Source organism: Oncorhynchus masou, chromosome 13, assembly GCF_036934945.1.
Source record: "Oncorhynchus masou masou isolate Uvic2021 chromosome 13, UVic_Omas_1.1, whole genome shotgun sequence".
In the NCBI taxonomy this organism is placed as follows: domain Eukaryota; kingdom Metazoa; phylum Chordata; class Actinopteri; order Salmoniformes; family Salmonidae; genus Oncorhynchus; species Oncorhynchus masou.
The window spans coordinates 10,548,711-10,692,889 of NC_088224.1; the positions used below are offsets into that span (position 1 = coordinate 10,548,711).

Sequence of the window (144,179 nt, forward strand, 5' to 3'; positions counted from 1 at the left end):
GCAGGTCTGACTACCAGAAATGGAGAGAGGAAAGCAGGTCTGACTACCAGAAATGGAGAGAGGAAAGCAGGTCTGACTACCAGAAATGGAGAGAGGAAAGCAGGTCTGAATACCAGAAATGGAGAGAGGAAAGCAGGTCTGACTACCAGAAATGGAGAGAGGAAAGCAGGTCTGACTACCAGAAATGGAGAGAGGACCCTTCAGGTCTGAATACCAGAAATGGAGAGAGGAAAGCAGGTCTGAATACCAGAAATGGAGAGAGGAAAGCAGGTCTGAATACCAGAAATGGAGAGAGGAAAGCAGGTCTGACTACCAGAAATGGAGAGAGGAAAGCAGGTCTGACTACCAGAAATGGAGAGAGGAAAGCAGGTCTGACTACCAGAAATGGAGAGAGGAAAGCAGGTCTGACTACCAGAAATGGAGAGAGGAAAGCAGGTCTGAATACCAGAAATGGAGAGAGGAAAGCAGGTCTGACTACCAGAAATGGAGAGAGGAAAGCAGGTCTGAATACCAGAAATGGAGAGAGGAAAGCAGGTCTGACTACCAGAAATGGAGAGAGGAAAGCAGGTCTGAATACCAGAAATGGAGAGAGGAAAGCAGGTCTGAATACCAGAAATGGAGAAGGAAAGCAGGTCTGAATACCAGAAATGGAGAGAGGAAAGCAGGTCTGAATACCAGAAATGGAGAGAGGAAAGCAGGTCTGAATACCAGAAATGGAGAGAGGAAAGCAGGTCTGAATACCAGAAATGGAGAGAGGAAAGCAGGTCTGAATACCAGAAATGGAGAGAGGAAAGCAGGTCTGAATACCAGAAATGGAGAGAGGAAAGCAGGTCTGAATACCAGAAATGGAGAGAGGAAAGCAGGTCTGACTACCAGAAATGGAGAGAGGAAAGCAGGTCTGAATACCAGAAATGGAGAGAGGAAAGCAGGTCTGACTACCAGAAATGGAGAGAGGAAAGCAGGTCTGACTACCAGAAATGGAGAGAGGAAAGCAGGTCTGACTACCAGAAATGGAGAGAGGAAAGCAGGTCTGACTACCAGAAATGGAGAGAGGAAAGCAGGTCTGACTACCAGAAATGATGGAGTAAACTAAGCAACATGTAACTTTTTGTCCCACTTTTCACACAAAAGATTCTCCCTTGCAGTTGTTTGACAAATGACAGAGTTTGCATTTGTTTGACACAATGATGGAAGGTTGAGGTTAACCTTATTATTCATATCACAATTTGGTATTCTTCCACACAATCACTTTTTAGTCAACACCGCACTTTCTCATTATCTCAGGTCTACAAAAGTCTGATATGTGTCCCAAATGGCACAGTATTCCCTTTATAGTGGAAAGGGCGCTGGTCAAAAGTAGTGCACTATTTAGGGAGTAGGGTGCCTTTTGGGACGTAGCCTGGGGCTCAAAGGACTTCTGTTCATTCCTGTTATTTATGGATCGCATTATTCACTGGTGACTCGACGCAAGGGTGCATTCCAAATGGCACCCTATTCCCTATATAGTGCACTACTTTTGACCAGCGCGCTTTCCACTTCCACTTTCCACACACCTTTCCACTTTCACTCCATCCGTTAAAATGAGGATTTGTCAACATTCTAAGGCTCTCCGTTGTGACATCATCACTTCCAACTGTCATTTTTGAGCTGAAATCATTAAACTTTTGATGCAAATAATTCCACTTGGACACTTTGTGTTTTTGTGTGCAAACAAATTGCCCTTCGGAGACAATAAAGATCTATCAATATGAATGAATTGAATTTAAGTGAGTTGAAATATAATGTTTGTGAGTGTGTAACAGACAGATAGGTAAAGGCATTTTAAATAAGTGTGACAATTTATTTCCCTAAGTTTTACCAAAACTATCTTGGCGACAAAATTATTTCACAGAAATTACATACAACATATTATAATATCATGGGCCAATATGACTATAAATGAATGCAATAAATAAGACATAGGGACAGAACAATGTGCATTAAATATATAGTGATGAATTATTATACAATGTGTATAAATATATAATAATTAATTATTATACAATTTGTATTAAATATATAGTGATTAATTATTATACAATGTGTATAAATATATAATAATTAATTATTATACAATTTGTATTAAATATATAGTGATGAATTATTATACAATGTGTATAAATATATAATAATTAATTATTATACAATTTGTATTAAATATATAGTGATTAATTATTATACAATGTGTATTAAATATATAGTGATTATTATACAATGTGTATTACATTTATAGTGATTCATTATTATACAGTGTGTACTAAATGTATAGTGATTCATTAGTATACAATGTGTATTAAATATATTGTGATTCATTATTATACAATGTGTATAGAGAAATCTCAGACAAACAGAGACAGAAATCAATATTAGCAGAAAACTCCCAAGTTCTAATGAATCATTTGGAAAGGTTAGGTCTGTCAAAGGTGGGAAACCTCAGTCAAACTATGACAACACCTGGAATCAATCTGTTGAGTTACTTATGCCAGGCCATAGAGTCAATTCAATAAGTCTATGAGATTGTGATCTTCTTTGAATCCAACATTTTCTTGAAAAGAGCAGACACAAGAGCTTTGGACAGGCTAGAGCAGCAACAGTGCTTCTGACGCTGTTGTGTAAAGTAGCCCGGTGTCTCAAACCCAGCGACAGTCAAAGGAATGTAGAGATTCAAGTTTCAGTCATTCAAGTCATCAGATATGATCTGAAGTTCTGTTTGAAGGTTGCAGTTGAAGTCCAGAAGGTGTGTCCACAGACAGTACATGGGAGGACCATCAAGTGTCCATCCTTGTCTTTAGGATGTCAGTAACGTCGACACCTGTTCCTCTGATCTCTCCTGCTTGTATCTCCGACCGTCTGCATCTCACTGATGAAGAGGGACGCGTTCAGTGGAGAGACTGGACGCGGCACCCACCAGCACAGTCATTCATCCCCTTTCATGACGCACACCATTGAGCCAACATGGGGGTCCAGTGGCAGGCTTCCTGTGGAGAATCCAATGCATCTCCAGGGACCACAGCATATGAGTCCCCAATGGCAGGTGGATAGAAAGAGATGGATGGATCTCTACCCTCTGTGAGTGTGACAGAGTATGTGGACATCTCCCACAAGGTGCGCCTGTGTATCCTCATCTCTCTCCTCATCTCTCTCCTCATCTCTCTTCTCTTGGCTTGTGTCGTTGTTTCACCATCCACCTCTCCAGCAGCAGGCAAGCATTCAATGTGGCCCTTAGAGCTGAGGGGCGAACTGCTTTGTGGTCTCTGTGTTTCACCCTGGAGAAAAATAGGAGAGAACCTGTTAAACACCAATGATCAGACTCAAACAACTTTATTTATCCTCTCAGGGGCTAATTTTAATTAAGACAGTGTAATTCAGGTAATGTTGATTGTGATTGACGTCAATCATCCTAACTAACTACAACCACAAGGTTGGCCTAACCTGTCATGGTGCAGTCAAACAAACATGCTCAGCAATTTACCTTATATGTTTCCATGTTATTAATGTGTCTAACAGAGCAGACTGACAGGGGTTATGTTTCCAACAGAGCAGTCTGACAGGGGTTATGTTTCCAACAGAGCAGTCTGACAGGGGTTATGTTTCTAACAGTGCAGACTGACAGGGGTTATGTTTCTAACAGAGCAGTCTGTCAGGGGTTATGTTTCTAACAGAGCAGACTGACAGGGGTTATGTTTCTAACAGAGCAGTCTGACAGGGGTTATGTTTCTAACAGAGCAGACTGACAGGGGTTATGTTTCTAACAGAGCAGACTGACAGGGGTTATGTTTCTAACAGTGCAGACCGACAGAGGTTATGTTTCTAACAGTGCAGACTGACAGGGGTTATGTTTCTAACAGAGCAGACTGACAGGGGTTATGTTTCTAACAGAGCAGACTGACAGGGGTTATGTTTCTAACAGTGAAGACTGACAGGGGTTATGTTTCTAACAGAGCAGACTGACAGGGGTTATGTTTCTAACAGTGCAGACTGACAGGGGTTATGTTTCTAACAGAGCAGTCTGACAGGGTTATGTTTCTAACAGAGCAGTCTGACAGAGGTTATGTTTCTAACAGTGCAGTCTGACAGGGGTTATGTTTCTAACAGAGCAGACTGACAGGGGTTATGTTTCTAACAGAGCAGTCTGACAGGGGATATGTTTCTAACAGAGCAGTCTGACAGGGGTTATGTTTCTAACAGAGCAGTCTGACAGGGGTTATGTTTCTAACAGTGCAGACTGACAGGGGTTATGTTTCTAACAGAGCAGTCTCTGAGAGCGGTTATGTTTCTAACAGAGCAGTCTGACAGGGGTTATGTTTCTAACAGAGCAGACTGACAGGGGTTATGTTTCTAACAGAGCAGACTGACAGGGGTTATGTTTCTAACAGAGCAGACTGACAGGGGTTATGTTTCTAACAGAGCAGACTGACAGGGGTTATGTTTCTAACAGAGCAGACTGACAGGGGTTATGTTTCTAACAGAGCAGTCTGACAGGGGTTATGTTTCTAACAGAGCAGTCTGACAGGGGTTATGTTTCTAACAGTGCAGACTGAAAGGGGTTATGTTTCTAACAGAGCAGACTGACAGGGGTTATGTTTCTAACAGTGCAGAACGACAGGGGTTATGTTTCTAACAGTGAAGACTGACAGGGGTTATGTTTCTAACAGAGCAGACTGACAGGGGTTATGTTTCTAACAGAGCAGACTGACAGGGGTTATGTTTCTAACAGAGCAGACTGACAGGGGTTATGTTTCTAACAGAGCAGACTGACAGGGGTTATGTTTCTAACAGAGCAGTCTGACAGGGATTATGTTTCTAACAGAGCAGTCTGTCAGGGGTTATGTTTCTAACAGTGCAGACTGACAGGGGTTATGTTTCTAACAGAGCAGTCTGACAGGGGTTATGTTTCTAACAGAGCAGTCTGTCAGGGGTTATGTTTCTAACAGTGCAGACTGACAGGGGTTATGTTTCTAACAGAGCAGACTGACAGGGGTTATGTTTCTAACAGAGCAGACTGACAGGGGTTATGATTCTAACAGAGCAGACTGACAGTGGTTATGTTTCTAACAGAGCAGACTGACAGGGGTTATGTTTCTAACAGTGCAGACTGACAGGGGTTATGTTTCTCATCTAAACATGATGATACGTGAAAGGAGATGTGACAGAGCAGACTGACAGGGGTTATGTTTCTAACAGTGCAGACTGACAGGGGTTATGTTTCTAACAGTGCAGACTGACAGGGGTTATGTTTCTAACAGAGCAGTCTGACAGGGGTTATGTTTCTAACAGAGCAGATTGACAGGGGTTATGTTTCTAACAGAGCAGATTGACAGGGGTTATGTTTCTAACAGTGCAGACTGACGGGGTTATGTTTCTAACAGTGCAGACTGACAGAGGTTATGTTTCTAACAGAGCAGACTGACAGGGGTTATGTTTCTAACAGAGCAGACTGACAGGGGTTATGTTTATAACAGTGCAGACTGACAGGGGTTATGTTTCTAACAGAGCAGTCTGACAGAGGTTATGTTTCTAACAGTGCAGACTGACAGGGGTTATGTTTCTAACAGAGCAGACTGACAGGGGTTATGTTTCTAACAGAGCAGACTGACAGGGGTTATGTTTATAACAGTGCAGACTGACAGGGGTTATGTTTCTAACAGAGCAGACTGACAGGGGTTATGTTTCTAACAGTGCAGACTGACAGGGGTTATGTTTCTCATCTAAACATGATGATACGTGAAAGGAGATGTGACAGAGCAGACTGACAGGGGTTATGTTTCTAACAGTGCAGACTGACAGGGGTTATGTTTCTAACAGTGCAGACTGACAGGGGTTATGTTTCTAACAGAGCAGTCTGACAGGGGTTATGTTTCTAACAGAGCAGATTGACAGGGGTTATGTTTCTAACAGAGCTAACAGAGCAGTCTGACAGAGGTTATGTTTCTAACAGTGCAGTCTGACAGGGTTTATGTTTCTAACAGTGCAGACTGACAGGGGTTATGTTTCTAACAGTGCAGACTGACAGGGGTTATGTTTCTAACAGTGCAGACTGACAGGGGTTATGTTTATAACAGTGCAGACTGACAGGGGTTATGTTTCTAACAGAGCAGACTGACAGGGGTTATGTTTCTAACAGTGCAGTCTGACAGGGTTATGTTTCTAACAGAGCAGACTGACAGGGGTTATGTTTCTAACAGTGCAGACTGAAAGGGGTTATGTTTCTAACAGAGCAGTCTGACAGGGGTTATGTTTCTAACAGAGCAGTCTGTCAGGGGTTATGTTTCTAACAGAGCAGTCTGACAGGGGTTATGTTTCTAACAGAGCAGTCTGACAGGGGTTATGTTTCTAACAGAGCAGACTGACAGGGGTTATGTTTCTAACAGAGCAGTCTGACAGGGGTTATGTTTCTAACAGAGCAGTCTGTCAGGGGTTATGTTTCTAACAGAGCAGTCTGACAGGGGTTATGTTTCTAACAGAGCGGATTGACAGGGGGTTATGTTTCTAACAGTGCAGACTGACAGGGGTTATGTTTCTAACAGAGCGGATTGACAGGGGGTTATGTTTCTAACAGTGCAGACTGACAGGGGTTATGTTTCTAACAGAGCAGTCTGACAGGGGTTATGTTTCTAACAGAGCAGTCTCTGAGAGCGGTTATATATATATATACTTCTGCAAGGGGCTGATACATGTCTTGGTAGTCTGAGTCTGGGTGTGTAACTTCCATATCACATCTCCCACATAAAGAAAAGATACTAAGAAGATGTTTGTTTCTTTGTTTCTTTTCAGTCTAAGCAGAGTGGTTTCTCTTACCTTTGAATCCTAGACGTTTTGGCTGCCAGCTTGAGTTTGCACTGCCGCCTCCCAGCATACTCAGCAAGGGTGGGACGGATCACGGTGTCTGGCACGCGACGGATCACGGTGTCTGGCACCGGACGGATCACGGTGTCTGGCACGGGATGGATCACGGTGTATGGCACGGGACGGATCACGGTGTCTGGCACGGGACGGATCACGGTGTCTGACACAGGACTGATCACTGCTGCTGTCTCGTATCTAAAGAAAGAAAGAGCGAACGTGTACAATACATGAGCATTGAGTAGACGTTCCATGAGTCCTTATGGTTTCGCAACATTTAAGGGAAAAAATAACACGACGACGTGTAAACGTGTTCACACAGGTTACGGTGATTTGCGTTGTTGGCAGCAGCTCAAATGAGAATCGAACTGAATAGATCACCAAGATAAATAGAGACGTATATTTGAAATAATGCTACCAAACACAAAATGTGATGTATTTATCGTAATGTGTACAGGCTACAATGTTACAACATCCACGTTGCAGTAATGGAATGGAACAAGCGTAATTACCCCCAAATAGCAGGCTAATGCCATTATGCAAATAGGTTCTGACAAGTTAGAACTAAATAAAGTGGTGTGTTAATATTTTGCAACGTGTTATACCTGAGGTGATTTTCCAGCTGACAGAATCTTATACACGTGCCGTCATCTTCGCTGACGCACTTACATCGAGGGTCCTGTTTGGAGACCTCGGGATCCTTGATTGCGCGCTTCTTTCTAGATGCGTTGCCCAGTCCGTAGGAAACCACGCGCCTAAATACATGAACGAAATCATTAGCCAACTGTAACCAAGCCAGCCAGTTACATTACATGGAATTAATAGAATAGAACCGATAGAATCGGTTGGAAAAGTGACGTACTCTGGCGTGTTGACCCATATGATGTCCAGATGACAGAAGTAAACGCACTCCTTGTCTAGGAACGTCGCGCAGGAGCATCGCTTGTTCCTGATGTGGCGCACTGGCACCGGGGTGGCTGGGGTGGCTACCGCTGTTTCTTTTCCCATAGGGGCAGATGTAACTGTCAAGGAGAAAGTATCATGGCATGTTAATTATAACCAATATTGAATCTTTGACAGAAATTGTCTCATGCGTATAATGTTATGACGGGATACTCGGAATGTCAATGTCTTGCTGCAGTAACCTAGCCACCTGTTTGCACAGTCAAATGCCTAAAACGCAGTGCTTATAAGTTCGACAACCTAATCCTTTTCTTCATAATGTTCACACATATAATATTATAACAATATCACAACAATTAATAATCAAATATGTTACTTATATGACTTCACAGGGGATTCGAGTATTTAGGAGTATTATTCATTGTTATATTATTATTTTGTTCATTATCTACTATTATCTTATTATACTTGCACTGATTTGACCGTTTATGTTGAAAGAAATACTGAAACACACATCTATAGCCTATTCAAGAGTTAGGCTAACAAAACATGAGTCTCTTTGCAAGATCTTACCTGTTTGTACAATTCCAGAGTACACAATTGACAACACGGAGAAAAATATTCTTAAATCCATCTTGATATTTCTTCAGTCCAGAAAGAATAACCTTTTCACAAAATTGAATATTCCTTGGTCAAGGACAAAGTTCCAAAAAGCGACACAGTGCAACTGCGTACGTTTGGATACAAGTTACCTCTTTACGAAAGAGCGCAAAAGCATACCACTTGCACTGTTCTGTCAGTGGATCCACGTCTGCCTTCTGTACTTTATATACTAAGCACTCACCTCCTCCCCCCCTCTCCCCTTCAGTCGCGTGTAAACAAGTTGGTCCTTTGGCTTATTCGTAGACAATGCTGTTTGTTAATATTCACCGACAAGCAACGTGCAAACCAAGATAAGAACTTAGAAATTCCTCGATTCCGAGGGAGGGATGGAGACACCGGTTGGCGGGCGACGGCGCAAGCCAAGTTCTGAATAGGGAACTGAAGAGGTAAATGCGCTGCTGGGACACTAGATGGAGATAAAGTATCGATAGATGAGCTTGTTGACATCGCCAGTCCTCGAGAGATCATCTACAATTATTTTAAATGTTAACCACAGACGTTAAGTTCTGCTTGACTTGACTATAATTAATATATATATCATTCAATATACATAGAATATATATTTATTTGTGATTGACCGAATAATTCGAACTAAAGTATATCTTGAAGACATCCAACATCAAGGGAATATATGTCATTGCAACAAGAGCCAACTCGATGCAATTTATTCTAATGAATCCTACGGTAGACTATTACGCGGGAATTGCGGGCTACATTGGTGGTTATGGCACTCCAAATGTTACCTATGATTAGATGCTTTAGCCAGAATGGCGCAGAGTGCATTTTCCCTCTGCCAAACTAAAGATGGTACCCTGTGTCTATAGAGACAACCAAGTTATCGTTACCCATTGTGTATTTATTCCTCCTGTTATTATGTTTATATTATTTATGTTTTATTCTCTCTGCATTGATGGTAAGGGCCCCTAAGTAAGCGTTTCACTGTTGGTCTACACCAGTGGTTTAAAGTATTTAAACATACTTTAAAGTACTACTTAAGTAGTTTATTGGGTGGGTATCTGTACTTTACTATTTATTTTTTTGACAACTTTTAGTTTCAATACACTACATTACATACACACTACATACTTTTTACTCCATACATTTTCCTTGACACCCAAACGTTACATTTTGAATGCTTAGCAGGACAGGAAAATGGTCTAATTCACACACTTATCAAGAGAACATCCCTGGCCATCACTACTGCCTCTGGTCTGGTGGACTCACTAAACAGAGAACATCCCTGGTCATCACTACTGCCTCTGGTCTGGTGGACTCACTAAACAGAGAACATCCCTGGTCATCACTACTGCCTCTGGTCTGGTGGACTCACTAAACACAAATGCCTTCTTTGTAAAGGATGTTTGAGTGTGCCCCTGCCTATCTGTATATAAAAATAAAAACATGAAAATCGTCCCGTTTGGTTTGCTTAATATAAGAAATGTGAATTGATTTATACATTTACTTTTACTTTGATACTTAAGTATATTATAGCAATTACATTTACTTTTGATACTTAAGTCTATTTAAAACCAATTACTTTTAGACTTTTATTCAAGTAGTATTTTACTGGGGGACTTTCACTTTGACTTGAGTCATTTTCTTTTAAAGGTATCTTTACTTTTACTCAAATATTACAATTGCCGATACTTTTTCCACCACTGGTGGACATGTTGTTTACGTAGCATGTGACAAATACATTTGATTTGATGGTGTGAAAAGGTAGCGACCCTGTCACTCTTGCACACAGCTTGGAAGTAGGAATAGGCTATATTGCAGCTCGTTTCTTAACGGCTTTAACGGAAAACATTGTTGATGACACCCCCCCATGTACTTTATCCTGGTTTTATTCATCTTTTTTTTTTTAAATTGAACCTTTATTTTACTAGGCAAGTCATTTAAGAACAAAGTCTTATTCACAATGACGGCCTACCCCGGGCCAATCATGCACCGCCCTATGGGACTCCCAATCACAGCCGGATGTAATGCAGTCTGGATTTGAACCAGGGACTTCGAACCAGGGACTACAGTGACGCCTCTTACACTGAGACCTTAGACCTCTGCGTCACTCGGGAGGTATACTGTCATAAAGGTTAGCATATATGCAATGAACCAAACTGTTTTTGCATGTTATTTTGAGTGTGACAATTGAAGGGATAGTTCACCTAAATTACAAAATGATGAGTTGCTGGTTTGAAGACCCAAGCCGAAATCTGTCGATGTGTCTTTGAGAAAGGCACTGAACCCTAATCTGTAAACCATCTGTTGTCCAGGTAGGACAGCAACCCACTCTCTGAACCCTAATCTGTAAACCATCTGTTGTCCAGGTAGGACAACAACCCACTCACTGAACCCTAATCTGTAAACCATCTGTTGTCCAGGTAGGACAACAACCCACTCTCTGAACCCTAATCTGTAAACCATCTGTTGTCCAGGTAGGACAACAACCCACTCACTGAACCCTAATCTGTAAACCATCTGTTGTCCAGGTAGGACAACAACCCACTCTCTGAACCCTAATCTGTAAACCATCTGTTGTCCAGGTAGGACAACAACCCACTCTCTGAACCCTAATCTGTAAACCACCTGTTGTCCAGGTAGGACAACAACCCACTCACTGAACCCTAATCTGTAAACCATCTGTTGTCCAGGTAGGACAACAACCCACTCTTTGTTTTTTTTTTACCCACTCAACCCACTCTCTTGCTACTGTTTGAAATGCTAACTTTATAACATTTGTGGCACAAATCCAATGCAAGGCAATTAGCATTTCCATGCTTCATATCCACATCATCTATAAGTAACATCATTGAATACATTTTTTGATACTTTAGGATGAGTTGGACATGCTAATATGCTAATATACAGTGCATTCAGAAAATATTCAGACCCCTTGACATTTTCCAAATTTTCCAGCCTTATTCTAAAATGGATTAAATTGTTTTCCCCCCTCATCAATCTACATACAATATACCATAATGACAAAGCAAAAACATTTTTTAGAAATTTCAGCAAATTTCTAAAAAATGTAAACTGAAATATCACATTTACATAAGTATTCAGACCCTTTACTCAGTACTTTGTTGATGCACCTTTGGCAGCGATTACAGCCTTGAGTCTTCTTGGGTATGATACTACAAGCTTGGTACACCTGTATTTGGGGAGTTTCTCCCATTTTTCTCTGCAGATCCTCTCAACCTCTGTCAGGTTGGATGGGGAGCGTCGCTGCACATCTATTTTCAGGTCTCTCCAGAGATGTTCGATCGAGTTCAAGACCGGGCTCTGGCTGGGCCACTCAAGGACATTCAGAGACTTGTCCCGAAGCCACTCCTGCGTTGTCTTAGCAGTGTGCTTAGGATCGTTGTCCTGTTGGAAGGGGAACCTTCGCCCCAGTCTGAGGTCCTGAGCGCTCTGGAGCAGGTTTTCATCAAGGATCTCTCTGTACTTTGCTCTGTTCATCTTTCCCTCGATCCTGACTAGTCTCCTAGTCCCTGCCACTGAAAAACATCCCCACAGCATGATGCTGCATCCACCATGCTTCACCATATGGATGGTGCCAGGCTTCCTCCAGAAGAGAAGCTTGTAGAAACATCTTAAGGATGATCAATGGAAACAGGATGCACCTGAGCTCAATTTCGAGTCTCATAGCAAAGTTTTTTTTTTTTTTTTTTTTTTTATACATTTTCAAAAATGTCTAAAAACCTGTTTTCACTTTCTCATTATTGGATATTGTGTGTAGATTGACGAGGGGAAAGACATATTTAATACATATTAGAATAAGGCTGTAATGTAACAAAATGTGGAAAAAGTCAAGGGGTCTGAATACTTTCCAAATGCACAGAAGGTACCATTGACTTGCATTGGATTTGTGCCACAAATGTTAAAATGTTAGACTACAAATAGTGCTCTTGTAGGGGAGACCAGGGTAACACGTGTAACACGATTATATATTTTTTGTCAATTTCTCAGAGATTGTTTGAGCTTCTACATTCAAAATGTGATAGGAAGAACTTCTATTCTGTCTGCTATAACTTGGTATTGGTGTTATCTCTTTACATCCAACAGTCAACGTGTCACTTTGTCTCAAATGTTACAATTTAAACCACCTCATGGGTCAGTTGTAACAGGGCTTGGGGTGAAACATTACCCCACCTCCTGGGTCAGTTGTAACAGGGCTTGGGGTGAAATCTTATCCCACCTGCTGGTTCAGTTGTAACAGGGCTTGGGGTGGTATGTAACCATTTGAAAGAATGTTTCAATCATGACATGCAACTAGATATTGAAAGTCTTTATTGAGAAGATTTTGTTCAGAAATATTAATACGTTTTGTGAATCTAATTACAAAGGTGATGACATCACAAAAATATTACTTTCTTACCTCAAAATCTGTTTTTTTTTGTCAATCAAACCTGCAGAGTCGATCACAGGGTTTTGTTTCTTCATATGAGGGTTGAGGACTAAACTGAGCGTGTGCACAACGAGACATAATTTGAGCTTGTTCCTGATTGGCAGATATCGAGAGCGTTACAACTATCCCTGTCTTCCCTAGTCTATTTGACCAGAGATCGAGATGCACATTGGCTTAATGATGGAGTGTTCCATGTGGTGGGAACTGGGGGGGATACAAAGTGGTACAACCTCAAGTAAAACATCCTGAAACAGCTCTGACAGGCCTAATCAAGTGCTTGGTTTTACATTTTCCATTGGCCAGGAAACAGATGGGTTAAATTCCAAATGGCACCCTGTTCCCTTTACGGTGCACTACGTTTGACCAGGGCCAATAGATACCGTTTGGGACACGACGCCTTGTGTTCCTGGCTGCAGGACATCAGCCTGTGATGGAGGGTCCAGAGCCTGTTCCCTATTCATCAGAGCCTTATGAAGCTGCTTCATAGCCGACAACCCTATAGTCATCCCCTCAAAGGGCCTTGGCTGGAGCTAGCATAACACCACAAAGCATAACACCACAAGGTTGCTTTGGTGTTGCATACCCCCCCACCCCTTTCACTCTCATGTACTCTTCTCTGTCTGTCTGTCTCTTTCTGTCCGTCTGTCTCCCTTTCTGCCTGTCTCTCTATCTCTCTGTCTGTCTCTCTCACTCCCGCTCTCTGTCTGTCCGTCTGTCTCCCTTTCTGCCTGTCTCTCTATCTCTCTGTCTGTCTCTCTCACTCCCGCTCTCTTTCTGTCCGTCTGTCTCCCTTTCTGCCTGTCTATCTCTCTGTCTGTCTCTCTCACTCCCGCTCTCTGTCTGTCCGTCTGTCTCCCTTTCTGCCTGTCTCTCTATCTCTCTGTCTGTCTCTCTCACTCCCGCTCTCTTTCTGTCCGTCTGTCTCCCTTTCTGTCTGTCTCTCTATCTCTCTGTCTGTCTCTCTCACTCCCGCTCTCTGTCTGTCCGTCTGTCTCCCTTTCTGCCTGTCTCTCTATCTCTCTCCCGCTCTGTCTCCCTTTCTGTCTGTCTCTCTATCTCTCTGTCTGTCTCTCTCTCTCTGCCTCTATCTGTCTGTCTCTGATTTGCTGGGTATTTTAGCTACAGCAACATCCTCTCACCTGCTCCACTATGCCCAGGACATCAGCATTGAGGGTGGTCGTCCTCTAGGCGTCTCTGTAACCTCACCCCAGGATCCTCTATTCCCGAGACCAAAACGGAGTAACAGACAGAGCCAGACTCCCTCTCTCCGGCCATGACAGGCTGATGATTCACTTCTGCATCCCAAATGACGCCCTATTCTCAATATAGTGCGCTACTGTTGACCAGAGCCCCAAAATAGTGCACTATGCAGGGAATAGGGTGCCATTTGGGATGCACGACCAATCTACTGGGGTAATGAGAAGTTTTACTGTAATCCCATTGAGATGAGCACAAAGTTCCTTCCCTCTCTGGTCTGGTTTAGTATTTTGTATTTATTATGGATCCCCATTAGCTGCTGCCAAGGCAGCAACTACTCTTCCTGGGGTCCGGGCAAAATTAAGGCAGTTTATACAATTTTAAAAACATTACAATACATTTATTACAGAATTCACAACACACTAAGAGTGTGCCCTCAGGCCCATACTCCACTACCACGTATCTACAACGCAAAATCCATGTATACATGTGTGTATTGTGCGTATGTTATCATGTGTGTGTGTGTAATCATGTGTATAGTGCGTATGTTATCATGTGTGTGTGTGTGTAATCAAGTGTATAGTGCGTATGTTATCATGTGTGTGTGTAATCATGTGTATAGTGCGTATGTTATCATGTGTGTGTGTGTAATCATGTGTATAGTGCGTATGTTATCATGTGTGTGTGTGTAATTATGTGTATTGTGTGTATGTTATCGTGTGTGTGTGTAATCATGTGTATTGTGCGTATGTTATCATGTGTATAGTGTGTAATCATGTGTATAGTGTGTATGTTATCATGTGTGTGTGTGTAATCATGTGTATAGTGCGTATGTTATCATGTGTGTGTGTCTGTGCCATGTGTATAGTGCGTATGTTATCATGTGTGTGTGTTCCAATCATGTGTATAGTGCGTATGTTATCATGTGTGTGTGTAATCATGTGTATTGTGCGTATGTTATCATGTGTATAGTGTGTAATCATGTGTATAGTGTGTATGTTATCATGTGTGTGTGTGTAATCATGTGTATTGTGCGTATGTTATCACATGTGTGTGCATGTGTCTGTGCCTATGTTTGTGTTACTTCACTGTCCCTGCTGTTCCATGAGGTGTATTTTTACCTGCTTTTTAAAATCTGATTCTACAGCTTGCATCAGTTATCTGATGTGGAATAGAGTTCCATGTAGTCATGGCTCTATGTAGTACTGTGGAATAGAGTTCCATGTAGTCATGGCTCTATGTAGTACTGTGGAATAGAGTTCCATGTCGTCATGGCTCTATGTAGTACTGTGGAATAGAGTTCCATGTCGTCATGGCTCTATGTAGTACCGTGAATTAGAGTTCCATGTAGTCATGGCTCTATGTAGTACCGTGTACTTCCCATAGTCTGTTCTGGACTTGGGGACTGTGAAGAGACGTCTGGTGACATGTCTTGTGGGTATGCATGGGTGTCCGAGCTGTGTGCTAGTAATTTAAACAGACAGCTTGGTACCTTCAACTTGTCAACACCTCTTACAAGAACAAGTATTTAGGAAGTCAATCGCTCTTCCACTTTGTGCCATGAGAGATTGACATGCATGTCATTAATGTTATCTCACTGTGTACTGTTCTGAGCCAACTACAATTTTCCCAAGTCCCTCTTTGTGGCACCTGACCACACTACTGAACAGTAGTCCAAGTGCAACAAAACCAGGGCCTTGTTGATAGTGTTGTTAAGAAGGCAGAGCAGCGCTTTATTATGGACAGACTTCTCCCCATCTTAGCTACTGTTGTTTCAATATGTTTTGACCATGACAGTTTTACAACCCAGGGTTACTCCAAGCAGCTTAGCTACCTCAACTTGCTCAATTTCCACATGATTCATTACGAGATGTAGTTGAGGTTTAGGGTTTAGTGAATGCTTTGTCCCAAATACAATGCTTTTAGTTTTGGAAATATTTAGGACTAACTTATTCCTTGCCACCCACTCTGAAACTACCTGCAGCTCTTTGTTGAGTGTTGCAGTCATTTCAGTCGCTGTAGTAGCTGACGTGTATAGTGTTGAGTCATCCGCATACATAGACATACTGGACTTACTCAAAGCCAGTGGCATGTCGTTAGTTAAGATTGAAAAAAGGGGCCTAAACAGCTGCCCTGGGGAATTCCTGCTTCTACCTGGATTATGTTTGAGAGGCTTCCATTGAAGAACAACTTCTGTGTTCTGTTCGACAAGTAACTCTTTATCCACATTATAGCAGGGGGTGTAAAGCCATAACACATACGTTTTTCCAGCAGCACACTGTGATCGATAATGTCAAAAGCTGCACTGAAGTCTAACAAGACAGCCCCCCCACAATCATTTTATTGTCTATTTCTCTCAGCCAATCATCAGTCATGTGTGTAAGTGCCGTGCTTGTTGAGTGTCCTTCCCAATATGCGTGCTGAAAGTCTGTGGTCAATTTGCTTTCTATGAAATAGCATTGCATCTGGTCAAGCACAGAGGTTTGATGTCCCCCTCAATCTCTGGTCTGGTTTAAGAGATCTGATGTCCTCCTCCCTCTCTGGTCTGGTTCGACAGATGTTTGATTATATCTGTTGGGTCAATGCCCACCGACATCCTCTCGTTCCTGATGAAAATGACTATTTTCCGTGAAATAAGAAAGCGCTGTTGAGAGCAAGTGCAACTATTAGGCTGACTGGAACATGATGTAATACAGAACATTGTGTAACAGTGGATTTGAAGACGTTAACATTGAACTGTTGAGTCTTTTATGTATCCTTTATTTAAACTAGGCAAGTCAGTTAAGAACAAATTCTTATTTACAATGACGGCCTACGCCGGCCAAACCCGGACGACGCTGGGCTAATTGTGCACCACCCCCTATGGGACTCGGCCAGTTTTGATATAGCCTGGAATTGAAACAGGGTCTGTAGTGACGCCTCTAACAGTGAGACTGACGCGCCACTCAGGAGCCCAGGCTGTTACAGTACGATTGAGAGTTGAATTACACGTTGATTTTAACAAATTGTCGACAATTTGTTTTCATCCATGAACATTCAGTGAAATACTTCCGAGAATGTAATGTACTGTATTTAAAGTCCTGTTCTCAGTGTAGTATAGATTGAAGTCATGTAGATGGAAGGTCAATGCATAGTAAAAGAAAAATGCATTGAAGTACTGTTTAATCATCTAAACATAATTAGATATTTTTCCCCAATTCAATTTTATTTTAATTTTGTTGTATTAAATTGTGGAAACATGATATTTGCATCGGAGACAAAAAAAAAAAACTGAATAAAAATGTATGTTTGTAAACAAAGTTTTACTGATACAGTTGATAATAATAGTGATACTGCAATGAAAAGCTACCATATTACACATACCTGTGGACATGAACCATCATGGGCACTACATGGAATATACTGTAATAAATAGTTGAACACAACGTCTGTACGCAGAAACAATGCCCCAAATCCATAGAAATGTCCAAGTACAACACATTCATTTTTTTCTCTCATAAATTTACAATTGACATTAAAACTTTCCAAAATAAAACCGGTAAGGTACATTTTCTTCTATTTAGTTCCATTTCATTGAAATAAAACACAAGCAACTACTGAATTTGTAAGGTATTATTTACAGGTTCCTAAAACAAGCAACTACGAAAAAGGCACAATTGTCTATACAACATGTACAACAACAAAAAAATTGTCTGGAGCTGACAAAAAAGTTAAAAGATCATTATCATAAGCATCTATTGATTGCACATACAATATGAATGTCAGAAACTGTGCTTTGAAGGGTGATTTGCAGAGAAACAAACCCACCCTGAAGTGTTTTCAGTCTTAGAAAGTAACAACCATTACAAAATAAGAACATTGATAAGTAGCCTGGTTAACCAGATTTAACGTTGCGATCACCATTGTAAACTCAGCATTCAGTCTGGTTTTAACTAGGCTATTCGGTTGGGGGTTTCAGGTGGCGATGACCAGTCTGTCCTCATCATCGCTGGATGCTGAGTCATCATTGTAGTCTTCCGTTTCCTGCTGTCGTGAGAGCATCGACTGCCTCCGAGGTGTGACAGGCTCACTGGCTCCCTCTGCTGGAGGATTCTTATCCCCCTCCAGGCCCCTGTCAGGGGCTGGAGCTGGGGCTGGAGCTGGAGCTAGAGGTGGAGCTTGAGCTGGAGCTGGGGCTAGAGGTGGAGCTAGAGCTGGGGCTGGAGGTGGAGCTAGAGCTGGGGCTGGAGCTGGAGCGGAGCCTGGAGCTGGAGCTGAGGCTGGGGCGTGCTGTGCAAGCGATGTTGTTACCCTCTCTTTCTTTTCTGAAGTCTGTGTGTCATCGGAGCCTCTGGAACCTCCGGAACCCCCCGGCCCCGATCTGATGGATCTGCTGCATGATGATGCCAATTCCTGTGCGAGACTTCCCCTCAGGGTGGCGGTGGGAGGGGAAGCAGCAGACAGACAGCTGACTGAGGGTTCGGTTTCAGTCTGAGAGGAGGGCTGTGGGGTCCGTGGGGCTGCTGGGGCATCGGGGCTGCCCTGTCTCTCAAAGGGTCCAGCGAGGGGAATGAGGCCGGAGAGGGGGCTGAGGGTGGGAACGGCGATGTTGAGGATCTGCAGGCTGGGGATGTGGGTGTGGTGGTGGGGGACTGTCCTGCTCTGGGAGGTGGAGGTGTGAGCCAGGACCTGCAGGCCCAAGGTGGCATTGAGCGACAGGCCATGTTGGGATAGCAGCTGGGTGGAGGTCAGACCTTCTGAGCTGGTCAGGGTCAGAGTCTCCAGACCCATGGACTGCAGCGTGTGGTGGGAGGCCCTGAGGGCCGGTAGACCAGCCACCTGCCCCAGCCCAGTCACCTGCCCCAGCCCAGCCACCTGCCCAAGGGGGAAGCAGGGCATGATACTACTGATTGGCTCCTGGACCACCAGAGGCTGGTTGACAGGGGATGAGGGACTCACCATACCATCGGGCTCAGGGGAGTTAGAGGTGTTGGGGAATGGGAGGGGGCTGGTGTTCCGGTGGATGACGCTCACGGCGGGGATGGTGAGCTGGACAGGGCCAGCCTGGATGGGCACGAAGGTGGAATAGGCTGCCAGGCTAGCGGGAACCAGCTGGATGCCCCTCACGGGGACCATGCTGTAGGGGGAGTGTGAGGGCTGCTGGGAGTGCAGAGGCAAGTGGCTGAAGAGGTGGGTGTTGGTCCCCTGTGTGGCCCCTGGTCCTTGGGTCGGACGCTGGGAAGGAAAGTGCAAGGGGCTGTAGGAGGATGTCTGGAGGCTATAGGAGGAGGTCTGAGTGCTGACATCTGTCCCGACAGTGACACCTGGGTCACTCACTGACAGGGCCAAAGTGCCATCCTGGGAAAGAACAAAATGAAAACGAGTAATTATGACCTTTACCTACTGCATGACTGATCTGGAAACAGGACCAACACTGAACACACTCCTCATGCCTTTTCACATGAACAACTCATTAAAAAGACACGAGAAGACGATACATCACATGGTCAAAAGTAAGTGGACACCTACTTGTCAAACATCTCATTCCAAAACCAAAAGCATTACTATGGAGTTGGTCCCCCCCTTTGCTGCTATAACAGTCTCCACTTTTCAGGGAAGGCTTTCCAGTAGATGTTGGAACATTGCTGTGGGGATTTGCTGCCATTCAGCCACAAGAACATTCGTGAGGTTGGGCACTGATGTTGAGCGATTAGGACAGGCTCACATTCATCCCAAAGGTGTTAGATGGGGTTGAGGTCAGGGCTCTATGCTGGGCAGTCAAGTTCTTCCATACTGATCACAACAAATCATTTCTGTATGGACCTCGCTTTGTGCATGGTGGGTATTGTAATGCTGAAACATTACAATGTTTCCACCTTGGGTTGTGCCGTGGCGGAGATCTTTGTGGGCTATACTCGGCCTTGTCTCAGGATGGTAAGTTGGTGGTTGAGGATATCCCTCTAGTGGTGTGGGGGCTGTGCTTTGGCAAAGTGGGTGGGATTATATCCTTCCTGTTTGGCCCTGTCCGGGGGTATCATCGGATGGGGCCACAGTGTCTCCTGACCCCTCCTGTCTCAGCCTCCAGTATTTATGCTGCAGTAGTTTATGTGTCGGGGGGCTAGGGTCAGTTTGTTATATCTGGAGTACTTCTCCTGTCTTATCCGGTGTCCTGTGTGAATTTAAGTATGCTCTCTTGAATTCTATCTTTCTTACTCTCTCTTGGAAGACCTGAGCCCTTGGACCATGCCTCAGGACTACCTGGCATGATGACTCCTTGCTGTCCCCAGTCCACCTGGCCATGCTGCTGCTCCAGTTTCAACTGTTCTGCCAGCGGCTATGGAATCCTGACCAGTTCACCGGACGTGCTACCTGTCCCAGACCTTTTATTTGACCATGCTGGTAATTTATGAACAATTGAACATCTTGGCCATGTCTGTTATAATCTCCACCCGGCACAGCCAGAAGAGGACTGGCCACCCCTCATAGCCTGGTTCCCCTCTAGGTTTCTTCCTATGTTTTGGACTTTCTATTGAGTTTTTTCTAGCCAACGTGCTTCAACACCTGCATTGTTTGCTGGGGTTTTAGGCTGGGTTTCTGTACAGCACTTTGAGATATCAGCTGATGTACGAAGGGCTATATAAATACATTTGATTTGATTTGAAACAGGAAAGGGCCTTCCCCAAACTGTTGCCACAAAGTTTAGGAAGCACAGAATTGTCAAAAATATTATTTTATGCAGTCGCGTTAAGATTTCCCTTCACTGAAACTAAGGGGCCGAGCCCAACCATGAAAAACAGACCCAAACCATTATTCCCATCCACCAAACTTTACAGTTGGCACTCTGTATTCGGGCAGACGTTCTCCTGGCATTCGCCAATCCCAGATTCGTCTGTAGGACTGCCAGATGGTGAAGCATGATTCATCACTCCAGAGAACGCGTCTCCACTGCTCTGGACTCCAATGGTAGCAAACTTTACACCACTCCAGCCAACACTTGGCATTGCGCATGGTGATCTTAGGCTTGTGTGTGGACGCTCGGCCATGGAAACCAGTTTCATGAAGCTCCTGACTAATATTTCTTGTGCTGTTGCTTCCAGAGCCAGTTTGGAACTCAGTAGTGAGTGTTGCAACCGAGGACAGAAAAATTTTACGCGCTGTGTTCTTCAGCACTTGGCGGTCCTGTTCTGTGAGATTGTGTGGCCTACCACTTTTTGACTGAGCTCTTGTTGCTCCTAGACGTTTCCACTTCACAATAACAGCACTTACAGTTGACCGGGGCAGCTCTTGCAGGGAAGACATTTGACAAACTGTCTTGTTATAAGTAACTGGGCTCTTCACAAAGGCCATTCTACTGGCAATGTTTGTCTATGGAGATTGCATGGCGGTGTTCTCAATTTTATACAACTGTCTGCAACGAATGTGGCTGAAATAGCCAAATAATCGAATTTCAAAGGGTGTCCACATACTTTTGTATATATAGTGTATGTGACTAGAAACGAGCCTTTCATCGAAAGCTGATAATCAGAAATACATTCACCTTTTCATTCAGAACAGATTTGCTGAAGTGCCTCGCATAAGGGATTCATAGCAAGGGTATGAAAGGGTATGGGTATGAAAGGGTATGAAAGTGCAGAGTGACTGGGATGGAGGGAGGGAGGGATGGAGAGAGAGAGGATGGGGGGAGGAGGAGCACATGGTGGGGCTCACCTGGCCGAGCTTGGAGCAGCTCTTGCCCTGTGCGGGGGGACAAGGGGGCACGTCAAAGTCAGGGTAATCGATGGACATCTGCCTGCACGGCGAGACAGGGCTCATCATGGGCACCGACTCTGTGCCAGATGTGTGGGGGGGCGGGGAGTAGGGCAAGGGGCTGGAGCAGCCTCCGGAGATTGACATCTGTTTGACCAGGGAGACGGGGCTCAGCATGGGCACGGATTCTGTATCTGAGGCATCGTGGGTGTGGCAGTGGGAGGAAGGGGGCTGGGGGAGTGACAGGGCAGCTGGGTGGTGGTGGATGGACAACTGGGCCAGAAGGGAGCTGGGAGGGAGCTCAGCCTGGAGGGAGGAGGGGATGTGCTGGGGGCTGGCTGAGACCGAGGGGTTGGTGGACAGGCCCGACTCAGCCTGGCTGTCATCCTCCTCTTCCTCATTATCATCTTCGTTGTCATCATCAGCACCTTCGGAGTCCTCTCCGTCTGAATCTGGGCGGTCTGTACTGCCCACCTGGCTACGGTCTCCTGGGGAAGAGAGATAGAGGGCTCTTAGTTACCAAGACAGAGAGATAGAGGGCTCTTAGTTACCAAGACAGAGAGATAGAGGGGTGTAGTTACCAAGACAGAGAGATAGAGGGCTCTTAGTTACCAAGACAGAGAGATAGAGGGGTCTTAGTTACCAAGACAGAGAGATAGAGGGCTCTTAGTTACCAAGACAGAGAGATAAAGGGCTCTTAGTTACCAAGACATGGGCTAAAGGGCTCTTAGTTACCAAGACAGAGAGATAGAGGGCTCTTAGTTCCCAAGACATGGGCTAGAGGGCTCTTAGTTACCAAGACAGCGGTATATACAGTGGGGCAAAAAAGTATTTAGTCAGCCACCAATTGTGCAAGTTCTCTCACTTAAAAAGATGAGAGAGGCCTGTCATTTTCATCATAGGTACACTTCAACTATGACAGACAAAATGAGAAAACAAAATCCAGATAATCACATTGTAGGATTTTTAATGAATTTATTTGCAAATTATGGTGGAAAATAAGTATTTGGTCACCTACAAACAAGCAAGATTTCTGGCTCTCACAGACCTGTAACTTCTTCTTTAAGAGGCTCCTCTGTCCTCCACTCGTTACCTGTAATAATGGCACCTGTTTGAACTTGTTATCAGTATAAAATACACCTGTCCCCAACATCAAACAGTCACACTCCAAACTCCACTATGGCCAAGACCAAAGAGCTGTCAAAGGACACCAGAAACAAAATTGTAGACCTGCACCAGGCTGGGAAGACCTGAATTTGCAATAGGTAAGCAGCATGGTTTGAAGAAATCAACTGTGTGAGCAATTATTAGGAAATGGAAGACATACAAGACCACTGATAATCTCCCCCGATCTGGGGCTCCACGCAAGATCTCACCCCGTCGGTTCAAAATGATCATAAGAACGAGGGAGCAAAAATCCCAGAACCACACGGGGGGACCTAGTGAATGACCTGCAGAGAGCTGGGACCAAAGTAACAAAGCCTACCATCAGTATCACACTACACCACCAGGGACTCAAATCCTGCAGTGCCAGACGTGTCCCCCTGCTTAAGCCAGTACATGTCCAGGTCCGTCTGAAGTTTGCTAGAGAGCATTTGGATGATCCAGAAGAAGATTGGGGGAATGTCATATGGTCAGTTGAAATCAAAATATAACTTTTTGGTAAAAACTCAACTCGTCGTGTTTGGAGGACAAAGAATGCTGAGTTGCATCCAAAGAACACCATACCTACTGTGAAGCATGGGGGTGGAAACATCATGCTTTGGGGCTGTTTTTCTGCAAAGGGACCAGGACGACTGATCCGTGTAAAGGAAAGAATAAATGGGGCCATGTATCGTGAGATTTTGAGTGAAAACCTCCTTCCATCAGCAAGGGCATTGAAGATGAAACGTGGCTGGGTCTTTCAGCATGACAATGATCCCAAACACACCGGCCGGGCAACGAAGGAGTGGCTTCGTAAGAAGCATTTCAAGGTCCTGGAGTGGCCTAGCCAGTCTCCAGATCTCAACCCCATAGAAAATCTGTGGAGGGAGTTGAAAGTCCATGTTGCCCAGCAACAGCCCCAAAACATCACTGCTCTAGAGGAGATCTGCATGGAGGAATGGGCCAAAATACCAGCAACAGTGTGTGAAAACCTTGTGAAGACTTACAGAAAACATTTGACCTCGGTCATTGCCAACAAAGGGTATATAACAAAGTATTGAGATAAACTTTTGTTATTGACCAAATACTTATTTTCCACCATAATTTGCAAATAAATTAATAAAAAATCCTACAATGTGATTTTCTGGATTTTTTTTCTCTCATAGTTGAAGTGTAACTATGATGAAAATACAGGCCTCTCTCATATTTTTTAAGTGGGAGAACTTGCACACAATTGGTGGCTGACTAAATACTTTTTTTGCCCCACTGTATATATTAACCAACGTTGATCGGAGACTGCGGTACATTATATCACAAAAGTGAGTACACCCCTCACAATTTGTAAATATTTCAGTATATCTTTTCATGTGACAACACTGAAGAAATGTGATGTACAGCTTGTATAACAGTGTAAATTTGCTAGGATGGCATGATGTCAAGAAGGGCAGCAAAGAAGCCAAATAATATTCTGCAAAAGGTACAGGGGTAAACTGCTGACTGCTGAGGACTGGGGTAAAGTAATTTTCTCTGATGAATCCCCTTTCCGATTGTTTGGGGCATCTGGAAAAAAGCTTGTCCGGAGAAGACAAGGTGAGCGCTACGATCAGTCCTGTGTCATGCCAACAGTAAAGCATCCTGAGACCATTCATGTGTGGGGTTGCTTCTCAGCCAAGGGAGTGGGCTCACTCACAATTTTGCCTAAGAACACAGCCATGAATAAAGAATGGTACCAACACATCCTCCGAGAGCATCTTCTACCAACCATCCAGGAACAGTTTGGTGACGAACAATGCCTTTTCCAGCATGATGGAGCACCTTACCATAAGGCAAAAGTGATAACTAAGTGGCTCGGGGAACAAAACATAGATATTTTGGGTCCATGGCCAGGAAACTCCCCAGACCTTAATCGCATTGGAAACTTGTGGTCAGTCCTCAACAGGCGGGTGGACAAACAGAAACCCACAAATTCTGACAAACTCCAAGCATTGATTATGCAAGAATGGGCTGCCATCAGTCAGGATGTGGTCCAGAAGTTAATTGACAGCATGCCAGGGCAGATTGCAGAGGTTATGGAAAAGAAGGGTCAACACTACAAATATTGACTCTTTGCATCAACTTCATGTAATTGTCAATAAAAGCCGTTGAAACTTATGAAATGCTTGTAATTATACTTCAGTATTCCATAGTAACATCTGACAAAAAATATATAAAGACACTGAGGCAGCAGACTTTGTGGAAGTTAATATTTGTGTCATTCTCAAAACTTTTGGCCACGACTAACCAACATTGATCTGAGACAGCGTTGTCAATATGTTCAGATATTAACCAACATTCACGTGGGGGCTTTGAAAATCAGATATCTGGTACAGACTAGATCCATCCCCACAGTAAGAAAGTCTGCCAAAGAATAGCATTAAGACTGGGTACATGATGAGTCTGTCCAAAATGGCACCCTTTGTCCTATATAGTGCACTATGTAAGAAATAGGTTTCCATTTGGGATGGACATTAGCATTGAACGACTGATGATTCACATTCACACCCTTACAGGCCACCACAGGCAGAAGGATAAAAACAAATATCCTCTCAGTACCGGCCCGGGACCATAGAAAGCTTTTCAGCCTCACCGTCTCTCTCCCCCGTTCTCTCTCTCTCTCGTTCTGTCTCTCTCTCGTTCTCTCTCTCTCTCGTTCTGTCTCTCTCTCGTTCTGTCTCTCTCTCTCATTCTCTCTCATTCTCTCTCTCTCGTTCTCTCTCTCTCTCTCGTTCTGTCTCTCTCTCTCGTTCTCTCTCTCTCTCTCTCTCGTTCTCTCTCTCTCTCGTTCTATCAGTCTCGCTCTCTCTCTCTCGCTCTCTCTCTCTCTCGCTTCTCTCTCTCGCTCTCTCTCTCTCTCGCTCTCGTTCTCTCTCTCTCTCGCTCTCTCTCTCGTTCTCTCTCTCGCGTTCTCTCTCTCGCGTTCTCTCTCTCTCTCTCGTTCTCTCTCTCTCGCGTTCTCTCTCTCTCTCGCTCTCGTTCTCTCTCGCTCTCGTTCTCTCCCTCTCGTTTCTCCTCTCGTTCTCTCCTCTCTCGTTCTCTCCCTCTCTCGTTCTCTCCCTCTCTCGTTCTCTCCCTCTCGTTCTCTCCCTCTCGTTCTCTCCCTCTCGTTCTCTCCTCTCGTTCTCTCCTCTCGTTCTCTCCCTCTCGTTCTCTCCCTCTCTCGTTCTCTCTCTCTTTCGTCTTCTCTCTCTCTCTCTCTCGTTCTCTTCTCTCGTTCTCTCTCTCTCGCGTTCTCTCTCTCGTTCTCTCTCTCTCTCGTTCTCTCTCTTCTCTCTCTCGTTCTTCTCGTTCTCTCCCTCTCTCGTTCTCTCTCTCTCTCGTTCTCTCTCGCGTTCTCTCTCTCGTTCTCTCTCTCTCTCTCTCGCGTTCTCTCTCTCTCGCGTTCTCTCTCTCTCGTTCTCTCTCTCTCGCGTTCTCTCTCTCTCGCTTCTCTCTCTCTCTTTCTCTCTCTCTCGTTCTCTCTCTCTCGTTCTCTCTCTCTCGTTCTCTCTCGTTCTCTCCCTCTCTCTCTCGTTCTCTCTCGCGTCTCTCTCTCTCTCTCTCTCTCGCTTCTCTCTCTCTCTCTCTCTCGCGTTCTCTCTCTCTCTCGTTCTCTCTCTCTCGTTCTCTCTCTCTCGTTCTCTCTCTCTCGCGTTCTCTCTCTCTCGCGTTCTCTCTCTCTCGTTCTCTCTCTCGCGTTCTCTCTCTCTCGTTCTCTCTCGTTCTCTCTCTCTCTTCTCTCTCGCGTTCTCTCTCTCTCTCTCTCGCTTCTCTCTCTCGCGTCTCTCTCTCGCGTCTCTCTCTCTCGCATTCTCTCTCTCGCGTTCTCTCTCTCTTCTCTCTCTCTCTCGTTCTCTCTCTCTCTCGCTTCTCTCTCTCTCGCGTTCTCTCTCTCGCAATTCTCTCCTCTCTCGTTCTCTCCCTCTCTCGTTCTCTCCCTCTCTCGTTCTCTCCCTCTCTCGTTCTCTCCCATTCTCTCCCTCTCTCATTCTCTCCCTCTCATTCTCTCCCTCTCATTCTCTCCCTCTCATTCTCTCCCTCTCATTCGCTGTTCTCTCTCCCTCTCTCGTTCTCTCTCCCTCTCTCGTTCTCTCTCCCTCTCTCGTTCTCTCTCCCTCTCGTTCTCTCTCCCTCTCGTTCTCTCCTCTCGTTCTCTCCCTTCTCTCGTTCTCTCCCCCTCTCTCAAATCCCTCTCCATTTCTCTCGTTCTCGTTCTCTCTCGTTCTCGTTCTCTCTCGTTCTCGTTCTCTCTCGTTCTCGTTCTCTCTCGTTCTCGTTATTCTCTCGTTCTCTCCCTCTCTCGTTCTTCCCTCTCTGTTCTCTCCCTCTCTCGTTCTCTCCTCTCTCGTTCTCTCCCTCTCTCGTTCTCCCCCCTCTCGTTCTCCCCCTCTCTCGTTCTCTCCCTCTCGTCAGTTCTCTCCCCTCTCGTTCCCATTCTCCCAACTCTCTCGTTCTTCCCTCTCGCTCTCCCTCTCTCGTTCTCTCCCTCTCTCGTTCTCTCTCCCTCTCTCGTTCTCTCTCTCTCGTTCTCTCTCTCTCGTTCTCTCTCTCTCGTTCTCTCTCTCTCGTTCTCTCTATTGATGTCTTCCTGTCTCACGCTCTTCTCATCTCTCTCCTCCTTTCTACCTCTCTCCCTTTTTCTCCCTCTCTATCTATCATTATCTCTTCCCCTCTCTTCCTTTCTCTCTCCCGCTCTCCATTTGTGTAAAATTAGACACAGCAATTACCCCTCCCTAAATGCTGCCTGTGCATGCCGCCCACATGCCTCCCAGTAAAGAGAGGAACAAGCTGGATTTAGAATGTCTAACTAGGACCCTAGCAGTGACATCACAGCGCAGACTGTGACAGTCGGCATTGCATAGTGGTGCATAGTCATTATCAGGACAACTATCAAAAGGAATGTGGAAGGGTGATCCTGTTACGAGAGGCATAGGAGAGAGAGAAGTGTTGGATTCACCCTGATGATGATACATTGGGCTTCTGTCCGAGCGCGAATGTGTCTGTGTGAGGCGTTATCCAGTTACACACACACACTGTAGGAGTCTGAAACCCACAGCGTCTCTTGATTTAAATCAAAATGACAGGGAAGACACAGAGTGTAAACAGCCACCTCTTAAACAAAAGCTGTTTCATAAACCTTCCTAATCAAATTCACATTTTGTGTTATAAACAAAAGCTTAAACCGGAGTTAGCTAATCCCAGTTTAGCTCGGGGATCTGTGTGGATTAAGAGATCTGACACTGAAAGTGAAAAAAATCTAAAATATTACTAGAAATCTGTAATAACCTTTTGACCTAAGAGGAATGTGTTTATTACTGTTTGCTTTATGCTCTCAATGAGAGCGCTGATGAGTGGGCTTCATGACAGTCACCCCAGCACATACGGCAGTGTGTTTTACAGACCCTGTGGTGAATTCCCATTATAAAAACAGGCAGAACAACTATGTATGTCTTCCCAGAACATATGCCCCTACGTCAGTGTGTTTTACAGACCCTGTGGTGAATTCCCATTATAAACAGGCAGAACAACTATGTATGTCTTCCCAGAACATATGCCCCTACGTCAGTGTGTTTTACAGACCCTGTGGTGAATTCCCATTATAAAAACAGGCAGAACAACTATGTATGTCTTCCCAGAACATATGCCCCTACGTCAGTGTGTTTTACAGACCCTGTGGTGAATTCCCATTATAAAAACAGGCAGAACAACTATGTATGTCTTCCCAGAACATATGCCCCTACGTCAGTGTGTTTTACAGACCCTGTGGTGAATTCCCATTATAAACAGGCAGAACAACTATGTATGTCTTCCCAGAACATATGCCCCTACGTCAGTGTGTTTTACAGACCCTGTGGTGAATTCCCATTATAAACAGGCAGAACAACTATGTATGTCTTCCCAGAACATATGCCCCTACGTCAGTGTGTTTTACAGACCCTGTGGTGAATTCCCATTATAAACAGGCAGAACAACTATGTATGTCTTCCCAGAACATATGCCCCATGTCAGTGTGCCTGTGTGTTTTACAGTAAGGTGGGTGGATGCTGATATGTGAAGTACCCGAGACTTCTGTATCCTGGTCCTCCACACCCATCTCCATACACTTCTTACTGTGTGCCTTGGACTTCATATGCTTGGTCAGATTCCCTGTGGGAAGAGATTCAAGTTGATTAGAAACATCAAAATAAAATAAAATACAATTGTATTTGTCACATGGCCCAATACAACTGGGGTAGCAGTGAAATGCTTGCTTACTAGCAGAGTAAAATATAATAATATTTTATTTGTAACATCAATGCCATAGCAACAATATAAAATGATATGCTCTTTAACAGTTGAGGAGCACTCTGAAATGAAAACCTAAAATCACATAGTAACCTACTTTACCGATAAGGGGTTTATTTTAAAAACATTTTGGAAGGTTTGTTGAGGTGGGAGGGGCTTACACAGCACAAGAGGAGCTTATGTAAGACTCGGAACACGTTGTGTCCCAAATGGCACTCTATTCCCTTTAAAGTGCACTATTTTTGACTAGGACCCATAGGACTCTGGTTAAAAGTAGTGCACTATGTAGGGACTAGAGCGCCATATGAGACAAAGGCACGGTCTCTGGGCAGACAGCATGTAATGGGTGAGTAAAGGGAAGGTGGGATGTTGTGCTGACACGGAGTTATGTTACTGTTCTGCAGCGTTGCAGACGGAATGGTGAATCGTACCGTCTTTTATTAAGACACGGAAAGAGACACAGTCTTCAAAGCGACCTCGGTTTAGAACGGGAAAAAGATTAGAGCGAAACTCAGTTGAAATTAAAAAAGCGCCTTGAAATGTAGGAATTGAGTAATTAAGTGGAATATATGCCCTCGTTCTTAAATGAACTTTCCTTCAATTCCGTTGAACAGTGCGTAACTGGGCTCACAATGCCTGTTTCCTTGTCCAACAAAATATCAACAGTGTTTTCGGTGCATACAGCCTGCTACTGCCGTCAGTTACTGGTCAGTTACTGGTCAGTTACTGGTCAGTTACTGGTCAGGTCAGTTACCGGTCAGTTACCGGTCAGGTCAGTTACTGGTCAGTTACTGGTCAGGTCAGTTACTGGTCAGTTACTGGTCAGGTCAGTTACTGGTCAGTTACTGGTCAGGTCAGTTACTGGTCAGTTACTGGTCAGGTCAGTTACTGGTCAGTTACTGGTCAGTTACCGGTCAGTTACCGGTCAGGTCAGTTACTGGTCAGTTACTGGTCAAGTCAGTTACTGGTCAGTTACTGGTCAGGTCAGTTACTGGTCAGTTACTGGTCAGGTCAGTTACTGGTCAGTTACTGGTCAGTTACCGGTCAGTTACCGGTCAGGTCAGTTACTGGTCAGTTACTGGTCAGGTCAGTTACTGGTCAGTTACTGGTCAGTTACTGGTCAGGTCAGTTACTGGTCAGTTACTGGTAGACGATCAAACAAGAAGTAACTGTCAAGTTAAATGTTCACACTTTTTAATTATTATTATTTTTTTTACCTTTATTTAACGAGGCAAGTCAGTTAAGAACAAATTCTTATTTTCAATGACGGCATAGGAACAGTGATGCATTGTTCAGGGGCAGAACGATTTCGTGGTATCCAATTGTTAGTAGTTACTGTCTTGTCTCATCTCTACAACTCCAGCAGGGTCTCGGGAGAGGCGAAGGTCGAGAGTCATGTATTATACAGTATTTTAGTATATTATACAGTATATTAGTATATTATATATTATACAGTATATTAGTATATTATACAGTATATTAGTATATTATATATTATACAGTATATTAGTATATTATATATTATACAGTATATTAGTATATTATATATTATACAGTATATTAGTATATTATACAGTATATTAGTATATTATATATTATACACTATATTATACCTTACATTTATACAGGCTTATAAGTAGTGTATCATAATTATTTTTTAGATATTACTGATTTATAAATCTGTAATAGACAGCTTTAAGACATTAGTTATTGTAAACTAAACGGTGTAAAGTAATGTGGCACGGTCCGGTACGGCAAAATTAATAGTAGTGGGTAAGCCATCCTGATAGGCTCACGTTCTATCACAATTAATAGTAGTGGGTAAGCCGCCCTGATAGGCTCACGTTCTATCACAATTAATAGTAGTGGGTAAGCCGTCCTGATAGGCTCACGTTCTATCACAATTAATAGTAGTGGGTAAGCCGTCCTGATAGGCTCACGTTCTATCACAATTAATAGTAGTGGGTAAGCCGCCCTGATAGAACTTGAGCCTATCACAATTAATAGTAGTGGGTAAGCCGCCCTGATAGGCTCACGTTCTATCACAATTAATAGTAGTGGGTAAGCCATCCTGATAGGCTCACGTTCTATCACAATTAATAGTAGTGGGTAAGCCGCCCTGATAGAACTTGAGCCTATCACAATTAATAGTAGTGGGTAAGCCGCCCTGATAGGCTCACGTTCTATCACAATTAATAGTAGTGGGTAAGCCGCCCTGATAGGCTCACGTTCTATCACAATTAATAGTAGTGGGTAAGCCGCCCTGATAGGCTCACGTTCTATCACAATTAATAGTAGTGGGTAAGCCGTCCTGATAGGCTCACGTTCTATCACAATTAATAGTAGTGGGTAAGCCGCCCTGATAGAACTTGAGCCTATCACAATTAATAGTAGTGGGTAAGCCGCCCTGATAGGCTCACGTTCTATCACAATTAATAGTAGTGGGTAAGCCGCCTGATAGGCTCACGTTCTATCACAATTAATAGTAGTGGGTAAGCCGTCCTGATAGGCTCACGTTCTATCACAATTAATAGTAGTGGGTAAGCCGTCCTGATAGGCTCACGTTCTATCACAATTAATAGTAGTGGGTAAGCCGCCCTGATAGGCTCACGTTCTATCACAATTAATAGTAGTGGGTAAGCCGTCCTGATAGGCTCACGTTCTATCACAATTAATAGTAGTGGGTAAGCCGTCCTGATAGGCTCACGTTCTATCACAATTAATAGTAGTGGGTAAGCCGTCCTGATAGGCTCACGTTCTATCACAATTAATAGTAGTGGGTAAGCCGTCCTGATAGGCTCACGTTCTATCACAATTAATAGTAGTGGGTAAGCCGTCCTGATAGAACGTGAGCCTATCACAATTACAACATGCCAACAAAAAAAAAATATACGTTATTACACTATTAACACTACTGCATGTCAGACAACTAGCTAATTGACTGGAAACCGTGTGGAATACGCTTCAAATTGCATAGGCAGCGGGTCTATAAGGACTGGGGAAGCTTTCCCTAAAGTAAATAGAATTAAATTGCCAAAAGCATATAGCCTAATTAGCTTACTCCTGTTGATGAAGAAATAAATAAAACATTCAAAACAGGCCACAGAGGACCATTAGCTTCTTTAAAAAAAAGATGAGTGGATCATTTTAAAATCACATAGCCTATTCAGAAGGGCTTGCAATTTAGGCAGAGCGCGCTGCAAATACCAAATAGATGATTGTTGAGTTGCGACTGTCAGTTAAAAGCAGACACATGAAGCCAGGCGTATCGCAATATTTAAAAAAACAAATCACGAAAAAAGAGTTTGGAAAGCAAATGGCTATTGCTGCAAAGAGATGACAATGAAAAGCCTCCAATCTGTCTTTTAGTTATCAAAATTCCTAACTTAATTGAGCAAACAGTAGCCTGTCTTATTGGTGCCAGTGGAGAACATCGGCCACATCCTCGGTGAGTGTGCGTAGTCACTGTCTTTATCAATGGATCAGTGCCACTTTTGTTCGTTTCTGGACAATCATTTCCTCCTCCAGGTGAGATGGACGTCATATTGTATTTGTGTCTCCTCTTTCCGTAGACCGATTATATGGATTAGACAAAATAATTTTTATTGATCTGTTTGTTTGTCAGCGTCAGCATAGTAGGCTACCCTGTAATTTTGGTAGTATAAAAATAAATGTGTGGGCACACTTGGTACCAGTAAGGAATGGCATCTAATTTCTTTCACCATTGCATTAATGTATAATATAAACTGGGTGGTTAAAACTCTGAATGCTGATTGGCTGACAGCCGTGCTATATCAGACCGTATACCACCAGTATGACAAAACATTTATTTGTACTGCTCTAATTACATTGGTAACCAGTTTATAATAGCAATAAGGCACCTCTGGGGTTTGCGTTGTGTCTAAGAACAGCCCTTAGTCATGGCATATTGGCCACATACCACACCCTCTTGGGCCTTATTGCTTAAATACACCTTACATTTAAAAAGGTGGGTTCATAATGAAGTTACAGTCAGATATAACCTATATAAATACAGTGGGGCAAAAAAGTATTTAGTCAGCTACCAATTGTGCAAGTTCTCCCATTTACAAAGATGAGGCCTGTAATTTACATCATAGGTACACTCCAACTATGACAGACAAAAGGAGAAAAAAAATCCAGAAAAATCACATTGTAGGATTTTTTATGAATTATGGTGGAAAATAAGTATTTGGTCACCTACAAACAAGCAAGATTTCTGGCTCTCACAGATCTGTAACTTCTTCTTTAAGAGGCTCCTCTGCCCTCCACTTGTTACCTGTATTAATGGCACCTGTTTGAACTTGTTATCAGTATAAAATACACCTGTCCACAACCTCAAACAGTCACACTCCAAACTCCGCTATGGCCAAGACCAAAGAGCTGTCAAAGTACACCAGAAACAAAATTGTAGACCTGCACCAGGCTGGGAAGACTGAATCTGCAATAGGTAAGCAACTTGGTTTGAAGAAATCAACTGTGGGAGCAATTATTAGGAAATGGAAAACATACAAGACCACTGGTAATCTCCCTCGATCTGGGGCTCCACGCAAGATCTCACAAGAACGGTGAGCTAAAATCCCAGAACCACACGGGGGGACCGAGTGAATGACCTGCAGAGAGCTGGGACCAAAGTAACAAAGCCTAGCATCAGTAACACACTACGCCGCCATGGACTCAAATCCTGCAGTGCCAGACATGTCCCCCTGCTTAAGCCAGTACATGTCCAGGCCCGTCTGAAGTTTGCTAGAGAGCATTTGGATGATCCAGAAGAAGATTGTCATATGGGCATTGAAGATGAAACGTGGCTGGGTCTTTCAGCATGACAATGATCCCAAACACACCACCCGGGCAACGAAGGAGTGGCTTCGTAAGAAGCATTTCAAGGTCCTTGAGTGGCATAGCCAGTCTCCACATCTCCGCAACAGTGTGTGAAAACCTTGTGAAGACTTACAGAAAACGTTTGACCTCTGTCATTGCCAGCAAAGGGTATATAACAAAGTATTGAGATAAACTTTTGTTATTGACCAAACACTTATTTTCCACCATAATTTGCAAATAAATTCATTAAAAATCCTACAATGTGATTTTCTGGATCTTTTTTTCTAATTTTGTCTGTCATAGTTGAAGTATACCTATGATGAAAATTACAGGCCTCCCATCTTTTTAAGTGGGAAAACTACTTTTTTGACCCACTGTATACACAAAAGTACAACTAGTGGATTTGAGTTTCCATGGCTGAGCAGTTTGTCTGAGCTGTTTTTCATGGTTCGGGCTAGGCACCTTAGTTCCAGTGAAGGGAAATCTTAACACTACAGCATACAATGACATTATAGACAATTCTGTGCTTCCAACTTTGTGGTACCAGTTTGGGGAAGGCCCTTTCCTGTTTCAACATGACAATGCCACCGTTCACGAAGCGAGGTCCATGCAGAAATAGTTGAGATCTTTGCGGAAGAACTTGACTGGCCTGCACAGAGCCCTGACCTCAACCCCATCGAACACCTTTGGGATGAATTAGAACGCCGACTGCAAGCCAGCCTAATCGCCCAACCTCAGTACCTGACTTCACGAATGCTCGTGTCTGAATGGAAGCCAGTCCCCCGGCAGCAATGTTCCAACATCAAGTGGAAAGCCTTTCCCAGAAGAGTGGAGGCTGTTATAGCAGCAAAGAAGGGACCAACTCCATATTAATGCCCATGATTTTGGAATGACATGTCCACGTACTTTTGGTCACGTAGTGTTAACAGCTATTGATTCATTTATTATAAGCCAGACCACGCTACTGCTGCCGTCAGCACTGACCTTTAGTCTTGAAGGAGAAGTTGCAGTGGGTGCAGTGGTAGGGCCGTACGTCAGAGTGGGTGCGGATGTGTTTACGGAGCATGCTGGGCTTCTTGCAGCGGATCCCACACTCCTCACAGATGTATTTACCACGACCCCGCCCACGCACGTACACATACTCTTCGTTAGATTTGAATCTGCACGGTTGACAGAAGAGGCGAGAGATAATCAGCGTATTAACCAAACAACTAAAATCCTTAAATGATTTAATCAAATAAATGTGAAATATTTTGAATATGGCTGGGATTACATACCCGCCATCAAATATCTTGACTCTCCGTGGCTCCAGTTTGGATGCGGAAGAATCCTTGTCTGATTCACTGCTCACCTGAGTCTCAGGTTTCACTTTGCTGTTATTCTCAGTTGTTAGAGACTTCTGATGCTTTAGGACCTAGGGAGTAAGTTGATTTGAGAAAATAGCTAAGATAATGTGATAACAAGGCCCCTTCACAAATTTCCATCATAAAATTATGGATAAAATTGATTGGATTAAGAATTAGAACATTGAACACTGATAATACAAAATACAAATAAATGTGCAAAATGGCTCTAACCTTAGGCATGACGTCTTTCAGCTTGCTTGAATAGACCAAGATGTCTGATTTCATACTTGTCGTTATGGCCTCTGTGTAGTGTATTTTCTTTGAGTTCTGCTTGGAGTTGAAGAGAGACATCGCCACCTTGGTGGGCAGACCCAGTGGGTGGGGGTTGTTGGGGCTCACTGCCCAGGTGGAGTAGGCCGAGATCTTCTGGTCCATCTGGGGAACATGCAGAGGCTTCCTCTTCATCAGGTAACACCAGGTGAAAGTGGTGGTGGTTTTCAGGCTGGGGAAAGACAGGCGGTGGCTGTCTCGTGTGTTGACCACAGATACAGATGAGGCCAGTTTCACCTGTCCATGGAAAGTCGAGGGTCTAATGGGAGACTTGGCAGGGGGCAACTTCTGTTCCTCGCTCTTGTCTTGAGGCTTCAAGCAGGCGTTCGCTGGCATGGAGGAGACGTGACTTCCTAGAGAGGTGGTTAATGCAAGGCTTGGCTGTAATTGAGCAACTACAGTAGATGGTTCATCCTGTCCGGTGCTTTCAGGTGTCATAGTCTTGCGGTTATTAGAAGTCTGGCCATTCTTTTCATCCTCTGGTTTCTCGTGTTGCAGTGGAGGAGCCACAGTTTCAATGGGACTGTCTGCTGATTCAGTGGCGCACACCTGCCGGACTAGCATTAGCTTCCGTTGCCTAGTCACCTCTGCCATGTTGGAGTTCAGGTAGTTGACGGACCTGCCGTCAGTGAGGCATGCCGCACCATGTTCATCCTTTGCTCGCTTCTGATGTTTTTCCATGGCGATGTCCAAGCTATTGGCAGGGGAGAGCATTCTCTTGCTTGAGGCAATGGGCTCCTGTTGTGGACAGAGGGTCACAGCTGCCATTTTCTGGGTGCAGTGTAAGGAGCCCAGGGAGGGAGCTATTTGAGTTTCACCAAAATGGTTCTGGCTATTGGAAACTAAACTGTGTTTTACTTGAAGGCCAGCAGATGCTGGAGGCCTGTCCTTGTTCATATCTGGTACAGTCTTTGTGTCCGTATCTCCAACATGAAGGTTGTAGAGGCTGCCTTTACTGGCCACAGAGGGGGAAAGGTGCATCAGCTCATGGGTTATCAGGATCTGTGGCAATTGGGGAGCACTTGGCTGGTTTTGAGAAGGTTGAATGTTTTGTAGGCCTAAAGGAAATACTATCGACTGTGTCTTATTCCCTACAATCTGATGACACGGTTGTGCCACATAGACATTGTGGAGAACATCTGAAGACTTTGACACACTTTGCATCCGGTTGGCAATGGGTATTGTTAAGACGGGCATGGTTGTCTGAGTACCCTGTGTGGAAGAGTATGTTTTGCTTGATCTCAGAGCGGGACACCGCAGTTGGTACTTGGGTACAAAGCTTTTCTTGTCTTGACAGTCAGCAGACTTGCTCTGAGCATCTTCTTGGCTGATCATGACATTAACTGCAGATTGCTGGTGATTTTGGCATGTCTGAACCCTCGATGTTAGGTGCCAAGGGTGTGGAAGACCATGAACTTGAGGCAGTTGACTTTGGCTGCCCAGGTTAATGCTTTGCACCATTTTTTCATTGTGCTGCAGGAGAGTTTCTCCAGAATGCAAAATAAAAGGTTGGGCAATGGGAGGATTGTTGGCAGTCTGTTGCATCTGTTGAGGCCTCTGCTGAGATATAGAGATTACAGTGGGGAGCCTCTGGACAGCAATGGCATGATTGCCGACATGTTGCTGACTCTCCGGCCCAATCTTTAAAGACATCTGGCGAACCAGTGGCCCCCTTCGCCTTTCAATGAGAGGTACATGCGGAGACGAGCAAGTTTGAGCACTCTTTCGCAGTTCCATTGGTGACATTGACCTGTTGGGTGGCAGAGACCTGCTGGGAGACCCACTGCCACAGTCGAAGGACTTGCTGCGATAGTCGCAAGATATCTCCACTGAGGGTTGAGTGCAACTGATCTGTTCTGAGGCAGCACGTCTCATCATGCCAGGGACCCCTAGGGTGTTGAAGGCTATTGGTAGCCCTTGAAGCTCACAGATTTTGTTGGCACATTCTCCTCTGGAGGGGCTCTCGGACCTGAATGGCTCGTCCCAGTCGAAGGAGGCTGATACGCTGGAACATCTTGACAGACTACTGTCCCTGCTGAGGCTTCGGGACAGTGAGGACTCGAAGCTGGATTCTCCAGAGGAGTGCTCCATCTGAGCCAGACGGATTCTCTTCTTCTTGGGTGGAAGCTTCTCTGTGGGTAGCTTGGACAGGCTCTCGCTCCTCTGGGGCCAGTTGAATGTATCTGCAGCCTTTTCCCCTTGCTCAGTGCTATGACCGTCATGCTCCCGATCAGGTTCCTCTGTGACCAGGATTTCAGGAATGTTGTTTTGGCGAACCAGGCGAGACTGCTGGACAGCAGCGCAGCTCTCAGCCACTGCTGCTAATGTGCGGTCAACACGGTTTTCCATCCCTCCCTGGTTGGCACATTTAGGTATGGACATCTTTTCATGATAGCTCTCTAATGAAAGATTGGCTGTAGCATCTGCCTTAGTTTTTCCTGTGCTATGGCCATCTTTGTCCAGGAAATCAACTGGAGAGGCTCTGTCAATAGATTCAGAGATCTCAAATGAATTGGGCCTGCTTAGAGAGTTGGTATGTCTGATAACTGATGTACCGCTGCCTTGCCTCTGTAGGTCGCCTCTTTCTTTACCAGAGGTGTTAACCTGGGTTTCTCTGATCGGTGACAGTCTTGATTCTGTTGCATCTGTAACTCCTGCTATTAGCTGTATTTGAGGTATTTGCGGTGGATTGCTTTTAGGCAGTAGATCAACCATGATAGATTGCTGAGAAAATGTCCGACCTGAACTGGCTGTTGATAGTTGGCAAGAATCAAAACTAACAGAGCATGGGGGATTGGTGTCAGTTGGTGATTGGTCATCATCGTCACCAACACTCTTCATTTTCCTTCTTTTTCTAATTGATTGCTGTTGGTCCATTATGCCGGAAATACCTGTTGTTCTGGGGACTAATGGCTGCTGCATGCCACGCTGAAAAACATCCAGCTCAGTCTCTCTGACAGACATCAGCTTGTTTTTCGGACCATGAAGTTCTGAACAATAGAATTTCTTGTGATTTTCAAAGTTTTCTAGTTTTCGGTACCGGTTACGACAGGTCTCACACTCATACATTGTGCCTTTGCTCTGCTGAGTCTTTCGGTTTGGGTCTTGTGCATGCTCAAAAGACCTGCTCCTTTGCATTGTCACAGTGGAAACGCTAGAACCATGGTAACCTTCATCCATGGAACGGACTGAGGTAAGGACCTCACTTGTGGAGAAATGTTCCACTGCTACTTGCCGTACAAGGGTACGAGAATGTATTGCTGGATTTGGGGTAGAGGGAGCAGATGAAAACACATCATCGTTTAAGGAACTCATTTTTTCATCAAAAGACTGGCAGATCCGTAGTATGTGGGGTTGTTGACTAACATTTGGTGGGAGACCCGAGTGCCCTGGAGTTGTGGGCATAGAATTACTTCTTGTTATTGGTAAACAGTCCATCGGTGGATACTGATTAGGTACAGACAATAGCAATACTGGCTTAGAGTTTTCTGTAGGGGTGAATGGGGACTTGGGTAGGTCTGAGCTGGAACTTGACCTTCTCGCCATTGGTTTAAGGTCAAACTGAAAAGAGTCTTTAAATATATAAGATTTGGGGGAGTCTATGCTACCTCTCCTGGAAAGGGAAGTCCTTCTTGGTTTGACACTGTCCAGCTGTTTATCGTCAACCACTGCCTCATTGTCCGATATTAACTTTGAGATCCGCTCTTCGAGAGAGAGTGCTTTTGTTACTAATGGTGGACGCATTTGTCCTTGCACAACATGTGGCTTCTCCACATTCATAACAGTGGCAACCACTGCAGGGAGATTAGGAAGTGCATTTTTGGTGACATCCATGTCTGTTGGTGGAGTTAGCTTTACAAAGGGACTCGGGGGACTCATGGCCTGGTCTGCGCTTTCAGAACGTGAGAAATACCCAGAGTCTGTGCTGCCTAAACTGCGGGGACTAAGCAGACACTTGCCCTGCTGCTGCTGAGAAAAGTCTGTGGCCTGCTGCCTTTGAAGCTGACCATGTCCGCCTCCTGGTGGGGACCTACACTGCTGATCCTCATCCTCACTTCTTGCATCCTGCAGGGGGATTGTGCAATCCACCTCTTTCAAGGACGACAGGACGGTGATGCTGGATCTCAGATGTGCCGTTTGGAAGTCCCTTTGCCTTTGGGCAGTAGCCTGCTCAGGGGTACAGTCTGCGACTCTTGGACTGTCTGCCCGCTGAGGCGAGACATTAACAGGATAGACGACTACTTTCGGGAGGCCAGCTGTCCCTTTGGACTCGTAGCTCCTCTGACTCGTCGTTGGTTTAAGCTTTTCGAAAACAGCCGATAGGTCCCCTGCATCCCCATGGTTGCCTTGTGTTGTGCCTGCACTCTGCAAACTGCTCTCAGAGAATGCTGCAACACTGCCTTGTGACGAGTCAGGGTCCAGGTCCGCTGTGCTACTTTCCTCGTCACTGTCCCCGCTTTCCTCTACATCTGAATGTGTTCCGGGTGCTTTGTCAGACTCCACGGAGAGGGACCCACTTCCAGAGTCGGAACGTGCCACAATCCCCAGTTTTATTGCGTGAGCATGGGATTTCTTATGCTTGTACAGATTGCTCTTGGTCTTGAATGAGAAGCCACATGTAACACATGGGTAGGGACGTTCTCCTGTGTGGGACCTGATGTGCTTGAGGAGCACACTAGGCTTTGCACATGCCCGACTGCAGTATTCACACACATACTTCCCCTGCTTCTTAGGCTTCTGGTGCTTTGGGGAGATGCTACACATCTGTTCAAGACCAAAGTTTACAACTGTGGCCATATGGACTGGGTTGTAACCAGGTGTCACAGGGACTTGAATGGTACTGGGGACACTGGCAGATAGGGACTGGCATGTGTGGACCACCGGTGGCTGGCTCTTGGGTAAGGAATTGGAGCCAGATGGAATTGGTGTATGAGTACGGGCAGCGGAGGGCCCAGGACTGAAGCTCATTTGTAGAACAGGCTTTTCCCGGTTGCTGAAATACTGTGTAGCATGCTGTGAATTCTGCAAGGCAGTAGCCTGGGTAGAGGCCTGCATGGTGGTGTAGCTCTCTTGTTTATTTACAAAGTAAGTTTGCATATGGCCAGGCTGAGTTTGGAGTCCAAAATGTACAGCTGGCATAGCATTCAATTCACTAATAAACTGGGTAGAAAGAGTTTGACTTGGTTTTCCAACAGATGTGACTGGAACATGTGTGTTTCTTTCTGCCAAGGAGCTGAAATCTGATTCCATAGCCTTGAGCAAGACCTCAAGTGGAGCGCTGGTGTGGTAAGTAGCTTCACCTTCACATCCAGTTTCGCCACTCTTACGGTCCTTGAGCTGCTCAGATTCCCCAACACCAGAGGCAGACCCCTCTTTACCACTGACCGGATCAAGAGACTGTGGCTTTGAGGAAGACACTTCCCTCTGCTTCAGCCTATCACTGTCAATGGATGATGTCACTCCCTCAGAGGATTCAGCAACAGGCCGAAGGTACTCCGTATCTCTGTTCCGGCTTGGTGAGCTGGCAGGGTTTCGAGAGGGGCTGTCGGGATTGGAGCAGGAGTTCACAGCCTCCTTGGACGAGGTACCTTGGAGTGTTGCCACAGAGGTCTTGGACTGCAAGGGCTTCTTCACAGGAGATTTGGGTATTTTCTTCAGCTGGTTCTCTGTCACAACCTTTTTCCTCTTCAGTCCCTTTATGTTATCTGCACTTGTTCGACCACACTCATTGATCCCTGTGAGGCAAACAAAAAAATAAATTAACATTCATATTGAAACAATATTAAAACCTAAATAAATTAAAACGTAATAAATATTAAAATAAAGTTGATAGTTTCTGCAAAAATAAAAATATTCCCATATGCTATGAGGATCTTCACTGAGAATAGACATGATTCCCTGCTATGAGATTCTCCAACCAGATAAGAATCTGGTTTTGGTCTGTGTTAGAAGAAATGACCCTGCCAACTGTGCTACCAAGCATCAGTTTCTTGATCAATTGGAAGTGAAGTTCATTACGTCCTCAATGTATGGAATTCCTCTCACATTTTTCTGACAGTCTCATCCAAATAATGTTGTGTTGCAGGCATATTCCTAATTTATTTTTTATCCTGCACAAAAATATTCAGAACATGATAATCAATTTTTTATTTTATTTTACCTTTATTTAACCAGGCAAGTCAGTTAAGAACAAATTCTTATTTTCAATGACTGCCGAGGAACAGTGGATTAACTACCTGTTCAGGGGCAGAACGCCAGATTTGTACCTTGTCAGCTCGGGGGTTTGAACTTGCAACCTTCCGGTTACTAGTCCAGCGCTCTAACCACTAGGCTATTTCACAAAATAAAACGAATCATCATCACCACCACAGCAATGTTTACATAACCAGTTGCATTAAGTATCCGTCTTTCTACCAGAAAGATAAATGTCTGTACTCTACCTGTGTATCAGTGTTTTTAAGGCGTGCAGCAAATCACTGTCTGTGTCTGTCGGTCGTTCAGTAAAACCTCTCAACACCAACTCTAGCCAAGCTTTACCCGCTCGCTGCCTTTCGTTTCTAACAGCTCCACAGATGAGGCTTTGTGTTTTGGGCTCTGGAAGTTCTCCTGTGTGTCTGTAGCCACTGAGGCCCACGCGTCAATACAGTATGTTTAAAACCCACCCTTTCCTCCCACCCTCTGCCTTTCATTCACGCTCTCTCTTCCCCTCTTCGTCTTTCCCACTCCTTTTTCAAAACATCCCTTACCATTTTTCCCTTTCAATATGATGCGGTGGATTAGTTGAGGATAGATGAATAAAAGCATACTGATCTCCAATATTTACCTTTAATGCAATGGTAATGTAAACACATTTACATATGCATACATGGCCACGTACTGTTATAATCTCCACCCGGCACAGCCAGAGCCTGGTTCCTCTCTAGGTTTCTTCCTGTTATAGTACACAGTCAGGAATGAAGTCAATCCCTCATTGCACTTAGAGAATCAATGTTACCAGCGCTAATCAATGTTACCAGCGCTAATCAATGTTACCAGCGCTAATCAATGTTACCAGCGCTAATCAATGTTACCAGCGCTAATCAATGTTACCAGCGCTAATTAATGTTACCAGCGCTAATCAATGTTACATTTACATTACATTTAAGTCATTTAGCAGACCAGCGCTAATCAATGTTACCAGCGCTAATCAATGTTACCAGCGCTAGTTAATGTTACCAGCGCTAATCAATGTTACCAGCGCTAATCAATGTTACCAGCGCTAATTAATGTTACCAGCGCTAATCAATGTTACCAGCGCTAATCAATGTTACATTTACATTACATTTAAGTCATTTAGCAGACCAGCGCTAATCAATGTTACCAGCGCTAGTTAATGTTACCAGCGCTAATCAATGTTACCAGTGCTAATTAATGTTACCAGCGCTAATTAATGTTACCAGCGCTAATTAATGTTACCAGCGCTAATCAATGTTACATTTACATTACATTTAAGTCATTTAAGTCTTTACTGAAGACTCATCTCTTCAGTGGGTCATATGGGTGGGTCATATGATTGAGTGTAGTCTGGCCCAGGAGTGGGAAGGTGAACGGAAAGGCTCTGGAGCAACGAACCACCCTTGCTGTCTCTGCCTGGCCGGTTCCCCTCTTTCCACTGGGATTCTCTGCCTCTAACCCTATTACAGGGGCTGAGTCACTGGCTTGCTGGGGCTCTCTCATGCCGTCCCTGAGGGGGTGCGTCACCTGAGTGGGTTGATTCACTGATGTGGTCATCCTGTCTGGGTTGGCGCCCCCCTTGGGTTGTGCCGTGGCGGAGATCTTTGCGGGCTATACTCAGCTTTGTCTCAGGATGGTAAGTTGGTGGTTGAAGATATCCCTCCAGTGGTGTGGGGGCTGTGCTTTGGCATAGTGGGTGGGGTTATATCCTTCCTGTTTGGCCCTGTCCGGGGTGTCCTCGGGTGGGGCCACAGTGTCTCCTGACCCCTCCTGTCTCAGCCTTCAGTATTTATGCTGCAGTAGTTTATGTGTCGGGGGCTGGGGTCAGTTTGTTATATCTGGAGTACTTCTCCTGTCCAATTCGGTGTCCTGTGTGAATCTAAGTGTGCGTTCTCTAATTCTCTCCTTCTCTCTCTCGGAGGACCTGAGCCCTAGGACCATGCCCCAGGACTACCTGACATGATGACTCCTTGCTGTCCCCAGTCCACCTGGCCGTGCTGCTGCTCCAGTTTCAACTGAACCGCGGCCCTAGGACCATGCCCCAGGACTACTTGACATGATGACTCCTTGCTGTCCCCAGTCCACCTGGCCGTGCTGCTGCTCCAGTTTCAACTGTTCTGCCTTATTATTATTCGACCATGCTGGTCATTTATGAACATTTGAACATCTTGGCCATGTTCTGTTATAATCTCTACCCGGCACAGCCAGAAGAGGACTGGCCACCCCACATAGCCTGGTTCCTCTCTAGGTTTCTTCCTAGGTTTTGGCTTTTCTAGGGAGTTTTTCCTAGCCACCGTGCTTCTACACCTGCATTGCTTGCTGTTTGGGGTTTTAGGCTGGGTTTCTGTACAGCACTTTGAGATATCAGCTGATGTACGAAGGGCTATATAAATAAATTTGATTTGATTTGATTTGATTTGATTTAGCAGACCAGCGCTAATCAATGTTACCAGCGCTAGTTAATGTTACCAGCGCTAATCAATGTTACCAGCGCTAATCAATGTTACCAGCGCTAATTAATGTTACCAGCGCTAATCAATGTTACCAGCGCTAATCAATGTTACCAGCGCTAATCAATGTTACCAGCGCTAATCAATGTTACCAGCGCTAATCAATGTTACCAGCGCTAATTAATGTTACCAGCGCTAATTAATGTTACCAGCGCTAGTTAATGTTACCAGCGCTAATTAATGTTACCAGCGCTAATCAATGTTACCAGCGCTAATTAGTAGCATGTCATATGAATACATAAAATCCAATACAGTCAGGGAAACAACAGGTGCATTTTATTACTACGTTACCACATAACTCACATTGCAGTTCTTCTCCCATGGGTGTGCTGTCAGTCTGTTACCCAACAAAATAAAGAATCTACTGTTCAAACCGGACACACCCATTGAGGGCTGTCCCAGAACCTCTAAACCTGGCCTTGTGGTCACCCTGTCATGATTTCATGGCTTTAAGAAAGGTATTTCCCCATTACCCACAAATGACGTCAAGATTCCTATTAGTCCTTGACATCCTGATATACACTGCTCAAGAAATAAAGGGAACACTAAAATAGCACATCCTAGATCTGAATGAATGAAATATTCTTATTAAATACTTTTTTCTTTACATAGTTGAATGTGCTGACAACAAAATCACACAAAAATGATAAATGGAAATCAAATGTATCAACCCATGGAGGTCTGGATTTGGAGTGACACTCAAAATTAAAGTGGAAAACCACACTACAGGCTGATCCAACTTTGATGTAATGTCCTTAAAACAACTCAAAATGAGGCTCAGTAGTATGTGTGGCCTCCACATCCTGTATGACCTCCCTACAATGCCTGGGCATGCTCCTGATGAGGTGGCGGATGGTCTCCTGAGGGATCTCCTCCCAGACCTGGACTAAAGCATCCGCCAACTCCTGGACAGTCTGTGGTGCAATGGGGGCGTTGGTCATCGGTCATGCAGGAGGATGTTGCAGGCAGCACAACGTTCTCCACGGCGTCTCCATACTCTGTCACGTCTGTCACGTGCTCAGTGTGAACCTGCTTTCATCTGTGAAGAGCACAGGGCGCCAGTGGCGAATTTGCCAATCTTGGTGTTCTCTGGCAAATGCCAAACGTCCTGCACGGTGTTGGGCTGTAAGCACAACCCCCACTTGTGGACGTCGGGCCCTCATACCACCCTCATGGAGTCTTTCTGACCGTTGGAGCAGACACATGCACATTTGTGGTGTGCTGGAGGTCATTTTGCAGGGCTCTGGGAGTGCTCCTCCTGCTCCTCCTTGCACAAAGGCGGAGTTAGCGGTCCTGCTGCTGGGTTGTTGCCCTCCTACGGCCTCCTCCACATCTCCTGATGTACTGGCCTGTCTCCTGGTAGCTCCTCCATGCTCTGGACACTACGCTGACAGACACAGAAAACCGTCTTGCTACAGCTCGCATTGATGTGCCATCCTGGATGAGCTGCACTACCTGAGCCACTTGTGTGGGTTGTAGACTCCGTCTCATGCTACCACTAGAGTGAAAGCACCGCCAGCATTCAAAAGTGACCAAAACATCAGCCAGGAAGCATAGGAACTGAGAAGTGGTCTGTGGTCACCACCTGCAGATCCACTCCTTTAATTGGGGTGTCTTGCTAATTGCCTATAATTTCCACCTGTTGTCTATTCCATTTGCACAACAGCATGTGAAATTTATTGTCAATCAGTATTGCTTCCTAAGTGGACAGTTTGATTTCACAGAAGTGTGATTGACTTGGAGTTATATTATGTTGTTTAAGTGTTCCCTTTATTTTTTTGAGCAGTGTATATTGGCCCTAAGTTACATTTGGTTTTATAAATTAATGAGCTTATAAATCACTTATCTGCACTTGTGATAAATGTGCTTCATTACCAACCGTGCTTTAGCTGATATGAACTATACTGGAATGTTACATGGGACTACTATAATAGTCACATATATTATTATATTAATATCTCATCATATATAATAACAGAATGGCTGTGAGTTAGAATGCAAGGGGGAAAATGACTGAAAGTGAAGAAAGAACCGTGGCCATTCAGAAATGAAGAAAAGATGTGTCATAGCGTCCAGGTATAGCAACACCTATTGATAGAGTAAAGTTGCCTTTAACAGGGCCTTTCCAGGGGGGGGGGGGGGGGGTTAACCTGTGATTGACAGGCCAGGTGACATCATCAGCTGGTGTATTTGCAGAGGGGATTTAGGTATTCTATATATTGTTAGATCCGAATCCTCTCCCTTCAACACATAACCCCAACCAACCTCAGTCAAAAGGGAGAAACAGTCAGAGCAAGCTTATACAGTCTATAAATAAAGATGGGCGTTTCTGAGATTCATGTGAGATGAGGTAAGGAGTGGTTCATCCTAGTTCTCAGGGTATTGTTGAATCAGGTAAGCTCAGGGCTGGGTTCAGAGCTATAACCCTGTCCACCATCAATCACATCATGTTCTTTACAAGAACTGTTACATCACAGTACACTTCATTAGCAGGTCAGAAAATAGCTCTCTCACAAGGGGCCATTTCCAGCACTGAAGAAGCAGTGCCTTCTGATCTATGGTAAAAACCTGGAAGACGAGGCTTTTCTACAAGTGTATCCCATACAGCAACCTATTCCCTATGTAGTGCACTACTTTTTACCAGATCCCTATAGGCCCTGGTTGAAAGTAGTGCACTAAAATAAGGGAATAGGGTGCCGTGTGGGATACATCCTGTGTAGGGGGATCAGGGGGATTTAATGGGATAGAGGAAACACCGGAAACCCTCCAAGTCTAGTAATCTCCTTGGCATACTCACACTGAGCTTCCAAGCTAAGGAACACAGCCTTACAGACTTCAAGGCAGGCAGGAGAACATATTTAGACTATGGCAATGTCCCAAACAGCACACGATAACCTAAATAGCGCATTACTTTTGACCAGAGTCCCATTGGTCCTGGTGGTCAAAAATAGTGCACACCTACATAGGGCATAGGGTGCCATTGGGGATGCAATCCTATATCGACTAGTTCAAAGAAACTGGACCATAGGACCATCTGACCAGTACATCTCTCTGTTTGTCTACCGTGAGCATAATCCACGCAAGTAAACATGCCTTTGCATTAGTCCGCCTCATGACTACTGTGATTGACCAATTAAAACGTTTGTTGCATTCATAATGCAGAAAACAAGAAAACGCTGAGTTGACTGACGTAGGGTACAGTGGGGACGCTGAGTTGACTGACGTAGGGTACAGTGGGGAAGTATTCAGACCCCTTGACTTTTTTTAACATTTTATTACGTTGCAGCTTTATTCTAAAATGGATTAAATACAATTTTTTTCTCCAAATCAATCTACACACAATGACAAAGCGACAAGGTTTTTGTAATTTTTGCAAATGTATAAAAAAAAAACACAAAAAAACAGCAATACCTTAATTTACATAATTATTCACACCCTTTGCTATGAGACTCAAAATTCAGCTCAGGTGCATCCTGTTTCCATTGATCATCCTTGAGATGTATCTACAACTTGATTGGAATCCACCTGGGGTAAGTTTAATTGATTGAACATAATTTGGAAAGGCACACACCTGTCTATATAAGGTTCCACAGTTGACAGCGCATGTCAGAGCAAAAACCAAGCCATGAGGTCAAAGGAATTGTCCATAGAACGCCGAGACAGGATTGTGTCGAGGCACAGATTTGGGGAAGGGCACCCCAAAAAATTCTGTAGCATTGAATTTCCCCAAGAACACAGTGGCCTCCATCATTCTTAAATAGAAGAAGTTCGGAACAACCAAGACACTTCCTAGAGCTGGCCGCCCGACCAAACAGAGGGAGGTGACCAAGAACCTGATGGTAAATCTGACAGAGCTCAATAGTTCCTCTGTGGCGATAGGAGAATCTTCCAGAAGGACAACCATCTCTGCAACACTCCACTAATCAGGCCTTTACAGTAGAGTGGCCAGACAGAAGTCATTCTTCAGTAAAAGGCACATGACAGCCCGCTTGGAGTTTGCCAAAACGCACCTAAAGGACCCTCAAACCATGAGGAACTAGATTATATGGCCTGAATGCCAAGCTTCACGTCTGGAGGAAACCTGGCACCATCCCTATGGTGAATCATGGTGGTGGCAGCATCATTCTGTGGAGATGTTTTTCAGCGGCAGCAACCGGGAGACAAGTCAGGATCTAGGGAAAGGTGAATGGTGCAAAGTACAGAGATCCTTGATGAAAACCTGCTCCAGGGCTCTCAAGACCTCAGACTGGGGCGGCGGTTCAACTTTCAACAGGACAACAACCCTCAGCACACAGCCAAGACAACACAGGAGTGACTTCAGGACAAGTATCTGAATGCACTGTATGTCTGGTACATTGATGTGCTACTGTATAACACATGTATTTAGGCTACTGTATATCACGTGTATTTAGGCTACTGTATATCACGTGTATTTAGGCGACTGTATATCACATGTATTTAGGCTACTGTATATCACATGTATTTAGGCGACTGTATATCACATGTATTTAGGCTACTGTATATCACGTGTATTTAGGCTACTGTATATCACGTGTATTTAGGCTACTGTATATCACATGTATTTAGGCTACTGTATATCAAGTGTATTTAGGCTACTGTATATCACATGTATTTAGGCGACTGTATATCACATGTATTTAGGCTACTGTATATCACATGTATTTAGGCTACTGTATATCACGTGTATTTAGGCTACTGTATATCACATGTATTTAGGCTACTGTATATCACGTGTATTTAGGCTACTGTATATCACGTGTATTTAGGCTACTGTATATCACATGTATTTAGGCTACTGTATATCACGTGTATTTAGGCTACTGTATATCACGTGTATTTAGGCGACTGTATATCACATGTATTTAGGCTACTGTATATCACATGTATTTAGGCTACTGTATATCACATGTATTTAGGCTACTGTATATCACATGTATTTAGGCTACTGTATATCACATGTATTTAGGCTACTGTATATCACATGTATTTAGGCTGGACTTAGGCTCCCTCAAGGTATAGTTAACATGAGAGGACAAAAGATCTCCTGACTAAAACCAAGCTGACGACATCCGAAATGCCACCCTATTCCCTGTGAAGTGCACTCCTTTTGACCAGGACCGATAGGATAGCGACTGCTTGAGGAAACGCAGACGGAAAACATCCAGGTGCTTTTTTCCATTATGTATGAAATGACTGGACTCTGCTGACACACCACACAGAGAACAAATACTTTGTCCAATTAAGAGGTAAGATAGGAAACTTCCGGGGTTTTCCCACAGGACACCAGCAATTGCAGTAGTACGTAAAAATGGCACGGTACGTTCTTCATAAAAGACTGAGTTACTGTGAATACAAGAGGAAAATAAATCCCTCTCACATACACTTAGTCTGTTCAAAGTGAAAGCATTCCATGAATAACCTTTGAACGCTACTCATTGATAAGCATTTAAACGCTACTCATTAAACATAAACATTTAAAAAAAAAATATATATATATAACTTTATCTCCACAATTTCCTGGTATCAAATTGGTAGTTACAGTCTTGTCCCATCGCTGCAACTCCCGTACGGACTCAGGAGAGGCGAAGGTCGAGAGCTGTGCGTCCTCCGAAACACGACAATGCCAAGCCGCACTGCTTCTTGACACACTGCTCACCAATGTGTCGGAGGAAACGCCGTACACCTGGCGACCGTGTCAGCGTGCAATGCGCCCGGCCCCCCACAGGAGTCGCTAGAGCGTGACGGGACACGGACATCCCGGCCGGCCAAACCCCCCGACCCGGAAGACCCTCATGGGTCGAACCTGGGTCTGTAGTGACGCCTCAAGCACTGCAATAGAGACTAAGACCGCTGCGCCACTTGGGAGACCCATTGATAAGAAATATTACCTTTCTGTGCACTGGCTTTGGGATCTTTCAGTTCTTTCTGTGCTTCTTCGATTTTATCTGCAACACACACAAAAAAAGAGGAGAACCGTTGGTTTCCAGCACAGAGAAACAAATCATTGGAACACAAGGCAAATTACCCAGAGAGGCAAAATGTAGAAAGTAGCTATCGATACAGACGATGCTTCCCACACTGGCGTTGTTTGTATTCTCCTAAAGAAACAGACATTCTTCCATGGAGGACAACGGAGAAATCCATCACTACGAGGCACAGCACACATAGGATACATCCCAAATGGCACCCTATTCCCTACATAGTGCATCACTTTTCACCTATAGGTCCTGGTCAAAAATAGTGCACCTCAGGGGGAAATAAGGTGGTATTTGCTACACATACAGTGTTGAGAGAAAATGCTTCATCAATTCCACAGCAGATGAATGATAAATGGTAGAGGGCAAACAAATTAATACTTTGTGCTAATTTAACTCTAATTATTGTTAAGATGGGCTTCGAAGGCGATCCACAGGTAACTGCCCCCCCCCCCCTCCCAAAATGAAACAGCCTACATAAAGTGTCTTAATAGGGCGTTGGGCCAGCACGGGTCACCAGAACAGCTTCAATGAGCTTTGGCATAGATTCTACAAGTGTCTGGAACTCTGTGGGAGGGATATGACACCATTCTTCCACTTTGTTGATGGAAAAACACTGTCTCAGGCGCTGCTCCAGAATCTCCCACGTGTTCAGTTGGTCTAGCTATTAGTAGACTATAGTCTAATAGTCCTACGACTACATTGTACAGCTATTAGTAGGGTACAGCCTAATGGGTAGAAGCTGTTAAGGAGCCTTTTGGTCCTAGACTTGGCGCTCCGGTACCGCTTGCCGTGAGGTAGCAGAGAGAACAGTCTATGACTTGGGTGACTGGACTTTGGGGCCTTCCTCTGACACCCCCTAGAATATAAGTCCTGGATGTCAGGAAGCTCGGCCCCAGTGATGTAATAGGCTGTACGCACCTCTGTAGTGCCTTGCTGTCAGATGCCGAGCAGTCGTCATACCAGGCGGTGATGCAACTGGTGATTTCAAAAGCAAAGTGGGCGGACAAAAAACAAACAACACGGGCTGCATTACCCCCATCCCCTAATCTGATGGTGGGGGGGTGTCTAGTCTCCCTTATGGCTCTGATCAGGTGCTAGCACACACACACACACACACACACACACACACACGCTCAGACTGACCCAGCTCAGATCGTTCAGCAGCAGCAGGTTTAAATGTAAATAAATGTGTTTGAGTACAATCACACTAAATCCTTTCAAATTAAAACATTCCGTTCCTGTATCATATTGGAGCCCATGTATCAAAACGTCTTGAAAGGGAAAGATGCACATATTTAACGCATACAAACAGGTACCAGAACAGCGACACACACAAACAGGTACCAGAACAGCGACACACACACACACACACAGGTACCAGAACAGCGACACACACAAACAGGTACCAGAACAGCGACACACACAAACAGGTACCAGAACAGCGACACACACACACAAACAGGTACCAGAACAGCGACACACACACACACACAGGTCCCAGAACAGCGACACACACACACAAACAGGTACCAGAACAGCGACACACACACACAAACAGGTACCAGAACAGCGACACACACACAGGTCCCAGAACAGTGACACACACAAACAGGTACCAGAACAGCGACACACACACAGGTACCAGAACAGCGACACACACACAGGTACCAGAACAGCGACACACACACACACACACACACACAGGTCCCAGAACAGCGACACACACAAACAGGTACCAGAACAGCGACACACACAGGTACCAGAACAGCGACACACACAGGTACCAGAACAACGACACACACAGGTACCAGAACAACGACACACACACGTACCAGAACAGCGACACACACACAGGTCCCAGAACAGCGACACACACAAACAGGTACCAGAACAGCGACACACACACACACAAACAGGTACCAGAACAGCGACACACACACAGGTCCCAGAACAGCGACACACACAAACAGGTACCAGAACAGCGACACACACAAACAGGTACCAGAACAGCGACACACACACAGGTCCCAGAACAGCGACACACACACAAACAGGTACCAGAACAGCGACACACACATAAACAGGTACCAGAACAGTGACACACACACAAGTACCAGAACAGTGACACACACACAGGTACCAGAACAGTGACACACACAAACAGGTACCAGAACAGCGACACACACACAGGTACCAGAACAGCGACACACACACAGGTACCAGAACAGCGACACACACACACAAACAGGTACCAGAACAGCGACACACACAAACAGGTAACAGAACAGCGACACACACAAACAGAACAGCAGTATATTTCCTGTCCCCTCCATTACGAACACATGAACAACAACCCCCATTCCTCTTCCTTCACATTTAAAATAAACAGCCAAACCAGCCCTGAAGGCCCTGGGATGGTACCTACAGGCCATAGAGGGGTGGAATAAAATGTTGTCTGGTTGAAAACGTGTTGTTCTGTGAAGAAGCCGGGGAGGTCAGTACATTATGTCATCCTCTGAGTATTACTCCAGCCACACCCTTGTGTGTGTCTCTGTGCGCATTTCTTTGTGTGTGTCTCTCTCTGTGTGTGTCTCTCTGTGTGTCTCTCCCTCTCTCTGTGCGTGTCTCTCTGTGTGTGTGTGTGTCTCTCTGTGTGTCTCTCTTTGTGCGCGTCTCTCTGTGCGTGTCTCTGTGCATGTCTCTCCCTCTCTCTATGTGTGTCTCTGTGTGTGTCTCTCTCTCTCTGTGTGTCTCTCTGTGTCTCTCCCTCTCTCTCTCTCTCTCTCTGTGCGTCTCTCTGTGCGCGTCTCTCTGTGCGCGTCTCTCTGTGCGTGTCTCTCTGTGTGTGTCTCTCCCTCTCTCCATGTGTGTCTCTGTGTGTGTCTCTCTCTCTGTGTGTCTCTACCTCTCTCTCTGTGTCTCTCTCTGTGTGTCTCTCTCTCTGTGTGTCTCTACCTCTCTCTCTCTCTCTCTGTGTCTCTCTGTGTGTGTCTCTACCTCTCTCTCTCTCTCTCTCTCTGTCTCTCTGTGTGTCTCTCTCTCTGTGTGTGTCTCTACCTCTCTCCCTCTCTGTGTCCCTCTCTGTGTGTCTCTCCCTCTGCCTCCCTCTCTGGCACACGCCGTAGATGATATAATAGAACCCCGCCCCCCCCACCCCAGCGCTGTCTGCCTGCCTGACGGAAGGAACACAAAGAATCTCCCTGCAGAAAACACAGCAACCCACACTTTACATAACAACCCACACATTCCAAAACAACCCACACATTCCAAAACAACCCACACATTCCAAAACAACCCACACATTCTAAAACAACCCACACATTCCAAAACAACCCACACATTCTAAAACAACCCACACATTCCAAAACAACCCACACATTCCATAACAACCCACACATTCCATAACAACCCACACATTCCAAAACAACCCACACATTCCAAAACAACCCACACATTCCAAAACAACCCACACATTCTAAAACAACCCACACATTCCAAAACAACCCACACATTCCATAACAACCCACACATTCCATAACAACCCACACATTCCATAACAACCCACACATTCCATAACAACCCACACATTCCATAACAACCCACACATTCCATAACAACCCACACATTCCATATCATCCCACACATTCCATAACAACCCACACATTCCATAACAACCCACCAACAGGACCACAATCTCCTCCTGCTGATAAACAAGCATTAAGTCCAAGCTGGTCCGCCCAGTACAGAGCACCACAGCCTCTGGATCACGGAGAGGCAGGGAGGGAGGCCCTGTAGCATCCCAAATGGTACCCTATTCCCTACATAGTACAATAGTTTTCACCAGAGCACATGACCAGTCCTATAGGCCCCTGGTCAAAAGTAGTGCACTATATAGGGAATAGGGTGCTTAGCCACTGTTGTTTTTACTGTGTGTTGTTATTAAAAGGCACCAGGTTTTCAGAAGAGCCTTTTACCACGTGATGTGTGACATGTCAGGTTGACTAAGGGTTTCACGAGGGAGGGGTGACTAAGGGTTTATTTGTTATTGTCAGTAGATTCCCCCCGGGGAGAAAATACAAGTTAATAAAACCTACCAAATAAAACGCTGAATGTCAAACTGTCAATGAACAGATGAACACAATAATCTGAACCATGTGATCCGGCCCCAATGGCACCCTATTCCCCATAGGGCTCGGGTCAAAAGTAGTGCACTATAGGGTGCCATTTGGTCCTGGACTAAAGTAGTGCACTATATAGGGTGCCATTTGGTCCTGGACTAAAGTAGTGCACTATATAGGGTGCCATTTGGTCCTGGTCTAAAGTAGTGCACTATATAGGGTATAGGGTGCCATTTGGTCTTGGTCTAAAGTAGTGTACTATATAGGGTATAGGGTGCCATTTGGTCTTGGTCTAAAGTAGTGTACTATATAGGGTATAGGGTGCCATTTGGTCTTGGTCTAAAGTAGTGCACTATATAGGGTATAGGGTGCCATTTGGTCCGGTCTAAAGTAGTGAACTACAGTGCCATGCGAAAGTATTCAACAACAAGTGGGACACAACCTTGAAGTGGAACGACATTTATTGGATATTTCAAACTTTTTTAACAAATCAAAAACTGAAAAATTGGGCGTGCAAAATTATTCAGCCCCCTTAAGTTAATACTTTGTAGCGCCACCTTTTGCTGCGATTACAGCTGTAAGTCGCTTGGGGTATGTCTCTATCAGTTTTGCACATCGAGAGACTGAAATTTTTTCCCATTCCTCCTTGCAAAACAGCTCGAGCTCAGTGAGGTTGGATGGAGAGTATTTGTGAACAGCAGTTTTCAGTTCTTTCCACAGATTCTCGATTGGATTCAGGTCCCACTTGTTGTTGATTCTTCACAAAAAAATACAGTTTTATATCTTTATGTTTGAAGCCTGAAATGTGGCAAAAGGTCGCAAAGTTCAAGGGGGCCGAATACTTTCGCAAGGCACTGTATATAGGGTACAGGATGCCATTTGGGACACATGTCTGATTCGTGACTGGGATTTAAAGGGAGGTTCAACATTGTTTTAGTGGTACTGGTGGTGGTACTGGTGGTGGTACAGGTGGTGGTACTGGTGGTATTGTTTTAGTGGTACTGGTGGTATTGTTTTAGTGGTACTGGTGGTATTGTTTTAGTGGTACTGGTGGTATTGTTTTAGTGGTACTGGTGGTGGTACTGGTGTGAGTGTGTGATGGATGGATGGCTATAGAGGCGTGGGATGGATGGATGGCTGTAGAGGCGTGGGATGGATGGATGGCTGTAGAGGCGTGGGATGGATGGCTGTAGAGGCGTGGGATGGATGGATGGCTGTAGAGGCGTGGGATGGATGGATGGCTGTAGAGGCTTGGGATGGATGGATGGCTGTAGAGGCGTGGGATGGATGGATGGCTGTAGAGGCTTGGGATGGATGGCTGTAGAGGCGTGGGATGGATGGCGTGGGATGGATGGATGTAGAGACGTGGGATGGATGGCTGTGGGATGGATGGCTGTAGAGGAGTGGGATGGATGGCTGTAGAGGCGTGGGATGGATGGCTGTAGAGGCGTGGGATGGATGGCTGTAGAGGCGTGGGATGGATGGATGGCTGTAGAGGCGTGGGATGGATGGCTGTAGAGGCGTGGGATGGATGGATGGCTGTAGAGGCGTGGGATGGATGGATGGCTGTAGAGGCATGTGGGATGATGGGATGGGATGGATGGCTGTAGAGGCATGGGTTGATGGCTGTAGAGGCGTGGGATGGATGGCTGTAGAGGCGTGGGATGGATGGATGGCTGTAGAGGCATGGGATGGATGACTATAGAGGCGTGGGATGGATGGCTGTAGAGGCATGGGATGGATGGCTGTATGGATGGCTGTAGAGGCATGGGATGGATGGCTGTATGGATGCTGTAGAGGCATGGGATGGATGGATGGCTGGATGGCTGTGAGGCATGGGATGGATGGCTGTAGAGGAGTGGGATGGATGGCTGTAGAGGCGTGGGATGGATGGCTATAGAGGCGTGGGATGGATGGATGGCTGTAGAGGCGTGGGATGGATGGCTGTAGAGGCGTGGGATGGATGGCTGTAGAGGCGTGGGATGGATGGATGGCTGTAGAGGCGTGGGATGGATGGATGGCTGTAGAGGCGTGGGATGGATGGCTGTAGAGGCGTGGGATGGATGGCTGTAGAGGCGTGGGATGGATGGCTGTAGAGGCGTGGGATGGATGGCTGTAGAGGCATGGGATGGATGGCTGTAGAGGAGTGGGATGGATGGCTGTAGAGGCATGGGATGGATGGCTGTAGAGGAGGGGATGGATGGCTGTAGAGGCGTGGGATGGATGGCTGTAGAGGAGTGGGATGGATGGCTGTAGAGGCGTGGGATGGATGGCTGTAGAGGCATGGGATGGGATGGATGGCTGTAGAGGCGTGGGATGGATGGCTGTAGAGGCGTGGGATGGATGGCTGTAGAGGCGTGGGATGGATGGCTGAAGAGGCATGGGATGGGATGGCTGTAGAGGATTGGGATGGATGGCTGTAGAGGTGTGGGATGGATGGCTGTAGAGGCATGGGATGGATGGCTGTAGAGGCGTGGGATGGATGGCTGTAGATGGCTGGGGCTGGCTGTAGAGGCGTGGATGGATGGCTGTAGAGGCGTGGGATGGATGGCTGTAGAGGCGTGGGATGGATGGATGGCTGTAGAGGCGTGGGATGGATGGCTGTAGAGGCGTGGGATGGATGGCTGTAGAGGCGTGGGATGGATGGCTGTAGAGGAGTGGGATGGATGGCTGTAGAGGCGTGGGATGGATGGATGGCTGTAGAGGAGTGGGATGGATGGCTGAGAGGGATGGATGGATGATGGATGGATGGCTGTAGAGGCGTGGGATGGATGGCTGTAGAGGCGTGGGGATGGATGGTAGAGCGTGGGATGGATGGCTGTAGAGGCGTGGGATGGATGGCTGTAGAGGCATGGGATGGATGGCTGTAGAGGCATGATGGATGGCTGTAGAGGCGTGGATGGATGGCTGTAGAGGCGTGGGATGGATGGCTGTAGAGGCGTGGGATGGATGGCTGTAGAGGCGTGGGATGGATGGCTGTAGAGGCGTGGGATGGATGGCTGTAGAGGCGTGGGATGGATGGCTGTAGAGGCGTGGGATGGATGGATGGCTGTAGGCGTGGGATGGATGGCTGTAGAGGCGTGATGGATGGATGGCTGTAGAGGCGTGGGATGGATGGCTGTAGAGGCGTGGGATGGATGGCTGTAGTGGGATGGATGGCTGTAGAGGCGTGGGATGGATGGCTGTAGAGGCGTGGGATGGATGGCTGTAGAGGCGTGGGATGGATGGCTGGATGGCTGTAGAGGCGTGGGATGGATGGCTGTAGAGGCGTGGGATGGATGGCTGTAGAGGCGTGGGATGGATGGATGGCTGTAGAGGCGTGGGATGGATGGCTGTAGAGGCGTGGGATGGATGGCTGTAGAGGCGTGGGATGGATGGCTGTAGAGGCGTGGGATGGATGGCTGTAGAGGCGTGGGATGGATGGCTGTAGAGGCTTGGGATGGATGGATGGCTGTAGAGGCGTGGGATGGATGGATGGCTGTAGAGGCGTGGGATGGATGGCTGTAGAGGCGTGGGATGGATGGCTGTAGAGGCGTGGGATGGATGGATGGCTGTAGAGGCGTGGGATGGATGGATGGCTGTAGAGGCGTGGGATGGATGGATGGCTGTAGAGGCGTGGGATGGATGGCTGTAGAGGCGTGGGATGGATGGCTGTAAGGCGTGGGATGGATGGCTGTAGAGGCGTGGGATGGATGGCTGTAGATTCAGGCAACGTGATTATATCTGTGGATCAGATCGGTGGTGGGAGGGGCTGGGTGTGGGTTGTCTTGCAGAGCCGTAGGCCTAGGACGAGTCTCATCGTTGGCGCTACCATGACAACCAGGAAGCCTGCTCCTCATTGCAGACTGCATAGCTTCCCTGTCCGCTCGCCTCAGGGTGTGGTGGAATGTGGTTAAGCTGGTTTCTATAGATGAAAAATGGCGTCATAAGCGCCACATGCGAAACGTGCACGTGACTGTGCTACTATGAACGCCTGCGTGTTAGTGAGGACATGAAACACAGCCTCAACACGGAGGAGCCCATTTAGCCACCTGACACCAATGAATTTAAAGAGATTCCTTTGTCGAACACCGGATTCCTTGTCCAAACACGTTCTAAAGGAGGACAGCGGTGTCGCTCCGCCTAATTAAAATAGGTCTGGTTCAATTTCTTCAATAAAACAGGGTTACTATCAGTCAGCATGACAGCTAATTTAATTCCATTATAAATCAGAGGAGTGAACCCACATAATACAGGGAACACCTGGAAAAGACCCCGCTACCCGTTAGAGGCAGCCCCCGCTACCCGCATCCTCACCTCCCCGGTTGCCTGCCCCTGTCAGACAGATTACCACCAGGCTCACCTCCCCTGTTGCCTGCCAGATTACCACCAGGCTCACCTCCCCTGTTGCCTGCCAGATTACCACCAGGCTCACCTCCCTCGTTGCCTGCCAGATTACCACCAGGCTCACCTCCCTCGTTGCCTGCCAGATTACCGCCAGGCTCACCTCCCTCGTTGCCTGCCAGATTACCACCAGGCTCACCTCCCCTGTTGCCTGCCAGATTACCACCAGGCTCACCTCCCCTGTTGCCTGCCAGATTACCACCAGGCTCACCTCCCCTGTTGCCTGCCAGATTACCACCAGGCTCACCTCCCTCGTTGCCTGCCCCTGTCAACCAGATTACCACCAGGCTCACCTCCCTCGTTGCCTGCCAGATTACCACCAGGCTCACCTCCCTCGTTGCCTGCCAGATTACCGCCAGGCTCACCTCCCTCGTTGCCTGCCAGATTACCACCAGGCTCAACTCCCCCGTTGCCTGCAAGATTACCAGCAGGCTCACCTCCCTCGTTGCCTGCCCCTGTCAACCAGATTACCACCAGGCTCACCTCCCCTGTTGCCTGCCAGATTACCACCAGGCTCACCTCCCCTGTTGCCTGCCAGATTACCACCAGGCTCACCTCCCCTGTTGCCTGCCAGATTACTACCAGGCTCACCTCCCCTGTTGCCTGCCCCTGTCAACCAGATTACCACCAGGCTCACCTCCCCTGTTGCCTGCCAGATTACCACCAGGCTCACCTCCCCTGTTGCCTGCCAGATTACTACCAGGCTCATCTCCCCTGTTGCCTGCCAGATTACCACCAGGCTCACCTCCCCTGTTGCCTGCCAGATTACCACCAGGCTCACCTCCCCTGTTGCCTGCCCCTGTCAGCCAGATTACCACCAGGCTCATCTCCCCTGTTGCCTGCCAGATTACCACCAGGCTCACCTCCCCTGTTGCCTGCCCCTGTCAACCAGATTACCACCAGGCTCACCTCCCCTGTTGCCTGCCAGATTACCACCAGGCTCACCTCCCCTGTTGCCTGCCCCTGTCAGCCAGATTACCACCAGGCTCATCTCCCCTGTTGCCTGACAGATTACCACCAGGCTCATCTCCCCTGTTGCCTGCCTGCCAGGCAGTAACACATTTAGCTCAGGTCAACAGCATGCTCTGTCCTTCTGGGGACGAGCCATGGACACCACGCCAATCAAGTACATCCATGTGTGCTTTGCATATGTGTGTTGAGATCAACAATGGAGCACAATCCCAGTGGGCTGGGCAGCAGAGCAGACAGCATTGCAGATGGGTTCATTAATGTCTGCATCCAAAATTGCAACCTACGACCAGGGCCCATAGAGCACTATGACCAGGGCCCATAGAGCACTATGTAGGGAATAGGCAGCTATTTGGGACACATTTGGGAGCTGGCCAGTTTGCTAGCTCCCCTGGTAGGCTCCAAATAGCAGCATCATTATGGTAATGTTTGTCATTAACATTAAATAGAGCTGTAATGGGGACTGGTTGAGTTACACTGGTCACACTGGGGAGTGGTTATAGAACACTGGGTCTGGTTGAGTTATACTGGTCACAATGGGTCTGGTTGAGTTACACTGGTCACACTGGGGAGTGGTTATAGAACACTGGGTCTGGTTGAGTTATACTGGTCACAATGGGTCTGGTTGAGTTACACTGGTCACACTGGGTCTGGTTGAGTTACACTGGTCACACTGGGGAGTGGTTATAGAACACTGGGTCTGGTTGAGTTACACTGGTCACACTGGGGAGTGGTTATAGAACACTGGGTCTGGTTGAGTTACACTGGTCACACTGGGGTGTGGTTGTAGAACACTGGGTCTGGTTGAGTTACACTGGTCACACTGGGGAGTGGTTATAGAACACTGGGTCTGGTTGAGTTACACTGGTCACACTGGGGAGTGGTTATAGAACACTGGGTCTGGTTGAGTTACACTGGTCACACTGGGGAGTGGTTATAGAACACTGGGTCTGGTTGAGTTACACTGGTCACACTGGGTCTGGTTGAGTTACACTGGTCACACTGGGGAGTGGTTATAGAACACTGGGTCTGGTTGAGTTACACTGGTCACACTGGGTCTGGTTGAGTTACACTGGTCACACTGGGTGTGGTTATAGAACACTGGGGCTGGTTGAGTTACACTGGTCACACTGGGTGTGGTTATAGAACACTGGGTCTGGTTGAGTTACACTGGTCACACTAGGGAGTGGTTATAGAACACTGGGTCTGGTTGAGTTACACTGGTCACACTGGGGAGTGGTTATAGAACACTGGGTCTGGTTGAGTTACACTGGTCACACTGGGTCTGGTTGAGTTACACTGGTCACACTGGGTGTGGTTATAGAACACTGGGTCTGGTTGAGTTACACTGGTCACACTGGGTCTGGTTGAGTTACACTGGTCACACTGGGTCTGGTTGAGTTACACTGGTCACACTGGGGAGTGGTTATAGAACACTGGGTCTGGTTGAGTTACACTGGTCACACTAGGGAGTGGTTGTAGAACACTGGGTCTGGTTGAGTTACACTGGTCACACTGGGGAGTGGTTATAGAACACTGGGTCTGGTTGAGTTACACTGGTCACACTGGGTCTGGTTGAGTTACACTGGTCACACTGGGTGTGGTTATAGAACACTGGGTCTGGTTGAGTTACACTGGTCACACTGGGGAGTGGTTATAGAACACTGGGGCTGGTTGAGTTACACTGGTCACACTGGGGAGTGGTTATAGAATACTGGGTCTGGTTGAGTTACACTGGTCACACTGGGTCTGGTTGAGTTACACTGGTCACACTGGGTCTGGTTGAGTTACACTGGTCACACTGGGGAGTGGTTATAGAACACTGGGTCTGGTTGAGTTACACTGGTCACACTGGGTCTGGTTGAGTTACACTGGTCACAGAGGGGTGTGGTTATAGAACACTGGGTCTGGTTGAGTTACACTGGTCACACTGGGTCTGGTTGAGTTACACTGGTCACACTGGGGAGTGGTTATAGAACACTGGGTCTGGTTGAGTTACACTGGTCACACTGGGTCTGGTTGAGTTACACTGGTCACAGAGGGGTGTGGTTATAGAACACTGGGTCTGGTTGAGTTACACTGGTCACAGAGGGGTGTGGTTATAGAACACTGGGTCTGGTTGAGTTACACTGGTCACACTGGGGTGTGGTTATAGAACACTGGGTCTGGTTGAGTTACACTGGTCACACTGGGGAGTGGTTATAGAACACTGGGTCTGGTTGAGTTACACTGGTCACACTGGGGAGTGGTTATAGAACACTGGGTCTGGTTGAGTTACACTGGTCACACTGGGGTGTGGTTGTAGAACACGGCTGGCTGCTGTCCGGGGACAGACAGGACCTGGCTAACGGCTGGCTGCTGAGCCCAGCATTATACTGGTGGCTGTACCATTACTGTATGCCATGAAGAAAAACAGAGAGTCAGAGACAGAGAGTCAGAGACAGAGAGTCAGAGACAGAGAGTCAGAGAGACAGAGAGTCAGAGAGACAGAGAGTCAGAGAGACAGAGAGTCAGAGATAGAGAGTCAGAGATAGAGAGTCAGAGAGACAGAGTCAGAGAGACAGAGAAACAGAGAAACAGAGAGACAGAGAAACAGAGAAACAGAGAAACAGAGAAACAGAGACAGAGTCAGAGACAGAGAGAGGGTCGGATGGAAAGATAGAGAAAGGGACAGAGAGAGAAAAAGATAGAGAGGGAGGGATAGAGAATTCATGATAGAGAGAATAAATAATAGACTTGCTGCAGATGAGATAGCAGCAGGCAACTGCCCCCCCCCTTCTGTTTTCTGTCACTGTGAGGGAGGGAGATGGAGGTGATGTAAATGGAGGAGAAACCCCCACACAGGCAGCGCCCGACAGACACACACAGTCACAGAAACCCCACCCACACAGTCACAGAACCCACCCCCCCCACACACAGTCACAGAACCACCCCCCCCACACACAGTCACAGAACCCCCCTCCCCCCCCACACACATAGTCACAGAACCCCCCACACACACACTGTCACAGAACCCTCCCTCCCCCCACACACACAGTCACAGAACCCCCCCCCCACACACACACACACACACACACAGTCACAGAACCCCCCACACACAGTCACAGAACCCCCTCCCCCCACACACATAGTCACAGAACCCCCCACACACACACTGTCACAGAACCCCCCCCCCCCCACACACACACACACACACACACACACACACAGTCACAGAACCCCCCACACACACACAGTCACAGAACCCCCCTCCACACACACAGTCACAGAACCCCCCCCCCAGGGCAGATGTACGGTAAACACTGGAACATTAATACGTTAGATACAAATGGTGGGTCTAGCTGTCTGTCACTGTTATCTTAGATAGTCTAACAGGGGGCTATAATAACAGTGACTATACAACCTGTTGTTATCTTAGATAGTCTAACAGGGGGCTATAATAACAGTGACTATACAACCTGTTGTTATCTTAGATAGTCTAACAGGGGGCTATAATAACAGTGACTATACAGCCTGTTGTTATCTTAGATAGTCTAACAGGGGGCTATAATAACAGTGACTATACAACCTGTTGTTATCTTAGATAGTCTAACAGGGGGCTATAATAACAGTGACTATACAGCCTGTTGTTATCTTAGATAGTCTAACAGGGGGCTATAATAACAGTGACTATACAACCTGTTGTTATCTTAGATAGTCTAACAGGGGGCTATAATAACAGTGACTATACAACCTGTTGTTATCTTAGATAGTCTAACAGGGGGCTATAATAACAGTGACTATACAGCCTGTTGTTATCTTAGATAGTCTAACAGGGGGCTATAATAACAGTGACTATACAACCTGTTGTTATCTTAGATAGTCTAACAGGGGGCTATAATAACAGTGACTATACAACCTGTTGTTATCTTAGATAGTCTAACAGGGGCTATAATAACAGTGACTATACAACCTGTTGTTATCTTAGATAGTCTAACAGGGGGCTATAATAACAGTGACTATACAGCCTGTTGTTATCTTAGATAGTCTAACAGGGGGCTATAATAACAGTGACTTTACAACCTGTTGTTATCTTAGATAGTCTAACAGGGGGCTATAATAACAGTGACTATACAACCTGTTGTTATCTTAGATAGTCTAACAGGGGGCTATAATAACAGTGACTATACAACCTGTTGTTATCTTAGATAGTCTAACAGGGGGCTATAATAACAGTGACTATACAGCCTGTTGTTATCTTAGATAGTCTAACAGGGGGCTATAATAACAGTGACTATACAGCCTGTTGTTATCTTAGATAGTCTAACAGGGGGCTATAATAACAGTGACTATACAACCTGTTGTTATCTTAGATAGTCTAACAGGGGGCTATAATAACAGTGACTATACAACCTGTTGTTATCTTAGATAGTCTAACAGGGGGCTATAATAACAGTGACTATACAACCTGTTGTTATCTTAGATAGTCTAACAGGGAGCTAAGATAACAACAGGTTGCTATGGTCAGTCATCTGACTGGCTAATTTTTAACAATGAGAGACTAGTGTCCTGCAGATGCAAAGGAGATAACATTAAGACAAGAGAGTAGACACTCATACACACACTCATATACACACACACACACACACACACACACACACACACACACACACACACACACACACACACACACACACACACACACTCATATACACACACACACACACACACACACACACACACACACACACACACACACAGTGTACAAAACATTAAGAACACCTGCTCTTTCCATGACATGGACTGACCAGGTGAATCCAGGTGAAAGCCACGATCTCTTATTGATGTCATTTGTTAAATCCACTTCAATCCGTGTAGATGAAGGGGAGGAGACTGGTTAAAGACAGAATGTTAAGCCCTAAGACATGGACTGTGTATGTGTGCCATTCAAAAGATTGAAGTGCCTTTGAACGAGGTAATGCTAGTAGGTGCCAGGCACACCGGTTTGTGTCAAGAACTGCAACGCTGCTGGGTTTTTCACGCTCAACAGTTTCCTGTGATTATATGAAGAATGGTCCACCACCCAAAGGACACACGCACACACAAGGCTAGTGCTACATGTACTGATGGCTCAGGGACACCCCTACTGATCTGACTACTTCCCCTTCTCAATCAGGGAGCTACTATGTGATTGGTCTGCTACTACGCATGTGAACAAAAAAAACACAGGCCCACGCAACATGCATTTTCACAAAGCAACAGATCAACCACATCCAAACAACACCTAGTCAAAACACACATTTGATTTCCAACAAACACACGTACCACCCAGCACTTTGTGTGTGTGTGTGTGTGTGTGTGTGCGCGCGCGCAAGCGGGGGTGGCCACAAATGTGAATTCTGCAACTTCCATCTCTGTTAGACAAGACATATTTAGCCTCCGAAAATATGTCCTGTACGAATAGAGAGACAGACTGCCAAAGCAACACACACATGGCCAAGCAGAGATAAAATGATAGTTTGTTTTCCTTATAGCCGTTCATGGAAGGTGTTACGGAACTGAAAAATCACATTTCTGGAAGATATTTTAATGTAATATTAGATTTTAGCCACGTAGCAGCCCTAATTGTATTTGCTAGAAATGACCATTGAAATACTACAGCCATCCCAACTGTACAGTACTACACAGTCACGCACTCGTTTCTTTTCATTGTGTAAAACCCAAAAGAGGGGAATGAAAAAAGCCACACGGCAACAAACAAAAAAATCGATGGGGTCTCAAGTTCCCCATCGCTGGGTTCTCCTGGGGGCCGTGAACCAGAACCAACATCCAGACTGCTGTTCCACTCAACTGACTCCACAGAGCGACGGCCAGCGTGTCATCAACGGTGACCAAGGAGACCTGGGCCGTGTGGGGCAAGAGGCACGTTTCATTAGATTCCGTGTGAAAACAAACTTCACACACAGTCACACACACACACACTTCAGATCAGTGGTGGAAATATGGGGGAGGGGGTCTGTCGTTTCGGCTCAGACTATGATAAGGTTTTATTTCATACATTCCCTAATCACGTTAATTAATTAGAAATACTTTAGCACGAGATTGGCTTGTCTTCTGCACACTTGACAAAAGCTAAGCTCTACGTCGATGCAGTCATTAGCAGAGGCAAATAGTTTGGAGAAGTCTGTCACTCAACTCACACTGCAGGGCTGTCCCTACAAAATGGCACCCTATTCCCTATATAGTGCACTACTCTTGACCTGGACACGTAGGGAATAGGGTGGCATTTTGGACAAATTGTCATTCATACTAGTCCAGGAAGTTCAGCACGGGGTGTGAGTTTGTCACTAATATTACCTTCAAAAACCAACTACCATGCTGTTCTGTAACCGACTACCATGCTGTTCTGTAACCAACTACCATGCTGTTCCGTAACCAACCACCATGCTGTTCGGTAACCGACTACCATGCTGTTCGGTAACCGACTACCATGCTGTTCTGTAACCGACTACCATGCTGTTCTGTAACCAACTACCATGCTGTTCCGTAACCAACTACCATGCTGTTCGGTAACCGACTACCATGCTGTTCTGTAACCGACTACCATGCTGTTCTGTAACCGACTACCATGCTGTTCTGTAACCGACTACCACGCTGTTCTGTAACCGACTACCACGCTGTTCTGTAACCGACTACCACGCTGTTCTGTAACCGACTACCACGCTGTTCCGTAACCGACTACCACGCTGCTCCGTAACCGACTACCATGCTGCTCCGTAACCGACTACCATGCTGCTCCGTAACCGACTACCATGCTGCTCAGTAACCGACTACCATGCTGTTCTATATAACCGACTACCATGCTGTTCTATATAACCGACTACCATGCTGCTCCGTAACCGACTACCATGCTGTTCAGTAACCGACTACCATGCTGTTCTGTAACCGACTACCATGCTGTTCTGTAACCGACTACCATGCTGTTCTGTAACCAACTACCATGCTGTTCTGTAACCGACTACCATGCAGCTCTGTAACCGACTACCATGCTGCTCTGTAACCAACTACCATGCTGTTCTATAACCGACTACCATGCTGTTCGATAACCGACTACCATGCTGTTCTATATAACCGACTACCATGCTGATCTATAAACAACTACCATGCTGTTCTATATAACCGACTACCATGCTGATCTATAACCAACTACCATGCTGTTCGATAACCAGCTACCATGCTGTTCGATAACCGACTACCATGCTGTTCAATAACCGACTACCATGCTGTTCTGTAACCAACTACCATGCTGTTCGATAACCGACTACCATGCTGTTCTATATAACCGACTACCATGCTGATCTATAAACAACTACCATGCTGTTCTATATAACAGACTACCATGCTGTTCTATATAACCGACTACCATGCTATTCGATAACCGACTACCATGCTGTTCTATATAACCGACTACCATGCTGTTCGATAACCAACTACCATGCTGTTCTGTAACCAACTACCATGCTGTTCTGTAACCAACTACCATGCTGTTCTATAACCAACTACCATGCTGTTCTATAACCAACTACCATGCTGTTCTGTAACCAACTACCATGCTGTTCTGTAACCGACTACCATGCTGTTCCGTAACCGACTACCATGCTGTTCCGTAACCGACTACCATGCTGTTCCGAACCGACTACCATGCTGTTCCGTAACCGACTACCATGCTGTTCCGAATCGACTACCATGCTGTTCCGAATCGAATACCATGCTGTTCCGTAACCGACTACCATGCTGTTCCGAACCGACTACCATGCTGTTCCGAATCCGACTACCATGCTGTTCCAGAATCGATACCATGCTGTTCCGTAACCGACTACCATGCTGCTCCGTAACCGACTACCATGCTGCTCCGTAACCGACTACCATGCTGCTCAGTAACCGACTACCATGCTGTTCAGTAACCGACTACCATGCTGTTCTGTAACCGACTACCATGCTGTTCTGTAACCGACTACCATGCTGTTCTGTAACCGACTACCATGCTGTTCTGTAACCAACTACCATGCTGTTCTGTAACCAACTACCATGCTGTTCTGTAACCGACTACCATGCAGCTCTGTAACCGACTACCATGCAGCTCTGTAACCGACTACCATGCTGCTCTGTAACCAACTACCATGCTGTTCTATAACCGACTACCATGCTGTTCGATAACCGACTACCATGCTGTTCTATATAACCGACTACCATGCTGATCTATAAACAACTACCATGCTGTTCTATATAACCGACTACCATGCTGATCTATAACCAACTACCATGCTGTTCGATAACCAGCTACCATGCTGTTCGATAACCAAATACCATGCTGTTCTATAACCAACTACCATGCTGTTCTGTAACCGACTACCATGCTGTTCGATAACCGACTACCATGGTGTTCTATATAACCGACTACCATGCTGATCTATAACCGACTACCATGCTGTTCTATATAACAGACTACCATGCTGTTCTATATAACCGACTACCATGCTATTCGATAACCGACTACCATGCTGTTCTATATAACCGACTACCATGCTGTTCTATAACCAACTACCATGCTGTTCTATAACCAACTACCATGCTGTTCGATAACCAACTACCATGCTGTTCTATAACCAACTACCATGCTGTTCTATAACCAACTACCATGCTGTTCGATAACCAACTACCATGCTGTTCTATAACCGACTACCATGCTGCTCTGTAACCGACTACCATGCTGTTCTGTAACCGACTACCATGCTGTTCCGTAACCGACTACCATGCTGTTCCGTAACCGACTACCATGCTGTTCCGTAACCGACTACCATGCTGTTCCGTAACCGACTACCATGCTGTTCCGTAACCGACTACCATGCTGTTCCGTAACCGACTACCATGCTGTTCCGTAACCGACTACCATGCTGTTCCGTAACCGACTAAAATGTGTGTACCTCATCTGCCATAATAGAATTGCTATCCCAAAGAAAGGAAACATGGAACGACATGTTAAAACCACACACACACAAAACCCAGGAAAGAGATTTTTCAGCAAGACTAAAGTACAAAGAAGAAAGAACAACAACAAAAAATAACTGGCAGTGCAGCAGTCAATTTTCACAAGGCCAGTGACCAAAGGGCAATGCAGCAGTCAATTTTCACAAGCAGTCAATTTTCACAAGGCCAGTGTCCAAAGGGCAGTGCAGCAGTCAATTTTCACAAGGCCAGTGACCAAAGGGCAGTGCAGCAGTCAATTTTCACAAGGCCAGTGTCCAAAGGGCAGTGCAGCAGTCAATTTTCACAAGGCCAGTGACCAAAGGGCAGCGCAGAAGTCAATTTTCACAAGGCCAGTGACCAAAGGGAAGGCGGCAACCATAGCATCTTATTGTGCGAGTCACGTTCTTGCTAAGCATAAAAAGATGTTCAAATGATGGGGAGATGATCAAGGATGCATTTACTGAGGCTGCAGACTCGCTGTTTGGGGATTTTAAGAATAAGACTGAAACTACGGTCGCCATCAATGACATTCAGTTGTCCAGAAAATACGGTGACAAGAAGATGTGAGGGAATAGCGGAGAACCTCGAGGATCAACTGAAGAAGGATATTGACAACAGCCAGTGTTCCCTCCAGTTGGACGAGTACACAGATATGGTAGGTGTGGCTCAGTTCTGCATTTTCATCAGAATGGTAAATGACAACATGAGTACAAAGGAGGAACTACTTGCCATTTTGTCAGTGAAAGGACATACAAGGGGCGAATATATTTTTCAAGCTTTCGTGGAGTTTGCTAACAAATTCCAACTGCCCTTTTGTAAGCTTGTCTCCATGACTACGGATGGGGCACCTGCTATGGTAGGCCGCATTAGTGTTCGTTGCATTGTGCAAACAAGAGGATTCTTTCCCGGACTTTCTTAGTTATCCCTGCGTAATTCATCAGCAAGCTTTGTGCGGGAAGATGTTAAACATGAAAGAGGTGATGATGTTGCGATGAAGATTGTGTGTTCTATTCGATCAAGACGCCTACAGCACAGCCTATTTTACGGCCACTTAGAAGAGACTGAAGCAAAGCACACAGACCTGTGTGGCGGGTGTGCGGTGGCTGGGGCGGCAGGGTAGCCTAGTGGTTAGAGTGTTGGACTAGTAAGCGGAAGGTTGCAAGTTCAAACCCCCGGTTGCAAGTTCAAATCTGTTGTTCTGCCCCTGAACAGGCAGTTAACCCACTGTTCCTAGGCCGTCATTGAAAATAAGAGTTTGTTCTGACTTGCCTAGTTACATAAAGGTTAAAAAAAGTACATTTTTAGGAAGATTCAGTGAGTTGTTGCCTGAAATCAAGGAGTTTCTAAAGGTCTCCAAACATGCAGAATATGCACCGCGAGAGGAGACACAGTGGCTCCTGGATTTAGCTCCTCTCACTGACCTAACTTACATGCTTAATTAATTGTAAATCAACATGATCAGCTCTGTGAACACCTTTAAATGCAATCTACAACTCGACAGTGCACGTTACATGGAGCAAGTCCAGAGCATCCTATCTGAGTTTGACAATCGTTTCACTGACTTTGCATCACTTGAGCCTATTGCCACGTGTATATAATTTCCGTTAGGCACAGACATAAATGTGGAAGTCATTGCCTCCAAAATGGGATCCCTTTTTCAGTTGGATACAATTATAGCAGAAACTGAAATGTTCACCCTTCAAAATGACATTCAGCTGAAATCCAGAAGAACCACTGAGATGAAGGAAGAGTTCTGGGAGCTACTTCTAGAGGAGAAGTATCCAAACATAAGAAAATGGGCTCTCAACTTATCAGCCATTTTTTGGATCTACCTTCCTCTGAGTCTCACATAAGGACAATGAAGGCCAGGTACAGATCTACTATGACGGATGACCACCGTGTGGCCTGCATGAGACTTGCAACAAGTTGCTACAGCCCTGACTAGGAAAAACGACTTGCTTCCACCCAATGCCAAAAGTCACACCAAAAAAAGGTAGGAAATTAAATTAGATGCACTTATTTGTGAACAACATGTTATTAGTCCACATTATACTTGGGTATCAAATAGGTATCCTAGTAGCAGGTCCATAGCTACTACCTGGTAGATCTCATCAGGCTGGAAAATGAAGAAGTAGATCTTCATGTCAAAGAAGGTTGGGCACACCTGGTCTAGGAGCAACAACGCAGTGGTAGGCTACACAAGCTCACAGAACTGGATCGCTGAGTACTGAAGCGTCTAGGGCGTGAAAAACGCCTGTCCTCGATTTGAAAGACTGGACTACCGAGTTCCAAACTGCCTATGGACGCAACGTCAGCACAAGAACTGTGGACATTGATGAAATGGGTTTCCATGGTCGAGCAGCCAAACACAAGCCTAAGATAGCCATGCACAATGCCAAGCATAGGCTGGAGTGGAGCCATTGGACTCTGGAGCAGTAGAAATACTTTCTCTGGAGTGATAAATCCCCCTTCACCATCTGGAAATCAGGGTTTGGCGGGTGCCGGGAGAACACTACCTGCCACAATGCATAGTGCTAACTGTAAAGTTTGGTGGCTGTTTTTCATGAATTAGGCGAGGTCCCTTAGTTCCTGTGAAATCTTAACACTTCAGCATACAATGACATTATAGACAATTCTGTGCTTCCAACTTTTTTATTTATTTTTATTTTACCTTTATTTAACTTGGCAAGTCAGTTAAGAACAAATTCTTATTTTCAATGACGGCCTATGAAATGTGGGTTAACTGTCTGTTCAGAGGCAAAACGACAGATTTGTACCTTGTCAGCTCAAGATTTGAACTTGCAACTTTTCAGTAACTAGTCCAACGCTCTAACCACTAGGCTACCCTGCCACCCCACTTTGTGGCAATAGCTTGGGGAAGGCCCTTTCCTATTTCAGCATGACAATGCCCCCGTGCACAAAGCGAGGTCAAAACATAAATGTTTTGTAAAGTTCATTGTGGAAGAACTTGACTGGCCTGCACAGAGCCCTGATCTCAACCCCACCGATTGTGAGCCAGGCCTAATCGCCTAACATCAGTGCCCAACCACACTAATGCTCTTGTGGCTGAAAGGAAGCAAGTCCCCGCATCAATGTTCCAATATCTAGTGGAAAGCCAACTCCATATTAATGCCTATGATTTTGGAATGAGATGTTCAACGAGCAGGTGTCCACATACTTTTGGTCATGTAGTGAAGACCTCCAAGGTTCTGGTCAATAATTTGGTCTTGAGAAGTGAGCCAGATAGAACTCTAAGGTCCTGGTCAACTAACAACTGAAATCAGCAGTAGTTACCTTGTGTGAAAACTGAAGACAACAGGAACACTATTCCATTCCAGCCATGTCAGTTCTCTCATCCCTGGTTCTCTCATCCCTTAATCCACTTCTCTCTGAGTGACAGTGGACTGGTTGCTCCCAGTCCCCTCGATACTCATCAACCATATTGCTGTGGGCAGTGGGCAATTAGCTGCAGTTAACCCTGACCAGCCCCTCTAGCCCCGGGGAGCCAGTCTCTCTGGCAGCAGTCCACACACACACACACACACACACACACACACACACACACACATAGAAATGCGTGCGCACACCTACACACCTACACATGCACACAATGTTAATTGTCTGAACACACAACAGGACCAACAATGACCTCTGACACTTGTCATGACATGACCCTTTCTGGTTAAAGATCGCGGCACCCTCACGTTCGCTCTCCTACACCCAGGTTCTGTTATCTCAGGTCATAAATTCCTGGAGGAGACTCTCTTCTCCTGGCCAGGCAGTATAGAGAGAGAGAGAGAGTTTCACAGTAGAACAATGGTACTTCTTCTACATCACAGAACTTGAGAACTGAACAATAGCCATGTTTTGGAGAATGTGTAAATAGTCGGTGGAGAAGCCAGCTACGACCCGGTCCGTTTTGTTTCGTGTGTGACCTCATGAAAGACAATACAGCCACATTACCATAACTCTGTTCATACAGGTGCCTCCGTTATGAGGTTTGCGTCTAATTATTGTATAAAATGAAGGAGTAAAGATGAAATTATTTGTGAAATGATGTAATGCTATGTTAAACCGTTAATGTGTGAGAATTATATTCCCTTTAAAGTTTAACTAAGTCATTGGCCCGCCCCCATGAGCACAGACATGATCTGGCTCATGGGACAGCCATTTTCTACTGTTACGAATAAAACCCCCACCTGAAGAAATCCTCTTCAGACCACGCATACCTGATGGACAGCAAGGGGGCACAGGTTGAGTTCAGACCACGAAAAACCTCAGCATAATCTAAGGTTGTAATGGTTGTTGAATTCCTAACCATACCACGTGGAGCATTGTCTACACAGCTGGAAATGGTTCAACTCTGAGACTATCGATTCCGACAGAATAAGAGCAAATCTTAGATACTAATTACTAGTCTGCAGCTAGAAATTATGTCAACATGGGATGCGAAGACAGACAACCGCCGAGAAATCTATTCCACGAAAGGCTTCAGGGAAGCAGAGAGAGACGCTCGGACGATTCGAACAGAGATCACGACGACACACTGAGCGTAAATATATATATTGATTGCAATTATTCCCGAATGAGTGAGAGTTCATGTGCAAAGGATTAGCATTTCAATGAATATAATTATCAACTATGTAGGGACTCCTTTTTGTCTTTGCCGCCCTTCTCAGGCCACACCCACTCCCCTTTGTCCACTGAGCCGTCATATCGGCTTAGCCCACGAGGGAACCTCCCCTATCATTTCCTTGTAACCATATCTACTGTTTGTTTATGCATGTCTGTGATTATTTAGTTAGTTAGTAAATTAATGATTAAGACAATTGGTGTATGGATGATTCATAGTAAAGCCTGGGTTTGTGCAGATAACCAACAATTTACGATGTTTGGAATGAGACTAGCGTGAAGTAAAGAATAATTTATTCGAAGACTAATTGATCAGATATTAAAATATCTGAAGAGTTATATTAGAAAAATTATAACTCTAATGTGCAGATTTTCCTTGGTGCCCCGACTTCCTAGTTAATTACATTTCCATGATTAGTTTAATCACGTAATAATGACAGAGAATTGATTTGATAAAATAACAGTCTTCAATTTAACCATGCCAAAGACACGACACACTCAACAATGCCACAACCCAAACACTGTATTTCCCCAGTGTGTGTGTACTGTGTGCATGTGTACTGTGATTACTGTCAGTATGTGTGTACTGTGTGTGTAGGCTCTGTCAACTTCCTTCTGCCCAACTTCTTACTCAACAGGTGAAGTGGAGATTCAGGTTTTCTGGGAGACAGTTTTTTTTTTTAATTCTCTCTCAGACCTGGCAAACAACTCTGACTGTGTTGTTTGTCTTAACAGCTGTGGTGTTACTACACTGAACAAAAATATAAAACACAACATGCAACGTGTTGGTCCCGTGTCTCATGAGCTGAAATAAATGTGTGCTACAAATTTGTTTCTATCCCTGTTAGTGAGCATTTCTCCTTTGTCAAGATAATCCATCCACCTGACAGCTGTGGTATATCAAGAAGCTGATTAAACAGCATGATCATTACACAGCTGCACCTTGTGCTGGGGACAATAAAAGGCCACTTAAAATGTGCAGTTCTGTCACACAACACAATGCCACAGATGTCTCAAGTTTTAAGGGAGCGTGCAATTGGCATGCTGACTGCAGGAATGTCCATAGAGCTGTTGCCAGATAATTTAATGTTAATTTATCTACCATAAGCCACCTCCAACATTGTTTTAGAGAATTTGGCAGTATGTCCAACTGGCCTCACAACTGCAGACCACGTGTAACCATGACAGCCTAGGACCTCCACATCCGGCTTCTTCACCTGCGCGATCGTCTGAGACCAGCCACCCGAACAGCTGATGAAACTGAGGAGTACTTCGGTCTGTAATAACGCCCTTTTGTGGGGAAAAACTTGTTCTGATTGGCTGGGCCTGGCTGCCCAGTGTGTGAGCCTTGCTCCCAAGTGGGTGGGACTATGCCCTCCCAGACCCACACATGGCTGTGCCCCTGCCCAGTCATATGAAATCCACAGATTAGGGGCTAATGAATTTATTTCAATTGAATGACGTCCTTAAATGAACTGTATCTCACTAAATCGTTGTAATTGTTGAGTGTTGCGTTTATATTTTTGTTCAGTATTTAACATTCTGGAAGCAATCCAAAGTAACAAAATGAAAAATGAAAAAAACTTGTATTCAAGAAACCTTCCTGGCCTCTATTACAATTCCCTTTCAGAGGCTATTCTCTCAGAGGCTGCATAGCAGTGTATGCATAGCAGTGCGTCGGCTGCATAGCAGTGCGTCGGCTGCATAGCAGTGCGTCGGCTGCATAGCAGTGCGTCGGCTGCATAGCAGTGTATGCCTCAAATACGGTTTACGATCAGAACCGCATCTGAAATGAACTGCTCCACCAATACATTTATCAAGCATAAATACCAGTTAGCCTGTGTTTTGAACAATTGAATGCACAAAAAAATAAAAAAATGTCTTATTCTCTGAATATTGCTGAGTATGAAAAGACAAGGAAGTAAAAAAAAAATACACTATTAACTGTTTGATTGTTGCAAAAAGCAGCATTCCACAGTCAATACACAGACTACTCAACACATCCTCTACATTCAGTTGACAGGTGTTAGGCCTACAGTACCTTTGCACTTCCTGGTGTAATCACACCAGGCGTTTCCCTGGTTATCATCGCTACTTCTCAGCCATGCATTGGAGAAATCAAACACCCTAAATAGCTCAACATCTTACAGATCAGAGTGAGTAAGGTAAAGTCAACTGAGCATACTGGTGTACTCTTCTGGTGTACACTTCTGGTGTACACTTCTGGTGTACACTTCTGGTGTACACTTCTGGTGTACTCTTCTGGTGTACTCTTCTGGTGTACTCTTCTGGTGTACTCTTCTGGTGTTCTGGTGCACTGCTCTGGTGTTCCGGTGCACTGCTCTGGTGTTCCGGTGCACTGCTCTGGTGTTTTGGTGCACTGTTCTGGTGTTCTGGTATAGTGTTCTGGTGCACTGTTCTGGCGCACTGTTCTGGCGCTCTGCTCTGGCGCTCTGCTCTGGCGCTCTGCTCTGGCGCTCTGCTCTGGCGCTCTGCTCTGGCGCTCTGCTCTGGCGCTCTGCTCTGGCGCTCTGCTCTGGCGCTCTGTTCTGGCGCTCTGTTCTGGCGTTCTGTTCTGTTCTGGTGCTCTGTTCTGGTGCTCTGTTCTGGTGCTCTGTTCTGGCGCTCTGCTCTGGCGCTCTGCTCTGGCGCTCTGCTCTGGCGCTCTGCTCTGGCGCTCTGTTCTGGCGCTCTGTTCTGGCGTTCTGTTCTGGTGTTCTGTAATATGTTGTCTGCCTGGGTGCTCACTGTGTGCTGTGGGCATGCCTAGGGAGACTGGCACTGTACTGGTGTCTGGGTGCTGTGGGCATGCCTAGGGAGACTGGCACTGTACTGGTGTCTGGGTGCTGTGGGCATGCCTAGGGAGACTGGCACTGTACTGGTGTCTGGGTGCTGTGGGCATGCCTAGGGAGACTGGCACTGTACTGGTGTCTGGGTGCTGTGGGCATGCCTAGGGAGACTGGTGGGCAGGTCAGTAGCTTCTCTCTGGGCTTTACAGCAGCTGCTCTGGTTGTGTCCCTAATCCCTATATAGTGCACTACTTTTGACCAGACCTCACACTATTAACCGGTGCCTTCCTCACCGACAGGCAGGCAGGCAGGCGGTAATGTTACATAATCACACCTAGCAGAACACCGCTGAGAGAGGAGAGCCGAGGAACGGATTCTTAATCTTTCCATCTCTCTCCCCCTCCACTCCTTCTCCCTTTTTTCCACTCCAACTCTTTTTGGATCAGAGAATAACAAAACAAAGAGATCCACTGAACATTATGTTGACGTCGTCGTATCAGACCACTGTTACAGAGTATTTCTGCACCCAGATGGTTATGGCATATCAAAATCCTGTATGCATGTTTTCCAACACCATTTTGTTTCCCCCACCATTTTGTTTTCCCCCACCATTTTGTTTTCCCCCACCATTTTGTTTTCCCCCACCATTTTGTTTTCCCTACCATTTTGTTTTCCCTACCATTTTGTTTTCCCCACCATTCTAAATGTGGCCAATAAAGGGATATTAACTTCTCACCCTCTGAAAGAAATCTAGGATGGCAACCTATTCATTACATTGTACACTACTTTTGACCCGAGCACTATGGGCCCTGGTCAAACGTAGCGCACTATATAGGGAATAGGGTGGCATATTGGACACAGCCTAGCAGAGGGTATAAATGCTTCCTTGTCGAGGAGGATGGAGAGCCACCACCACCAGAAGTTACAGGGGAAATTATGTAATTAAAACACCATCATTAAAGTTAAGCAGGGAGACCATGGCTAGTGGAGATCTGATGAGCTCATGGTGTGTGGAAGAGTCAGTCAAGACCAGCTCCACCCACACCTCTCATCTAAGGGACTTGGCTGTGACTGTTAACTGGAACAATCCAGCAGCTTATCCTGGCTGGGATCATCTTCTCGATGGCACCACATCACTCTGCCCATTGGTTAAACACCACACAGCCATGTGCAGTAAGTAAGCCTTGCTTTAAGGAGTCAGTCATTCACTTAATGGACTGACTGAATTAGTAGTTAGCGTCGTTAGCCCCTGACTGACATCAACAGTTCTGCTAATGTCATGGTCAGCAGACACACCGAGATGTTGTGACGACAGAACACCGCCACCTCCAGGTTGTGACGACAGAACACCGCCACCTCCAGGTTGTGACGACAGAACACCGCCACCTCCAGGTTGTGACGACAGAACACCGCCACCTCCAGGTTGTGACGACAGAACACCGCCACCTCCAGGTTGTGACGACAGAACACCGCCACCTCCAGGTTGTGACGACAGAACACCGCCACCTCCAGGTTGTGACGACAGAACACCGCCACCTCCAGGTTGTGACGACAGAACACCGCCACCTCCAGGTTGTGACGACAGAACACCGCCACCTCCAGGTTGTGACGACAGAACACCGCCACCTCCAGGTTGTGACGACAGAACACCGCCACCTCCAGGTTGTGACGACAGAACACCGCCACCTCCAGGTTGTGACGACAGAACAGAACACCACCACCTCCAGGTTGTGACGACAGAACACCGCCACCTCCAGGTTGTGACGACAGAACACCACCACCACCTCCAGGTTGTGATGACAGAACACCGCCACCTCCAGGTTGTGACGACAGAACACCGCCACCTCCAGGTTGTGATGACAGAACAGAACACCGCCACCTCCAGGTTGTGACGACAGAACACCACCACCACCTCCAGGTTGTGACGACAGAACAAACCACCACCACCTCCAGGTTGTGATGACAGAACAGAACACCACCACCATGTTGTAATGAACAACATATGCTTGCTTATTTTGACTTATTACACTTAGAAACACACAGGCCTCTAAGAGGGTATTACACACGATTCATAACATACCACCCTGCTCTTATCTTTCAAAAACTATGAAAAAGAACGGGAGAAAAGAAGGCCATCAATACCACCTCCACCTGGATAGAATATCACCGGTGTGTTTTAAAATCTCTTTAAAATATGTCCACAGTTTCGGCCCCCCTCAAGTTCTCTGGCAGCCTGGGGGAATAGTAACTACAGGCTGCCTCTCCATGCCTCTTGGTCCTAGGCTTTGGGAGAGTTAAAAGACCTGTGCCAGAGAAATCTACCGGGTACAGAACGTACATGTCTGACATGTATTGGGGTGTACAATCGTGGATTGATTTAAAAAACCGATAGAAGAATCTATAAATTAATTATTAAACTCACAGGCAGCCAGTACAGAGACCTTAGAACTGGTGTAATGTGTTCTCTCCATCTGGTCTTGGTCAGTACCCGTGCTGCAGCATTCTGTATGTTTTGTAGATGACCAATGGTTTTCTTGGGTAGATCAGACAGGAGAGGAGGTAAACAAAGAGGGGATCAATGAGAACCAGAGATGCAGTAGGAGGAAACTGAAAAACTCAACCTCCACTGTAGGAGTACATACTGTAATCCTGTTGCAATAGCACACAGCCATAAATCAAACACACACTCACACACTCAACAACAAAAAAACTCAACACACACACACAGTCTATGAAAGAGACGCACAAAGACACTCACGCACATCACAATACCTTCGCAAATGGCAGAAAACTGTTCTGTGGTCGGAATCTGTTCTGAAGTCTCTGGGTGTCTTCTCTCCTCAGAGTCAGATAACACGTGGTTTACTGAGAAACACCTGACATTACCCTCTCAGTAAGTCAGCCAGAGACTCTCCTCCTCGACCAATAACTGTCTGACATTCTTTCCTGCCCTCTCCTCAACTCATGAAACGCCACAGCGGAGTGGAACGCAAAGAGAGCGTCTGGCTAACTGTCTGTCTGTGAACTCTCTCACTCAAACCTCCACAGAGTGAGTTGAGATAAGAGTCGTAGCTTTTGGTTCTCACTTCTGACTGCCTCTCCTTCTGCTTGAGCACCAGCTAGAAGTCACACTTCCCTTCTCTTTCTGTCGTTGCTTTCCTGCTCGCTCTCCCTCACTGTTCTTTTTAACCCCTGTTCTGAAATCAGGGAAAGCCCTGACGGCCACTGTGCCGACTTCTCCTACCGGAGCAACATTCGTTTTTTTTCTCTCAAATCCAAAACAAAGCAGGATGCAGGGCTAAAGAAGCTCTGGTGACTAATTCCTATTCATGTGTGGCGAGGGACACACACACACACACAGTCAACAGCAGATTAGCCACTAACCCACTTGTGATGAGCAGCAACCTCCCACGCCACCACAGCAGCTATAAATACACATTGATCTGTCCTGTGAATTGATACAATCTGCTGCCTCACAACAAGCTCTCAGTTCACTAGCAAACGAGGACAATAAAAGTTCAAACATACATGCACGGGGACTAATGGGTGTTGCTAACGCACGGGGACTGATGGGTGCTGCTAACACACGGGGACTAATGGGTGTTGCTAACACACGGGGACTAATGGTTGCTGCTAACACACGTGGACTAATGGGTGTTGCTAACACACGGGGACTAATGAGTGTTGCTAACACACGGGGACTAATGAGTGTTGCTAACATACGGGGACTAATGGTTGCTGTTAACGCACGGGGACTAATGGGTGCTGCTAACGCACGGGGACTAATGGGTGCTGCTAACGCACAGGGACTAATGGTTGCTGCTAAGGCACAGGGACTAATGGTTGCTGCTAACACACGGGGACTAATGGGTGCTGCTAACGCACGGGGACTAATGGGTGCTGCTAACGCACAGGGACTAATGGGTGCTGCTAACGCACGGGGACTAATGGTTGTTGCTAACGCTACGGGGGACTAATGAGTGTTGCTATCGCACAGGGACTAATGGGTGCTGCTAACGCACGGGACTAATGGGTGCTGCTAACGCACGGGACTAATGGGTGCTGCTAACGCACAGGGACTAATGGGTGCTGCTAACGCACGGGACTAATGGGTGCTGCTAACGCACGGGGACTAATGGGTGCTGCTAACGCACGGGGACTAATGGGTGCTGCTAACGCACAGGGACTAATGGTTGCTGCTAACGCACGGGGACTAATGGGTGCTGCTAACACACGGGGACTAATGGGTGCTGCTAACACACAGGGACTAATGGGTGTTGCTAACACACGGGGACTAATGGGTGCTGCTAACGCACAGGGACTAATGCATATTGCTAACGCACGGGGACTAATGGGTGCTGCTAACACACGGGGACTAATGCGTGTTGCTAACGCACAGGGACTAATGAGTGTTGCTAACGCACGGGGACTAATGAGTGCTGCTAACACACGGGGACTAATGGGTGCTGCTAACACACGGGGACTAATGGGTGCTGCTAGCACACGGGGACTAATGGGTGCTGCTAACACACGGGGACTAATGAGTGTTGCTAGCACACGGGGACTAATGGGTGCTGCTAACACACGGGGACTAATGCGTGTTGCTAACGCACAGGGACTAATGGGTGCTGCTAACACACGGGGACTAATGGGTGCTGCTAACACACGGGGACTAATGCGTGTTGCTAACGCACAGGGACTAATGGGTGCTGCTAACACACGAGGACTGATGAGTGCTGCTAACACACGGGGACTAATGGGTGCTGCTAACACACAGGGACTAATGGGTGCTGCTAACACACAGGGACTAATGGGTGTTGCTAACGCACAGGGACTAATAGGTGCTGCTATAACGCACAGGGACTAATAGGTGCTGCTATAACACACAGGGACTAATGGGTGCTGCTAACACACGGGGACTAATGAGTGTTGCTAGCACACGGGGACTAATGGGTGCTGCTAACGCACAGGGACTAATGCGTGTTGCTAACGCACAGGGACTAATGGGTGCTGCTAACACACGAGGACTGATGAGTGCTGCTAACACACGGGGACTAATGGGTGCTGCTAACACACAGGGACTAATGGGTGCTGCTAACACACAGGGACTAATGGGTGTTGGTAACGCACAGGGACTAATAGGTGCTGCTATAACGCACAGGGACTAATAGGTGCTGCTATAACGCACAGGGACTAATGAGTGTTGCTAACACACGGGGACTAATGAGTGTTGCTAACACACGGGGACTAATGAGTGTTGCTAACGCACGGGGACTAATGAGTGTTGCTAACGCACGGGGACTAATGAGTGTTGCTAATGCACACAGGGGTACTGAAATAGACACAGAACACGCTCAGAAATACACTGAAAAAGAAACAGACACAGGGGAACTTGCACATTGCACACACTGCTGGAAGTCTCAGTAGAGTGACTGCTGAACATGGTGTACTGCGGCCTGGCTGTTGATGGCTGTGCTGGGTGGTTCAGGTGACCTGCTGCTACCTGGGATCACCATGTTACTCCCTCTGCAGGCTGGTGCTCCAGCAGTCAACCCTCAGTCTGTCTGTGTGACTGGTTACAGACAGATCTCAGTAGTGAGTGTGTTGTTGGAGTCAGTCGCCGTTAGTCATGGCACGCACACACAAGTATGGACGCACCAACACACATACTAAAATCGCACACACACACACACACACACACACACACACTATTTTTTACAAAGCACACTTGAGGAGCACTGAGTCACAGCCCAGCAGTTCCTACGCAGAATTTGTAGTCACACACACACACACACACACTGTGTGAGCTCACACACACACACACACACACACACACACTTTTTCTCCCACCTCCCTCCAGAAAGAGAGGAGGAGAAGGACGTGGAGAAGGAGGAGAGATGGCTGGCGATAAGGGAGTGAAGTCAGTAAGTGAGAGTTACAGGCAGCTTAGAAATCCCCAGACAGTCAAAGTCTATCTATCCAGAGCAAGGTGAGCTGTGGTGAGCTCAGAAACCACCTTGCCTCACCCTTTCTTCCCATGGCAGCAGCGGGCGAAAACCAAGAGACGGCCCTCATGTTACGCAACAGGATGATGTCACCGCCAGCAGAGTCAACCACCCTCTACTCCCCACCCTTCATCCAACCCTCTCTCATCCAGAATCATCCCCCCTTACTCATATGCCTCGTCTTTAGCCCGTCAGAGACGGCACCGGAGAAGACGGCTGACGTTTTACGTGCTTTTTGCGTTGTTTGTCATTTATTTATTTATATTTATTTTGTACATAATATTGCTGCTACTGTCTCTTATGACCAAGAATAACTTCTAGACATCAGAACAGTGATTACTCACCACCAACTGGCAGAAGCCTTTTTTCCCTTTAAAGACCCTGATGTGAACGACATTCTGCTTTCCCCGGGAACAGGCCCAAATCTCCGTCATTTGCGTGAAGAGACGATGGAGAAAAAGAGGACAGAGGTCAGGCTGCCTTTTGAGAATTCGTAGGCGATTGAATAGACCCCCCCGTCTTCCGTTCTTCTAGCTAACGTGCAAATGGAAAATAAAATTGGCGACCTACGAGGAAGATTAAACTACCAACGGAACATTACAAACTGTAATATCTTATGCTCCACGGAGTCGTGGATGAACGACAACATTATCAACATACAGCTGGCTGGTTATCGTATCGGCAGGATAGAACAGAGGTGTCTGGTAAGACAAGGGGTGGCGGACTATGCATATATGTAAACAACAGCTGGTGCACGATATCTAAGGAAGTCTCAAGGTTTTGTTTGTAGACCACACTATCTACCGACAGGTTTTCATCTATATCTTTCTAGCTGTCTACATACCACCACAGACCGCTGCTGGCATGAAGATTGCACTCAATGAGCTGTATTCCACCATAAGCAAACAGGAAAACACTCATCCAGAGGCGGCGCTCCTAGTGGCCGGGGACTTTAATGCAGGGAAACTTAAATCCGTTTTACTAAATTTCTATCAGCATGTTGAATGTGCAACCAGAGGGGGAAAAAAAAACTCTAGACCACCTTTACTCCACACACAGAGACACGTACAAAGCTCTCCCTTGCCCTCCATTTGGCAAATAATCCTATCCTGATTCCTGCTTACAAGCAAAAATTAAAGCAGGAAGCACCAAAGACCCGGTCAATAAAAAAGTGGTCAGATGAAGCCGATGTTAAGCTACAGGACTGTTTTGCTATCACAGCATTGAGGAGTACTCCACATCAGTCATTGGCTTCATCAATAACTGCATCAATGAAGTCGTCCCCACAGTGACCGTACGTACATATCCCAACCAGAAGTCAAGGATTACAGGCAGCATCCACACTGAGCTACAGCTGCTACAGCAACCATCAAACAGGCAAAGTGTCAATACAGGACTAAGATCGAATTGTACTACACCGGCTCCGACGCTCGTCAGATGTGGCAGGGCTTGCAAACCATTACAGACCACAAAGGGAAGCACAGCTGAGAGCTGCCCAGTGTCACGAGCCTACCAGACGAGCTAAACTACTTCTATGCTCGCTTCGAGGCAAATAACACTGAAACATGCATGAGAGCACCAGCTGTTCCGGGCGTCTGTGAGACCACACTCTCCGTAGCCGATGTGAGTAAGACCTTTAAACAGGTCAACATTCACAATGCTGATGGGCCAGACGGATTACCAGGACGTGTTCTGCGAGCATGCGCTGACCAAATGGCAAGTGTCTTCACTGACCTCTCCCTGTCCGTGTCTGTAATACCAACATGTTTTAAGTATATCACCATTGAGGATCTGAGCACACATGCCAAATCTTTTCAGTCTCGTGAGCGGGAATAGGTTTTGTTGTGCCCTCATCACGACTGTCTTGGTCTCTCTCTGTTGTCCATCGCAGAGGGAGTGTCAATCAACTGGACCTGATAACATCCTTCTCTAAATCCTTACTAAACCAGCCAGGAATAACTTCAGTACATTACACAAGCAACATACCAGTACAATTCTCTATAGACAATCATGTTAGACTGCTTGGTGTGCTGATAATTTCAGAGCCTTCTACAAAAGGGACCTTGAATAATACATTACAACAACAAACATTGAAACAAAGCAGCTGTTAATAAAAGAAACCTGTGTAGAGCAATTCCCTCACAATAAATGTTCGATAGACTTTTGTGCTGCTTATTACACAGATCCCTCAACTTGATTCAATTGGACATTGAAAACGATTGTCCAAAGAATGTCCTGCCTCTCAACACATCACTGAGTGGCTGTGTCCCAAATGACATCCCATTCCCTATATTAGGGGTACTGAACTCTTACACTACAAGGTTCGAAGCCCAATGTTCACTCTAAATGTTTACGGGCACTGAGCAAATTTCAGGTCTGCTGAGCGCAAACTTGAACGTTGTGAAATTTCTGTTGAACTTCCAGCACGCATTTACCATGAACACTGAGGCTGTACCTGCTTTAAGTTAGTTTTAACAGTGTTCAAGTAGGCTACTGTTGTTATTTGGTCATAATGAAGGCCTACCAGAGTGGCCTACCATCAAAAACAATGGAGAAATTGCATCCCATAACATTTTAACATGGAAATAGCTGTTCTATCATTCAGCCTACAGTAGCAGCCAATGTGTGGTGTTCAATGCAGGCCTACATTCCATGAGTCTGACAAAAGCATGCAGGGCTTGACATTAACCTGTTCATCCACTTGTCCTTCAGACAAGGAGGTGACTGGAAATGTTGTGGTGTTTGATGTAAGAAACCACACAATTATCTCCGTACCACTATTACAGAGAATCAAATGATGTCACCCTCTGCCTATTGGCTACTTAGCTTAGCCTGTCCATTTAAGAAAAAAGTATCTTTACCTGACTCGTTTTTTAAAGATGGCTAGAAATGCACACGTTTTGTGCTCTCGTAGGAAGTAAATCACTCCATTGCTGATTAGCTATAACTGGGCTAATGACTCACTGACTAGCAAAGAATATGAACAAATGTGCTCAGGTGGCTACATGAAGCTTTCGCTACTCACGACCGCACATGCTGTAAACACAGTCCAGTTCAAAGCAAATGGCACAGATCCATATAAGGCAATAGTCTATTTGCATATAGGGATACTTTAGCTCTGATTGGTTATGGCGCACCGGTCTATGTATAGTATGGGCCTGAGTCGTGCCTGTCAATGCAATAGAATTCTACTCCGATGCGTTCTGCCTACAGTAAAATCTCTTGCATAGTTAGGTTTGTTTCGGTATGTTGCATTGAAAGTGGCTAATAACGCATTGATTCGATCACAATTCCCACAGTAAAGAGAAACGTTGATAGTGTTAACCCACGTGGAAAACTCTAGAAAGTTAAGTCTCATGCTTCTCTGCGCAGGCTGGTATTTCTTCTGCGCGGCAGTCCTGGGGGAGCTGTGCGCAGCTTAGAGGGAACATTGCTAAAGCCTCCTGGTTTTCTGTTCTACTTGATAATTAAAATGGCACCCACTTGGTGTCCCAGGTCAAAACCAGTCCCTGATTAGAGGAGAACAAGAAAGAAAAAAACACAGTGGAACTGGCTTCCAGGTCAAGAGTTGAGTTTGAGGGCCTTATATTTAAGCAATAAGGTATAAGGCCAATATACCATGGCTAAGGGCAGTTCTTATGCACGACGCAACGCAGAGTGCCTGGATACACCCCTTAGCTGTGGTTTATTGGCCATATACCACAAAACCCAGAGGTGCCTTATTGCTATTATAAACTGGTTACCAACAAAATTAAAGCAGTACAAATAAATGTGTCATACTCGTGGTATATGGTCCATTATACCATGGCTGTCAGCCAATCAGCATTCATGGCTCGAATCACCCAGTTTTTTTTGTGTGTGTATATATATATATATATATATATTTTTTCCCCCTTTTGGTGAGGCAGTGGTCAGTTGTAGTACACTATGCTGAGAATAGAGATCCATGTGGGACAAATCCTGGGTGGCTAAAAAAATCTATGTCTGGGAGAGCCAATGAGGCGAGGCGATGGGATAATCACTAATGGACGCCAGGGTATTCTGGGTAAATTGACATTCCCTTTGTAGTCTTCAGGTAAAGATGTTCACGAAGCCATTTGCTGCAGGGCGAGGCTACAGCTTCCCTTCCCCGGGGACCCAATTGTTACTCCGTCTAACCAGACAATGTGCGACAGTAAACTGAAGATGTGTCTGCCTTTTCCTTAGGTAGTGCACTATTTTTAACCCGTGTGTGCATGTAAGACTGGAGTCAATTGTGCTTGTATCATACAGTCTTACATATGCTAATGTCTGTTCATGTAAGCACAGGCAACCATTGCTGCAGTGCATCCATCCAGAACACTGCACTTCAACGTTATGACCTCTGTATGGAACGGCTCTTTAAACGTGTCAGACTGTTGTCTAATGTTCTGTGTTCTGTATGCATTCAACATTAAATTATCGGCTCAGCTATTAGAGTCAGGCAGCTAACTGTGTCTCATTGATAGTAATGACCAACATGGCCAAAGGGTCATTGGCATAGTCTATCTCACAAATGGCACAACATACCCTATATAGTGCACTACCTTTGACCAGGACCCATGTAGGGATTAAGGCATACATTTTGGGAAGCAGCCAAGGCACATGGATAAAAAAAAATATTTAAAAAACAGCCACACAATACATTGCTGGGTCAATGAATCAATGCTACAGTATTTGAGGATGAGGGGTACCCTTATTGGACGAGAGATGGTGAATGGACAAATAAGGAATCGAGGAAGAAAGTGGTGATTTAAACTCCAGCTGAGGAAATCATGGACTCAAATGAGCATGTCATCGTGGCCAGCAAGGAGACTAGCTGTTATTGTTCTTTCTCCAAGTAAGTCACTGTGGAGCAGAAACTGTGGGTAACACTGCATGGCTGTCCTCCCTGTCCGGTGGATCGAAGCTGACGTACACAGCACACTCTGTACAGTTACAGTACCATCCCTCCCTCCCAACCCCCCTTCTCTATAGTTACAGTACCATCCCTCCCAACCCCCCCCCCTTCTCTATAGTTACAGTACCATCCCTCCCAACCCCCCCCTCCCCCTTCTCTATAGTTACAGTACCATCCCTCCCTCCCAACCCCCCTCCCCTTCTCTATAGTTACAGTACCATCCCTCCCAACCCCCCCCCCTCCACTTCTCTATAGTTACAGTACCATCCCTCCCTCCCAACCCCCCTCCCCTTCTCTATAGTTACAGTACCATCCCTCCCAACCCCCCTCCACCTCTCTATAGTTATAGTACCATCCCTCCCTCCCAACCCCCCTCCCCTTCTCTATAGTTACAGTACCATCCCTCCCAACCCCCCTCCCCCTTCTCTATAGTTACAGTACCATCCCTCCCAACCCCCCTCCCCTTCTCTATAGTTACAGTACCATCCCTCCCAACCCCCCTCCCCTTCTCTATAGTTACAGTACCATCCCTCCCAACCCCCTCCCCTTCTCTATAGTTACAGTACCATCCCTCCCAACCCCCCTCCCCTTCTCTATAGTTACAGTACCATCCCTCCCAACCCCCCCCTCCCCTTCTCTATAGTTACAGTACCATCCCTCCCAACCCCCCCCCCCTTCTCTATAGTTACAGTACCATCCCTCCCAACCCCCCCCTCCCCTTCTCTATAGTTACAGTACCATCCCTCCCAACCCCCCTCCCCTTCTCTATAGTTACAGTACCATCCCTCCCAACCCCCCCCCCCCCCCCCTTCTCTATAGTTACAGTACCATCCCTCCCAACCCCCCTCCCCTTCTCTATAGTTACAGTACCATCCCTCCCAACCCCCCTCCCCTTCTCTATAGTTACAGTACCATCCCTCCCAACCCCCCTCCCCTTCTCTATAGTTACAGTACCATCCCTCCCAACCCCCCTCCCCTTCTCTATAGTTACAGTACCATCCCTCCCTCCCAACCCTCCCCCTTCTGTACAGTTACAGTACCATCCCTCCCAACCCCCCTCCCCTTCTCTATAGTTACAGTACCATCCCTCCCAACCCCCCTCCCCTTCTCTATAGTTACAGTACCATCCCTCCCAACCCCCCCCTCCCCTTCTCTATAGTTACAGTACCATCCCTCCCAACCCCCCTCCCCTTCTCTATAGTTACAGTACCATCCCTCCCAACCCCCCCCTCCCCTTCTCTATAGTTACAGTACCATCCCTCCCAACCCCCCTCCCCTTCTCTATAGTTACAGTACCATCCCTCCCAACCCCCCTCCCCTTCTCTATAGTTACAGTACCATCCCTCCCAACCCGCCCACCCTTCTGTACAGTTACAGTACCATCCCTCCCAACCCCCCTCCCCTTCTCTATAGTTACAGTACCATCCCTCCCACCCCCCCTTCTCTATAGTTACAGTACCATCCCTCCCAACCTCCCCCTTCTCTATAGTTACAGTACCATCCCTCCCACCCTCCCCCTTCTCTATAGCTACAGTATCATCCCTCCCAACCTCCCCCCCTTCTCTATAGTTACAGTACCATTCTCTCTCTCTACCTCTGCCATCTCTCTCTCTCTACCTCTGCCATCTCTCTCTCTCTACCACTGCCATATCTCTCTCTCTCTCTACCTCTGCCATATCTCTCTCTCTCTACCTCTGCCATATCTCTCTCTCTCTACCTCTGCCATATCTCTCTCTCTCTACCTCTGCCATATCTCTCTCTCTCTACCTCTGCCATATCTCTCTCTCTCTACCTCTGCCATATCTCTCTCTCTCTACCTCTGCCATCTCTCTCTCTACCTCTGCCATATCTCTCTCTCTCTACCTCTGCCATATCTCTCTCTCTCTACCTCTGCCATATCTCTCTCTCTCTCTACCTCTGCCGTATCTCTCTCTCTCTACCTCTGCCATATCTCTCTCTCTCTACCTCTGCCATCTCTCTCTCTCTACCTCTGCCATATCTCTATCTCTCTACCTCTGCCATATCTCTCTCTCTCTACCTCTGCCATATCTCTCTCTCTACCTCCCTCCTCCTAGGAGGCTCCCGCAGTAGGACACAAGGAACGTCACCTGCACACTAAGACTCATACTGCTCCGTTGCCTGGCAACCATTACATTAATGGTTTGCACAAGCAAAGCCCAGGCATTGCCAGCACACTGCACACACACACACACACACACACGCAACCACCCTTTTAAGGGTTTCCGGCAAATGTCAGTTTTACTCTCTTTTTTCTCTCCAAATAAATACTTTTTTATTTTAACTCCAGAGAATTAACTATCCCACATCACATTGTAAACAGAGACTTAGCTGTCCCACATCACATTGTAAACAGAGAATTAGCTATGCCACATCACATTGTAAACAGAGAATTGGCTACGCCACATCACATTGTAAACAGAGAATTAGCTATCCCACATCACATTGTAAACAGAGACTTAGCTGTCCCACATCACATTGTAAACAGAGAATTAGCTATCCCACATCACATTGTAAACAGAGACTTAGCTGTCCCACATCACATTGTAAACAGAGATTTAGCTATGCCACATCACATTGTAAACAGAGACTTAGCTGTCCCACATCACATTGTAAACAGAGAATTAGCTATGCCACATCACATTGTAAACAGAGAATTGGCTACGCCACATCACATTGTAAACAGAGAATTAGCTATCCCACATCACATTGTAAACAGAGAATTAGCTATCCCACATCACATTGTAAACAGAGAATTGGCTACGCCACATCACATTGTAAACAGAGAATTGGCTACGCCACATCACATTGTAAACAGAGAATTAGCTATCCCACATCACATTGTAAACAGAGAATTGGCTACGCCACATCACATTGTAAACAGAGAATTAGCTATCCCACATCACATTGTAAACAGAGAATTGGCTACGCCACATCACATTGTAAACAGAGAATTAGCTATCCCACATCACATTGTAAACAGAGAATTGGCTATGCCACATCACATTGTAAACAGAGAATTAGCTATCCCACATCACATTGTAAACAGAGAATTAGCTATCCCACATCACATTGTAAACAGAGAATTGGCTATGCCACATCACATTGTAAACAGAGAATTAGCTATGCCACATCACATTGTAAACAGAGCCCGGGAGAAAACAGATCGCAGTGCATTCACGTCACACAGAGGCAGTGTTTCTCTGTGAATTACACATTCTCTGAAGTCAATCAGATACACAGATCTCTCTCTCCTCCCTCACTGTGTCATGATTCCTCAACAAGTCTCAAAACAACATGCAGTCCAACCATTGGACCATTTCCATTGGACCCCTCCCTCCGTTCCAGGGTTCTGTTGCTGGCGAGGACGAAGGACAAATGAAAGGCGGCTGGGAGTCTCCCACTCTGAGTTTCCCCTCCTCAGTCCCGGTCGGTCGTACGCCAACGTGTCCCTTTCTAAGCCAAAATCAACGTTGCTCTACCAAGGTTCCAGGAAGTGATGTTGGAGCGCAGGCCTGCTGAACTCACCTGTGGAGAGTGTGCACATGTACGTGTGTGTGTGTGTGTGTGTGTGTGTGTGTGTGTGTGTGTGTGTGTGTGTGTTCCAATGTCAAGTCTAATGGGGAGCTCTTAACTCTAAAAATGGTAAACAATTTCAGGCTCAATGATTCAGTCCAGCGGCTTGATAATTGATGGAAATAGTCGCCATTACACTAGCCCATACAGACACAGAAGAAACACAAAGTACATAACACAGTCAGGTTGTCAGACCTACTGGCATCAGGGGGTAGCCTACTGATGTCAGACCTACTGGCATCAGGAGGCAGCCTAGGGATGTCAGACATACTGGCATCAGGAGGCAGCCTAGGGATGTCAGACATACTGGCATCAGGAGGCAGCCTAGTGATGTCAGACCTACTGGAATCAGGAGGCAGCCTAGTGATGTCAGACCTACTGGCATCAGGAGGCAGCCTAGTGATGTCAGACATACTGGCATCAGGAGGCAGCCTAGTGATGTCAGACCTACTGGCATCAGGAGGCAGCCTAGTGATGTCAGACCTACTGGCATCAGGAGGCAGCCTAGTGATGTCAGACCTACTGGCATCAGGGGGCAGCCTAGTGATGTCAGACCTTCTGGAATCAGGGGGCAGCCTAGTGATGTCAGACCTACTGGCATCAGGGGGCAGCCTAGTGATGTCAGACCTACTGGCATCAGGGGGCAGCTTAGTGATGTCAGACCTTCTGGCATCAGGAGGCAACCTAGTGATGTCAGACCTACTGGCATCAGGGGGCAGCCTAGTGATGTCAGACCTACTGGAATCAGGGGGCAGCCTAGTGATGTCAGACCTACTGGCATCAGGGGGCAGCCTAGTGATGTCAGACCTACTGGCATCAGGAGGCAGCCTAGTGATGTCAGACCTACTGGAATCAGGGGGCAGCCTAGTGATGTCAGACCTACTGGCATCAGGAAGCAGCCTAGTGATGTCAGACCTACTGGAATCAGGGGGCAGCCTAGTGATGTCAGACCTACTGGCATCAGGGGGCAGCCTAGTGATGTCAGACCTACTGGCATCAGGAGGCAGCCTAGTGATGTCAGACCTACTGGCATCAGGGGGCAGCCTAGTGATGTCAGACCTACTGGCATCAGGAGGCAGCCTAGTGATGTCAGACCTACTGGCATCAGGGGGCAGCCTAGTGATGTCAGACCTACTGGCATCAGGGGGCAGCCTAGTGATGTCAGACCTACTGGCATCAGGAGGCAGCCTAGTGATGTCAGACCTACTGGCATCAGGGGGCAGCCTAGTGATGTCAGACCTACTGGCATCAGGAAGCAGCCTAGTGTTCTAAATGTCAGAGTGGGTGGCTGAGTTCAGCTGAGAGACACATATGGAGCTGTCTAATGAACACCAACTCAGCCTTGGCTCAGAACAGGATGCCTCCGTTCTGACAGGTAAATGCTGTTGGCCATCACTTAATGAAAACCATCTTTAGTTCCGTTATTAAAGGGTAAGGCATATTCTGAGAAGTACTGGAAGGATTTTGACTGGAGGCAGAGACACACAAACACAATGAACACAGACACACACAGGGACTTTTCAGAGCAGGCAGGTAGGTGGTGTCAGCGTTGGCATTCGTCACCATGTGGTGTCTGATAAACAGCAGTGGGCTTGAACGACATTAAAAAACTAAACCGTCTGAATACATGGTCCTAGAGGAGGTAGCCTCAAACACATAGAGAGAGAAAGATGATGAGACTGGTCTACTACTACTGCTTCTATTTATTATTATTATCATTCAGATTTGTATTTTTTTTTACCTTTATTTAACGAGGCAAGTCAGTTAAGAACAAATTATTATTTTCAATGACGGCCTAGGAACAGTGGGTTCACTGCCTGTTCAGGGGCAGAACGGCAGATTTGTACCTTGTCGGCTCGGGGATTTGAACTTGAAACCCGGTTGATTTAAAAAAAAAGCTTTAGACTCAATTTGGCATGAGGGTCTGCTATGCAAATTGATGGAAAGTGGTGTTTGGGGAAAAACATACGACATTATAAAATCCATGTACACAAACGATGTGTGCGGTTAAAATTGGCAAAAAAACACAGGTCCTTTCCACAGGGCCATGGGGTGAGACAGAGATGCAGCTTGAGCCCCACCCTCTTCAACATATATATCAATGAATTGGCGGGGGCACCAGAACAGTCTGCAGCACCCGGCCTCACCCTACTAGAATCCTCACCCTACTAGAACCCTCACCCTACTAGAACCCTACTAGAATCCTCACCCTACTAGAATCCTCACCCTACTAGAACCCTACTAGAATCCTCACCCAAGTAGAATCCTCACCCTACTAGAATCCTCACCCTACTAGAACCCTACTAGAATCCTCACCCTACTAGAACCCTACTAGAATCCTTACCCTACTAGAATCCTTACCCTACTAGAACCCTACTAGAATCCTCACCCTACTAGAACCCTCCTAGAAGTCAAATGTCTACTGTTTTCTGATGATCTGGTGCTTCTGTCACCAACCAAGGAGGGCCTACAGCAGCACCTAGATATGCTGCACAGATTGTGTCAGACCTGGGCCCTGACAGACCTGTTGCCCTGACAGACCTGTTGCCCTGACAGACCTGTTGCCCTGACAGACCTGGGCCCTGACAGTAAGTCTCAGTCAGACAAAAATAACGGTGTTCCAAAAAAGGTCCAGTTGCCAGGACCACAAATACAAATTCCATCTAGACACCGTTGCCCTAGAGCTAAAACTATACATACCTTGGCCTAAACATCAGCACCACAGGTAACTTCCACAAAGCTGTGAACGATCTGAGAGACAAGGCAAGAAATGCCTTCTATGCCATCAAAAGGAACATCAAATTTGACATACTAATTAGGATCTGGCTAAAAATACTTGAATCAGTCATAGAACCTATTGTCCTTCATGGTTGTGAGGTCTGTGGCTCACTCACCAACCAAGAACTCACAAAATGGTACAAACACCAAAATGAGACTCTGCATGCAGAATTCTACAAAACTATCCTTCGTGTTCAACATAAAACACCAAATAATGCATGCAGAGCAGAATTAGGCCGATACCCGCTAATTATCAACATCCAGAAAAGAGGCATTCAATTCTACAACCACCTAAAAGGAAGTGATTCCCAAACCTTCCATAACAAAGCCATCACCTACAGAGAGATGAACCTGGAGAAGAGTCCCCTAAGTAAACTGGTCCTGGGGCTCTGTTCACAAACACAAACATACCTCATAAAGCCCCAAGACACCAACACAATTAGAACCAACCAAATCATGAGAAAACAAAAAGATAATTACTTGACACATTGGAAAGAATTAACAAAAAAAACAGAAAATGAGAGAGAGGAGGAGGCATGCTGCAGATGAGATGGCAGCAGACAGCCAGCCACCCCCCTCACTTCTCTTCGGGTACAGCGAGAGAGAGCGAGAGAGCAGAAAAACAGAGAGAAAGAACAACACAAGTGTTCCAATCCCGCAGCTTCAAAAATGAACTTGTACGAACTATGAAGTCAACTCAACTGCAGCTCGAGGGCCTTAGAGTCGACTAGTGGGTTGGGTTCCCATCCAAGTAGCTATCGACGAGTCCAAGCTTATTTAACAGAAAATTCACATCCAGAAAGATCTAATTACCTGAATGGACAGCTGCCATCGGAGATTGTTGGGAATTGGCCATCGGGTAAGTTATTCCTCAAGAACAGATGTTCACAGGTGCTAGGGAGGTCCTCTCCTCTGGGCTACTGTAGGTGATTTGTCAGTGAACTTCCACCTCTTAACAGGAAAACAACCCCATAGTGAAATAAAAAAAAAGCTGCTCTTGGAGACTAGTGAGGCACCCCTCCGTGATGGTTTGAATCTGAACCAAATTGGGGAAAAAGGTATTCTAGGAGTAAGGTAGAGACACCCCCCCCCCCCCTGTTGGTTTGACTTAAAATCCAAACCGAAAGGAAAAGTGAGCTCAAGGCAACATCCTAACGTTGTTACGAGTTACTTTAAGCTACTTATTGGGAAATCATAGGCCTACTTTTCCTCTGTTGAATAAAAATCTATCACATTGGCTACAGTCTCTGTGGAAAGGGAAAATCCAGGAAGCAGTAAAACACACTGCCGTCAGTAGAAGGGACGGGTTGGAACGTAACTCACATTACGGGATGACAAAGTACGCAATTTCAATTTCGTTCACACAAAATATGGCCGTAAAAATCCCCCCCCCCCACCCCCCCCCACACACACACACACTTAGTTGTCCCCTCCCTGTGTTCCCGCCCTCTCTCTTCTCTCTCAAAGTGAAAGGCTTTTCCCGTTCTCAGAGGTTGCCACTAAGTCAAACAGATGTCCCTGAACCCGTCCCAGCCTGTCTGTTGTAGTTACTGTTGCTAAAACCACGGGTTTCTCCTGCCTCCGGGGGGAGAATTTCCCTTTGTGTGAATATGTGCTGGTTTCACGCTCTCATTTGAAGGAGGTACTGTACAGAGGGACTGGTTTGGCTGCCTAAGCATGACACAACATGTATAGGAGTCACCCTGTTAACTCTTTCCCTGCACCACATACTGAAGCATACTAAAGCTCAATGTAGTCTACAGTAGACAGACATTAAGACTACTGTTATCCCCATGGGCTGAATTCGGCCTAGTCTACACAACATACAATTTTATTTTATATTTAACATGTATTTATCTAGGAAGTCTCATTGAGGGCAGGAGACCTATGTATTTATAGTTTACAAGGCAGACCCCTGGCCAGTAATATAGGGCATGCTTGTTGGGCTATTACTTAGGCTAATTATGAATCTGGTGTCAAGCACACAGGGTCCAATCCAGCCTTGGGTAAAGTGCTTACTAAGCTGATCTAGTTGCTAATTGGGTGGGCGTCTCTTGGAGGATGATTTAAGTGTGTTGGGAGATGGGAACTCCCAGTGGCTACTAAGACCCTAACCCCAGCCTCCAATCGGCCCTGGGTAAAGTGCTTACTAAGCTGATCTAGTTGCTAATTGGGTGGGCGTCTCTTGGAGGATGATTTAAGTGTGTTGGGAGATGGGAACTCCCAGTGGCTACTAAGACCCTAACCCCAGCCTCCAATCGGCCCTGGGTAAAGTGCTTACTAAGCTGATCTAGTTGCTAATTGGGTGGGCGTCTCTTGGAGGATGATTTAAGTGTGTTGGGAGATGGGAACTCCCAGTGGCTACTAAGACCCTAACCCCAGCCTCCAATCGGCCCTGGGTAAAGTGCTTACTAAGCTGATCTAGTTGCTAATTGGGTGGGCGTCTCTTGGAGGATGATTTAAGTGTGTTGGGAGATGGGAACTCCCAGTGGCTACTAAGACCCTAACCCCAGCCTCCAATCGGCCCTGGGTAAAGTGCTTACTAAGCTGATCTAGTTGCTAATTGGGTGGGCGTCTCTTGGAGGATGATTTAAGTGTGTTGGGAGATGGGAACTCCCAGTGGCTACTAAGACCCTAACCCCAGCCTCCAATCGGCCCTGGGTAAAGTGCTTACTAAGCTGATCTAGTTGCTAATTGGGTGGGCGTCTCTTGGAGGATGATTTAAGTGTGTTGGGAGATGGGAACTCCCAGTGGCTACTAAGACCCTAACCCCAGCCTCCAATCGGCCCTGGGTAAAGTGCTTACTAAGCTGATCTAGTTGCTAATTGGGTGGGCGTCTCTTGGAGGATGATTTAAGTGTGTTGGGAGATGGGAACTCCCAGTGGCTACTAAGACCCTAACCCCAGCCTCCAATCGGCCCTGGGTAAAGTGATAACTGAGGATGATCTAAGTATGGTACTGGGAGATCTAAATGTACTCCTCAGACCATGAGCCTGTGGTGACCCTGAGCCGGGCTGGGGGTTCACTGAGGGTCAGGGCAGGGGAGGGCAGGACAGGTCAGGGCAAGAAAGTTACACCAGGCCTTCAGTAAGTATTCACACCTCTGTACTTTTTTCATATTTTGTGTTAACAGCCGGAATTTAAAATGGATTAAATTGAGATTTTGTGTCACACAATATCCCAGAATGTCAAAGTGCAATATCGTTTGTAGAACATTATAGAAATTCATAAAAAAATAAAGCTGAAATTTCTCATTTCAACCCCTTTGTTATGGCAAGCCTAAATAAGTTCAAGAGTAAAAATGTGTTTAACAAATCGCATTATAAGTTGCATGGACAATAATAGAAGTTAACATGATATTTTAATAACTACCCCACACATACAATTGCCTGTAAGCCCCCTCAATCAAGTAGTGCATTTCAAGCACAGATTCAACCACAAAGACAAGGGAGGTTTTTCAATGCCTCACAAAGAAGGGCACCTATTGGTAGATGTGTAAACATTTAAAGAAGCAGACACTGAAAATCCCTTTGAGCGGTGAAGTTATTAATTACATTTTGGATGATGTATCAATACACCCAGTCACTACAAAGAAACAGTAGTCCTTCCAAACTCAGTCGCAGCAGAGGAAGGAAACTGCTCAGGGATTTCACCACGAGGACAATGGTGAGAACTGAGGATGGATCAACAACATTGCAGTTACTCCACAATACACAATACTATTTTCAAGCACGGTGGTGACTGCATCATGTTATGGGTATGCTTTTCATCGGCAAGGACTGGTGAGCTTTTTAGGATAAAAGAAAAGGAATACAGCTAAAAGCACAGGCAAAATCCTAGATGAAAACCTGCTTTCCAACAGATACTGGTAGAAAAATGTACCTTTCAGCAGGACAATAACCTAAAACACCAGGACAAATCTACACTGGAGTTACTTACCAAAATTACATTGAATGTTCCTGAGTGGCCTAGTTACAGTTTTGATTTAAACATCGTCTTAAAAATCTATGGCAAGACCTATGGCAAGACTTGAAAATGGCTGTCTAGCAATGATCAACAATGAAGTTGACAGAGCTTGAAGACTTTTAAAAAGAATAATTGGCAAATATTGTACAATCTAGGTGTGCAAAGCTCTTACCCAAAAATACTCACAGCTGTAATCACCACCAAAAAGTGCTTCTACGAAGTATTGATTCAGGGTGTGAATACTTATGCAAACTAGATATTTCTGTATTTCATTTAATATATTTGCAGAAAATTCAACAAACATGTTCTCACTTTGTCATTATGGGGTATTGTGTGTAGATGATTTAATCGATTTTGAATTCAGGCTGTAACACAAAAACATGTGAAATAAGTCAAGGGGTGTGAAAACTTTCTGAAAGCACTGTATCATGCTATCTCTAGGTTACCGTGTGAGTTAGATCAGGGAGGAGTGGCAACCTTTACTCTGACAATATCTAATCAGTCACCACTGGCCTTAACTCTGACCTCAAAAATATCTAACTGGCCTTGACATTAACCTAGGCCTGTTAACTTGTTATGGCTGGGGGCAGTTTTGAGTAGCTTGGATGAATAAGGTGCCCAGAGTAAACTGTATGCTACTCAGGCCCAATTGCGAATATATGCATAGTATTAGGAGATTTGGATAGGAAACACTCTGAAGTTTCTAAAACTGTTTGAATGATGTCTGTGAGTATAACAGAACTCATACGGCAGGCAAAAACTTGAGAAAAAATCCAACCCGGAAGTGGGAAATCTGAGGTTTGTAGTTTTTTTAACTCATTCCCTATCGAATGCACAGTGTCTATGAGGTCATATTGCACTTCCTAAGCCTTCCACTAGATGTCAACAATTTTTAGAACCTTGTTTGATGCTTCTACTGTGCAGTGGGGGGGAATGAGAGGGGAATGAGTCAGAGGTCTGCCAGAGAGGCATGAGCTGACCACTCGCGTTCATGTGATAGTTAGCTTGCGTTCCATTGTAATTCTACAGACAAAGGAATTCTGCTGTTTAAACATTATTGAAGATTTATGTGAAAAACATCCTAAAGATTGATTCTATACATCCTTTGACATGTTTCTACGGACTGTAATGGAACCTTTTGACTTTTCGTCTGCACCTAGTGATTGCGCGTCATGAATTTGGATTACTGGGCTAAACGTGCAAACAAAAAAAAGGTAATTGGACATAAATTATGAACTTTATCGACCAAATCAACATTTATTGTGGAACTGGGATTCCTGGGAGTGCATTCTGATGAAGATCATCAAATGTAAGTGAATATTTATAATGCTATTTCTGACTTCTGTTGACTACACAACATGGCGGATATCTGTTTGGATTGTTTTGGTCTCTGAGCGCTATACTCAGAATATTGCATGGTGTGCTTTTTCGGTAAAGCTTTTTTTAAATCTGACACAGCAGTTGCATTAAGGAGAAGTGTATCTATAATTCCATGCATAATAGTTGTATCTTTTATCGATGTTTATTATGAGTATTTCTGTAAATTGATGTGGCTCTCTGCAAAATCACCGGATGTTTTGGAATTACTGAACACAACGCGCCAATGTATACTGACATTTGTTTATATAAATATGAACTTTATCGAACAAAACATACATGTATTGTGTAATAATCGTTTGGTTTGCATTTTGTCGTAAAGCCTTATTGAAATCGGACACTGTGGATTAACAAGAAGTGTATCTTTAAAATGGTGTAAAATACTTGTATGTTTGAGGAATTTTAATTATAGGATTTCTGTTGTTTTGAATTTGGTGCCCTGCACTTTCACTGGCTGTTGTCATATCAATCCCGTTAGCGGGATCTCAGCCCAAAGAGGTTTTTACGGTGACCGCATTACCGCCACATCGGCGGTCACAAGTCATGACCACAGTCAAATTCTACGTGACTGTTTAGCCAAGGTAACTAGGCTTCTCCAAGCTCCGATGCTGGTTGTCATAAGTTGCCACCAAACTTGCTAACTGCCTGGTTCTCAGAACTCAATTGTCTCTCTAAATCACTCTGACATCAAAGCAAATGTAATTGAAAATCTAATCGAAGACTTAATGTGAGCCCATGAGCTCATGTTGGGCAACATTTCTATAGGCTATGCAATTGTGTGAGAAAACAGAGTGATGGCCTCTACTAAAAAGAGGAGGATCCCATCAACTTTCTATAGGCTAGGCCGACTAGATTTATTTCTCAACTTTCCTAATATTAAGCACATTGCTTCTATTTACAACATGAGTATAGCCTACCTGGATGGCATGAAAATGAACCACGGGAAAAGCGTCCTCCATACTTGAATAGATGACATGTATTTTTTTCCGATGCCCCCGTTTCGAGACAGAATGGAATGGACTGTTACCGTGTACCTAAGTCAAAACTAATTTCACACATATTATTTAGTATACAGTGCCTTCGGGAAAGTATTCAGAACCCTTGACTTCTTCCACATTTTGTTACGTTACAGCCTTATTCTAAAATACCTTTTTTTTGTATTATCCTCAGCAATCTACATATCATTCCCCATAATGACAAAGCGAAAACAGGTTTTTAGAAAATGTTGCACATTTATTAAACATAAAAACCAGAAATACCTTATTTACATAAGTATTCAGACCCTTTGCTATGAGACTCGAAACTGAGATCAGGTGTATCCTGCTTCCATTGATCATACTTGTGATGTTTCATTAGAGTCCATCTTTGGAAAACTACATTTATTGGACATGATTTGGAAAGGCACAAACCTATCTATTTAAGGTCCAACAGTTGACAGTGCATGTCAGAGCAAAAACCAAGCCATGAGGTCGAAGGAATTGTCCGTGGAGCTCCGAGACGGGATTGTGTCGAGGCACAAATCTGGGGAAGGGTACAAAAACATTTATGCAGCATTGAAGGTCCCCAAGAACACATCATTCTTAATTGGAAGAAGATTGGAACCACCAACACACTTCCTAGAAATGGCCGCCCCTACAAACTGAGCAATCGGGGGAGAAGGGCCTTGGTCAGGGAGGTGACCAAGAACACAATGGTAACTGACAGAGCTCTAGAGTTCCTCTATGGAGATGGGAGAACCTTCCAGAAGGAGAACCATCTCTGTAGCACTCCATCAATCAGGCCTTTATGGTAGAGTGGCCAGACGGAAGCCACTCCTCAGTAAAAGGCACATGACAGCCTCCTTGAAGTTTGCCAAAAGTTACCTAAAGACTCTGGTCTGGTGAAACCAAGATTGAACTCTTTGGCCTGAATGCCAAGCGTCACATCTGGAGGAAACCTGGCACCATCCCTACAGTGAAGCACGGTGGTGTCAGCATCATGCTGTGGGATGTTTATTAGTAGCACGGACTGGGAGACTCGTCAGGATGAAGGGAAAGATGAACGGAGCAAAGTACAAAGAGATCCTTGATGAAAACCTGCTCCAGAGCGCTCGAGATCTATGACTAGGGCGAAGGTTCACCTTCTAACAGGACAATGACCCTAAGCACACAGCCGAGACAGAGCAGGAGTGGCTTTGGGACAAGTCTCTGAATGTCCTTGAGTGGCCCAGCCAGAGCCCGGACTTGAACCTGATAGAACATATCTGGAGAGACCTGAAAATAGCAGTGCATCAACGCTCCCCATCCAACCTGACAGAGCTTCAGAGGATCTGCAGTTAAATAAAATAGTTAAATTAAAGGTCAAATAAAAAATACCCAAGATGACTCTAGGCTGTAATCGCTGGTTCGTCAACTAAGTACCGAGTAAAGGGTATGAATACTTATGTAAATGTGACTTTTTCTGATTTTTTAAATTTTTATTAAATGAGCTAAAATGTAAAAAAAAATGTTTTGCTATGTCATTGTGGTATATTGTAGATTGATGAGGGGGGGGATAATTTAATCCATTTTAGAATAAGGCTGTTACGTAACTAAATGTGGAAAAAGTCAAGGGGTCTGAATACTTTCCGACGGCCCTGCATGTAAAGACAAGTTTAAATCAACAATAGTCTGATGGGTGACAATATTAGCCTATCACTTGAGAATGATATATTATCACTTGTGAATGATGTCCAGCTAGTGTGCAGTAAGGCAAGTTTTGGTGAGAGCATTTTACCATAAAAATGCACCTTTATATTAAAGCATTACATGCATAATCACATTTTCTGTCACTTGAGAATTGTGTTGTCCCACCAATTGATTGCGTTTTGGAATTTTATTACATTCACGGTTATTGCATATTGCCGTGTGAGCATTGCTGCAATTATAATGTAAAAAAAAATAGCCTAATAGTCTATCGAGATTTTAAGCTAAACATTCTGATCTGTTGCATCAGCCTCAAGCCAAAAGGTTTTTTGATGTGAGTGGTTGTACTAATTTGGAAATGTTTCGCATTATCGCCACACAAGGGGGATGTCACCGGGAAATTCGAGGCCTTATCAAGTGCTTGTCATATGGTGAATGAGAGACTGATGATGTGTGTGCAGCCTGAGCAAAAGAAAACAAAGAAGCGCTCATGCCGATCATGCAACTTTTTGAAATCATCATCATTAGAATCACATCATGCATAGAGAATGTATTAAAATCAAAATATATAGCCCAACGTGTGTATCACAAATAACTCCAAATTAAGCATATAAGAGGACCTGTTTCTTTCTTAAACACTCAACACAGAAAAGCTGCATGTGCGCACTCCTTCAGAAATCGTTTGGAGAAAATATATTTTCTATTTTATTCAGCTACGTTCAATTGGATTCCTCATACTATAAAATAATGCCATGGAATTCTAAACAAATTAACTATTGTAGCCCACAGCCATATGGCATAGCCAGATCAGGACCTAACATAAGGACAACTCAGAGTAAACTATTCTGTTCTTCTGAAATACACTATTTTCTTAATAATTTCTTTAGACCTGTCTAAAATAAATAATGGTTTTATTGTGACAGTGCAGACTATATTAAATTGATTTATTACATTTGTAGATGTTCCAAAAGGTCTGCATCAGTGGCTTGTAGGCTGGACGCCAGGAGATACTAAATGAGTTTATGTTCATTAAACGGTCAATTACCATGAGCCCGGCAGTAATTTGCTTGACAATCACCGTCTGACAAAATGTTATGACTGCCACAGCCCTGACCCACAACAACACCTAAACAGTAACCACTCGGTGAATGAAGTCCGTGATAGCAGATCTATGGGTTGATTATTATTAAAACAGGGTCTGGGTCTGTAGGGAAAAAGAGTGCTTTTGGGATACAGGTAGAGTGATGTTGGTATTGTCAGACACCACCGTATAGGTGAAATATTCAACGGGGTTAGTAGAGCTGCTATGCACTATATTGACCTTATCAGAATGCATTCACATCCAGTTAATGCAACATATAGCGGCATCTAAACAAGGCAGATCAGTTTGGGAATTCGCATAGTGAGGGAGATTCAATGTATTGTTCCTTTAAAAAGGGTAGCCTAAACTTGTTAAATGTGTGGGCCGCGACAGAGAAATTGTTCCCCATTTTGCAGACAGGGTTTTCCTAGCTAAAGCAGGGGAACAGACATCCTGAGCCTTCGTGAGAAGACACCTTTTAGAATAGACAGGCACCCTTGGTGCTATAATAAAAACTTCAACGGCCAACAAGTCTGGGCATTTTTAGGGGCACAATAAAGAGGGATATGGGGTAGCTAGGGGTGAGCTATGGTGCTTCCGCAAGTTATTCACCCGATACAGACCGAACAGCATATAACCTGAACAGTACAGAATCTAAATATCATAAAGTTCGCAAAACCACTGAAATAAATAATACGAGAGAATAAATAATTCAAGGTCTTAGACACTTGTTATTGAGCATAATTACATTTTCAGCAAATACTTTGATTTTTTTTCATTAAATAGCTAAAAATAAGCTATCCCTTTAGGCTGTTAAAGCTGCAATATGTAATTTTTTGGGGGACCCAAACACAGTAACAGATATGCGACTTAGAGATCTGTCATTCTCATTGAACGCAAGTCTAAGAAGCGGTAGAGCTATTGTATGTGCTCTATTTCTATGCTTCCCGTTCTAAAGATTCGTTATTGTGTCTTTTACTTTGGGTTTTGTACACCAGATTCAAACAGCTGAAAAAAACAATATTTTTGGTAATGGAAAATATATTTCACAGCAGTTTAGATGGTACAATGATTCGCTACACAATGACTGCTTACTTTGACACAAACTGAAATTTGGCAAACAATTTTTTTAAATTGCAAACAGGAAATGGCAGAGCGATTTCTGCATATTGCACCTTTAAGGTCCTCAATGGTGACTGAATGTGTGATGGCCATTAAATGTGACTGTCAGTCAGTGATGGAAGAATGAGCGGCAGGCTAGCGAAAACTACTGTTATGACACGGGCTCCCGCCCAACCAGAGCTGCTTGGAAACCAACTGTTGGAGTTCCGGAAAAAACCCGCAAACTGCGTCACGGCATTCCTGTCATGTTGACAGACACACACACACAGAGACAGAGAGAGAGACAGAGAGAGAGACAGAGAGAGAGACAGAGAGACAGAGAGAGAGAGAGAGAGAGAGAGAGAGAGACAAAGAGAGAGAGACAAAGAGAGAGAGACAAAGAGAGAGAGAGAGAGAGAGAAGACACACCAGAGTGTCACCCTATTTTGACTTCACCTGCCAGTGCCAATCCAGATGGGTTTGAGTCAATATAACAATTCATCTTTTGTATCTCTTAACAGGACTTAATGTGACAACCTTATTCGAAGACATGAACACACACACACACACACACACACACACTAGGGTGGTTCCCTTATTGACATGATTGTCCGTAACCATGGTGCGAGTATTCATTACAGAGCTTCAAGCCAAAAAGCATAAGGAAGGAACTTTGGCCTTCGAAGGCCCCGGCTCAATATTTGGGGGGCTATTTTCAAATTGTAATTATTTTTGCCAAAGCCACAGTTTTTTCCTGGAATTTGTTATTTTTCATATATTTATTTAACACACAGCATTAAATCAAATCAAATTGATTTGCGCCAAATAAAACAGGTGAAATACAACCTTACAGTGAAATGCTCACTTACAAGCCCTTAACCAACAATGCAGTTGAATAAATATAAAATATTTACTAAATTAACTCAATTAAAATAACAATAAGGAGGCCATATACAGGGGGTACCGGTACCGAGTCAATGTGCAGGGGTAATTTGTACATGTAGGTAGGGGTAAAGTGACTATGCATAGACAACAAACAGCATGTAGCAGCAGTGTAAAAACAAAGGGGGGGGGGGGTCAATGTAAATAGTCCGGGTGGCCATTTAATTAATTGTTCAGCAGTCTTATGGCTCAGGGGTAGAAACTGTTAATGAGCCTCTTCAAATCAAAATTAAATCAAATGTATTTGTCACATACGCATGGTTAGCAGATGTTAATGCGCGTGTAACGAAATGCTTATGCTTCTCGTTCCGACAATGCAGTAATAACCAACGAGTAATCTAAACTAACAATTCCAAAACTACTACCTTATACACACAAGTGTAAAGGCATAAAGAATATGTACATAAAGATATATGAATGAGTGATGGTACAGAACGGCATAGCCAAGATGCAGTAGATGGTATCGAGTACAGTATATACATATGAGATGAGTAATGTAGGGTATGTAAACAAAGTGGCATAGTTTAAAGTGGCGAGTGATACATGTATTACATAAAGATGCAGTAGATGATATTTATATGTACAGTGCCTTGCGAAAGTATTCGGCCCGCTTGAACTTTGCGACCTTTTGCCACATTTCAGGCTTCAAACATAAAGATATAAAACTGTATTTTTTTGTGAAGAATCAACAACAAGTGGGACACAATCATGAAGTGGAACGACATTTATTGGATATTTCAAACTTTTTTAACAAATCAAAAACTGAAAAATTGGGCGTGCAAAATTATTCAGCCCCCTTAAGTTAATACTTTGTAGCGCCACCTTTTGCTGCGATTACAGCTGTAAGTCGAAAAAGGTGTTGTTGTGCCCTCTTCACAACTGTCTTGGTGTGTTTGGACCATGATAGTCTGTTGGTGATGTGGACACCAAGGAACTCGAAACTCTCGACCCGTTCCACAAAAGCCACGCCAATGTTAATGGGGGCCTGTGCGGCCCTCCTTTTCCTTTAGACCAAGAAGAAAAAGAGGCTGTTGTAGATTGTGACAGGATACATACAGGAATGTTGTCTTGAGGTCTGACTGAGCATCAACATGTGATTGCCAGGGGCAGTTTGGAGAGGAGGGTGTGTGCAGTTCCCAAGAAGAGCATTAGGAGGATCTGAGGGGTATGACAGTCACTGCAGTAGAATGTGACTGAACATGTGATAACACTGAGCAGCAGCATTTCCTGTCTCACTAAATCAAGCCTCTGAGCACAGAGAGAAGTGATGAAACAGGTCAAAGGTCATACGTCACAATACAAAAGCTGAAAAGCAAGCTACCGGGATTTATTTTTAATATATCTAATACTCCCATTTCCTTGAGTTCCTTCTGAAACCATAGAAGTCACAACACACTACCACCACCACCACTACTACTACAACCACCACCACAACTACTACAACCACCACCACCACCACTACAACCACCACCACCACCACTACTACAACCACCACCACCACTACAACCACCACTACAACCACCACCACTACAACCACCACCACCACTACTACAACCACCACCACTACTACAACTACTACAACCACCACCACTACTACTACCACCACTACTACAACCACCACTACTACAACCACCACCACCACTACAACCACCACCACCACTACAACTACAACCACCACCACTACTACTACCACCACCACTACCACCACCACCACTACCACCACCACCACTACAACCACCACTACTACCACAACCACCACTACCACAACCACCACTACTACCACAACCACCACTACCACAACCACCACTACCACAACCACTACAACCACCACCACCACTACTACAACCACCACCACCACTACAACCACCACCACTACTACCACCACCACTACTACAACCACCACCACAACCACCACCACTACTACAACCACTACAACCACCACTACTACAACCACCACCACTACTACAACCACCACCACTACTACAACCACCACCACCACTACAACCACCACCACCACTACAACCACCACCACCACAACCACCACCACTACTACAACCACCACTACTACAACCACCACCACCACTACAACCACCACCACTACTACAACCACCACTACTACAACCACCACAACCACTACAACCACCACCACTGCTACCACCACCACCACTACAACCACCACCACTGCTACCACCACCACTGCTACCACCACCAACACTACAACCACCACCACCACCACCACTGCTACCACCACCACCACTACTACCACCACCACCACCACCAACACTGCTACCACGTGGGTCAGACTCGCTCTAAAATAGTAACTGGTCGAATGTGACTGGGGAAATGTACACTTTCACAGTCCTTCATGAGGTAATATGCTGTTATAAATCTAAATGATGAATGTTGTTTGGCCAAGTAAGCTCAAAGCAATAAGAATGCAGGGGGCGCGGGGGGGGTGGGGTGTTATATGAATGAGTAAACAGAGGTTGGCAAAGGAAACCTTTTCTCATTTTACTCATGTGGACTTTGCATGCAGCACGCATCACGCACACACAGATACACGTACGCAGATCTAACACATAATCAGCCAATAATTAGCATAGGAAAAGCCATTGGCAGAGATTAGAGTTGCAAAGGGAAGGTATATTATTTGTTAACTTTCTAAATTTGCCAGTGAACTACCAGAATTTTGCTCACTTTTCAAGAAATATTTCTGAATTTAATCACAAGACATCGAGTGGCCCTTTTGGGTTCTTCAGATTGTCACAGGTGTATGTTATCACCTCTGTCCCTCTGTGGCCGTATCACGTGTAAAATGTACAAAATTATTAAATAAGATGATTTAAAATAAAATAAAAATAGAATGACAAAGCTGTGAAACAAATAATCCTAAATAAACCATACACTTACTGAATACCATCATATAAATACAAGGGTTTGAGCATGAACTATTCTTCACATATATATGGGGCGGCAGGGTAGCCTAGTGGTTAGAGTGTTGGACTAGTAACTGGAAGGTTGCAAGTTCAAATCCCCGAGCTGACAAGGTACAAATATGTCGTTCTACCCCTGAACACTGTTCCTAGGCCGTCATTGAAAATAATTAGCATAGGAAAAGAAAATAATTGAAAATAAGAATTTGTTCTTAACTGACTTGCCTAGTTAAATAAAGGTAAAAAAAAATATATATACACGTTAAGAAAACAAAGGAGATGATTGTGGACTTTAGGAAACAGCAGAGGGAGCACATTGATGGAACAGTAGTGGAGAGGGTAGTAAGTTAAGTTCTTCGGTGTACACATCACAGACAAACTGAATTGGTCCACCCACACAGACAGCATCACTACACTCGCAACCTCAGGAGGCTGAAGAAATTCGGCTTGTCACCAAAAGCACTCACAAACTTCTACAGAGGCACAATCGAGTGCATCCTGTCGGGCTGTATCACAAGCTCCGCCCACAACCGTAAGGCTCTCCAGAGGGTAGTGAGGTCTGCACAACGCATCACCGGGGGCAAACTACCTGACCTCCTGGACACCTACACTACCCGATGTCACAGGAAGGCCATAAAGATCATCAAGGACAACAACCACCCGAGCCACTGCCTGTTCATCCCGCTATCATCCAGAAGGCGAGGTCAGTACAGGTGCATCAAAGCAGGGACCGAGAGACTGAAAAACAGCTTCTATCTCAAGGCCATCAGACTGTTAAACAGCCACCACTAACATTGAGTGGCTGCTACCAACACACTGACTCAACTCCAGCCACTTTAATAATGGGAATTGATGGGAAATGATGTAAAAATATATCACTAGCCACTTAATATACAGTTTACATACCTACATTATTCATCTCATAGAGTACAGTATATACATATCATCTACTGCATCTTTATGTAATACATGTATCACTAGCCACTTTAAACTATGCCACTTTGTTTACATTACTCATCTCATATGTATATACTGTACTCGATACCATCTACTGCATCTTGCCTATGCCGTTCTGTACCATCACTCATATATCTTTATGTACATATTCTTTATCCCTTTACACTTGTGTGTATAAGACAGTAGTTTTGGACTTGTTAGTTTAGATTACTCGTCGGTTATTACTGCATTGTCGGAACTAGAAGCACAAGCATTTCGCTACACTCGCATTAACGTCTGCTAACCGTGCGTATGTGACCATTACCCTCTGCTAACCGTGCGTATGTGACCATTACCGTCCGCTAACCGTGCGTATGTGACCATTACCGTCCGCTAACCGTGCGTATGTGACCATTACCGTCTGCTAACCATTACCCTCTGCTAACCGTGCGTATGTGACCATTACCCTCTGCTAACCGTGCGTATGTGACCATTACCGTCTGCTAACCGTGTGTATGTGACCATTACCCTCTGCTAACCGTGCGTATGTGACCATTACCCTCTGCTAACCGTGCGTATGTGACCATTACCCTCTGCTAACCGTGCGTATGTGACCATTACCGTCTGCTAACCGTGCGTATGTGACCATTACCGTCTGCTAACCGTGCGTATGTGACCATTACCCTCTGCTAACCGTGTGTATGTGACCATTACCCTCTGCTAACCGTGCGTATGTGACCATTACCCTCTGCTAACCGTGCGTATGTGACCATTACCCTCTGCTAACCGTGCGTATGTGACCATTACCGTCCGCTAACCGTGCGTATGTGACCATTACCGTCCGCTAACCGTGCGTATGTGACCATTACCCTCTGCTAACCGTGCGTATGTGACCATTACCCTCTGCTAACCGTGCGTATGTGACCATTACCCTCTGCTAACCGTGCGTATGTGACCATTACCGTCCGCTAACCGTGTGTATGTGACCATTACCGTGCGTATGTGACCATTACCCTCTGCTAACCGTGCGTATGTGACCATTACCGTCCGCTAACCGTGTGTATGTGACCACTACCGTCTGCTAACCATGACCTGCTAACCAATCACATTTGATTTGATGAACATAAGCGCTTACACAGTAAACTACAACCATCACCTACATACAGACTCCAACCATTACCTACATACAGACTCCAACCATCACCTGCATACAGACTCCAACCATCACCTACATACAGACTCCAACCATCACCTACATACAGACTCCAACCATCACCAACATACAGACTCCAACCATCACCTACATACAGACTCCAACCATCACCTACATACAGACTCCAACCATAACTAACATACAGACTCCAACCATCACCAACATACAGACTCCAACCACAACTAACATACAGACTCCAACCACAACTAACATACAGACTCCAACCACAACTAACATACAGACTCCAACCATCACCAACATACAGACTCCAACCATCACCAACATACAGACTCCAACCATCACCAACATACAGACTCCAACCATCACCAACATACAGACTCCAACCATCACCTACATACAGACTCCAACCATCACCTACATACAGACTCCAACCATCACCTACATACAGACTCCAACCATCACCTACATACAGACTCCAACCATCACCTACATACAGACTCCAACCATCACCTACATACAGACTCCAACCATCACCTACATACAGACTCCAACCATCACCTACATACAGACTCCAACCATCACCTACATACAGATTCCAACCATCACCTACATACAGACTCCAACATACAGACTCCAACCACAACTAACATTCAGACTCCAACCACAACTAACATACAGACTCCAACCACAACTAACATACAGACTCCAACCACAACTAACATACAGACTCCAACCACAACTAACATACAGACTCCAACCATCACCAACATACAGACTCCAACGATATCGGCCTAAAGGGAGGTTCCTCCGTAGAATTACACAATGTATTCTACTTCTGTGCTTCCCACAGCTCACACTGAAGGCAATAGGAAGCACTAATAGAAAGTGTATGACAAAAGACTAACCAGCAAAATGAGACGGAAGGGAAGTGGACGACCAGCAGATCCTAAAGACATTTGGTCTGTGTGGACAGAAGTGCGTTGGGGGCTCGGGGACTGGGGTTAGGACAGGTGACTCAGTGATCCCTTCCTATTTCTATCTGTTGCTCACTTGCTTCTGAATATTGAAGTCTAAACTAAAGATGACCTGACAGAGAGTAGAATGTAATAGGATAGAATAGAACATAATCAAATGGAACAGGATAGAATAAAATAGGATAATAGACTAGGTTAGAAAATAATACTATAGACTAGGTTAGAATAGACTAGGTTAGAATAGACTAGGTTAGAACAGAATAGGTTAGAATAGACTAGGTTAGAATAGACTAGGTTAGAACAGAATAGGTTAGAATAGGATAATAGACTAGGTTAGAATAGAATAGGTTAGAATACAATAGGTTAGAATAGGATAAAAGAATAGAATAAGTTAGAATAGGTTAGAATAGATTAGAATAGGTTAAATTAGAGTAGGTTAATCTATTCTAACCTATTCTAATTTAACCTATTCTAATCTATCCTAGAATATAATAGATTAGAATAGGTTAAGTTAGAATAGGTTAGAATACAAGGCACATTCATAACACTCCATTTCAGTTTGGGGACTCACCTTTAAGGTTCTTGGGGTTGTTCTGCTTTGTGCGAGGCATTTTCTTCTCCCCGATTGGTTGGTTCACTCACTGACACATCTTCTGAAAGGTGGTAGATTCTCTAATGCAGGTAGACCAGCAGGGGGACGGCTGACTCCACATACACACAGTCAGGGACACCCCCTGGGTTCACAAACAACAGAGGTCAGCGTTAGCTCAACATACAGCGAAGATCAATAAACACTAAACATTCCATGCAATCTTCCGTGTGGGTGTGTGTGTGTGTGTGTGTGTCAGGGTTTCCGTTAGTAAAATTTTGCACGGGACAGCATGACTGCCTACACAGTAAAACAAATTCAAAATATTACATTTGTATAATAAAATGTGCGAACGACCTGTCTTACAGGCTATTTGTAAGAACACTTTAATTAATAAATATAAAAATCACAGATGTTTTTTTATTTAAATACAATCTAGACCTCTCTAATTTTATTTAGCCTAGACAGTAATATTTCAATTAAGCCAATTAAAATAACAAAACATGGCTGTCTAAGAACACCAGAGCCGGCCTGCCCCACACCCCATTCCAGCTGCGATTCAGCACCACAGCAGTGGAAAGAGGCCACTCAAGGTGGCAACAAAATGAAGAAATTATAAAATTGATGTCGGACAATCAAATTCGATAAGTAAATCAAATTCATTCATTTAAAAAAAAAAAAAGAGGACCTTGCGTCTTTAACGTAAGTAAAAATAGAAACACACCAGATATACATTTCCAAGCAGCTTGAGGATTTATTAGCCTATGAAGTATATTTGCATTTGACGTTGTGGCACATCGACTGCTATTTCCATCAATGAATAAAAAGCATTATTTTCCAATGGATTTTCTTTCTCCCGGACAATTTGATTTAGCTGCTTTTTTTTTATGGCCAAAAGCAGGCATTTACCTGTCAACAGAAACCCTTGGGTGGGTGTGTGTAGTCTCCCGTCCTCTCACTTGGAAGAGAGAACACTGCTGTTGTTAAGTCTGTCACTCTAACCAGTGTCACAGTGTAAATTCTTATTCCAGTCTAAAAGTACACCGTGTAAATTCTTATTCCAGTCTAAAAGTACACCGTGTAAATTCTTATTCCAGTCTAAAAGTACACCGTGTAAATTCTTATTCCAGTCTAAAAGTACACCGTGTAAATTCTTATTCCAGTCTAAAAGTACACCGTGTACATTCTTATTCCAGTCTAAAAGTACACCGTGTAAATTCTTATTCCAGTCCAAACATACACAGTCTAAATTCTTATTTCAATCTTGGGTTTCATCAGACCAGAGAATCTTGTTTCTCATGGTCTGAGACTCCTTTAGGTGCCTTTTGGCAAACGCCAAGTGGGCTGTCATGTGCCTTTTATTGAGGAGTGGCTTCCGTCTGGTCACTCTACCATAAAGGCCTTATTTGCTGGAATGCAGCAGAGAGGGTTGTCCTTCTGGAAGGTTCTTCCATCTCCACAGAGGAACTCTGGAGCTCTGTTAGAGTTCTTGGTCACCTTCCTGACCAAGGCTCTTCTTCCCCAATTGCTCAGTTTTGCCGGGCAACCAGCTTTAGGAAGAGCCTTGGCGGTTCCAAACTTCTTCAATTTAAGAATGATGAGGCCACTGTGTTCTTGGGGACCTTCATTGCTACATACATTTTTTGTTACACTTCCCCAGATCTGTGCCTCTCGGAGCTCTACGGACAATTCCTTCGACCTCACAACTTGGTTTTTGCTCTGATATGCACTGTCAACTGTGGGATCTTATATAGACAGGTGTGTGCCTTTCCAAATTATGACAAATCAATTGAATTTACCACAGGTTGACTCCAATCAAGTCCTCGAAACATCAAGAATGATCAATGGAAACAGGATGCACCTGGTGTCAATTTCGAGTCTCCTAGCAAAGGGTCTGAATACTTATTTAAATAAGATATTTTTTTTTTTAAATTAGCAAAAATGTCTAGAAACCTGTTTTCGCTTTGTCATTGTGGGATATTGTGTGAAGATTGATTAGGAATTTTTTTAAGGAAACTGTTATATATTTTTTACAAATGTGTTTAGCTCACATAATATAATTATATAGTATGCATTAAAGGCAGGGGTGGGCGATTCCAGTCCTCGAGGTCCTGATTGGTGTCACAGTTTTGTCCCAGCCCCAGCTAACAAACCTGTCTCCAATAATGACCCAGTCATGATCTTCAGTTTAGAATGCAATGTGATTAATCAGCTGTGTTTGTTAGGGATGGAGAAACAGAGGGACACCAATCAGGCCCTTGGGGACTGGAGTTGTCCATCCCTGCATTAAGGTGTCTGTAATAAAATAAACGTGGCAAAAACAAATCTAGACATCAGTGAATGCATTTTAATAGCTTCCAAAAATATTTTCTACAATGGTGTGGGAGTGCCAAGATGGAGGTGCGGTAGCTTCAATGCAGCACCCCCTGTCGATCATCTAGTGTATATTACAAACAATTGATTCAAACATACATGTTTTACATTCTTATTTCTGGCCAAATGTACACAGGCTAAATTCTTATTTCATTCCAAAATATACACAGGCTAAATTTTTACTTCAGTTCAAACCTACTGAAAAAGAAAAGCTCCAACTAGGTTTGATGGTATGTCCGTATGACACTCCTGCGACTGATATGTGATGAATTCTGGACAGACAAAAGAGATGTGAAGGCATCTATATAACTATACGCCCTGGAGTAACTATCTCTAGTCTGATCTAAACCAAGAGGAGATTGTTTCTGGTAAATGCCTGATTGACAAGTCCATGTCAGATACGCATGCCTGTCCTTCGCTTTGACGAAACACGTTCCCGAAATGAAAGGTGCCAACAATAAGGCCCTGTGTCTGGCGGGAAGTAAGCGGTCCAGGGTGCTACGGCGGTTAGCGGGCAGGGCTAATATCAGACTGATCATATTGTCAAAGTTAACACTCCATAGATCATTGCGTCACAATCAGACCTCTGCAAACACTGAAAGGGCAATGTGATCTCGTGGTAGTTGTTGTTTTATTATATTGCTGCCCTTTCTTTCTTTTCTTTTTTTACAGAGGATGATCTGTTCTCTTTTTTTCTTTATGCAAATCTGCGCTCTGTAAAAAATAATAACCACGGCAAAGCATAGCACTCCTGCAAATAGCCCTCCTGCAAATAGCCCTCCAATACACTGGCCTGAATTATCTAGACTTGTTTTATGACTTTATTGAAAATGACAAAACCTTTGAAATATAATGATCTGCATGCTGTTAGATAATTTCCTACATGGCGTTACTAAAATAACCTATTGTAGTATTCATAACAAGCAACCTCGTCCAATCCCTTCCACTGAACATTATCTTTCAGCATCACGTCTATGTTACATAACAGTCAGTTACTACAAGTGTAGGATTTTTAACCATACACTGCTACATGTGCGCTGCCACAGCAATGACATCATTCTCGAAGTCAGTGCAATAAATCGGCAGTGTGGTACATAGCGTCTGAACCAGGTCACCGAAAGAACGACAATTGAAAGTCACACAATGTAACATGCAGCCCTAGGCACCCACCTGCCTCGCAGAACGAAGGACAGGTCGAATGCTTGACGCTTCAGACGATGCAGCATGTTCAGGAGGAGACCGAGACGTGCGTGTGCGGCGCGCGTGTCAGCTGATAAATATTTGAGGAAACACCCCGAAACTGACAGCTTGACGAGGACGCCACAATGAGCTGCCGAGTAAATGTTGCAGTAGGCCAAAAACTGTCCGAATGAAATCCTCTCTCTTGGTCACTAACGGCTGACTCATTCAACACACACCTAGGAGGATTCCTTCCCGTCACCTTGCAGCAACATTGTAGCCGCATGTAAAACAATAGACACGATGTCCTGCATTATGAAATATGAATTTTGAATAGCCAAACCCCTGTCTGTGTCATAATCAGATCACTCTATCCAACCAATAACGGTGGCTTCAAGTGACAGCGACTTCAAGTGATCGAAACAGGTAAACACCCCTGTTTCCTTGTAGTCATTCATCAACGTGCTTTCACAATCCATGTTATATCACGTGTCAATTTTATTTTCAAGAAACGCAGTCTAAATCAAAAAAACAATATGGGAACATCGTATTTTTATGTCAGTAGCAACACATGAACGCGCTGTAACTGAGGGAGGAGTCAGGGGAACCCCCTCGCTCTCTGCAACAGTACAACGGCTGCACTTCCCTAATTCAACAAAATGCGACATTATTTTCAACACTTTGTTTGCCATGTGTTGCGTAACATATAAAACACTGGCTAGTGTATCAGATAAATTGCAATAGATAAGGCTTACCTATGGGCGCAAAATAGGCACATTCGTTACACGTTGCGTAGCAAGCAAGATAGTAACATTACACACACCACATTCGAATGCTGCAGACGTCTACACCAAAACAACGATGGTAAAGCAACGACGGCTCTGAAAGTTTGACTTGTTTGGTCCTAAAATTTGACATTCCTCCTTGGCAAACAAAAAAAAAGCACAGGCGTGAGCTAAACGGAACAAAACAGTGATGGCCTTGAGAAAAGAACTAGCCAAACCAGCTAGAACGTCCCCGACAAGCATTGGACACGAGCGCCCCGTGAAAACACTGCCAGAACACATCCCGATGCAGACCGAAGTGGCCAACAAATTAACGAAAAAATAAATAAATATAAACAAACTACATTCAAATATACTTACAAGTGCAGTCTTAATATTAATAATTGTCAGGGATTGCAGGTGTAACACACCTTAACTGTAAGGACAATTTGATTATTTTGTCTCTCTTCTCTCACTTTCTATTGCAGGAAACAGACAGGCCCACTGACGTCAACGGGGGTCCCGTCTCCGCCTCCCAACCACAGGATGTCATCTCCGGGAGGTGTGAGACGGTCGAACTACGACCGAATAAATTACTGAAAACAATATTACTAAGGCCTTACGTTTTACTTTATACATGCACATTCATTTAAAACGTATATCAACTATGTGTCGATCATATGTACAATTTAAAAATAGTGTTTATTTCAAGTATCGTTTGTCGCCCACCCCCCTAAAGATCTCCCCTTTGCACTGACGGTTTTCCCGGAGGTTCCTTTTTTTCAGGTCACGTTGCGCCACTACGACTGCCGACCGGGCTTTCCCATGCAGATCTCCCATAGCAATTACTAACCATATAAAAGCCTAATAGACTTTGGCCTTGCCTGAGGTATTGAGGGTGAGTTTGAAAATCGAAGATTAGACAGCTGCTATAAAAAAAATGTAGGATACATAGAGTGTGCCATGCAATGATTACGGTCAGTTTTCCCCTATAATCATAGACATTTATTTGAGATTGTTTACATTTTAATGATATAAAAAAAACTAAATTGAATAATACTAGCCTTCTATAATAAATTGGATAAGATGCACCCAGAAAAATACCCCATACTCGAATGCCACTGCTTTGCATTAACGCAAAGAAAGGCCTATGGAATAGCATGCTGCACACACACACTATATATACAAAATTATGTGGACACCTTTTCGAATGAGAGGATTTGGCTGTTTCAGCCACACCCGTTGCTGACTAGTGTATAAAATCGAGCACACAGCCATGCAATCTCAATAGACAAAATGTGGTAGTAGTATGATCTTACTGAAGAGCTCAGTGACTTTCAACATGGCACCGTCATAGGATGCCATCTTTCCAACAAATCAGTTAATCAAATTTCTGCCCTGCTAGAGCTGCCCCGGTCAATTGTAAATGCTGTTATTTTAAAGTAGAAACATCTAGGAGCAACAACGGCTCATCCGCAAAGTGGTAGGCCACACAAGCTTACAGAATGGGACTGCAGAGTGCTGAAGCACGTATTGTGTAAACATTGTCTGTCCTCGCTTGCAAAACTCACTGCTGTGTTCCAAACTGCCTCTGCAAACAACGTCAGCACAATAACTGTTCGTCGGGAGCTTCTTTTTAAAAATAGTTTTATATACATACATACCCATAAATATATGGGTATTTCTGTTTTTCTTACCTTTATTTAACTAGGCAAATCAGTTAAGAACAAATTCTTATTTTCAATGATGGCCTAGGAACAGTGGGTTAACTGCCTGTTCAGGGGCAGAACGACAGATTTGTACCTTGTCAGCTAATATCACCACTTTATTTTAAGAATGTGAAATGTCAGAATAATAGTAGAGATAAGGATTTCTTTTCTTTTTTTTTTCATCACATTCCCATTGGGTCAGAAGTTTACATAGACTCAATTAGTATGTGGTAGCATTGCCTTTACATTGTTTAACATGGGTCAAACGTTTCAGGTAGCCTTCCACCAGCTTCCCACAATAAGTTGGGTGAATTTTGGTCCACTCCTGACAGAGCTGATGTAACTGAGTCAGGTTTGTAGGCCTCCTTGCTCCCACACACTTTTTCAGTTCTGCCCACAAATGTTCTATAGGGTTGAGGTCAGGGCTTTGTGATTGCCACTCCAATACCTTGACTTTGTTGTCCTTAAGCCATTTTGCCACAACTTTGGAATTATGGTTGGGGTCATTGTCCATTTGGAAGACCCTTTTGCGACCAAGATTTATATTCCTAACTGAGGTCTTGAGATGTTGCTTCAATATATCCACATAATTTTAATTCCTCATGATGCCATCTATTTTGTGAAGTGCACCAGTCCCTCCTGCAGCAAAGCACCACCACAACGTGATGCTGCCACCCCATGCTTCACAGTTGGGATGGTGTTCTTTGGCTTGCAAGCATCCCCCTTTTTTCTCCAAATATATCGATGGTCATTATGGCCAAACAGTTCTATTTTTGTTTCATCAGATCAGAGGACATTTCTCCAAAAATTACAATCTTTGTCCCCATGTGCAGTTGCAAATTGACACCTGGCTTTTTTATGGCAGTTTTGGAGCAGTGGCTTCTTCCTTGCTGATCGGCCTTTCAGGTTACGTCGATATAGGACTCGTTTTACTGTGGATATAGATAATTTTGTACCTGTTTCCTCCAGCATCTTCACAAGGTCCTTTGCTGTTGTTCTGGGATTGATTTGCACTTTTCACACCGAAGTACATTCATCTCTAGAGACAAAACGTGTCTCCTTCCTGAGCGGTATGACGGCTGCATGGTACCATGGTGGTTATATATGCGTACTATTGTTTGTACGGATGAACGTGGTACCTTCAGGCATTTGGAAATTGCTCCCAATGATGAACCAGGCTTGTTGGGGTCTAAAACATTTTTTTGGTAGGTATTGGCTGATTTCCTTTGATTTTCCCATGATGTCATGCAAAGAGGCACTGAGTTTGAAGGTAGGCCTTTAAATACATCCACAGGTACACCCCCAATTGACTCAAATGATGTCCATTAGCTAAACAGCTTCTAAAGCTTCTAAAATTTTCTGGAATTTTCCAAGCTGTTTAAAAGCAAAGTCAACTTAGTGTATATTAACTTCTGACCGACTAGAATTGTGATACAGTGAATTATAAGTCAAATAATCTGTCTGTAAACAATTGTTGGAAAAATTACTTGTGTCAGGCACAAAGTAGATGTCCGAACCGACTTGCCAACACTATAGTTTGTTAACAAGACATTTGTGGAGTGGTTGAAAAACAAGTTTTAATGACTGCAACCTAAGTGTATGTAAATTTCCGACTTCAACTGTATATATATATATATAGAGAGAGAGAGAAATAGAAGATGAAATAAATAATTCTCTCTACTATTATTCTGACATTTCACATTCTTAAAATAAAGTGGTGAATATTTCATCTAGTTCACAACATTTCTGAACCTATATACATTTTACAAACCCCATATGTTTAACATAGGTTATCTTGATGTTTGTCCCACCCTGCAGCTCCATTCAACCCCTCCCAGCTATCTCTTAACACCATCCATGTGATGCTTCACAAAAGTACTGAATCTTTCTATTCTCATAGCTTCTACACATTGTAATGAATTGGGAGCTTAATGAATTATGTTTCCATGGCCGAGCAGCCGCACACAAGCCTAAGATCAACATGTGCAATGCCAAATGTCGGCTGGAGTGGTGTATAGCTTGCCGCCATTGGACTGGAGCAGCGGAAACACGTTCTCTGGAGTGATGACTCACGCTTCACCATCTGGCAGTCCGATGGAAAAATCTGGGTTTGGCGGATGCCAGGAGAACGCTACCTGCCACAATGCACAGTGCTAACTGTAAAGTTTGGAGGAGGAGGAATAATGGTCTGGGGCTGTTTTTCATGGTTCAGACACTGCCCTTAGTTCCAGTGAATGGAAGTCTTAACACTACAGCATACAATGACATTTTAGACGATTCTGTGTTTCCAACTTTGTGGCAACAGTTTGGGGAAGTCCCTTTCCTGTTTCAGCATGACAATATCCCCGTTCACAAAGCCAGGTCCATACAGAAATGGTTTGTCTAGATTGGTGTGCAAGAACTTGACAGTCTTGGACAGAGCCCTGACCTCAACCCCATCGGACACCTTTGAGATGATTGGAACGCCGACTGCGAGCCATGCTTAATCGCCCAACATCAGTGCCCAACCTCACTAATGCTCTTCTGGCTGAATTGAAGCAAGTCCCTGCAGCAATGTTCCAAAATCTAGTAGAAAGCCCTCCTAGAAGAGTGGAGGCTGTTATAGCAGCAAAGGGGGGACCAACTCCATATTAATGCCCATGGTTGCGGAATGAGATGTTTGACGAGCAGGTGTCCACTTACTTTTGGTCATGTAGTGTATTGTGTCCTTTGGAAAGTCTGCCTTCTACTTCCTCATTCATTAGTCTGCCTTCTACTTCCTCATTCATTAGTCTGCCTTCTACTTCCTCATTCATTAGTCTGCCTTCAACTTCCTCATTCATTAGTCTGCCTTCAACTTCCTCATTCATTAGTCTGCCTTCTACTTCCTCATTCATTAGTCTGCCTTCTACTTCCTCATTCATTAGTCTGCCTTCTACTTCCTCATTCATTAGTCTGCCTTCAACTTCCTCATTCATTAGTCTGCCTTCAACTTCCTCATTCATTAGTCTGCCTTCTACTTCCTCATTCATTAGTCTGCCTTCAACTTCCTCATTCATTAGTCTGCCTTCAACTTCCTCATTCACCCTGAAGAAGGCACAGTGATGCTGAAACATTGGTGATTTACCCCAAACAATTACTGTAAGTTTATATATAGAGTGTGTGACTGTCTTTTTTTATAGCTTATATGTTATTCGCTGTTAGTCAGCACCTCTACATAAAAATAATTTTCTCTGGGTGTGCACCAGTTCATGTTTTTTTTTTAATTTGCCCATTATTTTGTAAAAAAAAACATGACTTACCAGCCTACATTTAAATATTTTATCTTACAACAAAATGTGTTGGCTATTTATGTCCACATCAGGTCAAGTCAATTAAGCTACCTCGGTATCTAATATTAAAACGTGTAGGCTATTAGGAGCTCAGTAACACAGCCTACAGAAGATGGTAATTCAGCACAGATACGGTCTAAACTCCCACACGTCTGCCTCACGTCTGAATTGTATCTATAGATGGGAGATTTATCTAATGGAGATATACTCTACTTCAACATAGTTAGAACATCTTGGTACTGTAATACACTGAGTCACAGAACCCCATTGTCGGGCTGATGCTAAGAGAAGGCTTGACTCCATCAGCAGGTGCTGTTCTGTTTTCTTTTTTAAAGTTATGCCTGTGTGCCTCAAATCATGACGGCTGCCACTGTGTGTTCCGCTATGACACATCACCTAATGAAAAAAAGGTCACGGTATATTTTTATGCTAAGAGAAATAGCTCACTAACAAACAATGCGTGGGAGATGTGGCAGTTTGTATCTGTATAACAGATTGTCCGCATAATTGCTGCACTTCAAATGACACACTATTGCTTACAGGGCGCACTTCATGGTCAAAAGTATTGCATTATGTTGGAAAGACGGTGTCATTTTGGACAAAGACTGGCCTGTACTGTATGTATATGAGGGATATTAAGGACATGCTGCACAGGCCAAGCCATGAAATACTGTGATCAAGGTAGATTTAGTTTTTTGTGGACTAGACCTAATTGGATCTTCACACATTGCAGAATGTATATATTGATACACAATGTGTTCACTGTGCGAATAGCTGTTCATATGTTATGATTTTTGTCATTGTTGCTTTTTTGGTCTTTTAGAAAACTATACAAGGCGGTTGAAATATATTGAATGACTCCCATTGTTTAAAATTGTATTTTTATAACGGTGGCCAAATTGCGTAAAGGAAGAAGTAGGAAGGCATTCAGTCTTTCTACCGTCGGTCACGCAAAGAAGCTTAGTACACTTTCGGACGTCCTCGCTGTCACTTGTCACAGTGTGTGTTGTCAGTCGTGACTTCCATTGAAAGGTGGTTCTGTCCTGTTAGAGAACCTCACCATCACATCTCAGAATACCTGTAGAGTGGCAACTCACCCATTATGACTCACATTGTTCCACTGCACACAACATGCACCAACGTAGCCCGTTCTGACCAATATAAGTTTGGCAAAGATTTAACGTTTACGTTGGTCTCTTTCTTGAATGGATCTTATTTGAGTGTGAATATAGTCACATATGTGACTAACACTAAATGTGTTTCCATGACCTTGTCCATGACCTTCCATGCATAATAATGTCATTATTATAATTATTAGGTTAGAAAAAAATAGATTGACCTCGGTATCTAATATTAAAACGTGTAGGCTATTAGGAGCTCAGTAACACAGCCTACAGAAGATGGTAATTCAGCACAGATACGGTCTAAACTCCCACATGTCTGCCTCATTTTCTCTCTATAAGACTCATTTGCATTCAACACTCTCTTCCCACCCACAGAGCTAGATTGTAACGATTCTCGTTGGTGGAAGGAGAGGAGGACCAAAATGCAGCGTGGTTAAGTGTTCGTCATATTTTAACTGAACACTACACAAAATAACGACGAAGAGAAACCGAAACAGTTCTGCCAGGTGAACAGGCACCGAACAGAAATTAAACACCCACAACCAAAATGGGGAAAACAGGCTACCTAAGTATGATTCTCAATCAGAGACCACGAACGACACCTGCCCCTGATTGAGAACCACACTAGACCAAACGCGTAGAAATATAACATAGAAAAAAGAACATAGACTACCCACCCCAACTCACACCCTGACCAACCTCACACAAAGACATAAAAAAGGAACTAAGGTCAGAACGTGACATAGATGTTGGATTATTGCGGAGAAAGAGAGCATGAGGGTGTGATATGAAATCATTTATACCACTGCTTTTCTTCCACACTGTCTGTTAATGTGTTGGTTGTTGTAAGGGATTTCCTCCTCTTCTTCCGAAGAGGAGAGGTGAAAAGGATCAGAGGACCAATATGCGGCGTGGTAAGTGTCCATGGTTACTTTTAATACGAAATAGTACACATGAACAACTGAATACAAAAAACAAGCACTGTGAAAACCCCACACAGTCCTATCTGGTGCAGACACAAGACAGGAACAATCACCCACAAACACACAGTGAAACCCAGGCTACCTAAGTATGATTCTCAATCAGAGACAACTAATGACACCTGCCTCTTATTGAGAACCATACTAGGCCGAAACATAGAACTACCCAAATCATAGAAAAGCAAACATAGACTGTCCACCCCAACTCACACCCTGACCATAGTAAATAAAGACAAAACAAAGGAAATAAAGGTCAGAACGTGACAGATGTTGATGTGTTAATGTGTTGGTTGTTGATGACCTGCCTCTTGCCAGTCTGGATATACAGATCTAGAAGTGTGGATTTGACAGTAGATATTGGAAGACATGATCTGTTTTCAGAAGAGTCTCCAGGAGCATTGGGTTGTCATAACGACCAATCCGGCAGAACTTGCGGGTCCTTTTGGGGGACAGCCTTGGTTTAGCCAAGTCGCAGAGAAGCAATCTGCATAACCCAACAAAACCCCCATCCTCTTGTAGATAGACCAGAGTGGCAACTTACAGGCTGGAGTCAAGCACTGGATGGCACCCTATTCCCTATATAGTGCACTACTTTTGACCTGTAGCTGGACGCTGATCAAAAAGAAGTGCACTGTATAGGGAACAGGATGCCTCTTGGGACACAGCCACAGTCTGATTTGGAAAGTTTGAGAGTCATCCCTCCTATCAGCCACAAGGCTGACCCCTAACCTGCCTCAAGACGAGAAGCCCCAGCATTCCAAGGCGTGGCCAATGACACCTCAAATTTTCACAGTGTTCCAATAAAAAGCCAAATGTGGATCTTATTACAGAGGGGCACTTCTTCAGCTGCCTCCACAGCAGTCGTAGCGAAGGGTTATTAATAAACTGAAGTGGTTTTGGTATAAAAAAGCACAGCTGCCCTCCAGAACTGTCCTGCAGAACAATGGCCTCTTATGTGACTGGACTGAGAAGAACACGGGCTCTTGTGGTTTGGGCCTATTACCCCCTAGCCTTTGCTTGCTTCCCAAATGGCACCCTATTCCCTATGTAGTGCACAACTTTTGACCAGAGCCCTGGACACTAGGTAGGGAATAGGGTGCCGTTTGGGAAGCATCCTATGTTTTAAGTGTTTTTATTTATTTATTTATTTAAAATATATTTAATTCTGGTAGGTTTCAGATAGATATTAATTGAATAGATACGAACAAGCCCTCAAACAAACTAAACTTTCACAGAGGAAGACATGCCTATAGGCTCATGCCTATAGGCTGTTCATCTCCCTTTTAGCACGTGTTCTTCATAAGGTACGTATATATTTATGTCGTAATTAAAGTATATAGGTCGAAGTGCTTTCATTAATTTCAACCATCCATTTTCCAGTGCTATAGATCTCAAAGTGATTGGCTTCACTTGAGCACCGTACCAGAGGGTCGGGGTGACAGCCCAGCACATAAGTGGGGGTGAGCTCCCAGCCATCCAGGACATACATGCCAGGCGGTGTCTTAGAGACATGGACTGGACTGTTCCTACCTGGCAGGTGGTACCGGTGCATCAAGGCTCAGACCAACAGACTCGGTTTCTATCCCTTGGCCATAAGACTGCTTAATGGCTAACAACTACTGCTTCCTCTCACAGTTACACTGCTGCTATAATGATTATTGATTAGATGTACTACAACCATTACGCTGCTGTTCATTGATTATTGATTATCATTACCATTAGTATCTATCTATTTATCCTGTTACTGGTCATTATTACTCCTGTTTACATGTATATATTACCATTAGTATCTATTTATCCTGTTACTGGTCACTATTACTCCTGTTTACATGTATATATTACCATTAGTATCTATTTATCCTGTTACTGGTCACTATTACTTCTGTTTACATGTACAGTACTAGTCAAACGTTTGGACACACCTACTCATTCAAGGGTTTTCTTTAGTTGTTCTATTTTCTGCGTTGTAGAATGATAGTGAAGACATCAAAACTATGAAATAACACATATGGAATGACGTAGTAAGCAAAAAAGTATTGACAGCTTTGCGCACTCTTGGAATACTTTTCCAACAGTCTTGAAGGAGTTCCCACATATGCTGAGCACTTGTTGGCTGCTTTTCCTTCACTCTCCGGTCCAACTTATCCCAAACCATTTCAATTGGGTTGAGAATGGGTGGTTGTGGAGGCCAGGTCATCTGATGCAGCACTCCATCCCTTTCCTTGGTCAGATAGCCCTTACACAGCCTGGAGGTGTGTTTTGGGTCATTGTCCTGTTGAAAAACAAATGATAGTCCCACTAAGCGCAAACAAGATGGGATGGCGTATTGCTGCAGAATGCTGTGGCAGCCATGCTGATTAAGTGTGCTTTGAATTGTAAATAAATCACTGACAGTGTCACCAGCAAAGCACCCCCACACATCACACCCCCTCCTCCATGCTTCACGGTGGGAACCACACATGCGGAGATCATCCGTTCACCTACTCCGCGTCTCACAAAGACATGGTGGTTGGAACCAAAAATCTAAAATTTGGACTCATCAGACCAAAGGACAGATTTCCACGAGTCTAATGTCTAATGCTCATGTTTCTTGGCCAAAGTAAGTTTCTTATTATTATTGGTGTCCTTTAGTAGTGTTTTCTTTGCAGCAATTAAACCATGAAGGCTTTATTCACACAGTCTCCTCTGAACAGTTGATGTTGAGATGAATCTGTTACTTGAACTGTGTGAAACATTTATTTGGGCTGTATTCTGAGGTGCAGTTTAGTATAATGAACTTATCCTCTGCAGCAGAGGTAACTCCCCAATTTTGTGGTCTCCAATTGGTAGTTACAGTCTTGTCTCCACGCTGCAACTCCCGTACGGACTTGGGAGAGACGAATATCGGGAGCCGTGCGTCCTCTGAAACACGACCCAACCAAGCTGCACTGCTTCTTGACACAATGGCCATTTAACCCAGAAGCCAGCCACACCAATGTGTCGGAGGAAACACTGTACACCTGGCGACCTGGTTAGCGTACACTCCGCCCGACCCGCCACAGGAGTCGCTAGTATGCGATGAGACAAGGATATCCCTGCCGGCCAAACCCTCTCTAACCCGGGTGACGCTCGGCCAATTGTGCATCGCCCCATGGACCTCCCGGTCGCGGCCGGCTGCGACAGAGCCTGGGCTCGAAACCAGAATCTCTGGTGGCACAGTAATAATAATAATAGTAATAATAGTAATCATAACAATAATAATAGCAGTAATAGAAATATATTTTTTTACATTTAATTTATTTAACCTTTATTTAACCAGGTAGGCAAGTTGAGAACAAATTCTCATTTACAATTGCGACCTGGCCAAGATAAAGCAAAGCAGTTCGACACATACAACAACACAGAGTTACACATGGAGTAAAACAAAATAAGTCTATATACAATGTGATCACTGGGGCTTCCTGCCATCCAGGACCTCTACACCAGGCAGAGGCCCTAAAAATTGTCAGAGACTCCAGCCACCCTAGTCATAGACTGTTCTCTCTGCTACCACACAGCAAGCGGAACCGGAGCTCCAAGTCTAGGTCCAAGGGGCTTATTAACAGCTTCTACCCCCAAGCCATAAGACTCCTGAACATCTAATCAAAGGGCTACCCAGACTATTCACATTGCCCCCCCCCCCTCTCCACACCACTGCCACTCTCTGTTGTCATCTATGCATAGTCACATTAATTAAGTCTACCTACATGTACATACTACCTCAACTAACCGGTGCCCCTGCACATTGACACTGTACCGGCACCCCCCTGTATATAGCCTCCACATTGACTCAGTACCGGTACCCCCCTGTATATAGCCTCCATATTGACTCTGTACCAGTACCCCCTGTATTTAGCCTCCACATTGACTCTGTACCAGTACCCCCTGTATATAGCCTCCACATTGACTCTGTACCGGTACCCCCTGTATGTAGCCTCCACATTGACTCTGTACCAGTACCCCCTGTATATAGCCTCCATATTGACTCTGTACCAGTACCCCCTGTATTTAGCCTCCACATTGACTCTGTACCAGTACCCCCCTGTATATAGCCTCCACATTAACTCTGTACCAGTACCACCTTGTATATAGCCTCCACATTGACTCTGTACCAGTACCCCCCTGTATATAGCCTCCATATTGACTCTGTACCAGTACCCCCTGTATTTAGCCTGCACATTGACTCTGTGCCGGCACTCCCTGTATATAGCCTCCACATTGACTCTGTACCGGTACCCCCTGTATATAGCCTGCACATTGACTCTGTACCGGCACCCCCTGTATATAGCCTCCACATTGACTCTGTGCTGGCACGCCCTGTATATACAGTGCCTTGCGAAAGTATTCGGCCCCCTTGAACTTTGCGACCTTTTGCCACATTTCAGGCTTCAAACATAAAGATATAAAACTGTATTTTTTTGTGAAGAATCAACAACAAGTGGGGTCTGAATACTTTCTGAATGCACCGTATCTACCTCAATACTCCAATATCCCTGTACATTGTACATATCTACCTCAATACTCCATTATCCCTGTACATTGTACATATCTACCTCAATACTTCAATATCCCTGCACATATCTACCTCAATACTCCAATATCCCTGTATATTGTACATATCTACCTCAATACTCCATTATCCCTGCACACTGTACATATCTACCTCAATACTCCATTATCCCTGCACATTGTACATATCTACCTAAATAATCCATTATCCCTGCACATTGTACATATCTACCTCAATACTCCATTATCCCTGCACATTGTACATATCTACCTCAATACTCCATTATCCTTGCACACTGTACATATCTACCTCAATACTCCATTATCCCTGCACACTGTACATATCTACCTCAATACTCCATTATCCCTGCACATTGTACATATCTACCTCGATTCTCCATTATCCCTGCACATTGTGCATATCTACCTCAATACTCCATTATCCCTGCACACTGTACATATCTACCTCAATACTCCATTATCCCTGCACATTGTACATATCTACCTCAATACTCCATTATCCCTGCACACTGTACATATCTACCTCAATACTCCATTGTCCCTGCACATTGTACATTTGGTAGTGACCCTGTTTTAGCTTCCTCTGATTTCTCCTGTGTTTTTTGTTATTAGTTAATACTATTTTGATATTGAACACTGCACTGTTGGGTAGGGCTGTCACTTTACTTGTGCATGTGACAAAAACAAAACACTTGAAACATAAATTCACAATAAAAGTCACTGTCTTCCAGTGACAAGAGCAATCATAAACACACACGGCAACAGTTTTCTATTCAAATGCCGATATATCTGAAACCACAGAACAAACTATTCAGCATGTTCAATCAGGGCGGCAACTTGCCGTGCGTAGCTGCTCCTATTGTTGTAAATTACGACGCCATGAACGTCCTCTACTTTGTTGTATAACTTGTTCATAGCGAATTATCTTTTTTTATCGTGTCCCTCCTGCACTGCTGCAGGGTTGGTTTGAGGGAACAACTGTACACTCCACGCCAGAGTAGAAGTGTGTATAGATTTAAGCTAACGTGATCGAGCTGTCTATTTCCATCTATTCTCCACAGCAGGCATTGAAGGGATGGAAAGAGAACACACTGCTGCTGGGGGCACTTTGTTTACACAGAGTCATAGGATGTTACATAACTGAGGCTGTTGCCCAGGCAACACTGACTCTGAGTTTACCTGGTCATGCAAGAGAGAGGGCATAATTTGGCCACATGACTGACTGACTGACTTAATGCTTATCCAATAGATACAGTGCCTTGCGAAAGTATTCGGCCCGCTTGAACTTTGCGACCTTTTGCCACATTTCAGGCTTCAAACATAAAGATATAAAACTGTATTTTTTTGTGAAGAATCAACAACAAGTGGGACACAATCATGAAGTGGAACGACATTTATTGGATATTTCAAACTTTTTTAACAAATCAAAAACTGAAAAATTGGGCGTGCAAAATTTTTCAGACCCTTTACTTTCAGTGCAGCAAACTCTCTCCAGAAGTTTAGTGAGGATCTCTGAATGATCCAATGTTGACCTAAATGACTAATGATGATAAATACAATCCACCTGTGTGTAATCAAGTCTCCGTATAAATGCACCTGCACTGTGATAGTCTCAGAGGTCCGTTAAAAGCGCAGAGAGCATCATGAAGAACAAGGAACACACCAGGCAGGTCCGAGATACTGTTGCGAAGAGGTTTAAAGCCGGATTTGGATACAAAAAGATTTCCCAAGCTTTAAACATCCCAAGGAGCACTGTGCAAGCGATAATATTGAAATGGAAGTAGTATCAGACCACTGCAAATCTACCAAGACCTGGACGTCCCTCTAAACTTTCAGCTCATACAAGGAGAAGACTGATCAGAGATGCAGCCAAGAGGCCCATGATCACTCTGGATGAACTGCAGAGATCTACAGCTGAGGTGGGAGACTCTGTCCATAGGACAACAATCAGTCGTATATTGCACAAATCTGGCCTTTATGGAAGAGTGGCAAGAAGAAAGCCATTTCTTAAAGATATCCATAAAAAGTGTCGTTTAAGGTTTGCCACAAGCCACCTGGGAGACACACCAAACATGTGGAAGAAGGTGCTCTGGTCAGATGAAACCAAAATTGAACTTTTTGGCAACAATGCAAAATGTTATGTTTGGCGTAAAAGCAACACAGCTCATCACCCTGAACACAACATACCCACTGTCAAACATGGTGGTGGCAGCATCATGGTTTGGGCCTGCTTTTCTTCAGCAGGGACAGGGAAGATGGTTAAAATTGATGGGAAGATGGATGGAGCCAAATACAGGACCATTCTGGAAGAAAACCTGATGGAGTCTGCAAAAGACCTGAAACTGGGACGGAGATTTGTCTTCCAACAAGACAATGATCCAAAACATAAAGCAAAATCTACAATGGAATGGTTCAAAAATAAACATATCCAGGTGTTAGAATGGCCAAGTCAAAGTCCAGACCTGAATCCAATCGAGAATCTGTGGAAAGAACTGAAAACTGCTGTTCACAAATGCTCTCCATCCAACCTCACTGAGCTCGAGCTGTTTTGCAAGGAGGAATGGGAAAAAATTTCAGTCTCTCGATGTGCAAAACTGATAGAGACATACCCCAAGCGACTTACAGCTGTAATCGCAGCAAAAGGTGACGCTACAAAGTATTAACTTAAGGGGGCTGAATAATTTTGCACGCCCAATTTTTCAGTTTTTGATTTGTTAAAAAAGTTTGAAATATCCAATAAATGTCGTTCCACTTCATGATTGTGTCCCACTTGTTGTTGATTCTTCACAAAAAAATACAGTTTTATATCTTTATGTTTGAAGCCTGAAATGTGGCAAAAGGTCGCAAAGTTCAAGGGGGCCGAATACTTTCGCAAGGCACTGTATATTGGCCCGTAATGAGATGGCTAGCTGTCTCTCTCTCTCTGGTGCCCTGAGATGTTATTCCTTAGAGAGTCTTAATTGATACCAGGGGTTGAGATACCTCTAGTGTGATGGTTGCGATACCTCTAGTGTGATGGTTGAGTTACCTCTAGTGTGATGGTTGAGATACCTCTAGTGTGATGGTTGAGATACTTAAAGTGTGATGGTTGAGATACCTCTAGTGTGATGGTTGAGATACCTCTAGTGTGATGGTTGAGTTACCTGTAGTGTGATGGTTGAGATACCTCTAGTGTGATGCTTGAGTTACCTCTAGTGTGATGGTTGAGTTACCTCTAGTGTGATGGTTGAGATACCTCTAGTGTGATGGTTGAGTTACCTCTAGTGTGATGGTTGAGTTACCTCTAGTGTGATGGTTGAGATACCTCTAGTGTGATGGTTGAGTTACCTCTAGTGTGATGGTTGAGTTACCTCTAGTGTGATGCTTGAGTTACCTCTAGTGTGATGGTTGAGATACCTCTAGTGTGATGGTTGAGATACCTCTAGTGTGATGGTTGAGATACCTCTAGTGTGATGGTTGAGATACCTCTAGTGTGATGGTTGAGTTACCTCTAGTGTGATGGTTGACTCTGTTGCCATACTGATAAACACATTCAACAACCACATGAAAGGGTATCTGAGGGAGGTGATTGTAATGCATGTTAAATGGTGGACTGGCTATTGATGTACCAACCAGTGACGATAAGGGAATCATCTATTCAAATGTTCGTTTTCCATCATAAAGGGAAGTTCATGTTGCGTCTGTGTGGTAACAATATTACAGTATATTCAAATAGTTTTTGAATGGCATTTTATCACATGAACCGGCAGCAGCATTGGTTCTCTTGACATGTTATTTTTTTCCCGTGAAAAGTACCAAATGTGGAACATTGTAGCATCATAAAAACAACCTCTGGGTAGCCTAACCTTTGAGGGAAATGTGAGGCATCTCGTCTTGTTCAAGTCACGTACAAACACGTGATATCACTGGTAACAACGTGAGTCAATTCTCATTACTCTGTGTGTGTGTTTAATCCCCACTAGAAGATGGACTCGAGGTCACAGGCACTCTGGCTCTCCTGAGCCGTACAATAACAGCACCAGGCTTCCCCACAGAAGAAGCTGGCTCTTTGTATTCCAGGGATCATCACTGAATGCTTTCTCTCAGCTGTTCGCCATTTATATAGCCTACCTTTAGTCCTTACCATCTGGCTCTCTCTTAATATAAGTAGACGCCTCCCTGTTTTCAATCGCCAGGGCTGGGCTTTCTTTGCCTGCTCTGCCTGTCTAGCATTCAATGAAATCAGAAATTGTGTGCCTTTTTCTTCTCTTGAAATGTTTGCCAATCTGTGCCTCTCAAAGAGAGCAGTCAACTATTCACTATTCACTTATTGATTGCTGTGCTCTCTCCAGTATCCTTGATAGATTCAAGTTTCAACATTGCTGCTCTCCGAACATCCATAAAAGCAACTTGGAAATCCTGTAGTCTGTGTTAGACATCTTATTATATCTGGGCTGTGTTTGAGCAGGGATGTCAGTTTCAGTCACACAGAGAGAACTGTTACGATGTGTTCTGGATTCGCCATACTGGATGCTATGTGTTCCAAATCAGGTTGGGGTGTCTGTGTGTGAGCGTACATGTGTGTGTGTGTGTGTGCGTGCATACATGTGTGTGTGTCTATGGTTTTGCAAACCCACCAAAAAAGCTAATCCAAGGGCTTTTTGTTCAGAAGAAACCAATGATTGGGCTTTAAGGGGTGTGCCGACAAGCACAAATCAAAATAACTACTCCATCGACAGGCACTGAGCCACAAAGATACAGAGATTCTTATCAACATAATGGGGCGGGGGGGGGTTAAGATTTACCAGCTGGCGGAACAGCTAGATGAAGTACAGTGTCCTCATGTGATCTATCATAGAGCTGTAGGTTCCACTGCCAATGCAATGAATACATGATGACACATCTGAGAGGACCTGCCTACTTTGTTTCTGACCTCAAAACATGCCCGGAATCCTTATGTAACCTAATAAAGTGTTTGGAATCCTTATGTAGCCTTATGTAGCCCTTAATAAAGTGCTCAACATCCTTATGTAGCCTCATAAAGTCTTTGGAATCCTTATGTAGCCCAATAAACTGCTCAGAATCCGTATGTAGCTTAATAAAGGGCTCAGGGAAGTACCCTTTTGGACAATGTTTTGGTGCCGCCGTCATAGTACCAGTGGATTACCACAGTCATTTCCCTGCAATGGTCCAACTGAAGACCAGCCAGCTGATGTTATGGCAATGTTGTGACAACAATTCAGAAACATTCCACAGGGGGAACCTCACCCAGGGGGAAGAGAGGGAACCTCACCCAGGGGGGAAGAAGGAACCTCGCCCAGGGGGGGAGAAGGAACCTCGCCCAGGGGGAGAGAAGGAACCTCGCCCAGGGGGGAAGAGAGGAGAGAGAAGGAACCTCGCCCAGGGGGAAGAAGGAACCTCGCCCAGGGGGAGAAGGAACCTCGCCCAGGGGGAAGAGAGGAGAGAGAACCTCGGGGGGAAGAAGGAACCTCGCCCAGGGGGAAGAAGGAACCTCGCCCAGGGGGAAGAAGGAACCTCGCCCAGGGGGGGAAGAAGGAACCTCGCCCAGGGGGGAAGAAGGAACCTCGCCCAGGGGGAAGAAGGAACCTCGCCCAGGGGGAAGAAGGAACCTCGCCCAGGGGGAAGAAGGAACCTCGCCCAGGGGGAAGAAGGAACCTCGCCCAGGGGGGAAGAGAGGAGAGAGAAGGAACCTCGCCCAGGGGGAAGAAGGAACCTCGCCCAGGGGGGAGAAGGAACCTCGCCCAGGGGGAAGAGAGGAGGGAGAAGGAACCTCGCCCAGGGGGAAGAGAGGAGAGAGAAGGAACCTCGCCCAGGGGGAAGAAGGAACCTCGCCCAGGGGGAAGAGAGGGAACCTCGCCCAGGGGGGAGAGAGGGAACCTCACCCAGGGGGGAAAGAGGGAACCTCACCCAGGGGGAAAGAGGGAACCTCGCCCAGGGGGAAAGAGGGAACCTCGCCCAGGGGGGAAAGAGGGAACCTCACCCAGGGGGGAAAGAGGGAACCTCACCCAGGGGGGAGAGAGGGAACCTCGCCCAGGGGGGAGAGAGGGAACCTCGCCCAGGGGGGAGAGAGGGAACCTCACCCAGGGGGGAAAGAGGGAACCTCACGCAGGGTTGAAAGAGGGAACCTCACCCAGGGGGGAAAGAGGGAACCTCACGCAGGGTTGAAAGAGGGAACCTCACCCAGGGGGGAAAGAGGGAACCTCACCCAGGGGGGAAAGAGGGAACCCCGCCCAGGGGGGAGAGAGGGAACCTCGCCCAGGGGGGAGAGAGGGAACCTCGCCCAGGGGGGAGAGAGGGAACCTCACCCAGGGGGGAGAGAGGGAACCTCACCCAGGGGGAAAGAGGGAACCTCACGCAGGGTTGAAAGAAGGAACCTCACCCAGGGATGAAAGAAGGAACCTCGCCCAGGGGGAAAGAGGGAACCTCACCCAGGGGGAAAGAAGGAACCTCACCCAGGGATGAAAGAAGGAACCTCGCCCAGGGGGAAAGAGGGAACCTCGCCCAGGGGGAAGAGAGGGAACCTCACCCAGGGGGGAGAGAGGGAACCTCACCCAGGGGGGAAAGAGGGAACCTCGCCCAGGGGGGAAAGAGGGAACCTCACCCAGGGGGGAAAGAGGGAACCTCGCCCAGGGGGGAAAGAGGGAACCTCACCCAGGGGGGAAAGAGGGAACCTCACCCAGGGGGGAAAGAGGGAAGACTGGAATCCTGGATACTTGCTGTGTTTTTGGGACATAACATTTCCAGCAACATTACTTTGGGGGAAAAGTTGCTTCGGTTGTTGTTAAGGCAAGTCCCTGAGGAGTGTTGTCGTTGAAGAAGGCGAGAAGGCTAGAAGGCTAGAAGAAGGCCTACCCAGATAGACACCATGAGACAAGTTAATACAGCAGTCTGAGGAGGAGAGCTGAAGAAAGCAAAAGCCTCTTGTTTTTACATCGCTTTTATTTACACTCAGGACAATATGTTTATTTAGGACAGTGTGTTTGTATGATTAATGCCTAAGGAAATGAATTTGCATGTGTTCTATCTGTGCTTAGAGTTTAAAATAGCTGACCCAAACTAAGCTAGCAGTGTTATTAACAGTCTTATTGAAAACTTCAGTGTACATTTTAAGGAAGTTATAAATAATTATTTTTTAAATGACCTATAATTTCCGGGTTCAGAACATTAATGAAATCTCCCTGGAAAATGTTCAGGGAACTATAGTCAAATGTTCTCAGAACCTCCCTGCAACCTAAAAATGAACGTCCCATGAACAGGTGAAATGTTCAGTTAATTACCAGTCAGGAAACTTATGCCTTCATTCCCAGAACCAATGGCAAACCAAAAACGTACGTTCCTACAACTTCCAAGGAACCAAATGTGCTAGCTGGGTATTGTGGTGGAAAAACATCTCTGGAAAAAAACACAAGGAAAATCCATGTCATCAAAAAAACACTTCTTTTTTTGACCCATCCCTGGAAGGAAAAGCCTTATCCAGAGTTTTAACCACCCGCCCGTGCCTGACACAGGTCCCCTGGTGGATCATACATCAGCTGATTTACAGCACTTCATTATTATCCTCATGCAGTCTGTGGCTTCACTAGCTGGTCTTCTGTTGCTGGGCTCCTGGGGAGCAGCACATGCCTTGGCAGTGTCCCAAATGGTACTCTACATATTCCCCATATAAGTACACTACTTTTGATTGTGGCCCATAGGGAATCTCATAGGCCTCTGGTCAAAAGTGTACACTGTATAAGGAATAGGATGCCATTTGGGACTTGGTCTACTGTACCTGGTCTGCCTGCAGAGAGGAAAAGACATGGGTGTCAATGTGTTTCATTCTGACACCTCCGCTGGTCTAGATGCCACTCACTCAACTCTATTGATCACTGATTGAGCACTCTCTTTCTCTCTCCTCTGTATCACTCCTCTCTCTCCTCTCTCACTCTCTTTCTCTCTCCTCTCTATCACTCCTCTCTCTCCTTTATCACTCCTCTCTCTCTCTCCTCTCCCTCTATCACTCCTCTTTCTCTCACCTCTCTCTCTCCCCTCTCTCTCTCTCCTCTCTCACTCTCTAGCTCTCTCTCTATCACTCCCCTCTCTCTCCTCTCTCACTCTCTATCTCTCTCTCTATCACTCCCCTCTCTCTCCTCTCTCACTCTCTATCTCTCTCTCTATCACTCCCCTCTCTCTCCTCTCTCACTCGCTCTCTCACTCTCTATCTCTCTCTCTATCACTCCCCTCTCTCTTCTCTCTCCTCTCCCTCTATCACTCCTCTCTCTTCTATCTCTCTCCTCTCTTGATATCACTCCTCTCTCTCTCTCCCCTCTCTCTCTCTCTCCTCTCTATCACTCCTCTCAATCACTCCCCTCTCTCTCCTCTCCCTCTATCACTCCTCTCTCTCTCCTCTCTATCACTCCTCTCTCTCTCTCTCTATCACTCCCTCTCTCTCTCTCTCTCTTCTCTCTCTCTCTCTCTCTCTCTCTCTCTCTCTCTCTCTTCTCTTCTCTTCTCTTCTCCTTTCTCTCTCTCTCTCTCTTTCTCTCTCTCTTTTTCTCTTTGTTGTTCCACTCATTGCGCTTGCGTCGTACCGCTTTTACGAGGTTTGCCTCAAGTTCTTGAAGCAGGTTTCAAGTGCTTGGGTTTGTCATCATGAATAATTCCAATATAAACAATTAATCATAGCAATCAGGTTCTTTATTTCTCTCATTTCTATAGGTGAAGGACACCACATTTCTAGCCCTGGGGTAATCAACACTAGTTTGTCATCAAGGAAGAAAAAGAGAGGTCAGGAAAGTTGGTGTCAGAGGTGGAGGGGGGGGGGGGTGTCTTCCTCCATTCAGTTCCTAGTCCTTTACCATCAGGTGACTGTCACCTGATCATGATAAGGAAGTGAAACCAATGCATTGTCTCATAGGGAAAGTCCACCTGAAAGTGAAACCATTAGGTATGAGAATGCACTTTTCAATATAACCCATTCACATAGACTATTTATTTATTAACTATTTATGTATTAACTATTTTGTATTAACCCACTGAATTTCCTCATCCTTTATTGCAATTTCTACAAATTGTAATGAAACTTATCCTTCTCCCACATGATATGAATAGCTGGATTTGCATTTTTGGTAAAAACATGAAATATTGGGATAGTGGCAACTTGTTTAGAGGTTTTTCATGAATAAACACACATACTACATGTGCTCTATCATTGTGGCAATATTATGTAAACTAGTTATCCCTCGACCAGCCAACACGCTTCTAGAAATATTATGTAAACTAGTTATTCCTCGACCAGCCAACACGCTTCTAGAAATATTATGTAAACTAGTTATCCCTCGACCAGTCAACACGCTTCTAGAAATATTATGTAAACTAGTTATCCCTCGACCAGCCAACACGCTTCTAGAAATATTATGTAAACTAGTTATTCCTCGACCAGCCAACACGCTTCTAGAAATATTATGTAAACTAGTTATCCCTCGACCAGCCAACACGCTTCTAGAAATATTATGTAAACTAGTTATCCCTCGACCAGCCAACACGCTTCTAGAAATATTATGTAAACTAGTTATCCCTCGACCAGCCAACACGCTTCTAGAAATATTATGTAAACTAGTTATCCCTCGACCAGCCAACACGTCTTTTGTTGACTCCTGGAATGCAACAGGCCTCAATGGTTGTAAATCACTAACATGTGATCATGTCATCGCTTCTCAACGCACCATGATGTTCCTGTTGGTCTCATGTCATCAACACAACTTGATTTGGATCGTGTGTTTTCTATTTTACTATGATAGTCAGATTAATACACAAACAATAACTTGTGTGATGGACTGTTGAACCAGGGCCTAACATTTCATTTGGGTGTCGAAAGATAACACAATAAGAAACCAGTACAGGCAATAATAAGCAGTGTTTCCCTGTTCTTTCAGAAGCTGGTCAACGTTAGTGTCAATCTGCCTTTCCTAGAGGAACAGTACCCTCTACGGGTTATTGGAAGAAGATGTGGAGATTCTCCCTCTGTCCTTCTATGTAATTATAAAACATCCACCACTACCTCTACACAAGGTCATTTTTAATTCATTAAATACACTTTGTTTTGGAAACAAGGACCAAATCTCATAGCACATCAAAGCCATGGTATTCAGGAGCCATCACTCATTCATATATCTTTATGTACATGTTCTTTATCCCTTTACACTTGTGTGTATAAGGTAGTAGTTTTGGAATTGTTAGCTAGATTACTCGTTGGTTATTACTGCATTGTCGGAACGAGAAGCATAAGCATTTCGTAACACTCGCATTAACATCTGCTAACCATGTGTATGTGACAAATACATTTGATTTGATTTGATTTTGAGCCTCTAAAAATGAAATCTTCAGTCTTTTGACTGAAATGTAGAACTCTGACCGACGTAGAAATAGCAACCGGAGGACCTGTGTGTGTGTTGTGGGTGGTGTGGGTGGTGTGTGTGTTGTGGGTGGTGTGTGTGTTGTGGGTGGTGTGTGTGTGTGTTGTGGGTGGTGTGTGTGTTGTGGGTGGTGTGTGTGTTGTGTGTGTGTGTGTGTGGTGTGTGTGTTGTGGGTGGTGTGTGTGTTGTGGGTGGAGTGTGTGTGTGTGTGTGTGTGTGTGTGTGTGTGTGTGTGTGTGTGTGTGTGTGTGTGTGTGTGTGTGTGTGTGTGTGTGTGTGTGTGTGTGTGTGTGTGTGTGTGGGTGGTGTGTGTGTGTTGTGGGTGGTGTGTTGTGGGTGGTGTGTGTGTTGTGGGTGGTGTGTGTGTGTTGTGGGTGGTGTGTGTGTGTTGTGGGTGGTGTGTGTGTTGTGGGTGGTGTGTGTGTGTGTTGTGGGTGGTGTGTGTGTGTTGTGGGTGGTGTGTGTGTGTTGTGGGTGGTGTGTGTGTGTTGTGGGTGGTGTGTGTGTTGTGGGTGGTGTGTGTGTTGTGGGTGGTGTATGTTGTGGGTGGTGTGTGTTGTGGGTGGTGTGTTTGTTGTGGGTGGTGTGTGTGTTGTGGGTGGTGTGTGTGTGTGTGTTGTGGGTGGTGCGTGTCTGTTGTGGGTGGTGTGTGTGTTGTGGGTGGTGTGTGTGTGTTGTGGGTGGTGAGGTGGTGTGTGTGCTGTGGGTGGTGTGTGTGTTGTGGGTGTTGTGGGAGGTGTGTGTGTGTTGTGGGTGGTGTGTGTGTTGTGGGTGGTGTGTGTGTTGTGGGTGGTGTGTGTGTTGTGGGTGGTGTGTGTGTGTGTGTTGTGGGTGGTGTGTGTCTGTTGTGGGTGGTGTGTGTGTTGTGGGTGGTGTGTGTGTGTGTTGTGGGTGGTGAGGTGGTGTGTGTGCTGTGGGTGGTGTGTGTGTTGTGGGTGTTGTGGGTGGTGTGTGTGTGTGTTGTGGGTGGTGTGTGTGTTGTGGGTGGTGTGTGTGTTGTGGGTGGTGTGTGTGTTGTGGGTGGTGTTTGTGTGTTGTGGGTGGTGTGTGTGTGTTTGGGTGGTGTGTGTGTTGTGGGTGGTGTGTGTGTTGTGGGTGGTGTGGGTGTTGTGGGTGGTGTGTGTGTGTTGTGGGTGGTGTGTGTGTTGTGGGTGGTGTGTGTGTGTTGTGGGTGGTGTGTGTGTTGTGGGTGGTGTGTGTGTTGTGGGTTGTGTGTGTGTTGTGGGTGGTGTGTGTGTGTGTTTGTGGGTGGGTGGTGTGTGTGTGTGTTGTGGGTGGTGTGTGTGTGTGTGTGTGGGTGGTGTGTGTGTTGTGTGTGTGTGTGTGTTGTGGTTGTGGGTGGTGTGTGTGTTGTGGGTGGCGTGTGTGTGTGTTGTGGGTGGTGTGTGTGTGTGTGTATATGTGTGAGTGTTTATGCGTATGCATGTGTTTGCTTGTGTGGGTACGTGTGTGTGTGTGTGACTCATCCTTACTCTTCTTAGTTGTTCTGAAACTGTACAGTACAACCTGCTCACACCTGCCAACCATCCCCCCCCCACACACACACACACACACACACACACACACACACACACACACACACACACACACACACACACACACACACACACCACCACACAGCACACACACACACACACACACACACACACACACACACACACACACACACACAAATCCCCCCCCCCCACGCACACACACGCACAGACACAAACACACACACACATCCCCCCCCCTCACAAACACACACACACACGCATGCCAACCCTAGCATAACAATGCTGTTCTGCATTTGCCTGTGGACAAGGGCTGGCTGAAAGGTCAGAGTCTGAGCTGAGGGGACTGATAGGAATGCCTGGGGCTGTGCTCCATATAGCACTCTATTCCCTATTTAGTGCACTACTTTTGACAAGGGCCCATCAAAAGTCGTGCAGTAAATAGGGAATAGGGTGCCGTTTTGTGCGTAATGAGGTTTAATAGTCTCCCCTGTTGGTTTTGATAGCAACAGGATACCGATGGCTACCATGGCCCCAAATCTGCTGAGGCATCACAGCGGCGGGTTTGTTAGCGAAGACCCAGGGCTCATTCAAAATGTCAGGCTCCGGGTTGGGGCGCTTGGGGCAGGAAAGCAGGCCTCAGACTGCCAGGTCTGTGGAGACCTGATATGGCTCTCTATTGTCATAAGTTAAACTCAAAGGGCCCTGGGACTGTACCTTGTGGAATGCCATCGTGCCCCTAAACCATGCCGGAGGTATTTTACTATTCTGCGACAGCATTGCATAGCAGTCCTAGTAGGATAGTGTAGAGTAGACTGAATAAAACACTGATTTTGTTGAGGAATTTTTATCATGGCATCCAATATTGATGAGCATGATGCATGCAAACAACACAAGTAATTTGGATCCAGAAACGGCAGAATGTTTCATCTGTGGAAAGAGAAAAAGCACATCAAGATTTCGGGAACAGTGAACATGAATGGAGGAATCCTGTTATTTCATTGGTTTATGGGAACAGCACAGGAGACTTTTCGGTGTCTAACACCCAGCTTGATGCTGTCTCACTTTTACAGCTCTGTCAGGTCCAATTACACTGAGACAAGTGTCGTTTCGATGGTGGTACACCGGTCTCTCTTCGTAATCACATCACTATCTCAATGAGGCTTGCCTGAGTAACAGTTAAATACATGGAAATAAAACATTGATTGTCAGCGTGAAACAAAAGCTACGTTATGTCATACTAAATAAATTAAACGGCCTATGCTTTACGGCCCACTGCTCTTTCTGTTCATTATTTAACTAACCTGTGTCCAGTCAGACACTCTCCCCTTCTCTTACACAATGGCTGTGTTTGAATCTGAAATTACACCCACTTCCCTGTATAGTGCACTACTTTTGACCAGAGCCCTATGGACCTTAGGTCAAAACAAAGTGCACTATATAGGGGACAGGGTGCCACTTCGAACACACACAATCCCTCTTCCATTGGACCACGCGTGGTGTGAGTCTACTGTTCTGTGGTGGCAATCATCCTTCACGACTCCTCACCAGAATATAGCTAATGTTAATGCCTTGTTTACAGTGGATCATGAACTGCCTTCATTGACTATTGATTGAGAGAAAGACTGATAGGTTGTAAAGATGAATCATACACTATGTATACAGTCCTACTGGAAAATACAGCAAGGCCTCGAGCTGAGTCGATGACATACAGAGAATGACTCTTACACTGCTGCCCCCTGGTGGACGTTTACTGAATAAACATTTGAGATGCAGTTAAAAATAGCCAGGTTCACAATAGTGTCGTTTTGACTTCTCTCCTCGGGTATAACCTATGTGTATGGTGTGAATCTGACAGGTTTTTATGAAGTCTCAAAATACAATCTTAATTTAAATCATATACTATCCACTTTGAAGTATTGAGTAACACCTGCCTGCCAATCAGAACCTGAAGTATTGAGTAACACCTGCCTACCAATCAGAACATGAAGTACTGAGTAACACCTGCCTGCCAATCAGAACCTGAAGTATTGAGTAACACCTGCCTGCCGATCAGAACCTGAAGTATTGAGTAACACCTGCCTGCCAATCAGAACCTGAAGTATTGAGTAACACCTGCCTGCCAATCAGAACCTGAAGTATTGAGTAACACCTGCCTGCCAATCAGAACCTGAAGTATTGAGTAACACCTGCCTGCCAATCAGAACCTGAAGTATTGAGTAACACCTGCCTGCCAATCAGAACCTGAAGTATTGAGTAACACCTGCCTGCCAATCAGAACCTGAAGTATTGAGTAACACCTGCCTGCCAATCAGAACCTGAAGTATTGAGTAACACTGATCTAGAACAAGACTACTGTTCATTCAGCGAGCCAGATGATGACTGGCCACACCCAATGACAGTCAATCAGGCTGCAGTCAATCAGGCTCCCTCACCCAGAACCATCTCACCCAAAGCCCCTCACCGAGAACCACCTCACCCAGATCCCCCCACCCAGAACCACCTCACCCAGATCCCCCCACCAAGAGCCCCTCACCCAGAGCCCCTCACCAAGAACCCCTCACCCAGAGCCCCTCACCAAGAACCCCCTCACCCAGAGCCCCTCACCCAGAGCCTTGTGTGGCTGATTGTCGTTTCAACATCTAAGAAGCCTGTACCAGAACCAGAAGCCAGGTGTGTGGGTCGACGCCTGCAGCACTGTTCCCACACGCGACAGCCACTGGCCCAGACAATGATCCCCTCTCAGGCACTGGACATGGATAAAAACGGGAGGAACCCCCCCCCCCCCCCCCACTCACACATACGCCCCTCCCCAGAGGATGACCCAGCAGGGCCCTATCTTTCAGAGATAGAGTCGGGGGAGTCAGAGAAGAAGCCCAAGACAATGGGGAGCTGAAGAGGTAGGTCATTTTTCATACTGTCTATTAAAATAATGAGAGGAGAGAAGACCATAAATCAGTCCCGGAGTGTATTGTGCCGTCAGCGGCGCAGTGGGCCCGGAGCCAGTCAGACAGAATTAGATTTGCGTCCCTTATGGCACCCTATTCCCTATGTAGTGCACTCAGGGTTACAAAGCTATGGGTAATTTACCAAAGTTACCCGAATCTTCAGTCATTTTTGTAATTAACAGAAAGTCAATGGCATTGTAAGTCGCTCTGGATAAGAGCGTCTGCTAAATGACTTAAATGTAATGTAAATGTAAATCTATCATAACTTTGGTCATTTATACTTTAATAACTTTAAAAATATATATTCATATATAGAATTACTTTTTAAAATCTGTATCCATATTGTCCATGAGTTTCTAGCAGATAGACCATACGGTTCAAGAGAAAATAGCCTAATTAATGAAAAAAGCATCTGATCAACACTGGCATTATTTTCAATTAACTCTGCATCTCTTCCAACAAATTACTTTTAACGCCAAAACATTGACAACAAATAAATAAAAGTTTGTAAAGACAAAATAATGGATATTTCATGCTCAAACCTTCATATTAAACACCAATGGTATTCACTACGTTGATGGTTTATATTTAGGATAATGTTTTACGGGTTTGATGATCTATTATAATGATTTCATATATTTTACATGTGATACGGCCACACAGAGGGACAGAGTTGATTACAGACACCTGTGATAAACTGAAGTATTCATAAAATAAACTATACAGTATGTCTGGTATGATATACTTTACAGATAAACTTAAAGAAGGTTTCCAGTAATATACCTTCCCTTTGCAACCCTAAGTGCACTACTTTTGACAAGGCCCATATTGGTACACAGTATAGGGAAAAGGGTTCCACGTGAGATACAGGCCTAGTCTTACCCAGGCTGTGGGCCAGAGGACAGTAAACGAACCAGAGGGTTCTCTCCATCCACATGACTAAGCCATAGAAATAGAATGACTTTCTACCCTCAGTGACCGTGACTAAGCCAGACCTAGCTTCAGAAATCCCAGACCTAGCTTCAGAAATCCCAGACCTAGCTTCAGAAATCCCAGACCTAGCTTCAGAAATCCCAGACCTAGCTTCAGAATTCCCAGACCTAGCCTCAGAAATCCCAGACCTAGCCTCAGAAATCCCAGACCTAGCCTCAGAAATCCCAGATCTAGCCTCAGAAATCCCAGACCTAGGGCAACAGCATTGGTACATTGTGGGAGGCAACCGGTCTGTCTGGAGAGATTACGGCCAGTCCAGACTGTAGACGCTGCTGTCACGACTGAACCTCTGGCCAGTCCAGGAGACAGACCCTGAGTTGTCTGTTGTCTGCAGCTCTTAAAGATGATGATCCAGGGGAGACAAGGTCAATCATTTGAGATGATATCCAGGTCAAATGACTTGGTCAGGATCCAGCCATTGTGGAATGAGTCTTTTTTTTTTGTCAAGGCGAGCATGCAACTCCTTGTCTCTTCCTCAACTCAGGAGTGTTTCCCGAGGAGGAAGCAATAAGACAAAAGGCACAAGACTTAATGGAGCAGACTGATCTACTCTACGGAGCCATAATAAATCCTATGATGAATCAATATGGAACAAACTGTTTGGATTAGTGCAGTGATATGACTAATTCAGTCACCATGGTGATAGGATGATTTACAACACTTAAAACGTAGTCTAGGAAGCGAATGTCTCAGATAAAGTAGTAGCCCATATCCTAAAGAGCCCCACGTTGAGATGCTGAATTGCGTACAGTATGTCCTGAATAAACTGAAACATACAAGCAGAATAAATCCATTCTCCTTTGAAATACGACATGACTTGCTAATCACCCTTTCTACCTGTAAGTGTTTTCATTTGTCCTGGTGGTTCATTAGTTCATTAATCTCTGTATCAGTATTTAAGGGGAAACTGTCCCTCACAGCTAGATAGAATAATAGAGAATAATAAACCTCTGTCAGTAGAAAAGTGGTGTGTTTGAACT

General features: G+C 45.1%; 2 protein-coding genes across 8 annotated transcripts; both read right to left on the reverse strand.

The window, feature by feature from the left end:
• Positions 1 to 2,126: 2,126 nt before the first annotated feature.
• LOC135551345 (endothelin-1-like) lies at positions 2,127 to 8,700 on the reverse strand. The gene is made up of 5 exons (XM_064982566.1): positions 8,359 to 8,700; positions 7,745 to 7,904; positions 7,488 to 7,637; positions 6,838 to 7,080; positions 2,127 to 3,305 (listed from the first exon to the last, which is right to left on the reverse strand). The coding sequence occupies exons 1-5, from the start codon at positions 8,417 to 8,419 to the stop codon at positions 3,185 to 3,187; spliced, it is 735 nt and encodes a 244-aa protein (XP_064838638.1). The 5' UTR covers positions 8,420 to 8,700; the 3' UTR covers positions 2,127 to 3,184.
• Positions 8,701 to 17,333: 8,633 nt separating this feature from the next.
• On the reverse strand, positions 17,334 to 116,200 carry LOC135551714 (zinc finger protein 40-like). 7 transcript variants are annotated; one of them, XM_064982902.1, is made up of 9 exons: positions 116,081 to 116,200; positions 111,366 to 111,528; positions 50,366 to 50,422; positions 35,635 to 41,468; positions 35,335 to 35,471; positions 35,042 to 35,217; positions 28,994 to 29,080; positions 21,737 to 22,263; positions 17,334 to 19,387 (listed from the first exon to the last, which is right to left on the reverse strand). In XM_064982902.1, exons 2-9 carry the CDS (start codon positions 111,403 to 111,405, stop codon positions 18,005 to 18,007), a joined length of 8,241 nt encoding a protein of 2,746 aa, XP_064838974.1. In that variant the 5' UTR covers positions 111,406 to 111,528; positions 116,081 to 116,200; the 3' UTR covers positions 17,334 to 18,004. The 7 variants fall into 7 exon arrangements, with proteins under 7 accessions (XP_064838974.1, XP_064838977.1, XP_064838976.1 ...); XM_064982905.1 differs by having other exon boundaries at positions 116,131 to 116,196; XM_064982904.1 differs by lacking the exon at positions 116,081 to 116,200 and adding an exon at positions 115,691 to 115,998.
• Positions 116,201 to 144,179: the final 27,979 nt, after the last annotated feature.

Bases quoted from the DNA above. Each gene is read 5' to 3' on its own strand.
- LOC135551345 (XM_064982566.1), bottom strand. From the start codon at position 8,419: ATGGATTTAAGAATATTTTTCTCCGTGTTGTCAATTGTGTACTCTGGA. The intron at 7,905-8,358 runs GTAAGATCTTGC...TCTCCTTGACAG, and splicing joins CTCTGGAATTGTACAAACAG to TTACATCTGCCCCTATGGGA. The intron at 7,638-7,744 runs GTACGTCACTTT...TCATGTATTTAG, and splicing joins ATATGGGTCAACACGCCAGA to GCGCGTGGTTTCCTACGGAC.
- LOC135551714 (XM_064982900.1), bottom strand. From the start codon at position 78,823: ATGGAGAGAACACATTACACCAGTTCTAAGGTCTCTGTACTGGCTGCC. The intron at 50,423-78,774 runs GTGAGTTTAATA...TGTGTGTTGCAG, and splicing joins GGTCTCTGTACTGGCTGCCT to ATAAAATCGAAGAAGCACAG. The intron at 41,469-50,365 runs GTAATATTTCTT...TTTGCCTCACAG, and splicing joins CAAAGCCAGTGCACAGAAAG to GGATCAATGAGTGTGGTCGA.